Here is a 115,966-nt window from a genome sequence, read left to right as displayed (position 1 = left end):
GTGCTGAAATGCTGTTACAGAACAGCAGAAAAGAGGAATGCGCTTAGTAATGCTGTAATTTTGAATGCTATACATTATCACAGCACAATACCGTCACCATGGAATTTGTGCCAGACCCAGAATGCACGTGTCTGACATTTTAACAGCATTAACCATCAACATTTGATAAAACAGGGCTCTTTTAAAGCAACTTTATTGCAAGTATGCCCAAAGTACAGCAGTCACCATTAAAACGTCAAGATTTATTAGGGATTATTGCACAGCCTAATCTGCAAACCCAATCAGTAGATTCTGCTTTAATGATAAAGGAAAATCTAAACACATGGTAATAGTACAGGATGGTCACTGCAGATAAATAGTGTTTCTTACAGCACAGACAAAGTTGTGTGATAGTATTACACAAAGCCAGATTCCAACTGGTAAGTTATTGATCATAAAAATACATTCATGTCATGTAAGTGCTCACAGAAATATAAAGAAGGGACTGATTTTTTTGACAGTGATGGCATGCATTTGCTTTATAGGTAGCAAAGCAGCTATTTTGTTCTGGCCCATTAAAAACTCAGAGGACCATCTCCGCTCTGTCCAGTTCATGATGTTGTTTCGACAGCAAACAGGTAAGAAATTAGCTTAAGAAATTTCACAGCTTTTGCTTTCTTTAGAGCCAAGAACTGCACAGTACTTACCATCAGATTGTGCAAAACGGCTTCTGGTATTACATCCCCAGTTGCTCACCAGGGACTGCTTCCCTGATTACATCCATCCTCATAAGCAGAGATCAAAACAAGTAATCAGACACTGGAAAGTCATGTCATTTTTGGAGGTGTCAGCTGTGTGCCAGGATCCAATGTTTTTGTAGTGTCTGATCTGCCACAGTCCAAAGAATATCCTGCTTACTTTGTGACTGAGGGAGAGTGTTTGATTCAGCTCGCAGCGAGCGCGGGGTCATTGTGGTGTTAGTATTAACTGGCACTCAGGTTGGAAAGACTGAAAGCTGACAGGTCCAAGAGGATCTGACTCCTCTGATTCAGCTCTGACTAACACACTACTGGAAATACGCTACTTGCAGGATAATCTCAGGAATTTTCCTTCAAAGGCTCTCAATTAAAGATCTCCCAGATATTAGGCACAAACAGCGACATGCTGGATTTTCTTGTTAAATAGAAAAGGAGGAAGAGGCAGTGACTCTTTTCATTAATATCTCCTGCTGGAGGGGACTCCAGAGTGGTTCTCTGCTGCCAGCCAGCCGTGTGTTAGCTCAGCATTCAGAGCCGCGTGGGGATACAGGCGGCAATATGCTACCTCTCATTTGAACAGGCGCCACGTGGCTGACTTCAGCTCTGATGTAATCAGCTATGTCAACAAACCTCCCTGTAGATTTGGGCACTCTGAGAGCATAAGGGCTGCGCAAGTGTCCTCCTAAGTCTACCATCTCCAACATTTCTCAAATACCATCTGTGACTCCTCTCTTGGGTGAGAAAATCTTTTTCATCTCACCATTAAAAGCTGCCTGGCAATGGCAAGTGGGACTCATATCCCTGGATCTGGCAAGGCAGACTTTCTGAAATGATTCCCAGCTGCTGGATCTTTCCAAAAAGTGAACAATAGCAGCAGACAGTGCTAAAAGTAAATGCAGGAAACCATTAGTTCTCAATTGACTGCTACTGCAGGTGTCAGCAGTGATACTGTACTAGAAAGTGCACAGATTGGAATCCCTATCCACTGCCCTCCCTGCAGTTTTAATGCAGACCGAACAATCTTGACAGCAAAACAGTGAAGAAATGCTCTGAGGAAGCTGGATTGTCCTAAGCATCTCACATGGAGACCCCAAATCCCTAGGGTAGAGCAGAGCTCTCTGGGGTGGCAGAGTCAGGCATCCAGAAACGCACACTAGGCTCCAACCTCAGCTTGCCACCCTGCCGACCTCTCAAAAAGTAGCTCCCAATATTGGATATTTTAAAGTGCTTTGTAAGACTGGCTTTACATACTTCGAAGGATGCATCTTCAGGTGCTGCTGAAGACAAGGATCCTTTCTGGTATATCAAATGAGGCATAAATGGGAGCATTGACTGTCCATTACAAACACAGCAAGGATGGGGGGAAAGCAGCATCTATATGATCTCCCCTGAAAAAGATGTCAAGCAGGAGCAAGAAACCTGATGGCTATTACTGCTGCCTCTGCCCACAAAGAAAAAACACTGTGCAGGACAAGGCAGGGGTCCAGGGCAATCCCCAAAGAAGAACAGGAAAAGTGCATATGGAAAAGATGCCATTTAGCCTGATGGGGAGTAAGCTCTCAGCAGACACTAATTCGAACAGGTACTTGAGATGACCTGTGCATAAAATATGTGTTAACCAGGGACCACCTTTGCCAGGCAAGATGCTCCAGGGGACCCTAATGGGTCTGTGCCAGAGCTGTGGTGTACCCCTCCTGCTCTGGGTAGGCAAACCTGGACCCTCACACAGCCACAGCAGATGCTGAGGTTTTAGTGGTTTGTTGGCTGGGTCTGAAGCCTTGCTGCAATGTTTCCTCATTTATACGCAAAGAAGCCAACATCAGTTTGGAAGCTGATTCCTAACAGAGAGTTAATTAGCACCTCTGCTACCTTCTTGCTGGCATTGCGTGGCAGCAACTGTCCTCTCACCCCACTCAGGGAATTCTGCTTTTTAGCCCCAGTGGGGAAGATGGATTTGAGCAGCACAGTTGACTTTCTGACCCGAGGACATGCCAGCCCTGGCTATAGTGACATTCCTGTGCAGGGGGAGCCTCCATGCACCCAGCCACAAGCACACCTAGAGCCCTCAGACAGCCTTACGAATAAACGAATAAAGGCGTATTCCTAGGGATCGCTAACGAAAATTCTCTCCCAGTCCCAGCACATGACAGCAGCGTGGCCTCTTGATCTTGTGCTCTTTTTTACTAGCAAGTAGAGGAGGGTTAAACCCAGGAACAGACTTTTCTCAATGGAATCAATACTGGAGTCAAAAGCAGCACTCTGACTTTTTTCCCAATGAACCTTGGTTCCCTGCAAGGAAGAAGGTTCTGCTCACGTATTCGGTATATAAAGATCACTGCAAGTTCCCTGATTCCTGACATTCATAAAAACGGATTCTGGAAGAGGAGCACGAGTTAGAGGAAATTTTCAAAATGAATAAATTGAAGGAAACTAGGGTGTTTGTAAAGTTGTTGTGATATTGGCACACTTTTTTGAGACAGAAATAAAAGGGGGGGGGGGGAAGAGTTATTTTAAAGCTATGCTTTTTTCAGATTTAACTTTTGGGTTTTTTGACAGAGGCTTACAGACCTAGAAAAGGAGAGGAAGCGATTTTTGGCTCAGCTAAAACAAAATCATTTGCAATTCACATCACTCCACCCATCCGAGGCTGACTGACTCACAATTCCACATGCTTTCGAAGAGCTCAGCATTTCACTGAATTAAACCTCATCCACTGCATGAAGCCTTCAAAGCATCAGTGGTGTTAAGCTGAGACCCACTAGCTGAGGTTCAGGATGCACAGACTTTGCTGTGCCTGCTGACAGTAACTCAGAGCATAGCCAAGCTAATGCTTTCAGGGGGTGCCAGAGCTCCTGTGTCCCCACTGCAGAAATGCTCTCAGGGTAGCCGGGGCACACATATATCCTGAATGCATTAGGTGTACTGAACATGCCTGGGTTAGCTGCAGGTCCATGTGGACAAACACAATTCCTGGGGATCCTCCTGCTCAGGATACCCAACAGCTTCCCATGAACAAAAAGTCCATGCAACACTTACTTACCCCCACAGCTTCACCCACACAGACTTCTGGTGCATGCCAGGTTAGTGTTAGCCTTTGAAATCATAGTCTTGAATGTTCCAAGGGTCTGTGGAGGAACTGTACCCTCTGCAGAGCTTCCCTAGTTTTGAAGCCTTTTTTTCCCTCCCAAGGAAAGGAAACTGTGTGCAGTGGCTGAAGACGATCACAGCATCCTGAATCCTCTTCAAACTGCTGCTTTTAACTACCCAAATAACTGCATCAGGATGTAAATATTTTTCTTTTTGCTTTTGTGGTACTTTACTGTTTGCATCTGGCTCGCCACGGCGCCACGCCTTCCCCTCCAGGACATTTGCCATTTGCTCTCCTTCTGAGGCAGGAGGAGGAATAGAGATTTTTCAGACTTTTAGGCACATTCCTTCCTTCACCAGGCTCTTCCTTTGCCGATTGTTTAGTCTCAGACTGGGGTTGGAACCCTGCAAAGTTCTATTGGGATCCAGGGTCTGGACCTGTCACAGATTATCAAATAAATCTCCAAGAGGCTGAAAGCTTGCTCTGCAAATACTTGTTCCAGTGTTGGGTTTATATTCACAAGCCAGAAACATCTTGCTTCTCTTTCCCTGCACAGCCTCAGAAATCATGGCAATTAGGTACTAACAGGAGTTCAAATGGACTTCAGGGAGCTCCATGGAGGGTCAGTATGAGCTGCTCAGGCTCTTGTACCACTTCTCTCCACAGAGTGCATTAGTCCCTGCTGCTGCCCATGGGGGCCAGCACAGGCCCATCATGTCCTGTGCATCACTCTTTATCTTACCTTTACTGAGCAGTATCAGTGATTTCCTCACACTTTTTAGCAAGCCAGGAACTTTCCCCCAGCCCATCCCAACTCACATCTCTCCTACCTGGTGTGGGGATGGAGCTACAGTCTCCTTCTCTGCTTGTAAAACTTCCAGGTGTTCCCTCAGCCCACGTCCAAGGACCACTGGCCAGTACGTGTCTGATGGAGGCAAGTGTCCCAGCCAAAGAATTCAGTCCCCTTTCAGAGGCACAATATCAGCTGGCCGGTGTGCGGATGCCAGAGCGACTAACTCACCAGGGAGCAAAAGTCTGGCCAACAAAATACTAACCTTTCCCTGTAGCAACTTGTTTGGCCGTTTCTGAGAACTTCAAAGAAACAACAGGACATTAGTAACAAAGCCTTCACCTACCTGTTTGAGTAAGCCATGTGACAAAGCCATGGATAGCCTGTAATTGCTTGCCCTTCACTGCTGCCACCAAGTAACATCATTTTCAAACCAAAACAAGTCATCATTTGTACTTAAACTGTTAGCGAGGTCATCAGCTGTTCCTCAGTTTGCATACAAAGTTCTATTTTTGTCTTTACCTCATAAAGCAGCAGCATAAACAGAAAATCAAAGAGAATTAACCACTACTACTGGCAGTATTTCGGTCCGCAATGGGAGCAGAAAGTCAATACAAGCATCGTCTGGAAGGAAGGCAAGACTTAACCTTATGCAGCACATACTTTATCCTGGGTTTTATTCCTGTAGTCTTTAATTAAATGTTCACATCAGCTGGACAAACATCATTTCACCAGTCATTAGCTACAGACAGAAGTGCATTTATAACTCCTTGCAGCACCCTATTTATTCAGTTCAATTAGAAGATATTATCGTAAGATCACTTCATGCTTACCAAGCAGATGTTACTGAGTTCGCCTAAAATGCCAGGGCAAGTGGATGTTTAGGTGTTTTAAAAGCAGACATTAATGGAGGGAAAACAGAAGTGAAGGGAGAATTCCCTACCTCTGCTGAAGTTCATCTGTTTCCCTGGATGTTGCTAAAGCTTCCACGCCAAATTCCATTTCCAGTCTCTGTGATACTGGAGAGCAGGTTCTTGCCTTTGAAACTTACCTTTTGACACCAAATCATAGGTATGTTGAAATGCTTCTCCTTGGGAAAGGCAGCCCACAGGCTTTTCCTGTTCCGCCCTGTGAGGTACTGTTTGCAAAATAAAGCTCTGCCACAGCAGGTTAAGATGAGACTATATTTATTAGTTATACTATATACAAGTGAACACCATTGGTTTGGTACAATCCCATGAAAACAAGAGCAGCTTTGGTGGCAGCAGCGGGCTTTGCCTGGCTGGTGTTCCCCAGCGATGCTAATCCCAGGAAGCTGCAGCCTCTGTAGAGATGTGTTCCGAGCTGCTCTGAGAAAAAGCAGATTTTGGCGGCTCATCAGCATTAGCTGGACATTGATATTCTTTCAGCTTCAAGGGAACGTAATGCTGTAAAGAAGCAGCTTTCTGATAACCAGCATGATTAAGGACTTTAATCCAGGAGGGTTTGGCTTGTCCTTTATAGCCAAGCATGGCAAAACTCCCTGAAAAACAGACACAAAGAGAGTGATCCTCTGGATGGGTTGGTTCACTTACTAGCAGTGCAGCACAGGCTCCCTCCACATGACGGGACCTTCTCAGTCTTTTTTTTTTCTTTTCCTGGATTAAAATAACAGAACATTTAGGAGAGAAAAAGGATGATGAAAGAGGGAATGAGCCTCACTGAAGCCAGAACCTCACTGCACCATTTATCTCAATGGGTTCCCAGATGTCAGTTAGCAGAAGTATTGATTTACTCTTTACTTTTACATGAGACTGGTACTTTTTCGTATTTGACTACCTGAAAACGGTTAGGCACTTTGAATCCTTCTTTTATTGGTTTACATCAGTTTCTTCCTGTTATGCCGAAACTATCTCCCATGTCGCCTGTGCTCTGGTCCTGTCACAAAGTACAGAGGCATTATGTATTCTTCTATTTTAATAATACTGTCTTGTGTTTATAGTATGTTTTTCATTGCAAAGACTCTCAAGGCTATTGCAGCTGGTTGGATTGAGTCTATTCCTGTAAGCACTTCTAATTTAAATCAGGTTTTGAAAAACCAGGCAACAAGACCCTAAATCCTGATCCTGCTGGGGTCAAGTGGATTGGGGTTTTTTGCATTATCCTTGGCAGAAGCAATATGCATTTGGGAGAAATGCTCCATCCTGCCCTGGAACGCAGCCCCCCCCCCCCCCCCCCCCCCCAGTGCAGATCAGTCCTGCATGCAATTGCTTTTGGAGCTGTGAAGTCAAATAGTGCACATACCTGAATCAGCAGGAGAAAGCTCATAAGCAGAATGTAATTAGTCAGACTGGAAATCAGGGCAGACACATGGGTGAACACCCTTGCCCTTAGGAAAAACAAAACAGGGGCTACACGTGATCAGCAGCAGTGGAGGCACCAGCATCCTGCCAAAGTGTCAGAGCAAAGAGGTGACCACCAACTAGCATGCCCCCAGGAGGGTGGTGGTCCTGCTTGCTGCTTTTTGTGCCCCAGGAGCATTCAGGGCTGAAGGCTGAACCGAGCTCCCAAAATGACTTGGAAGTGCTGTGCCCATGCGAGTGGCAAAGGTGGTTCAGGGAACAAAGTTTGACAAAACAAACAAAACAGATTGGTTTTTAATCAAAAAATTCTTTTCGAAAGTATTCAGGGCTTTGACGAAGGAATGAAGCAATGAGGTTTCAGGACAAAAAAAAAAAAAAAAAAAAGAGAAAACTTCAAAGTTTTGCTTTTAAAAGGATGAAAATAAAACCAGCTTTTTGGGAATCAAACAGGCACCAAAGTGAAATCACTGTCTCTGCTTTAAAAGACTACGCTGTCCTCCCCCAGAATGCTTATAGCAATGAACTTTGAAACTTGAACCAGAAATTGATACAAATTTCAGTAAAACGGGGGGGGGGAGCGGAATCCCCAAACCCCCAATAAAAATAAATAAAAAAAAAGCTGGAAACACCTGGAAACACAGCCAATTCTCCAGGTGATCTCTGCTTGAGAGACTGCAAATTAAAACTCAGGCTGGTTGGTTGGTTTTGTGATTTCCTTATCAATCACCCAGGTTATTCACCCAAACCTGGACTCAGTAGCCCCAGTCTTCCAGGAGGAAACCCAGCATGGATTTCCTGGACTAATGATACCAATGGATTTGTTGCAGCAATCCAAGGTAAAACTGTAATAAGAACTTTCCAAAACTGGTGATTTTACCTTCCTTCTATATATATAAAAGCTCCTATTTCACTTCAGGTAATTTTCTTTTTCATTAACTTTTCCATTTATGATTGTTTTTCCTTGCAAAGCAGCTGAACTTGGAATCTTTATCAAATGACTTTTTTTTTCTGTTTTTGATTAGAAAAACAACTTCCCTTTAGGATGAAAAATTTGAAGCATGCAGCTTCTCACTGGTGACGTAGAGTCAAAACCCTGAAATAACTCTCGTACTTCTCACCATCCAAGTTTTTACTAGGTTACAGCTAGGATACTGTGCTAGGAAGTCTATCAATAAGCAGTATATAAGGATGTGTACAGTTTTGATAAGGAAACATACCAGTATTTCTTTAGCAAAAGAAAATGGTAGAATAAATACATTTACCTTCCTTGTGGATGACAATAGGCTTTGCTGAACCTAACCTGGTAAAAATAGGCATTTCAGAGCTCCCCACCACATCTGCAATATCTCTAGAGCACACGAGAACAAGTGATCTGAAAAGAAGGAAAGTCATTACCACATGATTGCAAAATATTATTTCATTAAGAATCCACAAGACCTTTAAACTCCAATTCAGAAAACTACTTAAGAGCTTGCTTAACTTTAAGAATATGTTTCAATCCCTTTGATTTTGATCCCATGTAAACTTTCCTAAGTTTAAGCCTCTGTTTAAATGTTCCTAAATTAAACCTGTACTTCTCATGGAATCAAAATAAGCACAAGTGAGTGTTTGCAAGTGCATCCCTTTATGGGAGAGGGACATTCAGCAACAGAAGAAATTCAGTTGCTGTGCAGTCCTCAGATTCTGAAACCATCTGTATTCTGGGTCTGGTTTTCAATCAAGCTTCCATCCAACTTAGATCCTCAAAGATGTGCTTTCAGCCCCCAGTGAATTGTACCTGCAATTAATTACTGGCAGAAGTGGCTGCATTTAGCTGCATGCCTAGAGTTGCAAAATACACATCTTACAAGAAAATCAAACCAAATATGTAGGCATCATATGGATATATGTCACTTCATGCATGTTTGATACATGAATGTACTCATGTGCATAAATACAGATGTAATAGCTCAGGAGTGTTCAAATCTTTGGTCATTAACTGCTCAGAAATATTTTGGGCTGAAAGTCTGTTTTCTGGTTATTTGACCTGCTCCTGCCAGCAGCCAAGAATTTATCTATAAATCTCTGTTGTTCCATGTTTATGTGGCAACACATAAACCCACAAGGAATGTGGGACAGACAGAAGTGGAGATGGTCCAGACCATTGCCAGGACACATGCAAGGTAACAGAGCCTGCAGGCAGGCAGGTCTATTCATTGGCTCACCCAGGAAAAGTCCTATTGGAAAATCTGGCACACCTATGATTTTCATCTGTTACAAAAGGCAAAAACAGTAAGAGTAAGCAAAAATCGACTTGGTTTCAGAACTGGAAAACTGAATCATTAACTGCCAGGAAATTGCTGGACACCAGGACAGCAGCACAGGATTGCAAATGTCATTGGAAGGACCTTATCTACTCCATGCTGGAAACTGAATGGTTAATTTAGAAGGAATTGCCAGTTTACCAGAAAACCTGTTTCTGCCTGCTCTAATCTGTGCAATCCTGGGAAAGAGACCCTGTTCCTCTTATTATCTAGGTGATATTTGGGATTTGTATATATTTGATCTGTGCCAGATTCCTTCAGAGCACAGGTTTGGTTGTGAAAGTAGGTCATTTTCCTTTCTCTGTCTATCAGCCATGTGTTGCTACATGAACTGGGCTGCCAGCAGTTTGCTTACCTCTCTTTTATAGATGTTTGAACATAGTCAGTTATTGCACTGGCAGCATTTTCACCAGTAACTGTGTCAAAGTGCCTCCTACTCACAACAGCTCCTGAACATGCATCTACCACCACAAAGAATAGCCCATGGCTATTGAAGAGGAAAATGGTGTCATTTATCTGCAATAAAAAAAACAGAGGTTAGCTTTATGGAGGCAGACTCTGACCCTGCTTCTCCACAAGGACTTATAAGCAAGGAAATTATCAAGGGTGTGTGCCCTATAATTTTAAATGCACAATTAGTACAGATGAAGTGACAGCACTGATAAATGGTCAGTGGCACAAGGGAGCAAATGTTCTCAATGGGGTACAAAACCAGGAGGAATGAGGTCATCTCTTGTGTATTAGGAAGATACATTTGGGAAGCAGAAAACCCTGGGAGTTAAATGCTTAGTTCAGCCTATAACCACTTTCTTTCCATGTGGGGAAAATTACTGTCACTTGGCAAAGCAGATTTGACCACGGAGCAAGGGAGAGGTGCTGAGACAGCAGATGGGGGAATAGAAGCAACACATGGACTTTTTCTCTGGAAGTGCAAATATCAAACCCAAAATACTCTTTCTCGGTCTCAGTGCTTCAAAGAAGTTGTAGCACAAGTGGCTCCTACTCTCTTCCTGTCCTACAGCACAGGCTTCTTCTGGAAGTTACTCCTCTCAGGATGTGCCCCATGATACTTGCTTTTAGAAAGGCAAAGACTCCCTGAGGTGCCCGATACTGGTGCATCTTCCCATCATCCTGGGGAACAGCTTATCCTGGGAGGACACATTTACCACCAAGGAGAGCAACAGCATACCAAGATCAGGCTGTCAGAAAGCTAAGCCCAGGATACAACATGAGCCAGTGTAATTCACATAGTTGTCCATAGCCCAAAGACAACTGGGAGCTCAGATTCTTCCCATCAATCTGAGACATGTTTATCCCTCCGTGGAATATAGGGCCAGAATGAATGAGAGAGTCAAGTGTTAAAAAAGGGGCTTCTGCAAGATGTCAGAGGATGCTGAATGCAACAGGGTGTCAAGGGTATGGAAAACTTGACTGTATGGGCCATGGGAGGCCTGGGGCAGGGGGGGACAGAGGGGAGTGAGGAGGAGCAAAGACAGACTAAACGCCTGGTCCTGGCTGTCTCATGCTCCTAAGCCTGGGAAGTGTGTCAAAGTCTGGATGCACACGGAGCAGAGAGCAACCAGCATTGCAAACTGACGTAATTGTGGCTGCTAGCAAAAGCAACAGCCCCACTGTGCATACTGCCCCTGTCTGCATTCTGCAAATCCACTGAGGAACCAGCACAAGGGCTCCTATGGTCCCTTTTTGTTTAGACATTAACCTCATCATTTGCTTAGCCCAGAACAAAACTTTTCAAAAAACAGTATTTTGCATTAAAGCCTTAGGTAAGGCAAAGCAGCGTTGAGGATACTGCACCTGTCCCACGACTGCTGCACACGCACAGGTCTCTGCACCTCATCACAGGTGAGATGCTGCTTCCAGTAACACCTAATGGTTTTGAATACATTATTGAGGATGCAGTCAGTGAATGTGGCAAGAAATCTTGGCTCAGACTCCTTAAGGACGCTGTCCCATGTTTGCTTGGCATTTGTCAGCATTAATTATAATTCAGTACCACACTGGCATGTAAGCCTGGATAATGTCCTTGCAAGCATTTCAGTCACCCTTCACATCTAGACAGACATGTAAGGCATGTGTAGGGACAGCCTGACAGATCCACACCCCTTCAGTAGTGAAATACAGTTATTTTTGTCTTTTAGTGTAATGCCAGCAATCAGAAAAACAAACTTGGGTTTTCTTTCCCCCATCCTTTGTAAACAATGACTTCTGTGCTTGTTCCCCCCTCTTCCTCCACATTAGAGCAGTGGTGTTAATTCTTCTTGTGGTTGATAAAAGACCTTTTTTTTCTCCTAAGGGCTCAAATCCTCATCTGAATGGAATACGAACTCCCAGTGACTTTAGTACAGTTAATTGTAAGAGGAACAATGCATCTGCCTCTTCCAAGGGAACTTCCCATTTCCTTCCTCTACAGCTCAGCAAGATTTTGCATCACCTTTCCTTGGAGATAAAGCTTCCCCTGATTAATCACCATTTCAAATGCAGTAAAACACAATATACCTTAATGAATGCGGATGTCAAGTGGTTTTGTATGTCCGTCCTGCTGAGAGATTGGATCTGAATCCTTATATACTTGACTGAGGGTGTGCTAGTGATAGCAAGCTGCAATTACACCAGAGACAGAAATATAACAACTGGCTTGATAACTGGTTTTCATCACCAAAGTGACACCAGGTACCAGTGCTCATATAGATAGGACTGCAAAACTTTAAGAATCCTTTTATCAAACTGTGATCCTGGTTCACAAATAAGTGTTCATTATTAAGACACCATTTATAAAAGAATCGGGGCAATGCTGGTTGGAAGAGACCTCTGACGGTCACCCTGCCACTAACTCAGTTTAAAATTGCATATATATTGCTTGGTTATAAACTCAAATGCAAATCTTGTATGAAACAATTCTATAGGATTTATAGTGGGGTGAATTTACAGTAAATGAGGAGAGATCCTGGCTCTAATTTCCGAGTTATTCCTATTAACTGGAATTACTTCCCAGTTTGAAATCAGCAGTGTTGTACTATGGAATTCAAAGCTAATCCAGTCTGAGCCCCCTCTAGAGACCTTGTATTTCTTGTTTAAAAGAAAGAAATTGGGAGGGAAAGGCTCCATGAATGTGCATTCACATGCTCCCAGTTGGGCAATTTCTTTGAGGCTATCTTTGGGGCATAGTACAAAAAGCTACCGAAATTCAGAGCAAACCCCTTCCCTCTACACATACTGTGTGATGCTGGGCAGATTCATGAGTGGGAATTCCTTATGTTTTTTCTTTATGCGCTGTAAAAATGATATGGCTGCACATCTACTGCATAACCTCAGCTGTTGTTTCATGTGGTGTGTACCTGCGGGGCCCCACACACCCTGCATGGCCCGGCTGGGTGCTGGGACACAGGGCGCTGGGTGGCTGCTGGCTTGTCTGGGAAGGGGTTTGGGTCACAGCTCCAGGAGTCCCCCGGGTACATATGTGCCATGATCTTAATGCGCTCGCAGCCTTGCTGAGAGCAGTAGCTGTGTCCTTCCCGAGCTTCATGGGCTTGCAGGTGAACAAATAGGTACCTACAAATGAGAGCAAACAAAGGGATAAGAGCCACCGTGTGCTTAGAGGACAAGCTGAGTGGAAGGAGGATCTGCACTTACTGAATTCCATTATCTCTCACATTTCCCAACATCACAATCCAACCCTGTCTTAGACTGGTGTAACATGGCACACCCATTGCAAAATGTGTCCTGCAAGGGTGCAGGTTGAGCTCCCCTCTCGTCCTGCCATGACAAGACCTGCAGCACTTGCAGCCCGTATGCCCAAGCCAGCTGCCTTCACCAGGCAAGCACTGAATGGGGCAGACACTCTCTCCAGCCCCAGGCACCCCACTCTGCCCAAAGCATGGTGGCATCCACCAGAGAAAGAGCTCAGGCTGTTGTGAAGGAGACAGGCTTGCCTTGAAAATATCAGCATCTCCTGCTCAGCACTCTGCTGTTTCACGGCCTCAGCCCACAGGCAGAGCTTAGCCTTAGGCATGCACAACAAAAGCTTGGAGCCAGCCAGGTCTTCTGGCCTTTGGAGTTCTTTTTTCCTTCTGGCTGTTCTAAGTATGTTTTCAATTGTGTTGATTCTGCAATTCAGGCTGAAGAAATGATATAAACATCTCAATTCAGCTGCAGGATCAGATACGTGAGGTTTAAAGGGGTTTTTCATTCTATTTCTTTTAAAACTAAATATTTGTTTCTATTTGTCTGGAAGAAAGAATGAGTAAGCTTGGCCCCTTTCCAAGGACGCAGCCTGTGGGGTTAAAAAAAAAGGGGGAACATCCCACTCATTATGAAATAAAGTCTAAAAAACAACAACAGGAAAAGAAAAAGCCAATCCTGTAACTTCTGTGCTCTGAAAGGCTAAAAAAAAAAGCAACAAAAAACTACTGAATTAAAGAGAGAACCAAAAGGCTGACACTGCCAGAAGTTAGTTTAGACCCATCAATCTGCATGTACCAGGTCCAGGTGGCTCCTGGCAGCTAATGGCTCTTCCCGCACAGACCCACAGGTATAACCATATCCCTGCTATTCAGTAGTAAACAACCTGTTTTCAGAATTTGGGCAACTTCCCCTTCCTCACCTCCCAAAAAAAAAAAGGAAAGGAGGATTAATTAGCAAATTGTCATTTCACAGTTCCTATGATGAGAGAGACTTGGCCATCAGCAGGGAGCCTGGTTAGCAGGGAAGGCATTCCGGGATTTGATTGCTCATGTGTTATGGCTGAATGAATAAATATATCCCACCTTATTTTCAAATCTGGCATTTGTGGATTGTTCCTGAAGCAGCTACTTAGTCAGGTGAAGCATCATGGGACCCATGGTTAGACCACAAAGTATTTTTTTCTCCCTAACTGTTTTAGCTGGTGGAGAAACAGTGTTTCGTAATATGTTTTTTTAACCAAAGGTGTCCTCGAGTCTTATAAAGACAGTGCAAGATCTCTAGGACTCTCTTCATGCCTTCAAAATAAGAGATGCACCACGGTGGTATCCTTTAATCACAAAATCTAATTTTTAGAAATATCTTCATGGGAATATGAAGAAGTTGAAAAGTCCCAAACTCCCTCAGTGTTGGAACTGCAGCAGTCATAAAAGGGCTCCTTTTCATGGCCTTTTGGGGCACAATGGATTTTAACAACTATTTACACTGTGCACCCACACCTGCAGCAATCTGAGCAGCAGGGATGCCTTAAAGGAGCTAAATTCAGCCAAGAAATGAGCTGTTTCCTTAACAGCAATGGAAATCACTGCTGGGCGATACAGACATAGACCTACTACAGGTACTCCAGCCTGTAAATCTATTTTGACCTGAAATCAATAACAAGACCATGCAAGATGGACAGGCCTGAATTTTAACTACTAGAAAGGGGAAGGAAGTGCTGGGGCTGGTAAGAGAAAGACCCCGAGGGTTTGCTGCCCCCTCAGGGGTAATGCAGGGCTCACCCCGATGCTCTGTCGAAGTAGAAGAGCCGCTCGCCAGTCCCATTGAGAGCGCTGGCCCAGGAAGGAGCTGCCAGGTAGTGCTTTACACTGTGCACCATCCCTGTCCGTCGCTCGTAGATATCCGCTACTAGCTGGAAAACAGCTTCCCTGGGATAGCAGAGGGCAACATGCAGCCAGTCTCCTCTGAAGGCAAAAAGGGGAGGCAGGGAGAAGAGAGAATAAAATACACTTAAGAGCTTGAGTACAGGAGAGATGGTCTGCAGCCAAGAGTACAGTTTTCAGGGGAAAACAAAGAAATGCCCTTTGAGGTTCTCTTCCTGCTTTATAAAAAAAAACACATAACAAATCCTCAAAGCCAAAGAAAATCAGATTTTTTTTTGCTTTGTCTGGAAACAACGACTGCTTATTAAGAAGGTCTGATCCAGGGACCCCAGCTGACCTCAGAGGACTTTGAGTCAGGTGCCAGGATGGCTTAAATACAGAGATTTTCTCTTCCTTGCCCCATAAAGCTGAGGTACAACCAGTCACATACACACTCACGTCTCCTGAGGCAGCTGGGACTTGTTTTAGTTCATCTGGAGCTGCTGCAGGAGAGGGAACCAGCATCCAACAGACATTTCACCAGGGGCACAGATTCAGGAATTAGAAAATAATCTCCAAGTTGAACCAGAGCCATGGTCTAAAGAGACCTGCTTCCTCCACTTTACAGCAAAGTTTATTATTATGGTTTCCATTAAAATCTCCTTCTCCCCAGCTCTGTCTTCAATGTCAGTTTATAATAACTAAGAGTAAAGTTAAATAGTTTTTTAACTCTTGTCTACCACAATTTTGGTATGCACATTCACAAAAAAAATTGCCCCCATGGCTTTCCTTTATCCTGTGATTCATATTGCCACCCTCACAGAGAGGAAAAACTGGCTCCAAACTAGAAATCTTTGGTGCAAGATTCAGAGCCAAAGGGTACAGCTATGATGCGATTCAGGTACCGATGGAAATGATCTTCCGCTAAAGAGCTCAACACTCTTTCCTGTCTGTGGGGTGTCCTTGCACTGTGCAGAGCAGAAAGCCACAAGAAGTTTACACTTGAAAAGAAAACTGAATACCAAGATAATTAAGTTTTTGGGGTTTTTTTAACTCATTTCCACTCTCTGAAGTGGCTCAGTGTGCCACACCAAGGAGCCTGTCCCAGTACTGTGGTTAGCTTGCTTTCCTTATATTACCAAAAGCATCCAGGCTTTAAATGTATTCTTTTAACTACCTAGCTTCCTGGCTAAAATGTGAGAATTTCAATTTGTCTTAGAGACAGACAAATACCACCTTCATCAGCTCTCTTTTTGCGTCCTACAAAACTCAGGAAGACAAAGTTTCTCCAAGGACTCCCCTGAAATGACCTGCCACCCTGCCAGCAGAGCCATACATGAGGGAAACCACTTTGATTTGGAGAAATCTGTGAATCTGCGTTCCTAAGACCTTTACTTTGCATTACACATGGAGAGCACAAAAGCAAAGCTACTTCAGCCTTTTTCTGGTTTTCTCATTAAAACAAAACAAAACTATCTACAGGATGGAAGAGGGGACAGGCTGTTCTAGAATAATAAATCAAAGCCACACAAAGACCTATCAGCTTAAGCCAGATACTGCCCTCTAGATTTTTAACCAACTCCAGCTGTGTCATAACACAGGACAGTTAGAAAAAAGGATATATTTTCAGATTATTTGGCCTCTGACTAGAGGAAATGAAAGAAATGCACCAGAGCCATATTTGTGGAGTATTTTTAGGATGGAATCCCAAGACGTTTGGCTGTTTCATAAGGGTGATTTGCATTGCATTAGCACATTTCATCCCCTGAAGTCACCATCACAAAAAGGGCTTGTCATCTCCCTCAGATGCTGGGAAGCAGCTTTGGTGTTGTGCTACACTGACTGCCACCTCTCTGGGGAATAAGAAAGGCACTGGAAAAGGAAACTGGAGGGTGAAAGGGAAAAGAAGTGTGAAAAACCCACAGCTGCAACTGTCTTGAGTTGCCGAGGCATTTGGGAATACTAGTGCTACAGTCTAGTATGCATGTGAGCAGGATGAGTGAAATGCTGAAATAAAACACACCAAGATTGAAAAGATCAAATGAAAAGCACTTACTTTGGAGTTTGTGAAGGAAGGAGTGGAGATAAGTGAATTCCCACAGCAAAGGGTTTGGGAGGAGATGGGAGAAGGGAAGGTATTAGAAGCTATCCTTTACATAAATATAGGAAAGAATAAGGTGGTTATTTTCTCTTTAATTTAGTGGTATTTTAACAGTTTTGTATTTAGATGTTTCTTCAGCTCATAAAAAATCCACTGTAAACCTTCCCAAATACCAGTCTGTGTGACTGAACTGGGCTCCACCACCTCCAGAAAAAGCAAAGCAAGACACATCACTACTGCAGGAAGGTCCACAGGACACTGCCTTGCAGCTGACAAGTGGATGGGGGTTAGATGCCCGCTCTCCAGCCGCTGCCAAAACCGAGGGAGAAATGCAACCTCAGGCAAGACGCAGTAATCAGCCATGGGACATACTGGACTTTGGATTCAAAGGAAAAGAGATGTGTGTGTGTCCCTTCCTCAGCCACTGCAATGGCCACCAAGGACTTCCTGGCTGGGTCAGGAAGCAGCCTTTTTCAGGGTGGTCAGAAAACTGTGGCTTCTGCTTTATTTCTCTGTTTAAACATCTCAATTGTGTCTTATTTACCAGCTGCTCCTCTGGGGTGAGTATTTGCAGGCAGAATAAGACAAATTTGAACCAAGCTAAATATCCTGTAGGACATTGAGTCCTTGTTCTGCTGCTCTCAGTACCCACACATCACTTGGGATCTTTGCAGGTGCCTCGGCAGCTTAGGGACACACGCAGCACTAGCAAGAATCAAAAACACCAAATTCATATTGGATCCCAAAATTACAAATTCAAAGTAATTTCACACCACTGCCTGAATGCTGTGGGAACCTTTAAATGCTCTCATGCTTAAAGACAAGAACAAAAAAGGGGAAAAATAATTTAAAACACAAGGGAAAGAAGCCAGACTTTTGAAATGCTGTCCAGCGTAGCAATACACAGCACTTGCTTTTTTTAACTTCCATTCTTAAGAGTTTCTTGCAAGAGAAACAAAAATATTCTCAGGTGGAAAGTCTGACTCTGGATTTGGCTGTCAGTGTGAGAGTCATATTCATGTAGAGGAAACAAAATTGAGCTATTTAAGATATTCTCACCCCAAAACTAAGTAATTGTGTTCACAGCCTTTCTGGTGATAAAGTTCAGTTCATTTTATAAGTAAGGAATATTCATCTTCCTTTTTTTCCATTCTTGCTCTTAATCAGGCCAACATTTTCCTACATGTTTTTACAAAAAATAAAAAAAAACTTTTAAAAGCATTTGAAGGAGAAAAGCTAAATATGCACCAGCAAAACCTCAGTTTTTAGTGGGTCCTAACAGTTTCAAACATCGCTTGGAAAGTTGTGGAGAGTCTGCCGACACCAGCACGTATAAAACCTGCCAATTCTGCCCCTCTGTTACTGTCATTCAAAAATCCCCGCAGTGCATTTTATGCATTTTTATGAATGTATTTAGCCTGTTTATTTTCTTTCGGAAATGGCTGAATGAAACAAACCCAAGAAACCTTTCTTTTTTTTCACCAGGATATTGGCATTTGCAGTTCTGGCTCTTTCAGGTGAAGCAGAAACATCAAAGTGTTACATAAAGTATCTTTATGTTTTGGCAATGAGCAGGCTTCCTGGGATAAGCAAAAGCAAAAAAGGATGAGGGAAAGGGAAAAAAGCAGGCAAGAGGTTTCCGGTTCTTGGACATGTGGCAGATACAGATCTGCACGTACACACATACATACCTCATTTACAACCCCCAGAACAACCCCCAGTTCAACCCCACACTCCCAAAGGCAAAGCCACTCAGAAAAACGTGATCAAGCAGGCAAAGGAGGGGAGACTCTTGCAAGTAGTGGGATGTAAAATGAGTCATATAACTTGGAGATGAGATTTGGCTGCAGTAAACATAGAAATTGTGCATGGCTGGGACTATCACTGCCTGAAAGAGGACAAATAACATTTGTTCAGTGTTGAGAACATACCCCTTGACTACATTGGATAAAGTATCAGTCATGGGCAAATGGGTATGATCTAGTGCTGGGGTTGGTGGTTATGCTGGTGCCAATCCTGGCTGTATTTTAGCAAAGGGAACCTCTAAGCTGATGAATATCATTCTAGAAAACAGCTCCATCGTGTTTACTGACATGGTGTGTCATGTAGCTGATGACCATGGAAGTGCACAGTCCAAATCCTGATCTCACTGATGAAAATCTGGGGTAAGCTAATGAAGGAATGCCACGGAGTCCAACTAAAAAATTACTTATTTTTTCCTTGAGCTCAAAAATCCAAGAGAGTTTCATCCAGTGAGTCAGTCTCCCCCAACTGTTATTACTCCTATTTAAAAACAACCCCTTTGATATTTTGGTCAACATCTATGTGAGCTGAAGTTTCAAAAGGAGTGAGACAACTAGGCATTTGAAACTTCCCTGTTCATAACATGGGAACCCAGCAGAAATCCCCATGTGCTGCTTTGGCAAGTTCGTCTCACAGGCTGAAGGTTGAACTTCAAAAGAGAAAAAAAGCAAAGCCACCATTCAGCCTCCAGCCCATCCTAAGAACAAATCACAGGAGGTCAATGCTCCTTGCTCTCAGTCAGGATACAGCTGTTTTTTCTCTCCAAAAACATCTCCCAACCTCACAACAACCTACGCACAACCCGGCTGAATCTTCTCTGATATAAAACTTGTTTTCAGGACAAGCCACCTCTTCTCCAACCAGCATCACTGGTGGGGAAAATGGAGCAAGAAATACCCACACATTTCATAGGTGCTGAGAAGAGTGGAGAAAGGGTTGTAAGGAAACTGGCCACATCCTTACCAGTTTCTCCCTGTTTAAGGTTTTCTCCTTGAACCCACATTTCCCACCAGCTCCCTGATGCTGTTGCTCGCTGCTTCTCTTTTTCTAGATTGATTTTTAATTTTCTACTCAAATTACTACTTCACCTCAAATCCTTTAAATACATCCAACCCCCTGCGATGTCAAACACTGCTTCTGGGCAAAAATCCAGCCATTTTTTCCAGGACCTTGTTATTAAGGATATACAAATCTGGAAGACCGTTTGCTGCAGGGATACCAACAAATAAGGTATGTGTTTAGCTAACTAGAGTTTTGTGTATTGGGATTTAAATGCCCTTCCTAAATGTTGCCATTTAGGAAATGCCATTAAAAATTCAAAAGCATAGGCCATCTCTTAACAGAAATTAAAATTTTTGGTTTTACCCACATGCCCCCTTAGGCAATAAAGAATGATTTTTGTTTTTTGTGAAGCGCAATAAATTACAGAAGGGATCCTGCCCTGAGGTACGCTTCAGCTGATACTTACGAAACCAGGGTCTGACTCAGCCATCATTTGGCTCACAGACAATTGTATGCAAGCAAAAATAAGAACATCGTGCATTTAAATATAGTACATCATCTTACCATCTTTTTTCCCACCCTACATGCTTTCACAGAGGAATCGCATCCCAATTCAATTTGTAGCTTTTTTAAGATATTTCCAAGTACTGTACTGCTGACTGTTGTGTATTTTGTATTTTCCTGATGCTTGTGCCTTGGATGAACGTCAGGTCAGGAGAGCCTGGTGGCCCTGAGTAGCCTCAAACCCCATTCCATGGGCTAGGAAAAGCGTGAAAACATGAAAAGAATCTTTCAGGTTTCATGTACCAGTCTTCAAAGTGACAAGCAGTCTGGTTTGCCTCGTCACCTGGGGACTGTCTGGTGCTCAGATTGCTCTCATTCATGTTGTAAAATGATCAGCTTAGGAAGGACTCTCTCAGAGTCACCTTGTTAATCCCTGTCACTGAGCCAGCTGCAGGCACAGGCCATAGAGGACAGGGAACAGCAAGGGATGGAACAAAGACAGGGCTTCAGGATCACTCAAACTAGGTGATGTCAGCACCTGCTTTGGCCTAAATGTACTAAAATGGTTCAATCTGCAAAGTGCTGTTCTGGCAAACTGGTGTTCTGGCAAATGGTTTAGCTTTTTTCCAATTTTAAACAATCTCATGGCTTTGGTCCATGGGTTGACCTGTGGGTAATTTAAGGGATTTAAATAGACAGAAGGGAATTCAAATATATCTGCTGACTTCTGTATTGTGTGGATGATTAACTCTGAACTACAGATGTTATCAGAAGGGGAGGGATATGAAATCCAAGTAGCTCTTATTATTATTGGAAATAGTGCTGGTGTTACTTGTATTACATCCAGATCTCGGGGATCCAGGTCAGAACTCATGTATGTACAAGAACAAGAAAGCAGTCACAGCTTTAAACTGTTAGCTCCACTTTGAAACACTAATTTTGCCTTCCTGTGCATTTATCAATCTGGAAAGCAAGAGGAAAAGCTCATTTAGAACTAATCTGAAAAAGAAACAGTTTAAGAAATATCCATAAACTGGGCAAGCCTGCAACAAGCACATTCTAGCCTTGTCTTGTTATCTGTTTTCCTCCATACCTTATCACCACTAAGGAATTTAATCACAAAAATGTCAAGTAGCTCAAAGTATGAATCAGACTGGCATTTAATGAGAAGCTGTAGGAAAAACACCTACCTACACAACCCTGACAAATACAAATATAATGAGTCCCCCAGAGTTTCAGTACACACATGAGCTGTGTAAGTTTGCTTGCACTGAAAACTCCACTTTTGGATGGGCTGTGGCATCCTGGAAGCTTCCTATCACCCGGTGTCCAAAGTCTCCACGAATTCTAGTGAAGAATCTAAACACAAGCTCATTCCAAGCACTTGAATTTTCAGGTAATGAAGATTATTCACTGGTGAATATGACAAGTTCTAGCGCAGAGCTCCGGCCTAGCAAATACAGGAGCTGAGCTGTGCACCTCTGCCCATCCCTGCACAAACACCAAGGCAGGGAAAGGCTGGACAGATGCCTGAGCACACAGAGACATCTGCCCTTTTGCTCCCTGTTGGCAAGAAATTTGGCCTTCCCCTGCCATTTTATCTTCTAAGGGTCCCATGAGGATCCAAATCCTGCAACAGGACACCAAAGAACATTAATATGATGAGCTTCACTGAACCCCTACAGGTGAAGCTAAGAGGATGCAGAGGGTCTGGGGAATGCTGCCGTGCACGGTCCTTGGAGTCATCATCTCTCAGGAGAGGTGCAGTACAAAGGAAAGCCCTTGCTTGCAGGACTCAGGCGATCTATGTACAAAAAAATACCCACTTTATGTTATTAGATGCTCACATTTCCCTGAATTCTCTCTGTCGAACCGCAGCAGAGAGCCCTAATAAGGGAAAACCCTTCCCTCTGAGGCTCAACAAACCAAGTATAGAGATATTTGCCTGTGCTCATTAAGAACAAGGAATGTTCATTCTAATTGCCACCGCTTTTCAGGCTGCTTCAACAACACAACTTATTACACTATACTCCAGATATGTGCTTTGAGGAGATTTAATTCTTATCTTTAGATGTGCTGATAGCACAAAGAAGCCTAGCTGATTTACTGAACAGCACTGTGCCTGCGATAATAGTATTTGCCTTAGCTTCTTTCGTGATTAGAAAATTTGCACAGGCACAAAGCCTGTCATTAAATTGAAGGACTTCATTTCTGACTTTGCTTACTGTATGAAGGGCCAATCTTTGTACCTTTTTCCAGCACCTGAAAGGGAGGCACTTACTTCACAATCAAACAGTGTTTTCTATTCTTTCCTCCTGGCTTACCAGCCTTTCCTCAGTCTTTTAACAAGCTTGATGCCCTCTGCACGCCTTTGTGCTTCAGGGGGGTAATTTTGAGGAAAGCCCTTAACTCAGTCTTACAGATACTTCTCACCTTCTGTGAAGCAGGAAAGAAAAAAAAATGGAACTACCAAGAAAACGTACAAACAGCTCTGAAGGGTCAGAAACTGCTCCAACAAAAAGATGAAGCCCATGGAGAAAGCGTCCAAAGGCTCCATTTATGAAGGTTTTGCACACACTTTATGCCTGATGAGAGCAATCCTCAGCAGATCTGGACTGGTTCTTAAGCACACTTCATTCCTGATCATTAAAATTCCAGCCAGAGCTCTCCTTCTCTTCCCTTGCCAAAACATTCAGAAATTACTTGTCCTGCGATACCTCTTTCCAGAAGCATCAATACCCATCCTCACAGGGAAACTCCCAGCCATTAGACAGACAACCCTATCTATAGCTTAAAAAGGCATTTCTGCTGAGACAGAATGTTGTTCCTCAGCAGCCTGAAAACACAGCCTGGGGGTCTCCACCATGGCTTTATATTGCCCATCAATCAGCTAGCAACACAGCTACCCTGACGAATGCAAACAAGTATATCCCTCCTTGGAAGGGAAGTTGTACGTTAAAACAGCTCATTGGCACCACGTGGCTGCAGACGGCAGCGCATGGAGACATAGTTTGGTTTAGGTACATATTTTGGTGGAAGTGAAGAAACTGAATAATTACTCTAAAAGCAGTCTGAATCAGTGAGAGGAAGACACAAGTACTGCAGCAACGCTTCAGGTGCCCATGACAAAGATTTGCTCAGTGACAGTGCTCCAAGTGGTGTCCTCCTCTGCTGAGTAAATCCATCCAGGCAGTGCCTATGAATTCACTGGACAAGATTCACAGCTTGAGGAAAGCAGCGCTGCCAAATTCAGCTGAGTCATGTGAATTCATCCTGCCCACCCCAGGAATCTGAACATTCCGGTCTGTTAGTAGACATCTGAACTGGCATGAGTTCTATTAGGTCTTTCTACAGTGCTTCAGACGCAGGGAAAGTGTTAACTGTGCAAGTATTCAACATCAGTGCTATGCCTGACCTCCACAGAAATCCAAATCCTGGTACACATCTCCCTGTCAAATTCCTTATTTCCCCTCTGACCTTCCTTTAGCCAGTGTAGAGCAAATTGCTCCAGAAGCATGAGGGCTGTCTAGCTGGAAAGCCAGCATCCCAGATACATCTATCCATCATTTTACAACAACCAGACTAAAAATAGTTTAATTGTTCACTCAGGTTATGCCTAAAATTATTAATCCTAGGATATTGCAATTAAAATTCATCTAACATGTTTTGATTTGTGTCACATATTCTGCACAGATGTTGCTATGTTAAGAGCTCAATTTTTGGCAGATTATTCAGTGTTTTGGATTAAAAAAGAACAAACAAAACATAAAGCCACTTGAGACAGGTAAAAGTCTTCCCTGATTACTCTGGTCTCCATAACCTGAGATTTCTTCCATTCCAGAAATGACTGGAATACAATGTTTAATAAAGGTCATACGTGGAACTGCTTAAGCAGCCACTCTTTTCCTTCAAACTCCTAAATCCTATTTTTCACCTCAATTCCTTTACCCTTCCACAGACATCTCATTCCTCCATATTTTTGCATAGTCTGGATATTTCACTATTGCTATTGCATCAGCCTGAAGTCTTGCATTAGCTAGCATCCAGCATACTTGAGGTGTACACAGAGCAGCCACACATTTCATTCCTAATTATTTCTTAGCAAGATGATCTAAATGAAATTAAGTTAAACTGTGGTTTTCCTTTGTTACAGTATATTTCTTGTTTATAGTTCTTCAAAACATATACCTTGCCAAATGTTTCTGGATCAGAAAAATCTATAAACCTTTGCCCTGTTCAAATAACTGGTTTCACACAAGACAAAAAGAACCGCAACCACATTGTGGTTTTCAATAGCAAAATGCAGTTAAGTTGCTGCTTGAACAAGAGCCTAACTTCAAGATGAGTTTTACCAAAGACCCAGTGCTGCCTTCAGATTTGAATCTGTGTTTGAAGATCATGGGCCAAAGCTTTGTCAAGTATTAACTGCCACAGTGACAGTTACCCAGCAGAAGACTTAGCTCTCCATTTAGCAGGAAATAGTTAATTATTTTAAGACAGATAATACTTGCAAAGCTCAGCTTGTCTGTGAGAGACTAATGGGGTTTCCTCTTCCTTAAAGTGCACGAAGATATATCAATACCAAAAACAGTGATTTAATTCTAATAATTCCTCTGTGACAGGAGTGTCCAAACACTGATCCTCCAGTGACTTGGTCATGCCCCATAGCTACTATATCTTTAAATCAAGAGGACCAGGTGTATGTCACTGACTATGATGGGCATGTGTACAGAGGAAGAATTACCCTTCTCAGCTACATTCCTATGAGGTTTCATAACTAAGGACAGTATTTTTCATAACTAAGGACAGTATTTTTCCCCAGATTTCAGGGGAACCAAATAGAGCTCAAGTTTTTGCCAAAGCTATCCTAAGCTAAAACCACAGCAGTGACGCTCTGCTGGAGCAGCAGCGGATGGGTGTGGGGTTTGGTGGATAATACTGGATGGGCTTGGGAACCCGCCAGATTTACCAGCAGTACATGCTGCTTCATGTCCTCAGTGCCTCTGACTTCTTTCATGTCAACTATCTGAAACCTTTCCTTTGCAAATCTGAGCCTGTGCGTGGTTGGGTTGTGTGTAATCACGGGAGTCTGCATTTGCACATCTCTGTCCTTTTATTATGTTATGCTTTTATCAATAGCTGAGGAGTGATATAAACTGCAGAACCCAAGGTGATGGCAGAGATTTTTTGTGGAGCTCATCTCTTGCAGCATCTCATCTGTGCAAACCATGGCACTGTCTGTCACTGCTAAGCTGCCTGGACTGTAGGACTCCCCCCTAACAGTTGTACCAGGGCAAAGCACAAGTAATTTCACTAAACTAAGAATAGTACTAAAAACCATAAATGAAATTGTGCAAAATGAAACAGATTGGAAGGGAGAAAAGTAGTACCTGAAATGGATATACTCTGCTTTTATATAACACTACAAGAAAACATGGGAAATAAATACAGCACAGCCTCAGTTTGTCTGTACTGAGTCCTAACATTTTATAACTTTATGTAAAAAGAAACAGTGACTGCAGTGCTATTTGGATTACAGAAGATGCAAAGTTCTCTGCAGATTCTGATGTATTTCTGCACTTCATACATACAGGAGATAAATTATGTGTGCACCAACTAGTACAAACAAATGAACAAGAGCCAGAGCTCTTCTGGAGGGATTTTAGGGACAGCAGGCCAGGACTTTGTTGGATTCTGCTTCAAAATTTTCTGGAAAGAGAAGTGTCTCTGCACATCAAAAAAAAAATGGAATAAAGTGAAAGCAGAGGAATCTCATTGCATCAGTAAGTGCCAGCTATTAACACTTTGCTTCCACACTCTCAGAAATTGCTGACATTTGAAAGGCCAAACTTGTGAACAACCTGAGTTGTTGTTAAAGCTCCAGACTTTCTGAAAATAGAATATTCGCTAACAACATACCTGTTGAAGTTGATGGGGTACAGGATAATATCCTCGGGTGCTTTGCCATCCCACTGGATGATATAAGCCTGCTCAAGCATGACGACAGGCTGGTACTGCTGGTATGGTGCTCCTCTGTTCACGCCTTGCAACCGCAAGGGATGGGAATGGTATGCTGCTCTGGCAATGGATAAGGTCAGATTCTCGGGGCGTCTGGCCTGAATATAAAGCTAAGGGTGAAAAGAAAATGACAAACATATCCATTAAACAAGCCAGACCCAGCCATAACATGTGCATTTGATCATCATTTGCCTGTAAACGGTTTTTTGCCAATGTAGAACTCAGAACATTTGGAAAGTCACTGAAACATTTCCAGTTCAAATAAAAAGGTAAACCAGAAATAGAATCTTCAGCCATTTTTGGGGATACCGTGAAGGGAGATATGAATTGGATAGTGCCATAAAAATGTTCACTATTTAAAATCTTAAGGGAGAAAGGTAATCAGGGAAGTATCTCAAATTAACTTTTTTATGAATTCAAAACAATTGCACTTTCAAAAAAGGCTTATTCCATTGAAAATACAGAAAACTCTTAAGCCATTTCAATGGGCTTTGGATTAGGTCCAGTTATTTAATGGAATCCACATCTTTGCTCTCAAGTAGCAGTCTGGGCTGAAATTTCAGGGGCTAGAATTTGATGGCCTGACTATATGACCTTTTAGACTAAATACCATGTTCCACAGGCTTCAGAAGAGAGCTCCTCTGTGCAGGGACCAAGAGATGCCCTTGGCCTGTAATTCAATTCTACACACCAATTACAAAACTACACTTCAGTTGTATGCTTTTACTGTCCTCACTCAAATGAAGGCAAATTCATAGTGGCAAACACTAGTTTTAAGGCTGAACACATGATGTCCACCTGCTTCCCCCTGTGTGAAATTCCAGTGCAGAAGGAGGATGCACAGCTAGTCATAAGGATCTGTCTTGGCACACTGGGTTACAGAGGACAGCTTATTATATTCCCCAAAGGGTCTCAAATGCACCAATGACAAGTGAGGACACCTATATCCTGCTTTCTTCCCTCTCACACAGTATGGAATAGCACTCACTGCATCAAGAACTTAAAACATCCAACATAGAAAACCATGTTAGCTCAGAAATGTCTAAGCTTCTACATGAGCATCCATCCAGCAAAATTGTTTTGAACTCTGTTTCTGTCTTTGAGGCAGATCAAAATGCAAGCAGTAATCTCTTAACAGTTTTTAATACTCCAGGCAAAGATACAAGCACAGGCAAGACTAGCAGAGAGGGCAAGACTCCATCTACCAGGATATCCACCTTCTAATGCAGGGCTGTGAAACCTGGGCCCCTCACATCTCCATATCTGCTTCTCTTCCTCTTGTCTATGCAGACTGAAAGCTCTGCAAACTCAGACTATTTCTCACTGGTTTATATATGAGCTTATTTTAGTTGGGGTTTGCACCCAGTTCAGCTCCCAGTTCCAGTTTCATGCCCAGAAGGTCTGTGCTTGTGCCTGCTTTTGGTGGCGAGTGTAAGCTCCTCAGGACCTCTAAAAGAGAGGCCACCTCTGCCTACTCCTCACCTCACCCCTGAATTCAGCAGCCACATGCTGAATGCTCAAGTTAAAAATCTGGGTCTCGTGTCAAAGAAGTAATTCAAAAGTGGTTGTAAATATTTCTGGGATATTAGGTCCATTCTTCCTTTTACATCATTGCATTTTAATGATGAGAGCCTATGCTGAGTGGTATTTGCAGACCCCTGAAGATTAAAGTGGATCCCAGAATTTCGTTAAATGAATTTTTCCTGATGGCTAAAACTATTGATAGTAATTCACTCCAAACTGTCTCTGAGCAGCAGGCCATTTGCTCATTCTTGATGAATAAAGGAAGAATAATTTTTACAATCTGATAAAAGGCCTTTTTTATCTATGAAACCAAGGAGGGAAACCTATTTTCGGTTTATATTCAAACCATGATTGGAGAGTCAGTAACATGCAATACAATAAACCAGATTTCAATCTCGTTCATCCCCACGTGGATGGTAAGTGCTGAGGTCAGAACAGGTGATCAGTAAGATACCTTCAGACTTGAAATCCCATCAATGTATTAATTGTTCTCAACCAAAACAGCATTTTCTGACAAAGAATGGTTGAAATGAACTCTGATACTGCAAAATAATAGCCCACCTGTGTCTTTCTTGATAAGAGGCAAGAGTTTCTGTCCTATCACTGTAAACTTTGACATGATTTCCTTCTAACATGTGTTTCCAGCAAGCACAGAATGTTAAGGTGGTAGCTGGTATGCACTTACTACAAAATTAAATACAGCAATGATAAAATAAACCAAGAAAGGATGGAAATGCACTCAATAAGCCCCAAAAGCTCCTAAATTACAGACTACCAAGAAAAATAAAATTCTCTAGACTTTAAGGTATTTGTGTAAATTAACAAAGAGAGAGAGTGGGTATTATGCATGGCCTAAGCTGCTCACTATGATTGTTTTCAAGAAAGTGCTGAAAGAGTTTGCAGTATGCTTCAATAAGATGACGAGGAAAGCATGTCAGAGAGTTTTGGTAACATTTTCCTTTGGCCTAGGGACCAAGTCATAGGTCTGATGTTAAGGATGATGGTGGTAGCTGTTTTGAGCATGAAACAGTAATTCCCAGAACAAGGAATAATGCCACTTTGTGTTGACAGAAATATCTGTAAACTGATTTTGTCTCCTGCAATGACCAACAGTGGCCACAGAGTGAACGCCTTCCAGGACGTGATTTTCTGTCCCACAGAAATACAGTAGTGTAACTGGTGAATCTTGACAAATGTTTATCACTAAGGGGTTACAGTAGTAATTGCCTATATGTACATGAAGAGACCCTCAGAATAGTGCTCTATCTTCTCTTGGGATACTACAGTGTAGCTTCTTTCTTCCTCAGCCTTTAATCTGCGACACCTTTACTCACTTGAACTGAACACGGAATACTATCACTTTTCTTCCTTGTATCCACCTTTGCAGGGGCAAAATATTTGTGAAGAATAAAAAGGAGAGAAAGAGATTATTTTTTTTTCTACAATGAAAAATTCCTTAGCAACACCTCCATAATTTTTGGTTAACTCTATCAAAATATTTAAGAGAAGAAAGTGGGTCATGAAGATACTTTAAAATATGAGAAGTGGTGACAGCTTAATGTAGTAAGAGAAGAAAAGCTAGTTAAAGTGTTATAAAATGCAAGCCTTCTACTTTCCTGGGTGGCTTAATGGACACAGTTGTCATTTTAGCTGCTTAACACTTCATGTTAAAAAGATGTGTCAGATTTCCTGTGCTTATATGGCAATTTTCCCAAGTAGATTGTGAAACTGAGAAGATAAGTTCTTTTACAATTCATGGGGGATCTGCTATTCAACTGGAGTATGAAGATAAGCAACATGCAAAGTATTGGAACAGAAAATGTTGCTTTCTGAGAAGAGGTCTGCTTGTTTTGTAGTTTCTTCAAGATTGCTTTTGTCCCACTGTGCTGTCAGCTGTCAAGCTGTGGCAAAATACCTTAAAAAATGAGAAGCTCAAAACATGCTTTCGCCCCTTCTGGTTGTTTGACTGTTCAAAAAAGGCTAGCACCCAGAAAAATGCATTTTCTCTATGAACTTTCCAGAGAAGACTTTAAAATTCTTTCAGAGAAAAAAAAAAAGTTATCTTTCTCTAACACATGCTAGGACATGACAGGATGTCACCGACATCAGCAAAACTACTTTGTTTTTCCACTGGTGTACATCAGAGATCAAAATTGGACCTCTTTCTCCAAATACAGACACCATTAGATGAAAAACATCTTGCAGGCTTTTCCTTCTTCCTACTCTGTGAGATGCTGACAGTCTTCAAGCATTGCAGATACCCTGGGATTGTATGGTTTTGCCTGTGGTTAGAGAAGCACCATTCACTACCAACTGCATCTCTTGCTTGCTTTACATTTAGAAGCATCAGTAGCAAAACCAGCTGCAGAGGCACTGAGTACACAATACCAGCTGAAGATATATAACTTGGAGATGCAGGATCAGTGCAATTGCGAACATTTGCTGCAAGAACAGAGTTAAGAGAAGTGGAATAATTTCATTTCAGCCACCTGCAGTATGGAGGTGACTGAACTGGTGAAATTTCCTAAAGTATTTTAAAATAGCAAGGCATCAATCTTTTGCTAATTCAAAACTGATGCTAATTTATCTATGTGGTAGTCTCATGTCTGTCTAACACCTTTTTAAGCTTGTAAAAGAAAACAGCACATACTGCCAAATGCTTTGCTTATTTTAATAAGGACTAATACCAAAAAAGAGAAGTTTCACAGCCTCTCCTGATGAGCTGCTGTGAAGTCTGCAAAGGAAGCAGTAAGTGCACAGCTTCAACTGCCCAGTGGGAGCAAAGGCACTTGTCTTACAATTTAGATAAAAATCAGAAATGGTTTAGGAATCTCATTTACATTTTAACAAGTAATGTGGGTGTTGAGGAGTCTCCATCTCAGTGCCTTTGGAAATCTTACCCACCTACATGGAATGAGCCTCTCCTGCATTTTTCTTTTATTATTGGCCTTTGCAGCAGCTGAAAGTCAGGTTCATGGAACGCAGAGGACCTCAGTGCCCTGCTGACAGGGTCTGAGTGACTCACACAGATTGCCAGATGTGGTGCTGCCAACTTCCTCTACTGTTCTTCCTTAAAGCCTCACTTTATTTACATTACAACATGAGAGTTTCAGCTGTCATTAAAAAGCAAAAGGGTTGGTCTTGTTTGGACAACACCAACTCTGCAGGCTCCAGAATCAAAAGAGGAGGAGTAAAAAACCTGGTAGTTCTTGCCTGTGTAAATTTCATGATTTTGAGCTGCTCCAAGAATCCTTCTTTGGTAGTGAAGGGCAACACTGAAGCTGAAGCAGGAGGCACTTCTTCGTGCTCTTTGCTGAAGGAAGATCTTGGACACCATGTGGAAAAGCGGCATGATGCTTCTTAGAGACATGGAGGAGGAAGCGCCATCAACCGACTGCAGAGAGGTAGGAATGTCAACCTGAGCTGCCAGATTAAAACACCCTCAGAAAAGTCTGTCCCCAGATAGGGGGTTGTGGAGCTAGAGACACTGCCAGAGGATATTGTGGAGCTAGAGACACTGCCAGAGGAACTGGGTTTCCTCAGGCATTTCCTTTCCTGGGCAAATTACATCCAGGAGAAGAAGAGCATGAAAAGTGAATTCAAGAAAACAAGCAGAAAGGAATTAACTGAGCTCTAAGCAGTTTACTCAGAAAGGGTTTGCCTGTAATGTTAGCTGTAGGACTTGGATCTCATGCCTCCATGCCAAGTAGCCCATCCCTAGGCTGACTATCTCAGGCTCGGTTTCAGCAGTAATATAGGAGTCACTGTTTCCTTGAACTGAAAGGATATTTTCACCTGCTTGCGCTAGGGAAGAATAAAAGTTCTTGTCTACCACAGCTACATGGAAAGGAAAACAGATTTTGTAATAGAGTTACTGAGATCAAAGCAAACCATCTTTCTCCACAACTGAATTCACTCCTTTAGGCTTTTGATCTGAAGTATGACACTCAGAATTTAGCACACAAACAAATCACCAGTTAGTCAAGGGGCTGAGAATCAGGGTTAAGCTGAAACACTCCAACAATTACACCCTCCACATTAAAATGAACCCTGCTGCATAGGACCAATTTCTTCTACCATTCGCATGCATACATTTCCTTACCCAAAACCCATAAAGTAAAGCATTTAATATGAACTTTACTCATCCTGCTGCATGCTACTTAGTAGAAAAACTCTAAGTAATATATCCCAGAGAAGCAAATGTTTATGCTTGCCTAAATCTAGCCAAGGAAATTTTCTATGGTGGAAAAACTGCTTCACCATGTAGAGTGCCATAACCAGGAGGGTATTAATAGAAATAAAAATATAAATGCCTACTTGTTTACAATTCTGAACTTAACTGTTAAGTTTCCAGAACAGAGAGAGCCATTTCTCTAGAGACACAGAGCAAAATCAAGTGCCAAGAACAAAAAATTAAATCAATGGGAGTGTTTCATAGGAGCCCAATCCCATTTCTGCCCAGTCAATAGTAAAGCAGGGGTTGTTAAAGTGCAGCGTCTAGGCACTTAGATGGCAACTCCTGCTCTTTGCAGTACAACTAAAGCAAATGCATATGATTTTGTTTAGCTTAGAGAGATACGCTTATCTGGATCTGACTGTGCAAATGCTTTGTATGCATAGAGGTCCCAAAGACAATTGAATTCTCAAAAGTTTCATGCAGAAAGTTCCATGGAGAAAGCAGAGCTGTGTCTGACTACTCAAACTGCAAGCCTACACATTATTATACATCAGAGAAGCCACAGAGGAAGCACCTTCAGAAATCTCCCAATATGGAAAATCTACGCTCACAAAACTGCATGTTAGAAAGGGAAACCTGACAGCCTGCTCTGATCGAGGCAGTTTTAACTCTGCCCAGTCTTCAATGACTTCAATTAGAGTTTCCTGTGCCACACTGCTGCTGTCAGTTCCATGTCTACTGATCCTCAATGGGACAAGAGCTTGCAGCATGCTCCCAAGCTCCCTATTAAATAAATAAATAACACCTGCTATATCTCATGAGCTTGGATCTTATTTTAACATTACTTCATAAGTGATGACACTTCTCAGTGCACCCCACTGCAGACTTTGTTTGATAGTGCAGGGCTGTTCTCAGGGACCATAATAAAATAATGGTCCTTCCTAAAGCCTCATCTTGCATGAAGGCTTCCAGTACTCACTCTCCAACCTCAAACCACATGGTGCTCTATGTGCCCAACACACATAGTCTTAATCTTTGTCTTGCTCAACACAAACAGGAGACCTGGCAAGATGTCTAACTGCAGCTTTAAAATAGGCCTAGATAACTTTTCAGTAAATATGTTAATATTCTTTGGAAGTGGAGGAGCAAGGACAGCCATCTGCAATCTTTTACATGTGGCCGTGAAAGCTGTGGTGAGTCACATATTTACAGTACGTTCTATCCGCACACAAAGGTTGTGTTGAGATTTGAGCAACATAAAATGAACCACAATCTGATTTTGAGAATCTTTCTTTCTTCCTTTCTTTTTACTTTCTTTTTCTTTTTCTCTCTTTTATTTTCTTTTCTCTTTTCTTTTTTTTTCTCTTTGCTTTTCTTTTCCTTTCTCTTTCTCTACTTAGAGGTTACCTGGGATTTGCAGCCCTTTCTACCAGGGTGTTGACTGACCGTGCCTCACCCAGTGACATCTGGATGGGAAATAAGTGTGAGTTTGTGTCTCAACCACCCATTTCACCATACTGAACACAGTGGGATGTATCAGAGAAGTAAAACCTTCCATTACTGAAACTTGGTTCACCAGACTTATCCACTAGAGCCCCGCAACAGCGGACAAATGCCTCGAAGCAAGAACTAGAAAACAACACTTTTCCCCAACTCAGTTTCAACTTGCAGCTGCTTGTGGCAATGGGAAGAGACAGGGCTCCTTACATTCACAGGTTCTAGGCAGCTGCAGAGCAGGAGCTTTACTGAGTCCTTGGAATTAGGCAGATAAGACTGAGAGGAGTAAATTTATACCAAATTTATTATTCACCTCTTACCTTATGGAGTGTTGAGTAGGCTTCACTCCATCGCCCCTCAGCAGACTACCTGAAGAACACCCACCCTACATGCACAGCAATGCTGCCTGCAGACACCCTCCATTACCTGTGCGAATTTCCCAGTACACATCAACCCATTCCAGCGTGGGACAGTAAGACACCCAGGATGACGCAGCAAGTAGTTGTCCGCTCTGCCTATGAAGGTGTCCGGATACCCTGTCACCGAGCCGTCCAGGTCATGGAATATAGACATTTTGTCACCATCATTGTCATTGTTTCCAAACCACTGGCCTGATCTGCCAAAAAACACTTTCAGTCCAACCTAGCAGGAGCAAATAAGAAGAAACTGGTTAGGTCTAAGTAAGGACTTGGGTTTGCAGTGCTTTAACAGCCAAAACAGCAATACAGCTAGAACTAGAAAGTAAACAGTTTTGTTTTGTCTTGTCTACTTAGAAAAATTTCCAACTGTATTGGCTTTCCCCTCATTTCTTAACCCCAGGAGATATTTCTACAAAAATGAGACTTTTGATTCTTTGAAATGCACCCACACAACTCTGTATTCCTTGAAATCACACAGCAATAAATCATGCAGTGGCAAAAGGAAGGGGATGACTCAAAGGGTAGCAAGGTACATAAAGCCATGAAGCTTACTGAGGACTATCACAACTGAAACAAGAACTACTAGATATTTGGTGAATTTTCTCATGTGTTTTTCATATATTTTCTCGTGTATTTTTCTAAGTGATACTGTGGGGGCTATTGTTTTCTAATTGCTCCTCCTAAGACCTTATAAAACTCACAAAAGTGACAGCAATTCTCAGAATTTGCTCTAGTACACATTTTAATATTTTCCCTGAAGAATTTATTTTTTTAGGGAAAGCAAATAACAGGAAGCAGCATTATCACCAATATGCATATCTCCTTTATCAAGATTTTTCAGTAGCTAAGTAGAAGAATCTGTCCTGATACAAAATCCAGCAAAACAAGGGAACTGCAGATGTTCCACAAAAAAGCATGGAATATTTTATGTCTGCAGATAAAATTAGTACAGTGTGTGATGATTAAGTTCAGAAATAATCAAGAAATAAATTAGTCTAGGTCAAGCACTCTGCATCCTGCAGCAATGTGTGTAAAAGCAGGCAGCATAAATAGCCACTGGATCACACTGACTCAAAAGACTCTGATTTGTTCCATTTAGTCCAATTCATTTTAATTGGACTGTACAAATGAGTAAGAGTTAGGGTCAGTAGGATTAGGCTGCAAGTTTACCAAGGGCTTTAAAGGCTTTATTTTAACAATAATAAACAGAACAGCTTAGGAGAATACGAGGGTCATTGTGATTCTGAGGTAGATGGAAAGTCCCACTGGCTTAAGAAGAATGACCACTGCAGCAACAACTACTTGCAGAATATAAGTCTTTATTGCTTAAAATTAAATTAGAGCCTAGAACCATTTTTCTGTCACCTTCTTGTCTGAGTCTCATAAACAAACAGCTGAAGCAGTCTCATTTAAAGGAGGCTCAAATGCTTGGAAATTTAATGTGTATTTTTGAGTATTTTAAAACCTTTTCTTACTGCACCGCAGTAAATTTTTGCCCAAGGGGCTATTTGGCAAAGTAGAGAGATCGCCAAATTTGGGAGGGGTTTTTATTTCATTTTGATTTATAAAAGAAGAGATATTAATTAAAATTTAAACACTGTGTTGCAGCTCAAAGCTCCATAATAAATACTTTGTGACAATGCACAAAGCTGGGAGATGAGTACGAAAAAAGGCACTTCACTGCAGAGAACATAGCTGTAGTTCAAAATAAACTAAAGCACAGCTAGTACTGCTTGTATTTGATTAACACTCCGTGTTTCCATCTAACAGCAGACAGTTTTGGTGCTACAGCTAATCTGATCTCTAACATTCTCCTCTAAAAAGTCTGAAAATCAGAAACAAAATGCTAGTGTTAATGAGCAGTGTCAGGTCTTTCGTAAGTCTCAAGGTTACCTTAGTGCAGTACACTGTGGCATAGAGGTGTACTGAGTTTGCAGCTACAGCAATGGCAATATGTATTTTTTTCTAAGTGAAGGCACATGAACAAAGGCTCAGCTCATCAGGTATGTCCATGTGGAGCCAGGAATGAGCTACAAGAGGGTGCAGAGACAGGTCACGTCTAGCTACCACAGTACTATTCAGACACCTATTTTTCATTAGGTGTGGACTACTTGGGAGTGGTACGGTACAAAGGTTACTCGAATTACCTGTCTGAAGCCTGACAGGGAGATGATGGTTTTATGAGTACATAATCTCTTAGGAATATGCTAACTCAACCTGTCCAAGGGCAGCACACCTAACACACCTGCAGTGTAGTCCTGAAGACTGCAGTGGAAAACACTTTCTATATTAAAAATTACTAATGTACTGGAAAACATCACAATAAATTGCAACTTCTTCTAAAATTCAAGTGTTGGCACATGCTGCCAGAAAAAGCCACATCACTTTAACACTGGTATCATGTTAAGGAACTTTTATCCAGTGTGAATCTTTCTCTATTTTACTATCCAAGGACTCTGCCCTTGTTAGCATGGCTTTTACTCTGCTGGAATAATGCAAGTCCTCACCCTGCCAAGTTCCCTTCAGTCAGGAGTCTCTTTAGGGTTAGGTTTGGGTCTTCTTTTTGCCCTCTTTTTAAGAGAATAACAGGCTTGCCCTTTAAATGAGTGTCTACTTTTCTTTTTCCTATCATGAACTGTTTGCAAACTTCTGCTTTGACGCAGAAACCGAGCACTAAGCCACACAGGCTAAACATAGTAAAGGCAACATTAGGAAGTGGACATCTCTTAGCTAGGCAGGACTGCAATCCCATGGGAATCGCTAGACCATAGCCAGGAAACAGTGCTGTCTCCTCCAAGCTCTTCCGGGGACCACAAACCCACCCAACACAGGCCGCTGGGATTTCTTTGGCACAAGTAATTTCAGAGACACCATAGTGTTGACACAGCCAGGAGCAGAAAAGGACTGAATCCACTCTAAGCTCCTGGCTGCAGGGAAAAAATAACCAGAGAGAATATTAGCAATGGATGCGAATAGGGCAGTTTGTGAATCTTCTGTACCTGCTGAGGTGGCCTTGTTCATGGGAGACCAAAAGGTCACATACAACCTCTTGCTCCTTAGCTCACTCTAAAGGAGCTGTGCAGCAAAAGGACAGAAGAATAAATAGGTTGCTATTTTATGACTAAAATGAGATATGTCAGGTCTTCTTAAGAAATAATGCACAAGTGTCCTGTTTGGGCATGGCTCAGTTCTGGCCTGGGGCTACCTCCTTTGAGCTCTCCCAAGTTCTACTGACTGACAGTAATGAGATCTAATGTTGCTATTGATAAATGCAAAGATATCTTAATATGTGAGATTTAGAATTGTCAATGAAAAGGCAACTAGAATGTTTTCTGTGGAGCTCAATGTTTAGTTCTTCTGTTCTCCTTGACCGTTATTTTTATGCAGGAATTAAACAAGAACTGACTGCCTTTAGTATTTTATTGTCTAACCAGTCTGCTGATTACTCTGATTAATTATACAATTATTCCTCCAGCATGACTAATCGTTTTGTCATCCCTACATAACTGGGGGTAATGTTTAATTTCTTCCTAAAAACCAACAGTAAAATGATTGTCCTTTAGGGAATTAGTACTTAGCTACACTTTAAAAAGTCATAAAATGAAGCCTGGAGACAGAAAATTAATTACAACAGCCTACAAGCTCTATCCTAACTAGTCAAAGACATATTGTCCTATATAGCAATTAGCAACAAAACAATAGACTAACCATGGTCCTTCGAGTCTAAAATCAGATTTAGCACATCTGGGTTCAACCCAGATGAAACAGAATCAAAGTGAAAAGTAAATGCTGAGCTGCAAGCGGTTACAATCATAAATGGTTTTTAAGTAGGCAAAATACCAACTTCAGAAACAGGTATTTCTTGGAAATGTACGTACAGTAAATTATTGGGATAATGTCATTCCAGTTTTTTGTAATAAGATGACAGTCTACTATTCTAATTTGCTTTGCAGAAGTATTCAGCAAGTCTTCTGACCATTTTTACTCTGAAAACCTCAGATCTTAAAGGGGTGAAAGTACTAAACTGCCTCTCAGACAAAAAATGCTGGGATATTTAACAGGCTTATTGGCTTCAAATGGTGCAACTCTATTAAAGAGATGCACTTTCAGCCATTCAAGATGTAATAATTCCTTTGATGATGTTCACAGATATCATCTGCCTAGAGCCATTCTGTTGGACAGAGTTCTATGGCCATTACAGGTGGAAAATTTCCACTCTCTTCCATTCCACTGATCAAACTATTTCATCATACGTTTTTCTCTAAGCTCCCCTCCCCGGTTCCAGGTTGATTTTCTCATTCATGCTCCCCATAACCATCTTATAACCATGTCCCCAAGGGAGGACACAAAGAACGTGCACCAAATTAAGCCCTTATTCTTGCTCCAAAGCTCCCTGAAGATCAAAAGTAACTAAGATTTCTTTACTGAAAAGCACAGGAACTGTGTTTTCTTTAGAGGAGCAGTCAAGTGACTGCAGTCTACGACATCCTTTCATGAAATACCCTTCTGCTGTTGGTCTGTGTGCACCAGAGAGGCGACAAAGTAACTGCTTACCACAGGGAGTTATATTGGTCAGTCCTACAGCAATGGAAATTTTCCTAAAAATAAAACCAAACTTCAAGCCAAACTTACTACAATTCATGAACATCGTCACAAGTATGGACCTTGTTTGAAAAAAGCTAAGGAGAGTTTATGATCCCTCAGCGAAAGGTGGAATCTATCATAATTTCCCAGGGCCATGATCCCTGCAGGAATCCAGGACAAGGACTGGAACTGGTCAGCATCCTACAGCTCCTACCAAGTCAGAGATATAGGGCTGGTTCTGCTCTCACTGCTCAAGGGAAATGCCTGTTGTGCTCAACAGGAATTTCACTGCTGACCTCAGAAACTGGGTCATGTTTTTCCATCTAAGTGCATTTTCTACTTCTGTGTAAGAATTGTGCTGCAGCTTACTGTCTTCTGGCATCTCAGTTGTGCCCTTCTCAATCTCTGAGGCCAGGTCCTCAGCAGGTCCTCAGCACGTGAGCTGGTAATGCTGCACCAGTTAAGAGTGGTGCTCTGGCTCTTGCGGTCACAAGGTGAAACCTTACTCTAATGCAAATTATTTTATGTATGTCTGCCCAGGCATAACATACATTTTACTAGCTTATAAATAACCCTCATTTAAAAAAAAAGTGTTGCAAAATGAACTGATGGTATGCACTAAGGTAACATGGACCACTACATGGAAATCCCTGCTCTAGGGTAGACCTCTTACCACTTCTAAAATCCTCAGAAACTTGCACATCTAACAGCACATATTTCTGCTTTTTTACTTACACTCTTCTCCATCAGGATCTGTGACACATTATTCTGAGGGCTTATCTGCCAGGAGTTTTTCATGAAGAACCCGATGGCACTTGAGTATCTGTCAACAGTCGGAGTGAACTTCTTGAAAGTGCATTTTGACATCCTGACAGGCCCATCGTAAATCTGGAATCCACGAATAGGGAAAGTCCTGTGAGATTTAAAAACAGGCACAGTCAGGTGTGAAAACCTTGGGCAAGCTCTGAGTACTCCTGAAAGCACAGAGATACTAACAGGTAGCTAAACCACCTTTCCTTTGACAAAACTGGGACCTGCACGCTCATCACACAGTTAAGGAAATATAAAACTCTGCTGAATATCCTCTACATGGTATGGCTCAAATGCCAAAGAAAAAGACTCATAAGCTTGCCTAAGTCTTGCAATCTGGGGTTAAGCAGTTCAAAAACCTTTTCTCCAGCCACCCTGGAGCTCATCACCACAAGGAAGACCCAAAAGCTGTGTGGCAGCATTGCCATCAGGTTCCTGTTCCAGGGCAGACAGGTTTCCCAGGAAAACATCGGCACAGATCAGTCAGACTCCCTGGAGAAAAGTCTCTCCTTGGAAGCAAGTGCCAAGTGATGCAGCAGTTTCTCTTCTCCATACAAGACTTTTCACACAAGCTCCCTAAGACCTAGTACACAGCATTTCATACAGAAAAGCTGTTTCTGAAGTATCTGTCCATGGATGTGTTGTCAAGACATTAGTGTTGAAGGAGACACCACTGGAGTCACAGGTAAGGGCCCACCCCTTCCATGGTTTGTTTGGTTTGTTTGACAAGGTGCCAAGTTTTGTTTGGCCCTGGCTATGTTTGATTAAAGGGTGGCCTGCACCATCTCCACAGATGGTAATGAAGCTGGCTAGTAGCACAAGAGTGTTTCTTGACCATGTAATTCCTCTTCAATTTTGAGAGCTGTTATCTCAGTAGTTGGGTTTGGTACAACCCTTACATCCCACTTTGTACTATGGTGCAAGGACAAGTATCATTAGACATACTCCTTTCCAAGAGTACATTGCTTAACAATACGATTAGAACTTGCTTGTACTCCAAAGGAGCTTTTTGTGCAATTGCAATTAAAATTACAACACTGATAATAACTGATGATAGCTCTAATTACCCTTGCTGTCGTTCACAGATCCCATTCCTGTGTCACTTATGGCTGAGACATAATAGTCATGGCTGTGTGCATGTCATGTCTGCTGAGTATTAATAATTTTATATTCCTCATAGAGGGTTTAATAATTGGTGAGCATCACCAAAAACAGATGAGGGTATAATTTAGGCTTGGGAAAGCACAACTTGCTATAGGGATGTGGGAAGGGACCACGGTTGCCAAACAGGAGGTTGTGCTGCTATCAAAATACAAAATAACATACAGCTACTGAAAGAGAAATAAGATGCAATAATGACGGAAGGTTTCACCTTTGTCAAACCAGCCATGTTTGCCCAGCTACCCGGCAGGAGGGATGATAGCTTGGTGTATGGGAGCTGCACCATCAGCTCGATGCTGTGCTACTGAAGTACTACACAAAAGCCATTTGGTATCTTTCAGATTCTCTAATCCATTCTCCAGTCACTAATAAATTAAGCAGAAAATTAAATCAAACACATTCAGGCGAGAAAGCTCTCAAGCTGTTGGCCTGAAAAGTGAGTTTATTTGGATGCTTATTATTTCTGGCCTGTACAATGATTTAAACACCCGGTATAAATTACTTATTGGTAGTCACATTCATTCCTGAGGCTTTTCTTCTAGCTTATACTAACACCAAGAGGAAATGGCAGAAGAAAAACTCACTTGTTTCTGGGTAGTGTTCTGCACTCTCCATTTGCCCCTTTTCCCCAGTAGCTGTTTTGGCCTCCCTGAGACCCAAAATTGCTGCTTTCTCCAACAAAAATGGAGCGTGTCACCTCCAGGCTGGAGCCTTCGTCTGTCGGGAAAGTTCCATCACTACAAGCAAAGAAACAGCAGGTAACTATGCAGCACCGCAGAAATGATGAATTAACACTTAATTACATCACAGACACAGTAAAATTTCTTTCTTAATTTGTAAAAAGAAAAAAAAATGCATTCACTGGTATAAGGATGCTTTAAAACCTCTTTAGAAACCAGCAGGTTAATACTGAGGTAGCTTAGCACTCAGGCATCAGTAATAGAGGTAACTTAGCCTGGGTAAAACCAACAGTATGATATAATTGCTCCATGCTGTTGCTTTATAGATTTTTAGCTATATCCCTGAAGCGAGAGCCAAGTATCACTGACTCTCATTGCCTGCAGTGGGCTTTGGATATGCCTTGGTTTCGCAGGTCTTTTGCAAAACAGATGCAGATGGTAGCAGCAGGAGCATGGCAGACCCCAGCAGAGGAGGCAGGAGACTTGCTGTGCCACCACATGGGACTATCACAGCCACCCTGCCCTGACAGCACACAAGCTACAAGCAATACTGCTCCACTGGGATAGAGCAGAAGAAAAGCCTCCCCAAACGCAGAGCCAGATGTTTAGTCTACTGGTTCAGGACCAACCGCCCAAAAGGAAATATTCAGCAATTACCATGTATTCCCCTGACATGCTGAGGCAAAGAGAATGAAAGGCTAAATTGCCCCTTGTATTAATGGCTGCCCAGGGAAGACTTGATGTGGTCTGGGAGGGAAATGTGAGGTTTCTTGTGTCTTACAGTAATTGCCAGAGGAGTGTCTCAGCTTCCACTCTTCAGCCTGTTACACTGAGGGGAAAAATGGGAAGAAGATCCATTTTAAGAAATTACCTTGCCAGAGTGAGTCCAATTCCATTGTCTGAAAACCTGGGACAGAAGAAACAGAGGTGTAAATGATGGGGAATGTCTGCAGTGAGTTTGGCCTACAGGCCTATTTATGTCTGCCAGGAGGGTAACGATTTAACACACAGTTAAAGTAACCTACCCTGAGTTGCAGAATATAATGTCGCCACCCCTAGCCCAGGCCCCATGGTCATTATTTTTAAAAGCAATAAGACCATCAATCACGGCAGGAACTCGCGGCTTTTCAGGATCAGCATCTTGATGTGGGCGAAACCTGAAGCAAGGAGCTTAGTTAATGCGGCACAAGAGACATACGAATCAGCCTCAGACAGGGGAGGTTGTGCCTGGCAGACCTTGTCTGGCTTCCACACATCAGTGTGATGGGCATAAAGAGGTGATATGCCCTGGATGAGAGTCAGGCTATTAGCTTGGTTTCATTTCTGTGCCTTGGTACAAAAGAGAAAACAAGCATTCACAAAGGTGAATCAAGTGATTTCTCACTAGACTTCAACAGCACCGCATCTACTCCCTAATTTGATTCAGTGTGATTTTAGAGGCATAGAAAACATTCTTCCAAAGTCACTTGGGTCCTTTTGTAATTGTCTTTACAGGGTCCATTGAGAATCCCTGGGTTGATGCTAGAAAATCAATTAGGCACTTTCAAGAATCTCATTCAGCAAAGATAATGGAGTAATTGAAGCTGCTTTCCTTGCATGTACAGACCAGACATCCGTATGCTTCTGTGTCTGCTGAAAGAGAAGCTATGATATGAAAATAGGATTCGCCCTGGGAACTGGGAGCTTCTCAATTACTTGCCGGCTATTTCTTGCCATGCTGGCTGTTAATGGTAGATTTGTGCTGTGTTTCGGAAAATATCACCATTGCTTTTTCTGAGTCTGCCCTCACCTCCTACTTCTTCCAGCTGCTGTACTAGGGAATGTGTCTCCTTGGTGCCCAAGGGGATGACCCTGGTGGGGAAGTCTCACAAAGGGACACAAAGTGACCCTTTCAGCCATACGGGAGCATGGTATGTGACATTGATATGGGATGATGGAGGAGGAAAAATGGCAAAGCTGAAACAGGAGCAGGGCCCAATTTCTGCCACAGCCTCCTCACACAGACCTATAGGACTGCAGCAAGCGAGGAAATGGCCTTAATTTACCTGCTTCTGCTCTGTGAAATGGAGTTCAGAGATTTTAAAGCAGCTGACAAAAAGCTCTGAGGCTACTTGACTTTCCTCATTAATCCTAGACCAGACTCAGCAGTCTCTTACATCATCATTCAGATGTAAGTTCTTTTAAGTAATTAATAAGAAATGTTGGTGATTACAAACCCGCTAATGGACTAATGGGATCTGGATCCCCTTCCACATACTTCACTGCTTAGTCCTCATAACCCCAAGTGTATGTGTATCATTTTTTGATCCACAATAACACAAACAGTTAAGTGCATAGCTATGAAATATTTGCCTCTGCACATCAGAGATAGCTTGTGTGTTTTCTTCAGATGCTCCAGCCGTAATGAGGCTCTAATGATCTGCTAAATACAGTGCAGAAGCCAAGAAGCAATACAAGGATCCAAACTACTTAACCATACAGCATGTGCTTACCTGGCATTATCGACAGTGAGATACTCTCTGGGATCTTCAGCGTTGGCTCTCGTTGTCTTTACTCCTTTTCCAATAAACAAACCGGCCTGAAAACACACGCGACTCCAATTATTTTAACAGATCACTGAATAGAAACCCAAGATCTCAGATTTTTACCAAAGAACATGGGCAGCCAGTGCATGAGAACACAGTCAACCCCTGCAGCCTGGGTTTTATCTTCGCTTTAGGTGTCACTTGGCACTGCTCAGCATGACATTAGCACAGGATGTAGCACGCTGAAGTCAGGACAGAGCCCGGCCTGCCATATGTTATGCATCAGCATTGTGGGCTGTCTTCTGACCCAAAGCAAGGCACTGAACTCCCACTCTCTCCCTCTCTCTTGCAGAAAGCTATAAGGGACTCTGCCAAGCTCTTGATAATTTTGTGGAAAAAGAGTGTTGTTAAGAAGCAAGATTTTAAATGAAGAGTGACAAGTCCCCTGACAGTCAAAAGAGAACATGAGCCGATGTAGCCAACGTCAAGACTTAGGGCAAAGCAGCAGCTGTCACGGACCAAAATGTAAAATATACATGACACAGAACAGCACTGATTTCAATCTAGAATCCTGAGAAATAAGTTAAAATGCTCTTTACAGCTTACAGGTTACATTTTCATGTCAACAGTGTATTTGGGGGAGAAAGTGTTTTTCTTGGAATTACTCTTGAATTTTAGGCCTTATTTTTCAAAGGTGATGAGCAGTCCCTGGCACAAACGGCTTCTGCTCATCCCCCTATGCCCTTGTACCACTGTGGCCAACAGCAGTGCTCAGTGTCCTGTTTGTCATTCCTTGAATCTCACTTAGTTGTAGGTGTACCCACGGCCTGGGCTCATCCCCTCTAGCACAGGCACCAACTGAAGTGCCTGAAACAGGACCTCCATTCTGCTCAGCTCCCTCTTTGCTCATTAGAAAGAGCATCACCCCCAAAAGTTGGCTGTCTTGATATAGTGTTAAAAGAACTTTATGAAAATGTAAGACACCCATGACCACCTGATTTCAGAGCACCACACACAGTCATCCCCAGGTCATACAACTATATTGATAGAAACATAAAAAACCCCATCCACATGCCTTGAAATTGGAGTGGACTCTGTTGTTGTAAAATACTCCCAAGGGGGTATATTCAGCCTGTCCCTCTGGATATTGCCCCTCAGACTGTCCAGTGGGAACCCGGTGAAAGATGTACCATATCCCAACATCCTAAAAGACAAAGGAAGGTCTGAGAAATGGGACACTGCAATTAATGACACAGGTTATACTGGGGATTTAGGGTTTCCACTGTGCTGTCCAGACTTCTGACCTGAGCCTGCCAAACATGCAAATCCCAGGGGACACATACTAGCCCATACTCTTAAACCTCCCAGCTAATCCTTTGGCATGCACAGTGGGTCCTTGGGTTTTAAAAATGCTTATATTGTGGGTGAAATGCAGATGGTTTATTAGAAAATATAACCTTCTCCATACAGGCACATTAAACAAACATGATTTGCAGAAACGTCAAAGATAAAAAAAGGAGAGAATATATATTTATAAATACACATATAAAATTTTATTGGGCTTCTAACTATTAACTACTAATAAAAATCAACATTTGCTAAGAGACATCACACACCATTCCCAGCCACAATGGTGAAAGAAATCAGTGTGAGAACTGCAGGCAAATACTTGTTCTTAACAGAAACAAAGGTTGAAGAAATACATATCCCAATTTTACAATGGCTTACTAAAAAGTCATTGCCCCCATGCTAATGACATCAATAAATGTAGAATATATGGGAACCAGAGGCAAAGCATAGCTCTTGCCATTAAATGATTTTACCTGAGCACCAGCTGCTGCATTCTCTATTAAGTTGTTGTTTGGATTTGCGATCCAGAAAGTGCTGACAGCCCTAAAAAATCAAAATCAAAATGATCCTAAGCAGTTACCAAACAGGAAGGGATACATTTTCATAGCACTGCACTGGACTTGAGCCACAACTCTCCTATTGACTTTAAAACTCCACACAACCTTTTAATGATACTCTTTAAGGAAAAGGAATCATCTAGTACTGTCAGATATGTTCATTTCTGGAGCCACATGCTGAACCTTCTGTAAATTATATGGGACTGTTAAGACAAAATCCATGCTCTGTTAAATGCAGTTGAAGGAAGCACAATATCTTTTTTTTAATTATTATTATTATTTTTGTTTTTTTAAGTTAAACAGCTTCGTACAATGGCTGCAAAGTGAACTTCTGGTTTGTGTTTTGGAACTTGAGGGGCAATGGCAGGAGGTATGGGATTCTTAGGAAGCTTCTACTTGGAAAACAAAACAAATGTCCATGCAAACCACAAATGGCTAGTTAAGTAGAAGATTAAGGATGTATTATTTTGATGTTTGCTCAAATAAGGATTTTTTGCTACATAAGGAGGTTGAGCAGTGGCAGAAACAGAAGCCAGATATAGTTACGAAAACTGTCATCTGTTGACTTGCTTCATTGGATAACATCTTTTGCAATAATAATGACCACATGTAAAAACACTGTAAACTTTTCTCATGACTGTACCAATTAATTTGATCATTCTAAGCAGATCTAAATTGTGGTTTATCCACAATAATCATTATGTAATCAAGAACCCACACTCCTTTGCATTAACAGATCACGAAATACATGCAAAATAAACCTGTATTAACCATACCAGCAACCCTAGCATTTCAGTGACAATAATGGTAATTAAGTGGGATTGTTTACACAAATTAGAATAATTTGTTTGGCTACTGCATCCTTTTCCAGAAAAGGTAAAATTACAAATTTCCTTGGCTAAAGTGGGTTCTTGCTTGCAAACACTAGCCTAGGTCCCTGAGTGCCTGTGTTCTAGCTCATCAGTCTCCAAAACAGAAGCTTACTTTGATCAGCTATATCGAGCTATTGTTTATTGTTGAATTACGCTCATTGTAATTTAGGCTAATCTGTGCATTCTCACTGCATCTCCTGAGGTACTCTAGATATTCATGGACTCATGTACTATTGAGCAATTTACTCTAGATGCCCCAGCCTCAATTCAGCCCTGGTGAAATAAGGCAAAAACTCCCTTTGTGGTAAGTGATGTTTTTGACAGCCTGTACCAGCGCTGAGGCAATTTGATTTTTCAGACAGATTTCATGGAGTGTTCAACATCCAACTTAAAAGCAGTTGAAAGGGGTTCAGAAACGAGCAAAGAGCTCTAATATATTTATGATTCTAAGGAAACAGAGACAGGAATAACCAGCAGCAAATATTCCTTCTTTAGGATTCATGCAGGTGTTAAAAGATACCGTCGCAAGCAAAACACAGTCAAGTAGCTAAATCATTTTAAAATGAGAAATGGTAGAAAAAGCTACAATTTTTCATTTACTATCAAACAGCCCCTTTCAAAAGTTTCACCCCAGCATTCTTTAGGACCCAGCTATAAAATATAAAGCCTGATTACAGCTTCCAGAGCACTTACATGCAGTCAGCGCTCGGCACAGGAACGTAATCTCCGTAGACTTTGCTACGGATGGCGAGGCACATTGCCTCACTGCGATCTGAAGGCAAGATTGTCCCTGGCTTTGTGAGGAGGCCCAAGTTGTGATAGAATGTATTGCGCTGCTCTGTCCCATCTTCCAGGAAGAAACAGTGCCCCAGAGTGTCATAGCCAATGGTGTCTTTGACCTGGGAAAAAGTATACAGGCCATCAACCATAATGCTAACAACAGCAGGCGCCATAACTGATGTGCTTTGCTTATCAATAAATGCCCAAAATGTTCATGGAGTGGTTTTGCCACCCCTCTGCACAGCAAGCAGTGCATAGGCAGCAGTCCTGGAGCTAACTCAGACTACACCCAGTCTGCATAACTCTGGACTGACCTTCTTATACAGTGAAGCTGCTATTAAAATTATTCAGGGAAAGACCACATGCATAATTAAAGCAAAACTGCAAAATACTGGATATAAAGCTGTCTTCAGCTCCAAGAAATAATACTTGGTTCAGCGTCATGGAGTATATATCTGCATAAAGACAAGTGTATCTTGCATGATAAACCAACAAGTTAGGATGGTAATGAAGACATTTTCATGAGCTGCAACACTTCCCAAATAAAATAAAGTCTTTAAAATGCACCATGTGAAGTAGTCTATATTAAAGATATTTCTGTTCTTTCTCCACTCTCAGAAGGTGCATGACCGCTTCATTCGTGTAATGGACAGCTTGTGCAGAGATGGTATTTTACTGTTTCACTCTATTTAATATTAATTGACATGCAGAGGGATATTGCATTAAACCCTAATTTGACCAAGAGGACTTAGCACAAGCCTCCTTTGATGTACAGTCTTATGAAGACAAAAATTCAGAAATCCTTCTTTTAAATGTAAATACCAAATCAGGCTAGTTAAAATACTAGCAATTTGTTACTAAATCTTACTGAAACCTTAACTTTGTACTCAAATAATCCCTGTCAGCATATTTATTCACTCTTCAGGCACACAAAAATCCTGTTGACGTCAGAGCTGTGTCTGTGTAAGACTGCAAGATTAATTAATATTAACCTACATGGTTATTTCTGTATACTTGAGGGATACTTGAATGAAATCCAGATTAATATCCTGGGATTTCCCCTTAATAGGCTGCTACTGTACATAACATCTGGAGTCACAAATGGTATAGTTCCCATAGGTATATCTCTACTGGATTTCATTGTTTTCCTGGCAGTCACCCCTCAAATTTGTCATCTGCTGCTCTTGTTTCTGCCTGGATGAAGTGTGCAAGAGAGAGTTAAAAATAGCACACAACACAGCCAGGTACCCAGCTGCTAACTCATATAGCTTGGGAAATCCACTGAGACCCGGCATATAGGTACAGTGGCTTGAAATGAGTTACAAGGAGGTTAACGGAACCTAGATGCAGCGATGCTGAACATGTCCGTGCCAGCTTGGAAATACAGATAGGAAATGGACTTAAATAAAAATGCAAGTGTCCTTGCCAGCTGCTAAGAACAGCCAGACTGGCTACTTCAACCCTTTCAAAAGACAGGCAGAAGCTGCTAAGGAGGCCACAGAAGACTATTTTTGGAAAGAAACTGTAACAACAAACTGCCCGCTGTTTCAGACAGCATTTCAATTGTAGAGTTTCATCCTGCTGAATTTAGCTGAAATTTGGCTAATCTGAGCTTCAGACAGCTGCGTCAAAAACCAGCTTTGTATCCAAAACCAGGTTTTAGCTTGGATTAATACGACTAATCACAACTTTGTAATTGCATGGCAGCTCTGAATACTTAAATACATGAAACTGTATTGATCACTCAGAATCAGATACATCAGAACTCATGTAATTTAAAGATCACGTACGTTTCAATGAAAGATAAGGGCCATTTGATGCCATTACATCAAAACCCCAATAACTGATCAATTCTGGCACATCACAGCTAGGAACTACATGCTTGGAAACAAGCCCACCTGTGGCACTGTGACAGTGGCATATTACTGTATGTGACAGCATGAAACACTGTCCACAACACAGGTGACAACCCCACCGGTGTGTCCAACACTGGATGACTGAGGTAACCCTACACACTGCATTATAAATAGTTCAGCAACACAATATGAGTGACCTTTATGCACTGCAACATTAGACATGAAGGACTACAGTAGTTGGTGTACGTCTGACGTGTGCCAGGGCAGTGAGATGCATGTCACAGCCTGCTTCCCACCGCGATGGGTAACCCAAGCTGCTGCACCGCAATGCAAACCTGGCACATAGGAGCAGCAGATGGGAGAAGGGCCTTGCAGACACCACTGTTTGACCAGAACACAGCACAGCACAAACCACAGCAGTCTAGCAACCTATGTCTAAAATTACACCCTCTAAACCCTCAGGACAGGAGCGAGATAAAACCGCCTATCTGGTTTATGTTGCTTCAAGGGATGAAGTTTCATAATGTGATGCTAAATCTGGTACCCATCTACGTTATTTAACTGCCAGGCTCCGATACACATACTCTTCTCTGGAATTGCAATTTATTGTAATTTATTTTAAAGCAAGGCTTTTAATTACATTTTAATTACTCTTTATCTTAATGGCTGTATTGAAACCACATGATTCTTCCAAAGGATCACATATTTAACCTTTACAATAAAACCTGTTCATTGATTTATGGACTCAAAGCCCTCAGTGGTCACATGCTGGGGGGCTGAATCTCACTCTTGGATTCTTGATCTCACAGCTACTGCATCCCACACATCCAGATAAACCCTTGACAATCTCACTTTTGATAAAGACCAAGACCATATACCATTCTTCTCAGAACCAACATTAGCATAAGGCTTAATTTTTCATCCCTGGCAGATTCTTTTAATTACAGAGGTTTAATACCAATGGGAGGAGAGAGGGAGTTAAACTACATCCACACACACTGGGCAATTCTCCTGCCACCTAAAGGTTTTGTACACAAAAGCAGTCTCTACAGCCAGAGCAAACCATATATATAAGAAGTCAAGCAATAATTTTGAGTGATCTGGACAATACAAATGCAATTTAGGACACATGAAAACTGGGACTGGGCTGTCCATGTCCCAGTTACATAAGTCCAGCATCACATTTTTGTGAATACATCCTTTTGGAGGGACCCTTTCACACAAGGGTTCCACCTGAGCACCTCTAACTCGTGTCTTACACAGCTTCATGTCCTAGGTTGAGAAGAAGTTCTCAGGAAAAACACAGGAGGTCATGGACAGTTCAGGGAGTGTCTTCTGCCTGAGCACACATCAGGTGAATGAGGAAATGCCCAGAGACACCAAAACACTGTTCAAGGTCCTGCAGAGCACACACCAACTGGATGTGTTGGGACTGGAGCAGGAATCTCTCTTTTCCAGCTGGGACATGTATGGCTTTCTAGGGGGTTTTTTGAGTTTCTCTCCCCAACACCCTTGTGAGGATCTATGCCAGAGCCAAGTTCCTGAGGGTTTTTCTGGCACTGAAGCAGACATTTGGGTCTGTCCCTCTCGTATTTCATTCCCTTTGTCATGTGAATATCTTTGTATATATTTCACATTGCTCTGACTTGAACAATTCCTGTCTCTTTTTATCTCCTTTGCAAATTAAAGGCCCATTGTTTCAGTCAGGTCCTAAAGTCCATTGCTTTAATTTTAAATGAAAGTTTCTATAATCACAATCTGTGCAGAATAACATGGCAAAGATTTCACTATATATCATCACACCTCTAATAATATTAACTAGGCAATACTAAGAACCTGAAATTCATTTCAAAGAGCTGCGCTACCAGAGCGACAGTCCTAACCTGAACACCAGTCAAATGAAGTTGGTAAGTCGGGACATTACTTGGCGTAAAGATGGCTTGTGTCAATAATCTATTTTCTCCTTGCATCACAAATGATTCTTGCTGTTTAGCGGTACCTAAGCAAAGAAATAAACTCAGTACTAATAAAACATGTTTCCTACCAGAAGGCCATGAGTCCCATGTATGGCAACACACCTAGAGAAGCAGTGGTGGATAGCCAGGTTATCAAGGTACGTCGGGCGTTCATATCCTCCCCTCTCATCCACATCCTCAGCCAAGTGAAAATGCACAGGGTAACTGCCCAGGATTTGCTGCCCCATGTTTTTCAATTCCACTCCTGACAAGTGAACAGAGCTAAAATTCCTTAGGATCTGCTGAGACAAATGTAGATGATTACATTGTAGGCATTACAACAGAAACAGATGCAAAAAGAAAACCACCTCTTTTCTCTCTTATTAGGCAATATGCTTGCAGAGCAACACAGGGCCTGATCCCAGAAGGAGGTGCCAGCTCCATGCTCTGGCTCGGATCAGCATGCCAGAGGCTGCACACCTACGGGCCCGGGGCTGCCAAGGACCAGCTGCCAAGCAGCATATGCAGTGTTTAGCAACAGCAGTGTATGACAAGGGACTCCTGCCAGCTACAGAAAGGGGCAGTGATTACCACCAGGCTCTGTTTCCTGGCAGCTTTATCTCTGTCAAGTGAGTTCAGACCTGCCCAGCTCCCTGATTTCCACTGATAGAGAAGTAATTCTACTCAAAGCTCCTTTAATAGCAAGGCTTTGCACCTCCACCAAGAACACATGGGACAACCAAAAGGAGACAGCACAACAGGGTGATACCCAGCACTTCTCTGAGCCATGAAGGGTGGGGGAAGCTCTGCAGAAAGCACAATTTCTACAGTGACATCTCATGAACTGTGTAACTTCATACCAACCCTACTGACAGCAATGCCACTGAAGAATCCCCACTAACCCAGAGAAGGGTATGTGTTCACATACACAGTGAAGAAAACATAACAGACTCATAGCAAGGCTAGTTTTGCAAGATTCCCCTCTTCACAGACAAGTATAATTTTTCCCACAGACACAATGATAGTTTCATGCATTATATTGCTTGTTTTACAAACCAGGAAAGGAACCATCTGAAAATACCTGCAGGCATGTGCATTAATAATGACTCACTTTAATATGTCCTCCAAATGTATCGAAGGAGAAAAACTGGCATTGATTTTGTCCATAACAGGAGTCTTCCATTTCTCCTTGAATAAGTATATTTCTAGTCAGAAGGCCAACCTCTGCCCTCATATCGACGCCATCTATGACTTCTCCAATGTGAAGATAAAGTGGGCTGCCTGTGAAAATCAGAAACCTCTTCATTCAGGGCGAGCACGGCATCTTCATTACTGCCTTGTTCTAAGCAAGTGTGCACTTTGACTTTAAGCAGTCACCAAGTCCAGAGACATGCCCAGTTGCTAGTATCTGATCCCAGAGGAGATCAGCACTTCCCCTGGCTTCTACAAAAGACTGATGCCTCTGGTCAAGCTTTCAAGTCCAAATATAATATCGTGGGCTTCACCTCTTGTATGCGTTCATGTGTTTAGGGGACAAAAATCTATCTAAAAGGACAAGTAAATGTAAAATGTAAAAGACAAGACAATGTAAATATTTACCACAAATGAGTAGCTTAATAAAAATATTTCATACCATCAATTTTCACTTGATTACTTTTACATTCAGGGCAAGGAAGGAGATTAAACTCTTCAGCCTGATGCATAGAATAATCTGTACTAGCAACAACGATCCGGTCACCAGGTAACCAACTGGTAACCTCATCCACCAAGTGGAGAATTATTCCATTGGATGCTTCCACTTTAAATCCATTATGAGGCACCCCTGAAAAATGAAGCAATCAATTATTTTTTCAGTTGTACTTGACACAATCATGCAATTAGTGGAAGAGCATATCAATTTAATTTTTATGTAGGTAACTGGGTGTAATAGAAGGGATCAAGATATTAAATATGCCAGTGTAACTCTTTGTAGGCAGCTAAAACTTTACTTTGCAAGAGTGGTGTTGTTAGCTTGGTCACATCTATGCAAGCACGACTGTGGTATTATCATATGTCCCATCCCTGGAAGTGTTCAAGGACAGGTCGGATGGGACTTTGAGCAACCTGGTCTAGTGGAAGGTGTCGCTGCCCATGGCAGGGGGCTGGAACTAGATGAGCTTTAAGATCCTTTCCAACCCAAACCATTCTGTGGTTCTATGATTAGCATTGCACTGTTTGGATTCACAGCAGCCAGAAAAAGCAGAGCAAAGCAACAGAAGACAAGCAATTGTCAGGGCAGACTGAACCTTTTATCCATCCACTGAAAGCAGAAACAGTAAACCGCATCCCATCGTAAGTGAGGAATTCTCTTCGGGCTACTGCTAACCCCGTGGTTCCACTCCCGTGGTACTCCCGTTTATCCTCCGCTGTGGAAGGCTGATCCCCTCCTAGGATACCCACCAGCGCCCAGGGCTCCCTGAGGGAGACGGAAGGAGTCAGTGACATCCCGAACCCTCCACCCCCGAGGAGCTCTAGCAGAAGCGGGTCGCAGGGCACTGTGTCCCTTCCCTCCTCACCCTTCCTTCCCCCGATCCCCGCCCTCTCCGAGCCCCCGCGGCGGGAGCGGCGGCCCCGGCGCTCCGGAGCTGTCCATGGTGTTGCCGCTGGCCCGCGCCCCCCCGCCCGCCGCCCCTTACCTGTGTCGCAGGCGGGAGATGTGCGCGCTGCCCAGGCGGTCCCGCAGCAGCAGCCGCGTCTCCAGCGTGAGGCTGCGGGCGGCAGAGTCCCCCACGGCGGCCGCCACCACCGTGCCGGGGGGCTGCATGGCCAGGAAGGAGCGCAGCCGCCCGCACTCGCCGTGCCGCAGGTGCGTGTCGAAGCGCGCCGCAGCAAGCACCCGCGCCGTGCCGGCGTCCAAGATGCGGAGGTTGAGCCCGCGGCTGCCCCACCGCCTCTCGGAGAAGTAGGGGCCGTAACGGAGCCCGCCGGGGTGCAGCGTTTTGTCCAGGAGGGTCCAGGAGCGAGGCCGCCGGCCGTGCAGCTCCAGGACGCCCCCGCGCCCCACGCCCAGGAACTTCTGCCCGAAGCCCTCCACGGCCGCCCCGTCGGTGGCCCGCCCGTACAATGAGATAGTCGCTCGCGAGCCGTAAGGGCAGCGATCTGAGCCGATGTGCAGCTCCCCGCCGTCGTGGATGAGGATGTAGCGGGCTCGCAGGGTGATGGGCGGCCCGCGGGGACAGTCGGCGAACACCAGCATCCCTGCGGGCGAGGGAAGAGAGAGGGAGAGGGGCTCAGGGCGCGCATGGCCGGGGCCGGGAGGTGCCACGCACCGGCAGCCACAGCCCGGCCGCCCGCCCGGGCTCCGGCGGCCCCGCTTACCTCCGTCGCGGATGACGAGGGAATGGAAGGCAGCGGAAGTCTCCAGGCGCAGAGCCGCCCCCTGGCCCACCACGACGGCGCGGTTGGTGTCGGAGCTGGGTCGCCACGGGGCGAGGTGGGGGTCGGCCTCCGGACAGGTACCTGTAAGAGACGGGCGGCAGCGGCGGGGCGCGGCAGGGCGCGGAAAGGCGCGGAGGGGCGCGGTACCAACCTGATGCGCTGCCGTCGCTCGCTGCTCCCCGATACGTCCCGCGGCGGCGCCGAGACCGGGACCGGCTCCAGGTCCGGTTCCGGCGCAGAGGGCAGGAGGAGCAGCTGCTCCCCGGTGCTCCCCGTGTCCCGGGAGCCCCCGCAGCAGCTACCTGCCGCCCATAGCCGCGGGCATCCCCGCCGCAACACGTGCGGCGCCGCGCCGGCTCCTTCCCGCGGATTCGCACGGGGCCGGCGCAAAGGCACATTTTGCTTTTGATGTGTTTTGGGATTTTTGTGCTCTTTTCTCCTCTCCGATTAAAGTAGCAAGATCAAAACCAACACCCCCCACTCCCCGGCTCCATACAACCCCAGACACGGCGAGGCAATCACAACAGCAGCAAGAACAGAGAGCCGGCGAGGAGATAACCCCAGCGGCAGATGGACGAGAGACAACATCGAGTTTCAAACTTGAGCTGCAAAGACCGCTTACCTATCCCCGGCAGCGCCGAGCCTCGAACTTTGTTCGCCGCCTCTCGGAAGCTCCTGACCGTGCTGCCGGGCTCCCGGGCGGAGGAGGCAGGGGCGGGCAGCGGCAGGCAGACGCAGGCACCTCCCGCTACTCCGCTCCGGCTGCCTCCCCTCCGTTTCCCTTTTTATATCCATCTCCCAACCGCTGGAGGTGCCCGCACTGTTTACAGCGGCGGAGCTGCTGGCTCCTCCCAGCCGGGGACGATCCCTCCAGCCTGGACGTATATCTGCAACCGGCGGTCCCATGCCCGGGGGAGTACTGCTGCCCGCAACCAAACGTCTTCCCCTGCTCTAAGCCCCCGGGGTCCCCACCGGATGCCCCAGGATGACGGGCGAGCCTCTGCCCAAAGGCTCTGTGCAGACCCGCAGAGCCCCGGCTATGTTCAAAGCCCGAAACAAAGCGTGTGTCTGGGGTGCCAGGTGCCCCCCAGGAAGGGCAGGGGGCTGAGGTGCCCCAGCCCCTGATCTGGTCACCGGAGCTTGGCATGCCTTGGCCCATCTTAGAAGGCATCTGGCCCTTCTGCCACCTTCCCGTGGGGGTGTTTTGCCCTGTGCTGCCTGTGTCTGACATATCTATGGAGAACACTGTAACCTGGCATTGCTAAAGTTCCCCTGACAATGGGTGAGCAGAGGGGTATCTGCTACTTCACCTCCCAACCTGCCAAATCAACCTGTAGTCAGAACCTGTGGTGAGAGAGGGGAAGCCTTGGAAGGTGCTCTGACAAGAGATGGGCTCAAAGAAACCCGTGTGATTCAACCCACATGACCTGGGACTGCATTCCTGCCTATTGCAAGTTCCTGTCTGGATTCCAGTCTCAGAAGACATGGCACTGCACACAGAAGGACCATCAGACACTGGTTTGTTTTCCATGAACCAGAATATACCATACAGCACAGCTGAGCTTCCAGGTGACACATAAAGACAGGTAAGTGCCGTTCTCCCTCCAGAGTCTACACAGAACCCTTCATCTCAGCTCCAGAGCCCCACATCCAGAGAGGATAAGGCCAGAAGTGGTCAGGTGACAATGCCAGCTACTGCTCCTGCCCAGCATCAAAGCCAAAGGGGTGCAAACCCACAGGCACCAATCTCAGAGACATTTGTGTGCCATCATCTGGCCAAACTGCTCCAATCTGTCACCCCTGAAATTTATTCTGGTGCAGGATTTCTTCTGACAGAGGGCACAAAGAGCCTATAGTCATGTTAATAAGGAGCAAGTGCTGTCAGACAAAATATGGGAACAGACTGGAAGCAGGAGGTGGGTGAGGGGCACAGCCATGCCCCACACTCCATACAACAGCTCCAGAGAGGGGCAACGTTCACTTATGTTAAATAAGACCAATTCACCCTCTTACACCCTGTCCTGTGAGCCAGAGCATCGCTGAATGTGAAGATAAGCATCCAGCCCAGAGAAACACATCAGATAGATAACCCTCCCTCATTTCAATACTCCATAAATACAGGGAAACATCAGAGCTGCCACCTCGGCTGCCGGCTGTTCATCCATCATTTAATGCTGGCACTTCTATTCCTGTCTCAAATAGCTTTTGTCATTTTCCTTCCAAAAAAAGCGGCCTTACTCAGCATCATGCCTCATTCTTATCTGAATATGACACATATGAACGCAGGTCATGGGAAAGTGGAGCTGTTATCAAGAGGTATAGGAGGCAGAAAGTTTTATCTACCACTGGAAATTTCAGGCACGAAAAGACAAATTGGAGTATTTTGTGCAAAAGATTTCATGGACTTGCAATGTAAATAAAAGGCAACAATTAATCTGACATAGAAATAGTGGAAATAAACATAACACGGGCTTTGGTTCATACTAAGCGTTGCGCTGGCCTTGTGAAATGATCAGTGAAGCCAAAGCCGCTCCTCTTTACATCGGGCTTTCCTGAACAAGAACTCCACATTTTTTGAGGTATGAGCACTGTTTAAACCACTTTCTGTCTTTAGCCTCAAAATCCACAGAAATACACTGGTTGGACTCTTTTCCTGAAAGAACTACGTTCAGGAGAATTATTTCAGTGCTATTTCCCATTGTATCAAGTGTTCAGGGGCCTGAGAAAGAAGACTTAAGAGTCAATGAGACTGGCCACATCATCCTGCTTTTCTGAAGATTCCTGTGTCTGTTTAAGGAAAACACAGAAACATCTATCTGTAGAGTGATGCTCGGGTGCTAGACTGTTCTCCTTCCGCTCTTTTCCAGATTGCACGTTGCAAGATGATTTCTATTTCACAGCAGCACTAGTTTGAAGCATACGCTGTCTGTTTGAAGCTCACACCACCACGCTCTGCTACAGGATGCATCCACAGCACAAGAACATTCCCAAACATCCTCACACCTGCAAGTGGGAAATCCTGACTAATCCTGCCTCAAGCAAACAGCTGTTAAACACTCCCTCACAAAAATAATCAACCCAACCCCTCCTTCACGCGTTATTGTGGGTTATAAACTGAAGTTCACCGTTCTAAAAAACAAAATTGGGTCATTTTCTGAAAGGGGCTGTCAGGCATGAGGTGACCTCTCCCACCCCGTGTCTCAGTAACTGTGGTGCTTTGCTTACAAACACGACCAAACCGCTCAGTCACAAGGATCAATGACTGCCGAGGATCCGTTTTAAGGCAAAATAGCAGAAAACAAGGCAGCTCCGGGTCTGGCTTCCAAGCACAGCCGCCCCTTCCAGGAGAAACAGCTCTCGCACATGAATGCATAGAGAGGACGGGTCCTCCTTTGTAAATGATTTTCCTGGGCACACTCCCTCGCTAAACAGTTTCCCGTTTCCTTCTTGCTACTTAGAGAAAGGAAGGAGGAGCGGAGTCAGCATCCCCTGGGCAACGCCCGTTCCCACGGAGCTAGAGGCTTCAGGGGATGACCCCGGGGCGCCCGCAGCAGGGCCACGGCCAGGGCCAGTCCCAGCTCAGACCACGCTGCCCGGACGCCCGTTCCGGAGCGCACCCCGCCTGTCCCCGGGGAAAACGGGGAACGCGCAGCGACGGGCGCTCCGCGGCCTCCCCGTGCGGTACCGCGGCCGCCCGGGAGGGGTCGCACTTGCACAGCCGCTGCCGGCCCCTCGAGGCCACGCCGCCTGCCGGAGCTCCTACTTCAGTTAATTAATGACTCTCATCTGGTTTTCCTTCTCCTCCCAGCCACGGATCCCAGCATTCCCTACTTGTTCTTTCAAATTCCCTTCACCTTTTCTGCACACCGCAGCTGTGTTTCCACAGAGAAGCACCAGCCCGGAGAAGGGGATGCAGCACACCTGCTTCCATCTGGAGATGGAGGAGCCATGGACAACACACCCCCACTGCATCACAGCCATGCTCTGGGCACCATGATACCACAACGTGGCTTTTAGTGCCTGTATTGATCCCCACAGACTGTCTAACACAACTCCATACCAGCCCTCATCTAGCATGCCCTCCTCTGCAGGCAGCAACTTATTCCAACCCGCCCCATCCCAGAACTTCTGCTTTGGGCTGAGCCTGGCTCTAGCTCAGCCTGAACGTTGAGTGCCAGCTTCTGGCACGACCCAGGACAACTACGTACCCAATTGCACGCAGTGACATCCACCCCTCGCACTGGCAGCACAGAGCCTGACCCTGTGGCTCTGCTCAACCTTCATTACAAAGTATTTGAGATACCAAAACCATGTCTCCTCCTTATATACCTACCACTTTGTTCCTCCTCAGGCTTCAACAGTGCTTTACTTGGGTTAAGCATTTGCTTCTTGAGCAGACTGAAGGCCTTCGACTGCTGAGCTTTGGATAACACTCCCATATTCCTGAGGAGCTGCAGCACTCTGTGCAGCAAGAACGGCTTCACCTTGTGCTGGGCCACCTTGAGAGGACCAGTACGGATTTTGGGCAGGTTAACTTCTCGATCACAGTTATAAAACCTAAAAAGATTCCAGGCCAAGCTAGATCCAAAGGTATCCTTTAAAATATATCTGGAAAGTTTAAGGAGCATGTCACAGGACAGCTGCTTTTCTTGTGGTTTCTGGCCCAGGTTCTGAGTTAAGCTCTTCCTTCCCTCATGGCTCAGGAGAGAGTGGCTCCTGAGCGGGCTAGAGGAGCCCAGAGTCTCAGGAAGGGTTGTCTTACTGTGAAACAGTCTTTCATGATCCATATCCCACAAAGAAGTGTTGGGATTCAGGCTGTGTTCTGGAATAATCATAAATACAGTGAAACCTATTAAACAAACAGTGAAGAACCCCAATAGCTTTCTTTAATATATATATATAAGTACACACATTTACCAGAGTTCTGCTGTAGCCCTGGATACAGTCCAGGCCCCTGCGCTGCTTTGACAAACTCACTGAATGTTTTGACAGGTCAAGTCAATAGATTCGCAATAGATAGGGGTTTAAATGCTATAGTATAATAACAATTATTGGTGAATTTAAATTGAAACTATTTTTTCTTTGTAATTCTCAGGAAAACTATCTCTGTTACTTATACAGACACTCCAGATAACTAAAAAACTTCACTCACCAAAGGAGTATGTACTATTTCATAGAAATTGTCTGGAAAACATTAAGAAAAATAATTATCCTATTAAAGACTACAAAAGCCTTTTTGATATGAGACTAAGCAAGAAAATGTTTACATTCTTTCTGGACCATTTGCATTTTGGGTCCAGCCCCAGGGCCCAGCACAGCCTCCAGGTTTCCAACAGATACAGGTCAGGTTTAAACGAAAGCCTCGGTTTTGCTTGCTAGGTGATGCCTCTGGTTTCTGCCTGCTGATTAAAGTCATCAGCCTGCTGTAACAGGGTTAAGCTGCGCCTGCTCTGAGGCCACAGCAGCTTCACCTTATGGACAAGAAGGTGCTCGTATGGGAGAACTGGGACTCTGGAGCCATACTCAGCTCTCCCACATCCAGGCTGAGCCTGAAGGTTGAATTTACGCTCTGAGAACTGATCAATAAAACAATTAAAGGCAACATAAGTAGGCTGGGACTTGATGAGGAGTAGGGCTGCAAACACATAAGAAAGCTCCAATAATCAGAAGGGACAAAGGAACCCCAAACACAACTGCACCTTGCCAAAAGTATTTGAAACAGTTAATATTGTGACGTAACAGCTAAAGGCTGGAGGTCACGTCCTGGGACCCCTGGAATGTGTCTGCAGCCTCACTTTCATTTCTAAGAGGAGATTTTAAGGAATGTTCTTCTGCTTCCTAGAGGTGGATCCCAGCCCAGCACATTTCAGAAGCTTCAGGTATTTACTTTTATTTGCCTCAAGGTTATCAGGTGCAAGTAGCTGTGACTTACAGTCCAGGGGTTTCTCGCATATTGTAATCATGTTAGTGAAGTATTCTGTTAATTTATGGCTATAATTCATCCCTGAAATATAATGTATTACTTAGAAACTACAAAATGTGACTCTTACGACCAGATGGCAGCAGATAACTCAGGGACATGCCATAGCAAAAGCAGCATTTTGCATCTTCACTGCATCTTTCATTCCAAGCAACCAACAGTCATTGCAAGAGCCCTGTTCATAAAGCCCCTGAGAGATCAATGAGCTGTTCAGCAGATTACTGATGGGATAATGTGAGGGGAGCAAACAAGGAGAGAAGAGGAAGGACCCAGCTCCAGGAGGACCCCAGCAATCTGGGGTCCATATTACCCCCTCCTCCTGCACAGACATCTTGGGGGATGGATGATCCATGCTGAGGAGGAGCGCATGCACCCCTGCCATCCAGTAAGCCAAAGGGAAAGGGCTCTGGGCAGACCCAAACAGAAAAGGGCTTTGGGGCAGACTCAAAAGCCTCCCTAAGTGCACCTAATGGCACCGTTGCAGCAGAGTGGCTTAAAACGTAAGTAGTGTTAAATCTTTAAGTATGTCTGCAAGCTTTCTAGAATAAACTGCTGCGTAAAACGTTATTTAGCATAAACAAAAGTTTGGATCAATGTTTTCAGAGGCAGCCCTTAAACTAAAAAAAGCCTGAGGAACTGAAGAAGAAAATACATTAAAGGCCCATTGCATGCAGTCACCTCCAAAGCCACAGCCAAATCATGCCATCTGTCTGCGTCTGGGAGTCAAACTGGAAACCAGAGCCGCGTTCCCCTTCCGTCTGTTGCTCAGACAACAGCCCCGCTCCTTCCCTCTCCCGGGACTGCACAGCCAGGACCTCGGCGCACCGAGACCCGCGGCTGCAGCACCGCCTTCCCCGCTCCGATTCCTCTCCCCAGCCCTGCCCACCCCACCTCCGGGCACTCCCGGGGAGCCTGTCCTCGCGTCGCTACTGACCGTGGCCGCCGGCCGCCAGCGCCACGGGCTGGGTGCCAGCCAGCAGCAGCAGCAGCAGCGGGAGCAGCCAGAGCCGGGCGCCAGGGGGGCTCCTCGGGGGGCCCGGGGCACCTGGAACAGACACAGAGTCAGGGTTTAGCCCCGCGGAGCCCCCCATCACCCCGCCGGCAGCGCTGCTCGCCCGGCGGTGCCCGCGTCCCTCGTTCCGGCCCGGTGCGCTGATCCCCGACGGGCGTAGGCCGGCCCCGGAGCTGGGCGGGCCGCGGCGGGAGGGGTGAGCCCCGAGCTGGGGGCACACCGCTGGTTGGGCGGAGCGGAGCAGAGCGCGGCCCGGCTGACACACGCGGGCAGGGCAGCGGAGATGCTGCGGACTCTGCCCAGAGGAAAGGCTTCGGCCACGTCCCACACGGAGAAGAATGAGCGCACCTTTGTGTTCAGCAGCGCAAGCACAGCTACAAGCACAGGGGAGAGTGGCCAGTACAGAACGTGCCCGCTGCCCGGCAGACCTACAGGAGCCCAGAGTTCCACTGTAAAAAGCAACGTGTGCCGGCTTATTGCCTACCACCGCCGTGCTGCAAGGAAACCAGCACAAAGCGTGTTCACCTCTACAGGAACCAAAGACAATTCACAGTTAAGGTGCCTAAGGTGGAGGGGTGAACGTGGGTTTTCTTTCATTTTTTTAAGCCAGCAGGCGTGTTACTCAAACACTTTCTGGAAAATCAGTTTGCAGGAACCCAGCTCCAGAACCAGACCCTGCCAGAGGCATGATGCCAAAGGAGCAGCACTCACACTCCTGCTGCAAGGACCAGCTTGTGCTTTCTACTGTTGTGGCAAAGTTATGAGACCTAAATACAGCACAGTTGAAATACAACCTCCCGCTTCGAAATTTACACAATCTAAGACTTGCTGCTGCAATTCGAAAACACCACATGCTAAGCAGGTAGTTTCTGTGCTTGACCTTATTCCCACTCAAAGGGTGCCCACCAAAGGATCAGCCTACCTTGAACCAGCACCAGCTGTACAAAACCTCTGCAACACAAGAAATGTCACACCTAAAATCACAGGGGAGGATATAGAGAAATAAGTTACATGAATTTAAAGAAGATCATTAATTTTCATTCATGAGAATTAATTTACATTCATAAAAAAGACCTGGGGAAGAAAACGTTTTCCAAATGAGAACAGTTTACTGCAGAACGAATACCCAGAGGAAGAAAGCACATCGGTTCTTCTGTGTTTAGCATAATTTAGAAAAAGCAAATATGATGCAGAGTTTATAAAAGATGGGCACTGTACTAAGTGTGAATACAGGTTTGGGCATTTAGAAAGCTGATGGGTCAGTGCCCAAAGCAGAACTGCCACAAACTACAGGAACAACATGGGAGAACAAGGAACTGAAATGCAGCAGAGGCAACACAGGCAACAAGTCTCCATGTGAATGTAAGTTAAATTTGTAACAGCTACATATATTTCAAAAGGATGCTTATCAAACACCTCAGAAAATGCCACCTCTAACTTTTTAACAAGTGTTTTCCTCTGTAAAAGTACAGACAACTCCTGACACATATATGCCACATCTTACCTCCCCTAAAACCAGAAGTACATCACATATGGCTGCAGTATATGAAAAACAATGCTAAGTCACACAAGACAAATGGATGGAGCATCCATATCAAGAAAATAAACATGTTAGAGACCCTTGGAAGCCCCAGTGCATGATTTACCCAGGCACAGCCAGCCATTTTTACATGGACACCTTGGTAGCTCCAAAATGTCAGCAGTTTGCTGGAACAGGCCATTTCTTAGCCCAAAGTTTCTCTTCCATAAGCTCACATCCCCCCCTTTCCCATCATCAGTGAAAAACTCTGTTCTAACCTTTTTTCTTTAAAGAAATTGGGACCTGACATCCACTGTCTTGTGTTTCACAAGCTGGCCACCGGGTTTTTTTAACCAACTGCTGTTGCCCAGCAGTGGTGTTTTGAAACGCCTCAAATAGTGATGCTTTGATATAAGTTTGCAATGTAAAGAATTATAACAATTTCAGAATTCATTTAAGAACTACTGGATGGGAACAAGGCCACAAGAAAAACTATTTCAGGGACTGACCAAACAGGTAAATGAATTATTGACTTAAAATTTGAGAGGGAAGAGGATCCATACCAGCAGGTCACTGATAAGCCATTAACATTTTAATTAACAGCAACACATTTGTATTAGTTAAATGTAGATAAACTTCACAAAGCCAAACAGACAATGCAGAAGCCAGAAGAACAGCCAAGCACCTCTGTGAACTAGTGAGGCAGGAATTTGGACAAATAAAAGACAGCACAAGTAGAAATTCACATCCAGCCAGAACACAGAGAACTCAGTCTGCACGTGCAGAGACAATGAGACATAGGTGACAATGTTGAATCCAGATTTGGGCTTCTCGTTAACAGAAGAATACTGACAAAAGCAAAGCAAATGCAAAGACAAGTCACAATATGACTGCAGGAATTAGAACAGTAGTAATTGGAAAAAAAAATTGATTTATAGGGAAACAGTTAAAGATACCAGTTTGTTGAAGGGAAAGCATAGCTACAAGGGGTGATGAAAAGAAGAAGCATTATAGGCTTAAGTTTTCAGAGCAGCACAAAGTTCAATGTGGGTATCAAAAGACAACGCCTAATTAAGTAAAATTCCCCAAGTGACTCTAAGGACAAGCTGACACTCTCAAACGTTACCTTGAACACCTGTACCACAGACATCAGCTTTGTTTCCACAAGAACACATGTAGAAATGGAAGAACATCCACTGCAAATTTATGAAGGTGTAAAATAAATACAAAGATAAGACATGTATCTGAACACAAAGGGGGGAAGCAGCAAGGCTGAGGTTATGATTAGGCAAGCCTGCCAAAAGAACAGCCAGGGCCCTGCTGCTTGGGCATTTAAAACTCACAACTAGGCAACACAGATGCACAGATCCAGATTCTAAGGATCCAGATGATGCAGAGCAGGATGGGTGTCCTCATTTCCCCCCTCTGTAAGTGAAAATACCAGTTTTTCTCCTTTTACAGTAACAAGGCTAAGTCAATAATCAAAGACAATAGACACACTTGCAGTGCTGAAAATTGACTGCAGGCCTGTTATAAGGACTCATGACAACAATGTTCAAACATTTCTCCTAAGCAATGAATCATGATTTTTTGTTACTTAAAACCAGCTGAACACCATGTAAAAGTAGCCTCTTTTACATTTTATTTACATACCAAGCTTCATGGGAATGTGGCTTTGTACCTGAGGAGAGTTTTCCTTGAAAGGAAGGAATTAAATAATGAAGTTCAAGTTACTCTATCAAATAATCTGTACTTTATACTTCTCTTATGCATGAAAAATATGTGCCAAATAAGATTCAGAAATTCAGCAAGCTCTAATCCATGCATCCTTTATTCCATTACAATCACTGTGCTGCATTCTAGCAACAGGACACAAACTGCAATCAATCGCGATCAATTTATACAACAATCTGAGGCTTACAGTACATTTAAGGCCTTTAAATTTGGAAAAATTAGACCTATGCTAGTAGTGTAACAATTTTTAAGTGTCTTGCATTTCTGATGCATAATCTGTGCGATTCCAGTGTCAAAGAATCAAATTACTTCCAAACTAAAAAGATCAGCTCAATGAAAATTTAGTTACATAAATTCATCAAAACATAAATGTGTAAATTTTTATTTTTTTTTTTGTCCTGGAAACTTTATAAAACTTTAATAGCAAAATAATATAGGGATAAAAACATATTTTAACAAAATGTATTCAATCATATACAAACCAGAATTTTGCAGTTTATTGTAACTAGACTTAAATTAAAACTACCAATTAAGAATCTATGCACAATGTAAATTCAAATATGTACAGTACTTTTAAAAAGTCTACAGGAATGCTTTACAGAAGGAAATGTCTGTTATGGCTATTATTCAGACCATCTGAATATTAAAATGAGTTTTCTAGTAGTAAATTTACACATTGATTTTTAAACAAAAGCAGTTTTTGTCCCTAGTTCCTTTAAGAGTAATTCCAGTTACATTTATACAGGTAAATGGAGAGGTCATTACAGAGTTTAGCCCCATATAGTAGTTTATTTTCAGGAAAAAGTAATATTAAATAATTTACTTGGGAAGATCAGTAAGTTAACAAAAGAACACTAGAAGGGAGGAGGGGGAACTTCATCACAATAACTTTCCAGTTAAAATACCACAGCTAGAAACTTTACAGAGAAAGTACTCCCTTGGATTGAACCCATGACTGATTGTTCAGAACAAGCTGTAGCTCATAACAGTGTGTTCTCCACGCTGAGAACACTGGGGAAATAAGTCTTTGTAAGGACAGAATTACAAACAATCTGAAGTGAGACAGAGAAAACTGATCTTCGATTAATACAGCACTAGGTAAAAAGTGTCCCCATAAGCAGCTAGTATTCCCACTTCCTCCAGGGCAACGAAGCTAAAAATTGTTGGAATTACAGTAGTTGACCATATTTGTGTGCATTAGTAGAATAAATTCCAGATACAAAAGACAAATTTCATCAGATGTTTGATTAGAACACCCTAACGACAGGGTATTTCTTCATAGTATAAAGCTATTACAGCTATCCAGTTAAAGCATGTGCAAAACCAGGTAATTTCTTCCGTTCACAGTAACTGAGGTAAAATCAGGTAGGCTTCTTCAGGAGTTGGGAAGTTCATGAGATATGAACTGTTTTAGTCTCTCTAGATATTGTGCATAAAGCTCTATGTCATTATGCCCCGCGCCTTCCACCCACAGGGGCTCTACTGCTCGTGGACATCGCTCGTACATGGCCAGGCCGTGGGAGAAATCGATCACCTCGTCTTCGGTACCGTGGATTACCAACACCGGAGAGGTTACTTTAGATATCTTGTCAATGCTGTGGATGGAAAAGAAAAAACACAGCTCAGTTTGGGGCTCTATCTTTTACATATAAAGAAAGCAACCTTAACTATCCATACATGATTCAGTTACCACTGCACACTTTTAAAGGGCTGCAGAACACCGCAATTGTGCCCAAATGATATGGAACAAGGCTCACTCTCAAAATTCATGTGTTAAACAGGAGCCTGCACTGCCATCCCCATCATCCCACCAGTTCTGATGACAAGAAGCCCAAATGGGCAGCAAGCAAATAAAGTCTGGCACCAAAAAATACCAAAAACAGTGAGTATATCTATTACAAAAACCACTGAGAGGCAAGGAAGATTCTACAGGACATACTGCCAGTGTGGACTCTTCACATCAATTCCTAATCTGTTAAATTGTAAGGTAGTAATTAACTATATTCCAGTTGTAAGACTTCATTAAAAAAAAGCCTTAGCTCATGAAGTTTGCACCTGTCTTTGAACCCCCAAATTAGGTAGACTCAGCTGGAGAAAAACAATCTGTTTTGACAAGAGCATTACACAAGGATATTTAACCAGAAAAAACTCTCACAGGATTTTACTCCATGTAACCAACTTCTCTGCCAGCTCTCATTGCAAAGTGGTCTAAGACTTTTTTCTATTTGCTTCTTAGCAGATCAATATGGCTAGTGGACACCTCTCACAGGAAAACAGGTTCAGAGGAGAAGGAAAAGTGACAAAGGCACCTTCACACCTAAGAGTCTGGGCCAGAAAATTTCAATTATGAAGTAACTTCCAAGTAGTAAACAGCAGTTTTCTCCATCTTCATGTAGGCACCAGGTTTTATTTCCTATCAGCCATTTCATGCTCGTAGTTACCAGTAATTCCAAAGCAGTATATAGACACCAAGTGCTAATGAACTCTCAGCTTCCTACCAGCTCCACTTTCATCAACGAATGGATGAACTGGCTCAGGGCATTATTCAGAGTATGGGATGAAGCAGGCAGAAAAATGAGTATCAGTAATATTCCATCTGACAGAATCATAATGATTGGGCTGGAAGGGACCTTAAAGCTCATCCAACTCTGCTGCCACAGTCAAGGACACCTTCCACTAGACGAGGCTGCTGAAAGCCCCATCCAGCCTGGCCTTGAAGTCTATTTCTTTATGCTATCTAATAAAAGGTGTTTCGATATTCCTGCTCCTGAAGAACAGGAAAGCATGCAATTTTGGTAAGACTAGAGATCTTACAAAGTGATCAAGATTGCTTAAAATGATTAAAAAACACAGATGCCAACTTACACTGACTTAAAAACAGGTTTAAAGAAGCTTTATGAAAATACGAAGTTAATTAAAAATTAAGATGTAGACTGAAGCACTAAGCCTCATGCATATAAGTCTCAGCATTTAGTATTCCAGAGAACCGTTACTGGTATTTCAGTAAACAGCTTGGTATAAACACATTTCTGTCTCAATGCGTCGCAAAAAAAAAAAATCCCAGGCTTCATGTCTTTTAAAGAGGAAAAGTGTTATTTAAAATTAAAATGCAGCCTATTTCACTTTTCCTGCCTGGAACTCAAGTTGTGTACAACTACGCTGAATACAGAAAAATATCCCAAGAATGTAAGAGAAACATTGGAATAATGCAGATTCACACACACACCCCCCCCCAGTTTTCATACCCAAATTAATATCATAGCCAAATGTAAATACTTTACAATCAACATACTATATAAAGTCTTAAGCCCATGAAGGGTCTGCCCCCCAAGCTCCATCATGTGACAGGCAAGTCAGCTACATAAAGCTATTTATGCCTAATTTTAGTGGCTAGATACTAAGTTCTCATTCATTGTAGGAAGCCAGGAAATCCCTTTCACTTCAGTATTCAGATAACAAAACTATTTTTTCCACGTATATCCACAGACCATTAAGTCAGGTAGTATTTGTGTTTTGTAGAAAACTGGAAAGCATCCCATTGCCAACTCAGCGACTCGTAAGGCAGTATTTAAACTGCACATTAGACTTACTTAGTATTCTCAGCCACACTGCTCTGCAGCTAGAAAAATCTACAGAGACCCAATTCTCATGGAGTCCCAGCATAAAATGCACATAATAGCGATTCACTGTAGGTGCACACTGAACTGTTTTGTCTCCCACCATGAAGACAGACAGTTGAGCTGCACACATTCATAAAAGTGCACTGCTGTTTCACTGCTTACAGTGCAAGTGAAGTCAGACTGACAGCAATGAACAGCTCAGTAGGGTAAGAACAAAATACTCAAGTGCTACAGTACATCTGTTGTCACTGTTCCCCCCCTCCCACTTTTTCCTTTTAAAATGGCTATTTGATTTGGCTGGTATCAGCTAATCGCTGTTACTTTTGTCATCAGAGCTATTTTTAAGGCTTTGTTTTTTCCCCTCTCACAGAAGCATTTGCAAATACTGGATTTCAGGTTTGAGGACCATGAATGAGTGTTTCAAATAAGTGTAAGGGTTTCAAATCCTGACTGCATCTTCAACAATTTAATTACTTATTTAATTCATAACCCATCTGGAAGGATTCTAAACATGGCGACTGGACACAGACACTGTGAGCACCACTACTGGTCACTATTACTTCTAGCTGCTTTGGCATACAGATTTACATCTACAGCCTCCCCCACCTTCTAATTTTAATCTGTTGTAACCAAAATAAAACAAAATGAATGCTACAAGTATCCCCTACTACACTTATTGCAAACATGACCTTCTGAAGCAAAGCCAAGCTTTGCACAAGACTTCAGGGTGTCTCTTGTCTTCTCCCTTCAACAGACCTGTTAGCTTTTTATCTGTGCCTGCCCTCACCCCCATGCCAGGTCTACATACACTGCTATAAAGAGACTGTCTTCCTCCTCTAATATTCTCCCTTAAACTGGGTCTGATAAGAAGTTTTAAAAGATTCTTAGAACATCTGCTGTTCCCAGGACCTATACTATTCTCAGATAGTTGGATATTTTAATTTAGGTCTGTGGCAATTGCTTTTCAAATGAAACAATAGGCTATAAATGCACTGTTTTATCTTGAAATCAGTTGTACATATAGGTTTCTGTACCCAAAATATTCTAGAGCTTCTTAAAGTAATTTTTTTTTTTTGTCACAGACATTAGACCTTACATGATCTCAATCAGGGAAACACAAGTCTCACTACCTTTAGTGATTTTATATGGGCAGGATGCCAAAGATGTAAAAATGTTTTTTACTTACATGGGCCAAATTAATTTCCTTAAGATCATACATGAAATGCAGAACCAAGCTGAAAAGTGAACCATACCAGTCCAGCTCTCTAGCCTCTGACCCTGTCTTGTTTTCTCCCTTTAAAAGCAGCAATTACCTGTACCTGTTTTTCTGCTGATATGGTAAAACTATAGAAATATTTCAACAAGCAGCTTGAAGACAGCACATCCATTTCATATCATATTACCTTCTAAATCAAAGTTAACTGAGATATTAAGAGTGTACAATTACCAATGAGTCATTAGCCTGAAGGATTCAATTCAGTATTATCAGTCAGTAAGCTACTACTCCAAACTTGACAGCATAAAAATTCTGATATTAACAACACAAACAACAGGAATAAAATCTATTTTAAATACTAAGACTTCTTTTGTTCATTGAACTGACTATCATGTCAGTCTGAGACTGACATCAGCCTCTTTCTTACATGGTAAATCTCTGCTTGGATTTAGAAGGTGTGCATATCAAAAGTTTAAAATGCAGGTGAATGCAGGTGACAATTCAATAAAGTTCCTTTTTAAACACCTAAGGAGCATGTGGAGTCCAGAACAACCCTCTTTGCACTGTTCATACATACCTTGGAAAAGCATCAAAGCAATAGGTTTTCCTAGTGTCAGGAAAAGCTACCCGTAATCCAGACATCAAGGGAGAATGAAGGATTACTGCTGCACACTCGTACCGAGATGCCAGGTCTACTGTAGGGACAGTACCAATACTCTGACCATACAGAATAATGTTCTCAGGACTAACACCATACCTGCAGAGACAAGAAACATCCCTTTAGAAAACAAACAAAAAAAAACCAACCCAGTTTACAACATAATTTGCATCACAAAATCAAAACCCAACCCAAACCAACAAAAAACAAAGCTTCCCTCCTACCCACTGTAGCTCTTTAAAATCTGCTCCTAGAAGATGTGAATTTACAAGTCTAAACTTTAAAACAGTCCAGTAAAGTAAACAATCAAAACATTGCACAGACTGAGAACTAACCCCAAAGAAAGAATGCCAGTTTGTTCATTAATCTTCAACATCTCCTATCTTTCACTCCACGGCACAGCAAGTTATAAATTTGACTTTCCCTTTCTTCATCCATCCCCATCTCCCCCCCCTTGCAGAGTAACTCTCCAGAATTTGAATTAGATATTCTGGAAAGTAACAACCTTTCCACTATTAATCAAGATGGTTACTCCTCTGCTCACCTCTCCACGCAGTTGGAGCAAAAAGACTAAACTGCCTTGTTAGTGTAGCTGAAGACACTAAAGAGAATAAAAATTTGAAAGGATAGTACTGTTCCTTTTTCCATTTTCTAATGGGTGTAAATTATTCATAGTTTTTCTTTTCCAGTTTAAAAATACATCAAGCTCATTTTGTAACTATTAAGATGCATAATTCCATAAAACTCAAGTGTTCATAGGGAGTCCTGGCTGGCTGGCTGCCCACTATTCCCATCCAGTCTATAAAGCTGTCTTAGCTTGTGTACTATTAAGGAATATACCAATTCAGTTTTTATTTAAAATGTGCAAAACATAAGGGAATTTGGAAGGGGCACAGGAGGCAGCGACAGTGTCTAGGAAGGACTGAGGAGTACAATAGTATTTGGCCACCACTGCTTGTTAGGAAAGCTGCAAATTAAAGCTTTTACTTGGTTAATTACAAAATATTTACCCAGAAGATTTCCATGTATAACTCACTCCACTTCCTATTGCAAGTTGTATAAAGAACAACTGAGTGCAGAAAAGAACACATTTCTAGTAGAAAATAGTGAGAACGTGTCTTTTTGCTGTCTACACTGTCTACAGTTCTGCTGTCACTGCCATGACAATGAAAATCAAACCCTACAGTTTAGGCTATACCCAGTGTACACCTGGAACATTTCAACTTCTTCACTAAGCTGATAGCAATGGCAGGCCTGCGTAGCACTTGACTTTCAAGCAGCTCAGTGATGATATATGTGCAACAGAGAAAATTACAACTGAAGAATAATCAATTAAAAAGACACCAGAAGAATAACCTAATACTAAACATCCAACTACAGGCTGTCAAGATTGCCTAGTTATACAAGGAAGTAAAACTAGAGTGGATTGTAGCCCCTGTGAAACTGGAATTTTCTATACTGCTGAGCATAAGGGTGCTTTTGGCATCTGCTGTAATATGAATAAGCAACTGTATAAAAATATCTCCCTGGTGTAAAATTTTATCCTCTTGGTAACCAAGCAGCAGCTCACATTGGTGGTCTATCACCACAGCCACAGCCTCATGTTTTTAAAGAGATGTTGTGAAGCTCTTTTAGGAGAATTTTTTCTCCCTTACTATTAGAAATAGTTCAGCACACAGTACAGCCTAGTTGATTTTGCTATGCATGTTAACAGGATCTTGGAGCAAAGCCTTGTCCTCACAGACTTCACTCTGGCTGTTGGGTGGGGAGGGCTGGAGGCATATACCTTTGATGGCAGCATATGCATCCAATCTGCTGATCTACCAGCTTCGGCATCGTATTAAAGACTGGCAAAAATGCATCAACATCAGGGAATACAGGAAAATGGGACTGGAATCAGATCCTTTACATGGCACTTAAGTGGGGATAAAATTATATTAATGCTGGTAGGTTCTGCAATACCATTCTGAACTCCAGTGTCATGATAAATATAAAGGATCCTCTCTGAATGGTTTACAATCTAAGTAGAAACTGGAAACACATGTTTGACAATCACAGGATAACAGGACAGCATAGGGTGGCAAGAGAATTCCTTCACCACATACAACTGCCTTAGTGTTGCACTTTTCTTCATCATTCATCTGCTTTGGATTCACACCTTTTGATGTTATTTTGTTTTTGAAATCAACTCTCATTGTAAATGAAGCACCTTGCTGCTGTGGCAACAGGTAATCTGGAAAAAAACCTTGATTTCATTGTACTCCAGTTAAAATCAGATACAGCCTATAGATAGCACCATTAAAAAAAAAAAAACAACAAAAAACAAACAACAAAAAAAACAAAACCACAACCACAAAACCAGCACAAGAGATCTCTATATTTAAAAGCGGCCCTTCAACACTAAATAAATGCTACAACTACTCAGTGTCTAACTCCTCAGAAAGCCAACATGACAATTTTGACCAAAACTACCCAAATCATAAAAAGGTATGAGAACACTCAGTTAATGCTCTTGTAGCCTGTCATTAGGTCAAATGCCTTTTCTACTTTGTACTCCAAGTAAAAAAAAATCTCTGGGGTTGTTTAAGTTAGAGACAGTCCAACTTTCCAAGACAGAACAGTTACTGTAACAGATTTATCTTCTTAAGCCCTTTACTATTACACCATCAATCAGAAGGTGAGACATCAAGCTTACCACAAACATCAGCAGGAACAGCTATATGTAAAATTTATTGCAAGGCCAAAGGACATATGACAACTCATAAGCAAGGGCCATGAATAATTGACACATGTGAGGTTCTTGGAGCTGAAGGCCAGGGCTTGGCTCTGTGATACTGAGTCTTCACAACACGGCCCAGCTGGTGACTCAGCAAGCACTGTTCAGAGGTACAATATGGGGATGCTAGCTTTAAAATATTTAAAAACACTTAAAATCATTTAAAAATACTTAAAGTTTCCTTTAAGCAGAGGCTGGGACCCTTCCCCACTCTCTGCAAACTCCCTTGTTGTATCAGATTGTTACGCAACAGGAACAGTGATACAGAAAGTGAAGAGGAAGAGCAGACCTTGATAAGAGGGCAGCAATGAAAGGGAAACTAAGTGACATAGGAAAAAAAGAAAGAATGTCATAGAAAAAGGCAAAAGAGAAAAGAGGAATCCTGTTACACTGTGCTCTCCTATTAAGGAAGAAAGTCCTTCCACCAGTGAAACAGCAGCTCCTAAAAATATCTTCCCTGAAACACACCAGCTTTGGTCTCTGTGGAAACAGAGATCCATCCTACACTGCGGGAGACCCAAGTCAAACGCTTGGGTGGGATGTTCCTGCACTTCTCTTGTGGAGCCTGTCAGAGTTCAAAACAAGCAGGGCAACACTGCAGTGTTGAAACCAGCTTCCAAACCAGCAACACCAAAGTAGGAAGCAATTCAAACAGTTACTGTGGGCCTATGCAAAATACTGGTTTGACAAGGAAGATAAAAAGGCAGGCACTGTTTTTTTCCTCAAGGGAAGTCAGTTATAAGTGCAAATCTACTGCTGTTCAAAATGATGCAAGCATTTCTGCTCCCCCTTACCCACAAACACTCTTCAGGTGGAAAAACTCTCCAGCCTAGTCTATTCTCAATAGCCTATGAGTAACTATGTTGATTATGATTAAAGATAACATTTCTTATGTGCTATCTTCAGCTATATTCACAAGCCTGTACCTACAACTTCCCAACTCAGGACAGGTACACCTAATGCACCAACATACTCCATAGTCACTAGTAACAGAGCATTTTGGTTTTGCCCTGTGTTACTGCTTTAATTCATAAAAATTAGGTTTACCAGCAACTCTGGTCTCCTTATGCTAGCATGAATTATGTGCATAGAAGTTGGCTATTAAGAATCCACACCCCAAACTCTTCTACTTACTCCTGCACTGAGTAATTGGAGACCTCAGCAACACCAACAGGTCAGTGGGACAGAGGAGGCTGGGAATATTGCCGACACCCAGTACAACTGGAGGATGGGACACAGTTACTACTAGTTCAGACTGCTTAGCTGTGCAGCTGTGGCTTGGGCCACGTATGAGGAAACTGAGGAGGGACAACACAGATAGTAGTATCATTTGCCTTTGTAAAGTTCTTAACACTTTCTGGCTGACAGCACTATGTACAAACTATGTATTATCATAAACCAACATTAATTATGAGCATACGATATCAATTCTCCCTCCTCCCAGGCTTCAGCTTTGAGTGATACAGATGGAAAGTTTACCAATGCTATTTTTACGCTCTCCTTGCTCAGTTGAAAGCACTAGTGGAATGCTGCTTCAGAGACTACACACGTGTGTCATACAGCTGAAGCCCTGCAATGTTCACAGCCAAAGCTACGGCATCTGTGCCAATCCTCAAAGGTATGAAATACATATTCATAATGAGGCCAGTTTTTTTCTTCAGGCTTACTGAAGTAGTGAAGTTAACCACACCTTGTGTTTTCAGTTATGAAGTTTTAGTGTATTTGCTGTCCCAATATCCCTTACCTAAACTGAAAAACATATAGAACAGTATGCATATAGCAACAGCAACAAATCAGTTTTCAAAAACAATCACAGTAACCATCTAAGCAGAGCATTTTGACTAAACAAACCTGATTTCGTAATGCTACTGAAAACTACTTTTTAACTGCTACTAAACTAAAGCAGCTACTGGTGGTCAAGTTCTTCCTTTCAATGCAGTATATAAAGACAAAAAAGAAGGAAAATAAGCTACCTAGCTTACGTGTTCTTGCAAGGAGAATGAGTTTGAAACTATGCACTCACACCTCAAGGGAAACACCAATTAAATAATTCATCTTCAAGACACAAAGAAAATCCAGCTTACATCAGGAACAACACAAATTCATGTCACATTTGGACGAAACAGTGACTTCTAGAGTATTCCTAATAGGACATACATTTGCTCAGTTACAGTAACATCTTCATAAGCTATTCTTCAAATCTGTTTCTTCCTGTTTATACAAAGCCATTTGTCACAACATACTATTTATTGCCTTTTCAAAATGCATTATCACCAAACTTTATAATCCAGAGAAATTTAGATTGCTTGTTAAGAAACACAGATAGGTTTTACTACAGCATCATTATACAATTCATAAGATATGCATCTACATTTTCAGATAAAAGTGGTTATTTAGTCCAGCATGAGTCTAAAAATTTAATTTTGGAGGTAGAAACAAAAAAACCAAAAATCCTCAACTAAGTACAAATCCCACATGCAGACTGCATAACTTGAATGAGACTTTATGTTGTAGGACACTTATGTTGAAAAACCCCACAAAACCTCAACAAGAGAGAAGTCAGCCAATAAATATTATTGCAAGTAACTTACAATAGCAAAAAAAAAAACCACCGAATTTCACATTGTGCTTCAGCACCACTCCAGTGTGTCAGTCAGAATACCACAGAAATTACAGCAGATTTTCTGCTTAAATGCCAACAGTGAATTGAAAGCAAAGTGTTAGATTAAGGATTTTTGGTTAACAATAACAACTCTCAAATGACAAAAACCAGAATTATTTCAAGATTTCCAGGAAACCCTGGCACACAGCAAGAGTCCCTGTACCAGTTTCTCACTCCAGTTTCCTTGAATTCACAAAAACATAGGTCTAAAATTCTTCACTGTTTTACTGAGCGCAATAGAAACTGGTTCTTTAAATTATGAGATGTCTTGTTATCCCCTACCTCCTTCTTGACCAAGTCTACAAGTACTATGCGATTTAAATTCAGGTACAGCAGACTCTCTTTGACTTCACATTTTTCTTGTAGTAAGAGCCAAAACCAGTTTGCATAGTATTCTGGCTTATAAAGCTGCAAAAAAGACAATTTTTTTTGGCACATATCCCAGCACACTGTCACAGGAGCAGACAAGTAATTCCACAAATGTGTTCACACTCAAAATAATTTCAATGGCTGCCAGAGAAATTTAATCAAGGAGTCTGCCACAGTTTTATATGACTATTATTTCACTGCCACACCAGACATTTTGTTACACAACAGAGAAACCCTAGTGCTAATCAATATAAGGTAACTAATACAATTACAGAATAAACCTATGACTCTTGAAAATGCCCTCTTAAAGGTTATTTTGGAAGACATTATTTGCAAGTATCATACTGCTCCAGGCTTGATGATCTATGTGGCTGTAGCGTTAATCCAGTGATGTACACTCCTCTTTTCGTATAAATAAATGGATCAACTGGAAAGAAACAACTTCTAGGCACTTCTTAGGATGATCATTTGCCCTGCAGTAACTTAATTATACTGAAGAATGAATCATTACAACTGCTTCTTGATTACTGTCTTGTGACAAACAGCGATCTGTTACTAAATACTGAGAACTGTGCTCAAAGTTCAAGTGAGTCCTAAACAAGGATATTAAATATCACTGGTGAGCTCAAGCACCCATGACAAAAGCAGGTGATCTACACACTGCCAAGTAGTGAAACCACTGCAAGTTTGTCCTGAAGAACCAGGGTAAGTAAAGGAAGGCTGTTTCATGGCATTGTCTGCTACGAACTGTAATGAAATTGCATTTTAAATTAACTGAACTGTGCTAATCTGCACAGAGTAGCTTTGGGGTAAGGGCTGAATGTTGTTTTGGTTTTGTTTTTTTATTAATAACATCCAAATAATACTAATTCCACTAAAAGTTTGCTCCTTTTTCACATCTAGCCTTAAATTACCTTGTGCTCATCTGCCTTGAACAGGCTCCTGAAGATGTCATATTTCAAAGTGGGAAACACCTTCACTAACTAATGTAAATCTGCTCAAGACTCAAAGCAAAACCAAGCACTCTTCAACAGTAAATCCATTCATCTTCTTCCCCCCCTCCCCAGCTTCACCATTATGAGTTCCTCCTCCCTCTTCAACACCCATTTTGTTGAACGATTTCAAGCCACACCATGACAGCACTTCCACTGTGCATTTTTGAGACAACTTACCACCACCAGCTACAGTGAAGCAGCCTGGCAGGTAGCAGGCCCAGCCTGCAGTGTCCTTTTGTTAGAGCCTCATCAATCAGGCTCTACCCTCATAACCACTTATACCTCATGATCTAACAGCAGAGACCATTTGACAACTGCAATCAGACTGCATCTATCCATCCTAATGTTTTCAAGAATTAAAAGAGAAATGAAGCATAAAAGCATAAAAAAAAACCCAAACCAAAAACAAAACCCCAAAACCAGACAGTATGCACCACCAGCCAGGAAAGAAGGCTTCTGCAAATTTGTGTTCTGGTGTAGATCTCATCCAAGCTATCTGAACTGTACCAAAACACTGTGATGCAAAAGACAGAATACGCAGAAAATCTGCAATCTGTGCTTGCAGACCTATTTTTTATTTCTTAGGGAGCTACAAAGTAAAACCTCCTTTGTTTTCTTCTGTACTGCGAACTCAACTGTACCTCTAACACAACTCTTCACCACCACAATAACCCAGAATACTAAATTTTGGTGTCTGGCTGATGCTAGGTTACTCATTTGTATACCACACAAACTAGCAGTTGTGTGTATAAACAACAAACAGATTTGACACAGTTGCTTCTGTCTGACTGAGAGTTTAGGGTTTTTTTTTCCTAGATAGAAGGGAAAAAGGAAACTTTATTAAACGTACATTGAAATTTAAGTAGGAACTTGTGCCATGGGCACGCTGATATAAGAGAACAGAGTAACTTTGCCTCTACAGTCATTAATTCTTTCATATCGAGTGAAAGTTAGCAAGGCGGCCACGGACAAGCAAAACCAGACTCATATAGGACACTCAGCAAAATGAGCGATGATGCGGCTGAGCCTTCTGTTTGAACTCTACCTTTATCATTCTACTACTTATGATGAAAGGTGAATAACACTTCAATACATGGTGTGCATTCATGCAATGAAAGGAAGGGAGCATTTTCCTAAATTAATTCCTAAATAAACACCCCTAAACACTGGAGGTTTATTTCCCTAATCACAGCAGCAAATGCAATCCAAATCCACTGTAAACTTTAATACAAGAAGCTAGGAACAGGGGAAACAGCAGTTAAACACTGGGATGTATTCAAATGTAATTTCTGCTCCCCAGTTTTCTTTGCTTTAGCAACCTTAGTAACCAACTAGAGCTCTTAAGCCAGCACTGCAAGGTTTTGGTTTTGAAGATACACATTCTCTCTACTCCTCAGTTTCCTTCTCCCAAAGTGCTTTCTCAAAGCAATCTTGATTTACATCATCTAGTCCCAAAACACAACATGTTGATGGCATACTAAAGTGAATCTCTCACTCCAGTTATTTTAAAAATAGAGTACTGGAGTTAAGTGAAAGTATTTTGCGTTTAATTGAAATGCTCTGTAGCAAATAAACATGGAATACAGAAGTCTTAAGCTTTATTTATCAAAGCCAAAAACTTCTACTGGCCGCTAAGAACTATCTTCATGACCACAGCATCAATAATTCACAAAAACTCAGTCAGCTACATTCTATTATATACTCTTTACTGTAACCAGTGTACAAAATCTACATAGCCAGCCTTCCAGGTACATTTAAATAAGCTGAGACAGCAGAGACATTTCTGTTACTTTGACAGAGAAGCTCAGCCTATAGTATCTTCTGGAGTAAAGAATTCATTATCTTTACCCCTACCTTCTACCGCATCTCTAATCTGCTGTGGTATTCCTGTTTTCAGCTGTACACATCATAGTCTGTTTTATAATACAGCGCAGCTAAGACACATGAGCAAAGTCCTTGCAACATGACATAAAAAACTTTGACAATCCTTTCACTTTGGACATCCTGCACTCAAAAGCTGAAAAAAAAATAAACTACTTCATAAAACTGTAATTCTGTAAGGGTTGTTATGAAGAACAAGAAAGATTTGATGATATCCATGTACCTAAACACAGTATCTTTTAATATAAAGACTTCAGTTAAAACAAGTATGTGTCAACGAACACAGAAACTGGTTCCCTAGGAAACATTAAAAAAACCCATGTGTAAATATTAACACTGGTTATGCATTCCCGCAAGTTCTGTGCCTTCATAGCTGTCTCTTAAATTTCAGTTACTTCCAAACTGGAGTGCTTTGCCTTATTCCCAAGGCTGAAAATTCTGTGAGCCAGGGCATTCTGGCTTACCTCCCAAGCCCATCAACATAAGCCTCCTCACCACCCTTGGCTCAGCACTGGGAGACTGAGGGTTTACAAGCCTGGAGGAAGCAATCTTGCTGCTCTCCAACAGTTCGCAAAGCATTTTTGCTCAGGAGCACAGTATTATTCTGCTAGTACTCCCACCTACTTATTGGAGCACCTCTGACATGTCGCTTTTGAGCACTGCTCTTACCCTTCCTCTTCACATCAAACACTGATTTCCCTTACCTCTACATACCTACAGCACCATGTTCAAGACTGTCCTGCAGCAGCAACAATTGTCATGAGCTCACCTATGCAAGCTTAAGCCTCTGGCTCACATGTTAGGATTACTTCTCTGAGGAGCACAGTGGCTTTTGACCCAAGCTGCTGCCTGCTCCACCCGTCTCCAACGCTTCTACCCTCTTCCCAGGCACAGCTCCCAAAACAGGGAAAACTGCTGAAGCACACAAACCACAAGTCAAGACAAAAAGATATGGCACCAGTTTTCTTTAAATGTATCAGGCTGTACTTTCTGAAATTTGAGTTCAGACTGGATAAACATATAATGAAACTAGACTTACCCTAAACTGCAATCAAACTGCAAAGCTCACCCAAAATTTCACACTTCTAGGTTTGCACAGCTGCTTAGCTATACACATTGTAACTTAATAAAAAATTTTAAAAAAAAAGAGTATTCCCAACCTAAGGATTTATTGTAATTTTGTATACATTTCAGTCTCTACAGATTTTACAAAGAGCCTCATGTGTTCAAGGTTTAACAACTTTAATTCTCCAGTTTTGCTATGATTCTTTGATACAGTTGTGAAATGTGGCAGTGATACAGCATTTTCCTTATGTCACTTGTAGACAGTCTTAACTATATCCAGAAAACAGGCTGATATAAAAAGATTTAAGTATCATCCCCATAATGCTGACAGAGGAGAACAAAGAAAAAGTTGAACCACCTCAACAAACAGCAGGTGTCTGTATCCAAAATCCTATTGTAACAGACAAAGTTTAAGCCATTTTCACACAATTCTTCAAAGATCCCTGGAAACCTGAATGCAGTCTCTCCTACAGAACACCAGAGCCAGCATCTGAGAGGATTATGTGGGAGCTGGAATGGATAAACCCTTGCACGTATGGAGGCAGACAAACTGGATGCATCACATTTTCCCATCCAGAAGCATTAGCATAGCTCTTGCGGTGATCTTAGAGTCTCCAATACAAACAGCAGGAGAGGGCAGAAAGGCACATTGAGGACATGAACAGCAGAAAGGTCCTGATTCAAAAGTGATCAGTACCAATGAACTGGTCTAATACTGCCAAAAAGAACTGACTGCAGATGAATGCATCTGTCCCCAGTATATGAATATTTTATCAGACAGCATTATACAAAGATGACTCAGCTGGCAGTACGATTTCTCTTTCCTTTATATACCTACATTAATACGCTCAAACACTGTAGAAGAACAAAGAAAGTTATTAAATAAGACTGGGCTTCTCTCAAAGATATGCAGTATCTCAATCACTGGAGGGCTGTATGCAGAAGCCAAGCAGTGTCAAGGCCTGTGCTATCCAGGAGACCACCATGCTTGGATAAGTCCTCTTTAACTCTCTGAAAACAATTAGTGTTTCTTTGAGTTACTCTAACCAATTCCACAGACTGAAAAAAGAAAGACAGGCAGTATTTTAATTTTAAAATCGGAACAATAGGTGATTCCTCTGCACTGACATGTCTTGTGAATCATAAATAAGAAGAAATCCTCCTTGGATAAGTGACACTGTAACCTCTATTTTTCCCTCAATCCCCAGATAAGTGGAGGCAACACATACCAATTTTCTAACTGCTCCAGACACTGAGCTTTATTACAGTGTGAATCTGTATGCACTTCAGCATTTGCTTTCAAAGAAGTGGCAAATCCACAGCCTCGAAGAGAAACAGTATCCTCCTGACGAGTCCCTCCTGCCTTCTCTCAGTGATCCATTTTCAATTAGATTCATTAAATATTCTAATACCAAAGTGATAACTGCCAAAATGGAGGACAGACATTTTACAAAAGCAGTTTATAACTGGAAAATATTCTTCCAGCACCTTTTCAGAAACTAGAAAACCTACTGCTTTTTTCCTTCTCTGTCATTTTTGTATTGGCACTCTGATTTTTAAAAAAAAAAACAAACACAAAACAAACAAACAAAAAAAAAAAAACACACCAAAAAACAGACTCATCAATCTCTTTCTCCTATACATCCTCAAGTTCTTCCATTCCTGTTGCTCCTGTTGCTGGTCTGATTTGACTCTACCAGGATTAAAGATCCATTGCTCCACAAACTCTATACATTATCACACTGGTTTACACTTTATTTTCCTCTTGCAAATGTTCCTATGATGAACTTCAGCACAATGAATGTTCAGGCCCCAGCAACAGTCAACATAAAGCTGATTAAAAAAAATATATAGCAATCACCAGGATTAGCAGCACCAGATGTTCTAAAACAGCAGACCACAGATAACTAGTTCAGAGCTTAAAAATCAAATTTCCTAGCCAAAGCCTTTATCACTACAAACCCAGGGGCTAAATCCTTTCTCCCTTCTCCCAGTAAATACTGCTAAGAACTGTGAACAATAAAATTTGGCATGAAGTTTCTCCTGAATACCTCTGTTCAGTTGAAGCGCTCATGAAACCTGCCTTGTGCTCTCCAGAAACACGGAAAGACAGCACAAAAAAGTAATTTATTACAGAAACAGATATCTGCATTTAATTATAGTTAAAAATATTTCATATCAGAAATTTTACCTATCTTCAAGTAATAAATGTTAATCTAAGAAATGTTGAACTGTAATTTTGTACCTTTAGAAAAGTATTCACTTCTCAAAACTTTCCTAACCTCACATCAGAAAATCCAGGTCATACATACTTGTCCAGGTATCTTATCTGGGCCCATCCAAGCTTCTATGTAGTAAAAGGCATTTTGCCCATATCATGCAAATGAAGGTTTTGACAACTGCCAAACAGCATGCTTGCAGATTAGTTTCTGCCAACATACCTAGTTAATGGGGCCAATTGCTCTTGTAGTCTTTTTGGCAAAAGATTCCAGGCTAGTCAGCCTTTTCCCCCTCAAAAAACGATGCTTACCAATTAACAGTTAACTACTGGACAAGAAGCAGAAGTACCTAGCTGTGGATCATGGACAACTGCTAATGCAAGCACTTATTATGGTCATTATTTCAGCTGATAATGTAAAGGTAGAAACTGACATGCAGATGCACCTCAGAAAATTAAAGAAAATAATAAAAGAAAAAAGAGCAGCAGTTTCCTGATGTTACTCAGCATCCTATTTGCTTCTATTTCCAATGCAGTACTTGTAAAGCAAGCAGGCTTCTTAATTTGATTGCAGTATCACAGAAGAACAACTGGTTATGCAGGAAAAAATGTTAGCAATTCCAGTACAGGCCACACCGGTACTTAACTGCCTACCAGTAAACCTGCACAGCATAAAGAAGTCTTGTCCTGTTGAAGTTTCTGTTTCTGAAATAGCAGATAACAGTGCAGTGCTTGGAAAAGTACACATATTAATGCCTACATTATGGCCAAATGCCATTTGGATAGCAACGTTTTGGCTATGTATGTTTCCTGCACCATCTCATGACATGCACTTCTAGTTACCAGCTACTGCTCTTCCTCAACATAGGTTTTTCATATCTATCTCTGAACAATTACATTTTTCAAATGAACAGTATTTCTCTTTGTCCAAGTACCTCAAAGCTTCTAAGACAGAGGCAAAATAGAAATATTTAATGAGAATGTTAAGAAGTATTTAAAAAGGAAGTCTGTTCAGTTCTACAGTGAAGAGTAGGTAAAAACATAGCTCACATTAAACTATTGCCTAGAAGTACTGGGAATAGCAGAAGGAAGAAAAAGCAGTGTAACAAATGGCAAACAATGCCTGCTAACTACAGCCTTCAAAAATCAAAGTTAAGTTTAAGCTAACATTGCTTCCTTTATTCTGAATTAACACATACTTCATCATTAAAAAAAACCAAAAAACAAACAAAAACAAAACATGAGAAAATTGCTATGAATATTACTTCAGTTTTTCCTGCTGCTGAAATGCAACAGGCTTAGAACTGCATCCAGGTAAGAAACATCCAAGATCCTTAGGTTTAATGTTCCTCATTATGAACATCATTAAAGTGGATTTTTGGATAGAAAGGGTAATTTCCTGAAATAATTGGAAGCTGCCAGGTCTTATTTATATCAATAGTGTCTGTTCAGTGCTCTACACAATATGGTCTCAGATCTTAGATGAGCTTTGACAGAAGGGCAACCAGTTTGGAAGGGTGGTACATTTGGCACCAGCTTCCTTAATTTCAGGATAAAAAAGAACTCAATAAACCAAGGAGACTTTCCAACCCTTTCGCCCTATACAAAACTGGGTGAACATTGTGGATTTATGGCAATCTTTAACATCAAGTACTTGGATCCAAGTAGTATTTGAGTACATTCTATCGTCTTTGTTAATGCAAATACAAATTAGAAAAATTTCTTGGATTTCTTTCTAAAGGCAACTATATTTGTGCCTGTATTCCATCACAGATAGTTTCTGCATTATTAGACTGATTTTTAGTACAAATTTCAAAAACAGGATAAAGAACTACTTGCACTGGTTTCATGCCTGGGGGCTTTAGAAGTGAACATCACAATGTATGAATAAGAGCAGAAGAGCTCTTAATAAGCAAGAGCTCAGGGGAAAGGGCAGAGGGTTTCTGTACCAGAGGAACAGAAACTTGGAAGGTGGCAGAGATTCAGCAAAAGTCAAAACCTTTTAGGTATCCTGGTCAGACTTAAGGTTAAAATATCAGGTAATATCTTTAACTACTGTACTGACTCCTGAAGGGTGTTTCTTGCATCAGAAAGAGATGCCTGCAATGTATGCTAACCCACAGTGTACTTATGAACTAGTCCAAGGCAAAGGTTACATGCTCATAAACTAGTATGCATAAAAATAGCAAAACTGAAGCTGAAACGTTTCGTGACCCCACCTCTTCCTAAAACTCTGGTACTTTTATAGTCAGTTAAACTTGGTAAGATGCTCATACCCAGACTAATCTACTAAATTTTTCTGTAGAATTATTAAGACACGTGAAGAAACATGCTTTAGTAGAAAAACAGACAATGTTACAGTAGGGAACAACAAAAAGATATTATGGAAAAATGCGTAATACAACTTAATACACACACTGAGGTACATTCCAGTCTGACTGGCTCTTGACCAAGCTGCCTCAAGGTAAGAATTGTCCAGGGAACACCTCCAAGATAAATATACCAAATTAGTTACTTCATTTATAAAACCCCAAAACAACACACCAAAACACACACCTGAAGCTATAAAGAACAAACAGCTTGCTGGAGAAGACTTTCATAAATCTGCACTGGAGAACACGCTTCAAAAGCAAGATTATTTTCTTGAAAGATGGCACCTTCCCCAGGCTGTAATACAGCCAACATCCTATAAAAATACATTCATCAGATGCTGGGGAAGACTATACAGAGATGGGACAAAGATTAAAATCTGTACAAACAAACCAGTCCAATGCTTAAGGCAGTAAGTTAACTACTCAAAGTTTCCTTTAAAGTATAGATGGCTCCATACACCATTCTGGCTGCAAAATGCCCAACAGAAGTCTGCCCCCATATTGTTGTTGGCTTCCCTTTTATTTTGTATATTATTAAGGCTTGCAATTTACTGTACAGTGTAATAGTTAAGATAAAGTGTCTTGCTATCTTTATTATAAATAGCTATTAAGATTCATGGAATAATGATAAAATAATTTGAAGCTTATCTCAGTTTATCTGTATACTGGAAAAAATATACAGCTGGGTTTGCTTCTTTGTTGATACTGAACACCATTTTTCAACTTCTGTGAGAACATTCAAAGCAAAGCTAACTAAAAGTCAGCAGAGGGGAGGAATGTCCAGAAAGATCCTATAACCAGAGCAAACCCTTTTTGAAACAACCTTACTAAAAGAGAAATATTTAAGCCATACTATTTTAAGGGTGTTTTCCTGAGAAGCAAACTGTAGTTGGTCTCAGAATTTTCAGACTTGTTGGATTCCATTATCCATTACTCCATAGGTGGTCATTTACTGCACACAAAAAAAAAGAGCCACTCCATGTCACTGGTCTAACATACTGGCACTTTAAGAAATTTGGCAGCATCCTGTAAAAAATTAGTAATAAAAGTCTCTGAGCTACTGGCTGACACTGCATGCCTTGAGAAGGGTTATTTGCCAGACACTGATGTATGCAGCTTCTTCCAGCAGCATGCCTTGGCTGATAAACAAGACTCACCACAGTCAAAGTTTTTAAAGTAACATTTCTATATGTAAGCAGGACTTTTTAATCAGGCACAGTAACAGAGATCTGCCTAGAAGCATACCCAAAATTGTCTAAACTACAGTTAATTTCAAATCAACAGTCTTGAAGGTGTACCTAGAAAAAATTTCAAGAGACTGTATCAATAAATAATATTACAGTCAGGAAAGCATACATGAAGCTTTTCTAACAAATATGCAATACAGAAAAAAACAGAGGCACTATTCTGAGATTACCTCTAATTTAAATTTTCCCCTCTGGACTTTGAGGCAAGTATATTAACATAAAACCTCATCTTCCACATCAACACCATTCTTCACTTGTGAACTCACATGGAATTCCCCTTTTTGAAAGTTGAGATGTTACAGATTTATTTAATGATTGTAGGGATTTTTTTGAAGACGTGCATGTGCTCATCAGGAGACATGATGGGGTGGGAAGGTGGGGGGGGCACTGAGCCAGATCCTCCTGTTTAGCACAATTTTGTGCCGTTGTATTAGTTGGTCTCATAATCAGCAAATCCAACCACAATGTTTAATGCCGATAGGAGAAGTTTGTCTGCAAAGTTAGCATAGTGGTTGAAAAAATATAAAGATATGGATATAGATAACACCAGTATAACATTATACAACTGGCCTACATTTGCACCCTTCTGTGACTGTAAGCAGCAAAGCATAATGTGCAAACATGCTACAATAATCCATTTTTCTTAATTTATCCTTTGGAATAAAGAATGCAAAGATGTTCCTCAGCCCTTAAGATGACACTATGCACTACTCATCCCACTCTATAGTCACAGAATCATAGATTAGTTTGGGTTGGAAGGGACCTTCAAGGTCATCACCCTCTTAGCCTTCTATTAAAAGCATCTTTATTCATCTGTGTTCATAGAGTTTCCTGGGTTTACAATCACACAATTCCAGTGCTCACAAAACCTGACATTTAAAAACCCACAGCAACAAAACAGTTTGCGAGTAGGAATGAAATTCAACTTCATCATGTCAGTCTGAGCATGCAAGACCACAAGGAACCCCTCCTCTTGCACACAGGTAAGTAAGTGCCTTCAACTTTTCTCAAGTGCAGTGGCAACTGAAACTATCTCCTAACCAGCAGAGAAAGATTTCTGCCCTTTTTAGGGAGCAATTGGTAAAAGCAAGCGTGTATGTGCACAAGCATGTTAGATACAACACATTTGCAGCTTATTTTACAATTCATTTCAACTTCTTCCAATGCAGCCTTGTAATTGATTTATATTTGTGAGGGAAGGCAGAAGGGAGTGTTTAGTTACTCATCAAATTTATTACTGGCTTTAGGGATAAAGAAGGGCTACGATATTTCTTCACTTAGTTTTATTAGTGCTACATTATTTTGAGATGGTTGGCTTTAAAGCCAACAGAGGATGCAACTGAAGAACTAACTTCTTAATACTTTGCTTAAAAGTGGTTTTGGGACAGGGTTTAAAAGTTACTAGAATCACACTGCCCTCTCCACCAGGCAAACATTACAACAAAATGAAATACAAAATTCAGACATAAGCTACAGAACTAAGTTGCTTGGCACTGCCTTTGTACTAGCTTATGTCCATGTGAGGAAGCATCACAGGGCAAAACAAGATACAAAAATAAAAAAAAACAAAACAAAAACATTTCCATCATTCAATATGAAAAAAGACAAATATCCATTTGCTCAAGAAGTGTCAGTCTTCCCCCAAAAAAACACTTGCTGGCAGATTACCCACCTTCATAGCTTTAACCGTTCTCTACTAATTGTTTTTTTAATTTGCTCTTTTTACTTATGGCTCACAAGTAATGAGCTAGCATAAACTTACCTCACCACTTAGAAACACACCAAAACAGGAGAGTAACAAAGGATAAAGGTTGAATTTTGGAGGGATTTTTTGGTTTTGATGTTGCAATAGACTGAAGACTGACCCTGGCTTCAGAGCAAAAACACTGCGGTTTACATGGCACAGCTCATGCTCCATTGTTATGACCAAAGTGAACAAATCTAAGCACTGCTAGCAGAACGCACAGGTGAAACAGACACTGTGTAACAACCATCAGCTCAGTCTCCAGAGGTGACACACTTCTCTACGCAGAGTGAGAAAGGGAAAGAGCTGCCTTTCTCTTTTTTGTACACTTCACGCAATTTAGTGCTAAAAAGCAGACAGAAACCTTTAGCTCTTTCAGGAAGTAGGATTTAACAACATGTTTGCCTAGAAACCTTCATGTTCAATGCTCTGATGATGCCGAGCACTCAGGTCCTACAACCTTTGTATAGCAGGGTAAACCAACATCTCCAGTTCAGGCAGATGAATTTCAGGACTATCTACACCTGGGTTAACAAGTGTTGCTAGCCAAAGGCTCTTAGGCAGCTTATTTTTCTTCCCAATTAACACTAGATGCAAAACATTCTTGACAGTGAAAAATCATCTTTTAAAAAACAAAAAAACAAAAAAAAAAAAAAAACAAAACAAAAACAAAAACCAAGCTTTGATCTTGTAGTCCTGACAGAAATAGGGAAAAAACATTTAACAAAACCACTTTTACTTCAGTGACTTAACTATGTAATACCTCGCCAAAGCTCAGTAAACATTCTGAGTAACTTTGAACATCAGAGCACCTGTTTTAAACAGTTGTTGGTATTTGTCCCTGCGATGCTCATCATCTGATTTAATCTCTGCTCACTGCATAAACAGGAGACTATTCTGTAGGTTTCTATTTTTGAGCAAAGCTGTATGCAGTTTTTCTTGATGTATTGACCCTGGCAGGTAAAATAAGTTAAGATTTAGGGAACAGACTCTTTAAACAATCCTTTGCAGACACTATAGCAACATTATTAAGAAGCTGAAAGTGGGAAATACCCTATCAAAGTCAACGACAGAAAAATCTACTAGGTGATGAACCATCAACAGGGAGAACGCTATTACTCCTGTATTATTTATCATGACTCTGCCAAGCACTGCCTTTGGCCAAATCAGGAATTTAGTTGGTATCTTCTTACTGAACCCTCTAAGTATTCAACCTAAAGAACTCAGGCTAGATTATGCACCAAAATACAGTGCTAGCGAAAGCAGATTCTGTAGCAAAGAAAATTAAAGTACAAAATAAGTGCTTTGACAAACCAAAGTAAAACAACCTGAAGGTATCATTCATCTATAAAGCTGTAACCACTGCAGCGAATCAGAATGGAGACAAACTAAACTGACATAACCTCAGAAGATTAGTTATCACTCTAATTCAATCAGGTGTGTTTCTCAATTTTACTCCAATGAAAACCATAATATTTTTCCATTAACTTCTGCAAATGAAACAGCCATATGAAGAGACTGATAATCAACACCACAAATAGTAAAATTCATATATAATAAAAGGTTTCGTTTTGGATCATTTTTTACATTAAATTTGGGGGGAAAGTTTAAAAACCTATTTAAACATTCTAAATTACCTCTTATCCACTGATCAAAAGCCCTTGCATTTTACTATGCCATTTCACAATCCAATTCCTTTCATCATGCCAAAAAACATAATGAAAAATGGAAGCGAACCAATGCTCTCCTATCAACTGAAAGACAAATTCAAATGTACATTTTGAGAATGAGGGATTTATACACTGCAGTAACATCTATCATTTATCAAAAGCTTAAACAGGAAAAAAAGAAAGATACTAGCTTATTTTGTATACCATGAAAAAACATCTAGCTATATTATGTTAAATGCAACAAGAACAGCTCTTACTCTTGTACTTATTAACTATATTTTCTTCTCCCCCTTTCAATATCCAAAAGGTGGACTATTAGTTTCTCCTCTTTGATGCTTTACTCCAGAAGCAGAGAGAGTGGGGAAGCAGTACCTTCTTCATTTGACTGGGGTTTTAAAATACTTCACAATGCTTCTCCAAATTTTTAGAGAACATACAAATTGATTTTAATATAAATAGCACACAGTCAACAAAGCAGTCATGGTTTTGTGCTTAAGCACTGTACCCAGACCCAAAGAGTGCATCCTGTTTTTAAGTACTGTACATTGTCTTAATGTAAACATGTTTGAAAGTTCAACCTTCCCATGTGGAATTCAGGAAAGAAGGGGGAGGACAACAATCAATTCAATTCAGTCTGTGCAGATGTTACACTAAGTCAGTCAGATATCAGGATAAGAGTTAATCACATCTGAATAAAAAGCAGCAACTTAAAACCATATGGATCATGATAGAAGACAGAGTCCAATACAGCTTCTCTTCAATCTGGTTCTGGCTTTGGAACAAACAGAACAAAACCAGACCAACCTGCCTAAAATAACACATGCACAAAAAATGTTATCTGAAGCAATGAAACAGAAAATTCTCTGAGAAACATTTAGATACCAGATGGAAATTTGTTCATCGAGTGGAAATAAATATATATAAAAGACCAAATTAATTACCAATTAACAGTTTATACTGGAACTAGAACAACCAATGCTACAGTTAGGCCTCTGAAGGAACATCTATAAGAACCCATTTCAAGGGAATAAAATTATACATCAACATCTTCACCTGGGCTGAAAGACAACATTCAAACTAACTAATTAGTAAAATTATGATTTAAGAGTGTACTTAATTCATGAGAAGAGATACTCATTTAATTAGGACTAAGGAAAATAAGTTACTCTTCACAAAGACTAAAAGTACAGTTGACAGATTCTCCAAAGACAGATGATAATTGAAAACAAACAAAATTTATTATTTTCCATCCATTATTTAAAGAATAGTTTTATAATCATCTGTTATGTAAGCTTTGATACCTAAATGTGTATGGGATCGCGAGATCCTCATTTGAGTACCTTGAAAATATACACTCAAAATTTGCAGCTATGCTTGCAAACACATGCAGCTCCCCACCAGTTTGGCAGCAATCTCTTTTTGTAATGTCAATCACTGAAACTTTCATAATACACTGATAAATTAATATTTGTAAGTATCAGTGGTACTTCATGGGCACAATTTTAAAAAAGTAAAAAAAAACAAAAAAGAAAGAATCTCAGACTTCCAACATTTTAATAATTCCTTCCTACTGCCATGTGGAACGTCTGGTGGATTCAGAAGAACAACAGCTTCCCACAGAACTTAGCATAGATGACTAAATGCTTTTGATAGCACAGTGAACCTCTATTTTAAGATTTCACTTTCAACTTTGCATTACAGTTCACCACCATATGGCTACAGGCCAAATGTTAGGAATTTGCAATAAGAATGAAAGCATACACAAACTCTTGGAAGCTACCAGTGAACCGCTGCAGCAGAGGTGGTATAATACATTTTATCTCAAGAGGCAGACTTGAATTTTTACAGCAGAATATTTCACTTAATTGTGAGCCACCTGGACTTATGAAGAAGGGCTAAGAAATGATCAAAGTTCACACTACTGCTTAGATAATTCATCAGCAGAAAGATTACTGTTTTGGTTCATACCTGCTCAAAAGACATCTGCCATCTGTTCAGAATCAATTAACTTCTTGGGGTTTTTTTTTAAGCTTACATTTTACAGGAACCAATTTCTTTACTAAGCACCTAAATTACTGTAATATTTCCTTTGGCTCCTGAAAATCTAACCAATGACAACACAACTTCTCTTAACAGTACTCTCAAGGTAGCACTAAGACATGGGATTTACAAACATGGTAAAGTAAAAAGTTGGTGGACTTTTAAAATCCCTCAATTTAAGGAGGAAAGCAAAACCTAGATCTTGCATAAACCAAGTAAAAAGCTCTAATGTAAAACTATAAACTCTTCCAGTCACACTTTGACAGAAGGAGCCTGATCCTCTCAGAGCAAGCTGGGCATGTGTAGGCATCACCTACTGGGTCAGGTTTCCTGAAAGATTTATGTGAAGGAACCCCTTATTTCTGGATATGTGTAGACCTTAAACATGTAGTAAATGCTTGTCAAGAAGGAGCACTTAAACGCAGATGTGAAAGCACTTCTCCAGAGCTCTAGAATACCTCCATGAAAAAACATGATCAACTAAACAAAGAGAAACAGAGAGAAAACACAGCAACTAAAGGACAAACATTAACTATGCTTGGCTCAGCCACAGCTCTGTTCCTTCCCTAGACATCATTTACATAATCCATATGTGGAATAGTGGCATTTAATAATTCATTCTGCACACAGCAGATTAAAATTATTTCTTTATTTATATACAAATTTTTCTTTTTATGAGAGAGTGAACTGGAAAATGTACCCAGAACCTGGCCTGCTCACCAGACAGAACACCTGCTACAAAACGTGTTTTTCCCCCTGCACCTTTCTTTCCCATGCTCTTGACGTTGGACTCCATGATTGACCAATCCCCAGATCCTTGAAAAGCCAATTATCTAAATTAGTAACAACTCCTGTCACTATTTTTGAAGCTGGCACATATCCCTAAGATAGACAGTAAATACTTATTTCATGGAAGCCAAGTTCATCTACACAACCCCACAGCCAAGAACAGAAAACCTCCATTGTTCTTTTCTCCTGCCCTATTACAACCATTTAAGCCTTTTAAAGCCCTCTCTTCCTATGTTCTGCAAGGTCCCATTTTAAGAACCACTTATGCAACAGCAAGAAGAGCTCATGGTTTCTGTGGACAGAAGAGGCAACAGAGGCCCATGGATGACAACCAATTATAGCAAGGAGCCAGGGGCAGCATATCTGCTTGGGATTTCCTATGACACATGGCCTCCTTGTTTCTACTGGCTATGCCCCCTTGCCAGAGCTGTCTCACTGATGCTCCACCCCTTTGGATGCCACTTACTTTGGCACCTCCTCCTAGCAGAATCCCGTGCTCTACTTCCACCTGTCAACACTTTTTCCTTCCACACTGCTACCCTACCCAATTTATAACAGTTGTCTGAAAGTAGTCTACGTCGGGTGAGCGTGTCTGAAACCCCAGACACTTCACAAAACACCAGCAGTTTCTTGGTAAGCTCTAATCTAGGCTACTACCAAATTCAGTCAAAGCTTTGGCTCCACTGGGTTACCTCTCTACACATAGATCATGGTGGGCAAGTCTCAAGCAAAAGGTCTTTTTGTACCCTGCAAGCTCGAACTGCAACCAGTGCAGTATCTCTTGCTCAAAATGGAGCTTTTTGGTGGTGGAGCAATGACTAACATATTATACAGCTGAATAAACCTTTTAACAAATGAAGCCATCCAGCAAATCACATTGCAGCTGTTGTCAGAACATCTGGTGAGGCCATCAAAATAACAAACCATCTACAAACCCATTCCCCTCCACCTCTCAGCAGGTCAGCTGTGCAGACATTGGAGTTATTAGGATTAAACAGAGATACAGAAATACCTTGTCCCCAAATATTCATTTACCTTGTCCTGAGGGCCTGCCAGGCTGCATCAATGTCTGCATACAGGTTTTTCTCAGAGGGCTTGCCAGTGCTCACCCCGTAGCCAGAGTAGTCATAAGAGAAGACGTTGCAGTTGATGCGGGAGCCAAGGCCAATATAGAAGCTGCACATCTGGCCCAGATCCACAGCATTACCATGTGAGAAGAGCAGGGTGTACCGGCCAGTGGGGGCACAACGTACGAACATGCAGCCCAGCCTGTTATCTCGAGCCGTGCGGGAGAAGAACACTTCCACAGCATCCAGTTCGCGCTGCGAATACTGCCAGTCCGCCCGCTCACTCAAGTGCAGACTGCAGGTGCCTGATCCCGTCGGGGTCCCTGCCCCAGCTGCTGCCCCAGCCTCCTGCTGCTGCTCAGGCTGCAGCACAGTATAGGTGGGCTCCGGGGGCAGGAAGGCCAGCTTGGCAGCGATGCGGCTGGGGCAAGGCGGGCAGCAGAACAGCCAGCAGAGCTCGCCCAGAGAGAAACCGTTCATTCTGGGGCCTTGTTCTGGCATCAGAGACACCGGAGAAAAACTAACCTATACTGGAAAGAAATCAAAACTGAACCAACCCAGTGCCTTCCTCCAGCACAACCTGCACACCTTCCTGCAAGGCCACCAGCTGCCCTCCCAAAATGCAAACAATGACAGCCTTGGAGGAACTACAGTTCAGCAAAAACAGTTCAGCTTTTCGCAGCCTGACAACGTGCTTATAACAAAAAAAGCCAACTTACAAACAAAAAAAGCAACCCCACAAGATGTAAGTGAAGTACAACCAGCCTTTTCAAATCCCACAAATAATGCTACAGTAAATACAACTCTAAAGCACCACCCTAGATTCCCTCAAAGGAAACAGATCGCAAGTACATGTACACATGTACAAGACGAACACGCAGACCCCCCGGCTCGGTGCAGCGCCCAACACTAAGCGCAGGCGCTCCCCGCGCCAGGAACATGCAGCCGCGCACAGGAAGGGCCCTTCCCCCAGCACCACACGCGGCCCCGTCCCGGCCCAGCCCCACCCGCCACCGGCCCCGAGGCCCCTGCCAGGCAGCAAGGGGCCCCCTCAGTGCTACCGGCCCCGCCCCGGCCCAGGCAGCGTCCGAGCGGCGGCGGGAGGAGGAGGTGGAGGAAAAGGGGAAGGCAAGGTCGATGCTCAGCTGCGCGTCGCCGCGGGCAGGGCCATGCCGGCTGCGGCGCGGAGACAGGAGCAGGCAGCGGCCATGTCCCGGCGCTCTCCCCTCCTCGCAGCCGCACCGCTTCCGGGTTACGGGCGCGGAGCGGGGCCGCCCGCCGCAGGTGCCGGCGGGGACGGGGGCGGGAGCCCGGCGCAATCACAGCGCCCGCCGCGGCTCGCGGCTGCCCCCTAGGCCTTGCGCAGGGCCGCCCGCAGGTGCGCGGCAGGGGCGGGGCAGGGTTGGAGGTGAGCGGCAGCCCACAAGCGAGCGGGCAGCGCACGCCTGGCTCTTTAAGGGAGCCCCTCTGCCGCTGCCGCGGTCACGGCCGCCCACCTCCCGCGCATGCGCGCAGGGGCCGGGGGCAGGGGCTGCGGGGTGGGCGGGGCGCTGGGGGCTATGTCGCGATATATCAGGATATGTGTCGCCGGTTGTGGGGAATGTGGCGGGGGTTTCTCTGACCTCCCGCAGCCTCTCGGAATTTTCTGGCGCCGCTCCCGAGCCCTGCAACTCCAACGTGCTGGGGTCACCCTGAGCAAAAGGCAGTTTGGGGCTAAGGCCACCTTCGCCCCTCACAGTTTAGCAGCCGGCCAGGTTGCCTGTCAGCGGCGACTTTCCCGGGCTCTCCAGGCTGGCGAGGGAATATCATGAGGGGAGAGAAGGGCCGGCCATGAGCAGCCTTCCAGTCTGAAGGCAGCCTAACAAGGGTGCTGGAGAGGGACTGTTCGTTAGGGACTGTAGTGACAAGACAAGGGGTAATGGGTTCAGACTTAAACAGGGGAAGTTCAGATTAGATGCAAGGAAGTACTCTACTGTGAGGGTGGTGAGACACTGGACTGGATTGTGCAAAAAAACGGCAAATGCTCCATCCCTGGCAGTGTTCAGGGCCAGGTTGAACAGAACTTTGGGCAGCATGTTCTAGTGGAAGGTGTCTGCCCATGGCAGGGGGCTGGAACAGGGTGATCTTAAGGTCCTTTTCCAACACAAACTGTTCAATGATTTTATGAGGGAAGATCATGAGGGGAAAGAAGGGCTTACCATAAGGGGAAATAATGAGGGGTGAGGAGGGATGGCCAAGAGGGGAGATTGTGAGGGGAAAGAAGGGGCAGCCATGAGGAGACATTGTGAGGGGAAAGAACGGGCAGCCATGAGTGGAGATTGTGAGGGGAGAGGAGGGGCAGCAGTGAGGGGAGATGATGAGGGGAAAGAAAGGGTGGCTTTGAGGGGAGCTCGTGAGGGAAAAGAAGGGGCAGCCATGAGTGGAGATTGTGAAGGGAAGGAATGGGCAGCCATGAGTGGAGATCATGAGGGAAAAGAAGGGGCAGCCATGAGTGGAGATCATGAAGGGGAAGAACGGGCAGCCATGAGGAGACATCGTGAGGGGAAAGAACGGGCAGCCATGAGTGGAGATCGTGAAGGGGAAGAACAGGCAGCCACGAATGGAGATTATGAGGGGAAAGAAGGAGCAGCTATCAGTGGAGATTGTGAGGGGAAAGAAGGGGCGGCCATGAGGGGAGATCGTGAGGGGAAAGAACGGGCAGCCGTGAGGGGAGATCGTGAGGGGAAAGAAGGGGCAGCCGTGAGGGGAGATGGTGAGGGGAAAGAACGGGCAGCCATGAGTGGAGATCGTGAAGGGGAAGAACTGGCAGCCATGAATGGAGATTATGAGGGGAAAGAAGGGGCAGCCATGAGTGGAGATTATGAGGGGAAAGAAGGGGCGGCCATGAGTGGAGATGGTGAGGGGAAAGAAGGGCGGCCATGAGGGGAGATTGTGAGGGGAAAGAATGGGCAGCCATGAGTGGAGATCATGAGGGGAAAGGAGAGGTGGCCATGAGGGGAGATCATGAGGGAAAAGAAGTGGTAGACATGAGCGGAGATCATGAGGGGAAAGGAGGAGCAGCCATGAGGGAAGACCATCAGTGAAAAGGAGAGGCAGCCATGAGAGAAGATGATGAGGGGAAAAAAGGGGCAGATATGAGTGAAGATCATGAGGGAAGGGAGTAGCAGCCATGAGGGAAGATTGTCAGGGGAAAGGAGAAGCCACCATGACAGGAGACCATGAGGGGAGAGCAGGGGCAGCCATGAGATGTGAGGAGTGCCACGAGGGCTGAGGGACAGTCATAAGGGGACAGGAGAGGCAGCCATGAGAGGAGATCATGAGGGGAAAGAAGGGGCGGCCATAAGGGGAGATCATGAAGGGAGAGAACAGGCAGCCATGAGTGGAGATGGTGAGGGGAAAGAAGGGGTGGCCATGAGGTGTGAGGATTGGCCATGAGGGGTGAGGGACAGTAATGAGGGGACAGGAGAGGCAGCCATGAGAGGAGATCATGAGAGGAAAGTAGAGGCGGCCATGAGGGGAGATCATGAGGGGAGAGCAAGGACAGTCATGGGGTTTGAGGAGTGGCCATGAGGGCTGAGGGGCAGTCATGAGGGGAGTGCAGGGGCTGCCATGGGATGTGGGGGGTGTCCATGAGGGGAGAGCAGGGGCAGCCATGGGGGGTAGGGGCGGCAGCTATACAGTGTGGGCCACTTAATAGGGGGCAGATGAGGAGTGGCTGCAAGTGGAGATCATGAGGGGCAGCCATAAGGGTAGATCCTGAGGGGGGAGCAGTTTGCCCTTTGTGACATGGTTTAGGTAGTGGTGGGCTTCGCAGTCCTGGGGTAACGGTTGGACTTTGTGATCTTAAAGGTTTTTTCAGCCTAGCTGATTCTATAACAATCCATATCCGAAATAATTCATTGAATAAATCAGCACATCATTTAGAGCATATGGCAGAAGCAGGGTGGTTCACAAAGTGGTTGTGGAGTTGAATCTCTATAACACATTCATTGACCCAGAGAGCAGAATGCAAACGATTGTGGGCAAAAGATGTATTTATGTGTTAATGCAGGTTATAACTGTAGCCCTGAATGGATAACTAGCACTGTATGCTTGAAAAAAACAACAACAAACCAACAAAACAAACAAAAAATAACACTGTAGTGTATCTCAAATGAAATTATAGGGAAAATTACACCTGTGCAGCTTGTACGTACTTACGTGTAATTCATGCACATCCAACCAGTGCCCTAACTTCAGGCACGGCATGCACGGAGCATTACGGAGCTCTCCTAATGTGTGTCCGTTACCCAACTGGTTACCTACATGGAAAAAAGTTTCAAGAGCTCAAGAAGAACACTGAGCTGGGGTCACTTCATTAGCAACAAGCCTGAGAAGAACTTCTTCAGTGCTAACATTTGTCCAAGATAGTTCAAAACCTGTATACAGAAGAGTTGGTCATGTGTGATATTGCTGTCTTTAGAATGTCAACAGTAAGACATCCAGCCACATCAATCTTTAGTTTTACTTGCAGTGGGAATCAGCCATCTGTATTGTGTCTACACTAATTGTTAAGGGAGAAAATGAAGGCTGTGTGTCTCCAGCCAGCTTGAAAAGCATGGCCTTTGGCATGGATGGGTTGTTTCCTGTAGAGGGAATAGAACATCCAGGTTATCACATGTGTCCCAGGTGTGTCCCTCTGGGAGAGTGTCACGGCCCAAAGATCGGTTAGACTGATGAAGCAAGTCCTACCTGCTGGTGCTGGTTTCCTTCAGGTAGCAGACATAGCCAATGTGCAGGCTCTTTGGACATCCGATGAAATGACAAAAGGGCCTCCTACTCCATAGAATGCTGTGGAAAAACCTGGATAAAGAAAATACAGAACAGATAAATGAGGAACCCTGTGAAATTCCTTAGGGATCACAAACGGCCTGAAGCTCCACCTACACTGTTAGAAGCATTATTGATATTCTGTGGGAAGACTGATACAACCCTGAGAAAACCCAGGATATACCCTGAGAAGTGATTTGGCTGATGATATCCAAGTAAAGCTTGCCTAGTGCTGCTGCTATGCGTCCCTCTCACTGCACACACAGTGAAGCCAAGATAAGAGCTCTAATTCGGGCATGTAGCATCAACTGAAACTAACATTTCTCAGAACCCTTTCAAAGGCTGTATGACTTGCCTGGAGCCAGCAGAGGCTGTTACATCATGAGTAGATTGCTACTCCAAAGAATAGACAATTAAAAGGACAGTATTTCCCATGCTCCACCCTGGTCCTTCCTTAGGTCATATTTATAGTAGTGAGATTAAAGTGTCCTCTTTGAATCCAGGGGGAAGTGTCATGAAATCTGCTCCTTGAGTGAACTGTGCAAACCTTACTTGTTAGAGTTTCCTTATTGTTCTCATCATACGCCTTCTGTAGTTTACATTAATCTCAGTCCTTTTTGTGTACAGTAAAAGAGTTCCTGCATAGTGGGTGCCTCCTCCAGAAAGTTAATATTTGACAAAGTTTTGGAGAACAAAATGAAGAAAGAAGTAAAGAAGGAGGGGTTGAAACAGAAATCATGCTGAATGAGAAGGACAGAGAAGTAAGAAAACCATGCTGGGTACTTCTGCCACTATAGATAGCTTCTGTTCCTCAAAGCTTGCTCCCTCCTTTCTTCATCCACCTGTTTTGCCAAAGATCTTCTACTTGCCCTGGGATGAGGATGTTTCCAGGATGTGCAGATCTTCTGATATCATTATGTCCAGGTACTCAGCTATGGTGAGCACAGAAAGACAATGGATGGAGAGTATGCCAATATTTATCGTACTCAACGTCTGAAATTACTACTTGAAGAATTGCTGGTTTGGATCTTTCTTCTGTGTGTTCCCCTTGTAACTACTGCTTCAGTCCAGCAGTCCCTCATCTCAAGTCTCCTCTTTTGCTCCAACTCCATACTTCTCTTTGCTCTTTCTTCTCCTTTTCATTTTGCAGCCAGCAGGCATCTGCATAGTTTTCACTTGACCAAATGCTGTGAAAATACTCAGGAAAAACAGGTATTTCTGCTTATTCTGTTACCATACAACTCATCTTTTTAATGATCTGTAAATAAAGATGTCCCTACTGCCGTGCGTTGTAACTAACACAACACTAAGACTCATGAAGTACCCTCCTTCTTCACTAGATATTAATATATGGCATGCAAGGATGGAATAGATAAGCATTTGATAATAAACAAATCGTAATCCTACTAAGAGATGTGAAGTAACCCACAGGAATACATGTAGTCTATGAGCCTTTTACCATCAGTCTTTAATTAACTGTTGGTGAACCTAGGAAGATGTCTCAGATGAGCAGGGAAAATTTTCAAATAGCTACCAAAAAGGTAAATAACAACAAGTAGAGCACACAGTGGTTGGTTATGGCTTGATTATTTCGACCGTGTTCTCTAGTCACCATCCCTGTTGCACAGGCAGAGCACTTCACACTCTACTTCCTTTTCCTGAACACTAGATAGACAAAAGAATAGGAGAGGAGACAGTGAGATTGAAGCCAAAGAAGACACCTGGAGCAGCACTGTGAAGATTATGTATCTTAAACATTGACCATGCCTGACTTCCTGTTGCTGCTTGCCAACTGTGTGACTGTTACAGCTGGATAAACAGTCCACATCTAGTACCTGCACACGTGCAGCTGTCTGATTGCAGGACTGGTTACAGATTCCACATTCAGACTGGAAAGTTCCCGTGCATTTTTGCGTATTTCCTGGACAAATAGTGCACATACTATATCTTACAGCTCATGTAATTTAGTACCTGTGTGTCCCAGACCTCTTAGAATCATAGGATCATAGAAGAGTTAGGGTTGGAAAGGACCTTAAGATCATCTAGTTCCAACCCCCCTGCCATGGGCAGGGACACCTCACACTAAACCATGCCACCCAAGGCTCTGTCCAGCCTGGCCTTGAACACTGCCAGGGATGGAGCATTCACAACCTCCCTGGGCAACCCATTCCAGTGCCTCATCACCCTCACAGTAAAGAACTTCTTCCTTATATCCAGTCTAACCCTGTTTGAGTTTTAACCCGTTACCCCTTGTCCTGTCACTGCAGTCCCTAATGAATAGTCCATCCCCAGCATCCCTATAGCCCCCTTCAGATACTGGAAGGCTGCTATGAGGTCTCCACACAGCCTTCTCTTCTCCAGGCTGAACAGCCCCAACTTTCTCAGCCTGTCTTCATACGGGAGGTGCTCCAGTCCCCTGATCATCCTCTTGGCCCTCCTCTGGACTTGTTCCAACAGTTCCATGTTCTTTTTATGTTGAGGACACCAGAACCGCACACAATGCTCCAAGTGAGGTCTCACAAGAGCAGAGTAGAGGGTCAGGATCACCTCCTTCGACCTGCTGGTCATGCTCATTTTGATGCAGCCCAGGATGCAGTTGGCTTTCTGGGCTGCAAGCGCACACTGCTGGCTCATGTTCATTTTCTCATCCACCAACACCCCCAAGTCCTTCTCCACAGGGCTGCTCTGAATCTCTTCTCTGCCCAACCTGTAGCTGTGCCTGGGATTGCTCCAACCCAGGTGTAGGACCTTGCACTTGGCATGGTTAAACTTCATGAGGTTGGCATCAGCCCACCTCACAAGTGTGTCGAGGTCCCTCTGGATGGCATTCCTTCCCTCCAGCATATCAACTGAACCACACAGCTTGGTGTCGTCAGCAAACTTGCTGAGGGCGCACTCAATCCCACTGTCCATGTCAGCAGCAAAGACGTTGAACAAGACCGGTCCCAACACCGATCCCTGAGTGACACCACTCACATGTTCTTCTAGAACATGTTAAATCAGTAGCAACACTGAAATACAGTATCCCCCCATCCCCCACCCCCCCCTCCCACACCCCCAGCTGAAGCACAAGGTGAGACATCACACTGGAGTCTACCAAAATGAGGTGGTGGGGAAATAATGAAGCACTATTAATCAGCATACTTGGCAGTACTGTCATCACCCAAGTTGCTGTCACATTATTTGCAGTTTCTGGGTGAAGGTGTGCTTGAAGGAAGGATTCGAAAGGGAAAAAAATTGCTCTGGGGATGGAAGGGGACCTTCCCAAATGTAAGAGAAGCAGATGTAGCAGGAAGTGGTGTGTCTGAAAAAGACAATGCACAAGCAACAGATGGTGGCATCAAGAACTCACTGGAGACAGATACCACTCTAGTGCTAGTGAAAAGAAGATGAAAGGTTGTGTGAGAAACTCTGAAAATGTTGTCAATGAAGTTAAAGGTGTTGTATGGGATGTGCTACTGGCACAGCATTGGCCAGTGGAGTTAATAAAAAGAGAGGGATCATATGATGGGGATGGTTCAGAGAGTCCTCAAGAGAGAACCTGCAAAAGCTGAACCAGCCAAAGCTGGTAGAGAATCAGGTATTGAAAATTATACCTGCCTTGTGCTCTTTGGCCAGCAGCATCTTGTGGTTTCCATGTATTCTTCTATTTGCTTGTCTTTAGTTGTATAATTAGATCTTAATTTGATCTCTTTCTATGACTAATAAGGAGTAACAAAAAGGTGTTGATAACTTAAGATCTTTTAAAGTGAACAGCTCTCCAGAAACACAAAGCCAGTCTCAGGTTTCTCAGATGGGTGTGTAAAATTTAATATTGCTGCCCCCAGCAAATTGATGCCAAGCTAATGCTAAACCACTGCTGCAGAGGAAACAGTAGATGGAAGGGATAGAGCAAGGAAGGGGAGCCAGACGCTGAGTCCCCTGTGGCTGGCCTTGCTGGTCCTTCTGTTGCCAGGAGGAAGGGAGAGTCAGGGCAGGAACTGCTACTTCTTGGATATGACAGGTCCTCCACCCTGCAGAGACTAGCCTCCCTGTTGGCAAGAGTGAACTCTGCATCCCTTTCAAGATGCTGCCATGAACAAAGCAGGCACTGGGGCCACGGCTCTTCATCCATCCTTGGCAGTCCAACACAGCAGCCTCCTTTGCAAATTGCTTAAGCTAGTTTTCATGCTTAGCTTGGCCCTGAAGCTCAAGGTGTTGTGTGTTTCCGATCACACAAGCAGCCAGAGCCCCAGACCTCGGTCTCTGTACGGTCAAGACTTTAAGGTGTAACACCTACATTAGTCACCCAGGATAAGCAAACTAAATATAACTTCCAGTAGATGGCCCATGCTTATGATTTTTTCTGTTGGGTGTATCCTTCCCTACATTGTACCAGTGGAAAAAACTTTTCATTTCTTATTTCTCTTGCTGCAGCTGAGCAAGATCGTAGCAATTTCCTCCCATGTAAACCCATGTAGCAATAAGCTTAAAAGGTCTGTATGGACAAAAGTGCATCAATTACTTTACCAGAATGAATTAAAAAAAAAAAAAAAAAAGCAGAGAAACCCACAGAGCTTGAATGATCAATTTCTTCAGAAGTATGAACCTAAGATAAATGGTACTATTCAGGGTTTAAAAGGGCTTTCTCTAAGGTTTGCTGGAGTTTAATCAAGACACAGCTAGCTTCAGATTTGCTGTGAATACAGTATGAGAAGAATGTGGAAAGGAAAACAAAGATGTACAAACATCAAAACTTATGTGAGGGTGGGGAGGGAGATGGGGAAGTGGCAGCTTTGTGATAAACAATGAGGGTTTAGAGTCTTGATTTGCAGTGACTGCATTTTATGCCTGTCACTGGCAAATTGACATTTTAAAGATATGTTCTTGACTGCTTTTTCATGTCAGTATCTTTGTTCAGGCTATATCAGGGCTGATGAAAGGAATTTCAATTAAGGATGGAATCCTTTCCTTACTGTATTGAAATGCACAGGGTGGGAGCCTAGGGAGAATGAAGCAATGAAAGCTCTATAGAGAGTTTTTAAGGCATCTTGCTGACACAGGACAAGATAGTTTAGAAATGCCTGGGGCAGTGCACTCTGTAACATGGTTTACTGTGCCTTTACAAAGAAGCAGTGTGCGTTCACCTTAGTGCTTACTGCCTGAGGCCATATATCATTCAAACTGGGGGCTAAGGGCTTAATAAATCCTAATCTAGTTTAGTCCTCAAGGGAACAGCAGTCTGGAGCCATTCAGGGGTGGCAGGGAGGATGGCTGTGTAACCTGGCAAGAAAAGGCTCATTTTTGCCCTGTGAATGTAAACAGTGTCATGGGAAATGAAAGGGTTTGTAAATCTGCATAGCTGTATTGGGAAGAACTGGGATGAAGATAGTGAAAGCCTTAGGGAAAAGAATTGTGAAAAATAGGTAAGACATGGATGTGAAGATAGTACATAAGGGAGAGAGAAAAACAGGGAAAAAAAAAAAAACAAACAAAAACAATAGAAAGCCCGGGGGTGGGTGGGAAAGAAAGGAATACTAACTGTAGCAGACCACATCAAAATAACTTTTTCTACCTACCATGCAGTCACCTAATATTGGGGGTGAAAGGAAAATCGGTCCCTGCTGAGCACATTTGCGTAGCTGTATTTCTCTTTGCATGCATGTCCTTGTCCCTTGTCCACCATTTTCCATCCTATCCCTTTGTGAGAATTTTTGTTCTGCTGATACATCCAGGATGTTCACTAGGATCCCTGGCTTCCTGTGGGCTCCCAGCAGTCGTGATGACCTTCAGAGAAAGCTGATCCACACTCCACTACTATCCATGCATTTAGTGTGCATGTAGCATACACACTGTAAAGACTTTTTAGGACCTCTATCAGTCTATAACAAGTGCCTTTGTTCAGGTCTGAAACTGGAGTAAGCACTGAGGCATTGCTCCCAGACAAAATCTGCACAGAGCCAGAGCTCTGTATCACTGTGGCTAGACCCATAATCAAGCTATCAATTAAAAGCTTTTTTGTGTGTTTGGGCACCACTACAGTCATTAATGTGACAGAGGTGTAGACAGAATTTTCATTCATTGCAATAATTCATCTATTAAGATGATCTGATTTATCAGCAGGAGCCAGAATTACTGCTCGTGTGGTGTATACTCATGCAGATGTTCAGGGCAGAGGCTGTCATGTATGGAATCTTGATCTAAGTATCTGTGTACAACTGCCAAATCTCATGTATGTCACAGAAACCAAAGTGGAGAACCTCCAAATTTTCTTGCAATAGTGAAGCTGTGATGGTGTATCACACTGTTTCCTGAAAAAATAAAAACAAGTTCTTTGTGTTTCCTTATTTTCCAGGAAAAACAAAAACAAAAACAAAAAACCACAGAAAACATGTGCTTCATTTCATCATAAACCTCCAGGTGATTTTCAGGGTCAGTGGAGATAAAGCTCAAGCTCCCATTCATGAGTACTGGTCATGTAATTAAAATAGAAAGGTATATTTAGGCTTATGCATGCGACTGCCTGTCAGAAATCAGCAGTGCTTTATTGAAGTATGTGTACCCTTCCAGCTGTCTGTCAAATGAAGACAGTTTTCACATCCAAACTCTGAAACATATTCTTCAGCTGGAATAAACTTCTAACAGTCAGCTTGAATTTCTTTCCCTGTTTAATTTGTTAAAAGTTCAAGTACAGAAGTGTAAAGGGTGGGGGTTTTTTTATTCCTTATTGGAGGTGGATCGATTTTTTTCTCTCAACATTATTCAAACTTGTTTTTTTCAAATCATACAAACAAAAAATGCCATTGGTCTGAGACCATCCCTGGACTGACTGAAAGAGTTGTAAATCTAAAAAGCAGGTCCCATGTTTTCACCTGGAGTGTGCCTTTGAGGCTGGAAACCAGATCACCCAATTCTCAAGCATTACCTGCTCCTCCCTTCCTGCTCTTTAAGCTGTTATCTCCCTGTTCTCCCTAGAAAGCCAGGATAAAACCTGTGTTCTGGCAACATGCTTTTATCAGTGCATAAGGAAGCAGGGAACTGAACTGTGGAACATACTCCCTCTTCTTCTCTCATGGTGCTACTGGGGGTTACTTTACTTGTCAGTAGATGCTGGCAAAAATGAATCTGGAGGGAAGAGATGAAGCTACCAAAACTGCTGCTGAAAGTGCAAGTGTACTCTGTATGCAGCACTGGCTGAATGGATTGGGCATGTGGGACCAATGGGAAAAGCAGCTATTCATGGGAAGAGAAGATGAGCAGAGATGCTCCTCTCTATGAGAAGAGCAAGTGGAGGCAGCAGAAATGACACATTCTGGCTTATGTTCCTCACCAACTCGCTGCAACTGTTGCCATTACTTGAAACCAAATATTGCACTTTTTAGCTCGACACATTCTGAGAGGAGAAGAGGTGGCGCTTCACAGAGAGAGTGCCCTGCTCTCAGTTATTTTGCTGGCAAATGGAATTCCCACACATGGCTTTTAGTCATTGTGGTTTCTGAAAGATCAAACCCTGATGTTCATCATCTAGGGGAACTTAAAAGTCTTTTGCTCCCTAATATTTTAAAAAAACAGTACAATTACAGCCAAGAACTGAAGCTTAAAAAAATAGGAACAAGTGACCTTTTAGGAGGTCTCCCAGTCTTGCTTGGAGGCAAACCCATGCAATGTCTAACTAACATGTTTTAACCTGTTCTTAAATACATCTAGTGGGGCAACCTCAGACAGCTCATTCCATTGTGCCTCCATTATTCCTATTGGCAATTCTTCTAATTTCCAAGCTATATGTTTCTACTATTTAGGCCCACCACTACCTTTCCTGCAATTGTCATTAAGATTAGTCTCTTTTCATCTTCATAGCAGCTATTTACAGATTTGTCACTGCCTCTGTCAGTCATTTCTTCAGATGTTCCTTCAACTTTTCATTGTCACTTCTCTTTCTGAGTCATCCCTGTTCTTCACCTCTTAAGCTGACCACAACTGTCCTCAAGTGCATAGCCCAGGATCGATATAGCACCCCAGCTGTGGTCTTACTCATGCTGAGTGGAATAGTAGGATGATCTCGCATCTTACAGACCACACTTTCACTGATCTATCCCAGTATGATGTTTGCCTTTTTTTACTCTTTTTTTTTTTTTGTTATGAAGAGCTGCATGACACTGCTGGCCTTGAGCATGCAGTCCACTCCAGCCCCAATACCTTTTCAGCCAACTGCTGCTCGCTCTGCTGGCTCTGCACTCCATTCCTTTGCAATTGATTATTCTCACCAACATGCAGAACATCGCAGTTGTCCTTATCAGGTTGCGTTTATCCTCTTCTAATATGATCAACACACTTGGCACCTGCAGAGTTGCAAACAAACACAACACTGAGTACAGGGGCCATGCTCAGGTCAGCCCTCCCTTTTCAGGAAGCACTTAATATTCTTATTTTCAGGCCCCATTTTGTCTTTAGATGACACATCCTGCCACAGATGTTGGCCAGCCAGGATGGCTAAGAGGGTCTCCTTGAGAGCCCCTTATACTGCTGTGGGTGGGCAAGTGCTCTGCTGTGTGGCAAAATGCCAATCCTACCCCAGCCCATACCCCATGAGTGAGCCCTTTGCACCTCAACATTGAAAAATGATGAGTAGAAGAGCCTCTCACATTTCTTTAAAGGGAAAGAACATTTACCATATTTTTGACTCAACTTTGCCAGAAAAGGGAAAAAAAAAAAAAAACCACCCAAAATTATTTACAATCCTACTAAAAAGTATATTAATTTTCTCCCTTTTTTGCTGAACCTGCTGTGCAACATTCACTGTTATATATGAAGCACTTTAAGGGAAATGTGCTTGCTCAAAAGATGGGATTTTTTCTGAAGCATACAAAGCTTTCCACAGATTTGCCCCCCAATTTTTCAGAATATCATCCTACTTTATATATAATTACCAGACTCTACACATCTGAACTCCCTGGCAATACAGAACTGACTAGAGCTAGCACAGTCATTCTTCATACCTCTGTCTGACAGAGGTTTTTAAAGAGACATTCTGCTAATCACTTTGACTGAAGGAGTCTGGTATATAACTGAAAAGACACTCATTATTTGCTAGTGAAGTAGCAGTAATGAAATTCAGTGACAGTGACATGGAGGCTAAACACAGAAACAGAATAATCCAAGTTACTGTGATAGTAGATTAATGTTAAGTATGCAATTAGATAAGGCAAAATAAATGCAAAAGGAAACAGATGTAAATCAGCTTAATAGTTATTTTGTATCTTCTAGCCAACCATATCTTATTAAGGGTTTGTTACTGTTGTTTTTAAATCTCTACTAACCAAAATGTATCAGTTAGGGAGAGCAATGATATTTTCCCTTCAGGGTTTACAATGCTGAGGTTTTGCCAAGCTAAGCTGATTGCAGGATGCTAAATAGTTAATGAGGTAACCACAACAACTGCCTTTATAAGAAAGAAAAACAGTAAATGGCCAGATCTTTTTGGCTGAAACCTTGAGGTTTTAAAAATTAGTGCCAAGGTCCTGATAAACTACGTGGTAATATCCTGAGGAAAGATTAGAGGTTTGTGCAGAAGATAAAACCCAAAGCATATGTTTGCCTGCCTTGGCTTTCGCGTATTAATCATAGATATACTGATGGTGTAATTGGAACAATTCTGTGACCATCACGATTTGCTGAGCACCATCCTACAGCTAAGGACACATTCCTTACTCTCCCACAACCAGAGAATATGAATATCTCACTGCTTTCACGTCATTCAGTAGTAAAACAAGTTTAGTGCTTAAGTCTGTTAGCAAGTAATAAAGACTGGATTCTACAAATACCATAGGACATGACGCCTCGCAGCCCTTCAGAGCAGTGACCAGGCTGACTGATCTGTGTGCACTGATTATCAAGAGAAGACACCTCTGAGTCAGCCTGATTTGCACCAGCAAGGCTTTCAGTGATCATGTTAAATGCCAGAGCTGCATTCTAGACCAGGGGCTTGCTAGCTTCTTACTGTCACCAAAGGTACATCCTGTAGTGAAAGCACTGGTGAATAGGTGAACCAAGAGTGGTAGGTAGCTCTAAGTGTCTGCTGCTCCACTTAGCCATCCTTTTTCAGTCTAACCATAGCCATTACCACCTTGCATTGCAGAGTTGAAAAGCAAAAGAGGAAGGTCTGACAAGTTCAGGAAGACACTGGAAAACTTCCTGTGTGAAACACATAATTTTCATTGGGATCCTTTGTTTTGTAGCAAATATCACTACCATTTCCAAGCACCTCTGTGATTCAGCCTGGGAGGTGTCTGTTTCACAAATTGGTATTATGGTCTATATTTCAAAAGGAAGCTGATAAAACACACTAGTTGCACTGAAATGGGATTGGTTTTTATCTTACAGAAATTGGATGAATTTTGGCTCTGAACTGCTTAAGTACTTAATCTGGTGCTTAGCTTGAAACAGTCCAGTACTTCCATTGCAATGAATAAAATTGTCCACTAAGTTACTTTCCTGTTTTTCTGGACTGGGTCTCTTCAGAGCTGATCATTTAGCTTAATTAATACAACTCTAAGTATAATTTTAGCCTGGTCTAAAAAGAAAGTGGGTTTGAAGGGTAGATCCTGTAGCTTCTTTTATTTTTTTTTTTTTTTTAATTAAATAAAAAGCTTTCTGCTTCCCACTTTGGACAGAATGCAGTTTTTTGAGGGGTGGAAATTCCATTCTGTCAAATTTCAACAGCGATGGCAACATTCACAGTTTTGTTTGCAGTAATTTTAACAGAAGGATTATTCTTCCCTCTTGGATAAGTTTGTTTCTTGTAAGTGCTTGATGCAGCGCATCCGTTTGGCAATAACCCCTTCATTGGGGAGCTACAATCTGCTGGTTTTGTTTTCTGTTTGAAGCTTCTCAAACTGAAGAAGTCTGGAGTTAAATTTATCTGAACCAACATATGTAGGGTTTGCACAGATGTTGAGTCACCAGACCCTCCTTTTCCTCACACCACTTCCCAGGCATTCCTTCTACGGAAGCATCATAGTCTGGTGAAATAGAGGAGAAAATGCAGCTTCACGTGTCAGCAAAAAGGCTCCTCAGTTAAGAGGGACTCAAGGCAACCTCCCCCCAAAGCCCTGGTGTACATGGTGCATGGTGACCCACTTCTCCAGCTTGAGAGGCTTGGCCGATCTTCACAGAAATCAGTGAAACCAGGTCAATTAACTGCAGTGAAAGACCTGGCCAAAGGAACAAACAGGATGGTGAAGGGGTGTAAGAGATAAAGGAGCTAAACATGGTTTGAGCTGAAGTGTTCAGGGACCGTAATTCATGTGACAAGAGGATAAAGGTGAAGTTCAGTGACAACGTTCCCCTTGAGCCTCTTTTCCCCTTTATGTGCACTATTTAGTGTGACCCAGTTCCCATTTTGGCACTGGGGAAAAGCACGGTCCATTCTGATCACAGTTTTATTTCTAACTCTGCTGGACTGAAAGGAGGCTCCCTATTTACACTGACAAGGAAATGTGTCCCTTAGGGTTAGATGGTGTCTTAACACCACCTTCCTCTTCCCAGCAGTGGCTAGCTCAGCAGGAAGATGTTAAAACAATTGTCTGGGCTGACAGATGTTCAGTCTGACTTCAGATGATGAATAAAACCCTGGATCTGCAAATGATGATAGTTTTCTGATTAAACACCCTCCACTGACATACAGATAGATAAAAAAATATACATTTCTCTAAAAATCTAGAAACCACAGCACAGCCTTGGTTTACCTATGCATGCTAAAAGTTGTCACCAGCTTTGATAAGCGTCTCCTTCCCCAGTGTCTCTCTAAAGGTGGTCCAGCCTATCCTCCACCTTAAGGGAAGTCCTCGGGATGTCATTACAGCCTCTCAGTTTGGAGGCATGGGGCATTGCCTGTCATGTCTTATTGCTTCAGCGCTATGACAGGAACTGCATTGCTGAAATACGAAGATGATTGAAATGTTAATTGCTTCTAGGAGAATGTCAGCAGCAGCATTTGCTTGGCTGAAAGAAAAACCCCAGGGCATTTACCTGAAGGCAGATGAGGATCCTGCTTATCCTCCTTACACCCGGGTCAAAGCAGAGCAGCTCCATTGACTTCAGCTGAGCTTGTGTTTTTTTCCCCTGGAAAAGAGAGAGGTCAGAATCTGTTCTCTGTTCATTAGTACAGCCTGACATGGAGAAACTAACTTAGCAAGACGGGAAGTCAGCCATGAAATAAACTGTTAATATAAGTAAGGAAGCAACGACAGACATTAGAATTACTGCTGCTGTGCTCATGTTTTGTGAGATGACAGAATTCCAGCAGATCATTAGCAGGGGGCAAATGCAGAAGCCCTTAGGCTAGATCTTGCCATTGCTCCCAGTAATTGCCTTTTAAGCAACTGGGAGTTTTTGGGTGAAAGGTCTTGTGCAACCAGAATGAACATTTTGTGATAGTCAGTTTTTCTGACTGTAAGTCAGAAGCATAGAGACCCTAAATACACACAGCCTTGTTAATCCTAACAAAGTAACACAGACTTGTAGAGGCTGCTCTCCTTAATTTCGTTGTAGCTCATACAGCCAATAAACAGATCATGCTAGCTTGTTGCAAAGATACATTTTCTTTACACACAGATGGTATTGGAAAACATCTCTGTATATAAAATCTGTAAATAAGCAATGAATTAGTTATCTGGTACTCAATGAACTAGTTTTCTGTGCAATACCCCCAACAGGAAGCAAAGTGTGTGTAGTGACTAAAACCAATATTATTACTTGCTTAAATAGAGCAGTGCATCCTGTTGTTGTGAAGAGTAAGCTTTGACTGGAAAGGACTGTTATTGCAGCTTCAAATCATTCAAAACACTTTTTTTTTTACTATAAAAAAAGGAGTAACTTTTATTCAATTCTAAGCAACAACTGTTGGCATATTTCCTTACAGAAGACACTGTTGTGTCCGGCTATTACTCAACCACTAGCATTAGAGACGTTGAAGTTGCAGGAAACACAGTTCATCTTTTGCGTAGTTAGAAAGCAGTTGGCTTCCCAGTAACACTGGAAACTGAATTTGCAGCAGGGCAGAAAACCACAATTCACAGAGGAAAAATAATAGTTGATATATGAATATCTACCTAAAGACTAATCAGCAGAACAAACAAGATGTGAGGAAGATGACCCACATGATGCTGTTTGGAGGAAATTAGTCACCAGTATCCGCTTGCTTCCTTTTGTTTTAAAACATCACATCACTGCCTCTTGCCAATTTAGTTGAGAATGGGTTAATACAATCTGTTGTGAATAAGAAATTAAGCTGTTTCCAACAGCCAGGCTGTATTTTACAGGCGCCTGATGTTGACCATGTGCTTGTTGGCTTTCAAGGGTTAGTGCTTCAGGCTAGCATTTAATTCCAGGTGTTACTACACATCATGAAGTGCTAAGGATCCTAGCAAGCATCAGTGCCATGAAAGACAGTCATGACAAACTGGGGGTAGAGGCAGGATCAAGTTTGCTTTGTGCATGGTCACAGCATACCTTTTGTATTTTTCTGCCATATTCACTGTATCACTGAGCATACCTTTAAAAGTTTTCTCCCGCTACCGGCTTCATCGCATACTATTTAGGGAGGATAACTGGCTAAATATTGCAGTGAGATAAGCCTCTCTGGATCTGAGGTAACTGCACTACCTCTGACTTCCTGCTTAATTACACCAACGCCTAAGCAAGAGCAATGGTCCTTCTCATGCCAACTGTGTGACATACAAGCAATAACTCTGAAAATGTATATTTTCTTCCTTCTCTGTCAAGAAACTAGGTGTAAAACATTCTGGACACCAAGTACTACAGGACATTTGTAACAAAAAGGGCCACAACATGAGTCCAGGACCCACTGATGTGGGAGTGAAGGTTTTTGCCATTCGTTTCACCATTGCTGGTAGTTCTTCTGTCCCAAATCCACAGGCAAGACAGGACAGAACTGGTGCTTGGGAGCCTCATGGGTGATATGACTTCTCCTTAAAGGTGATTATTTGCAGTTTATTTTCAAAAAGCCAAAGCATCTCTTAATTGTCAATGTGTGCTGCTCTGAGGCTGGCAGCCCCTTTGTTTCTTTGGTTTCAATTAGGCTCCAGCCTCTAGCACATTAGCTTGATTGCAGATGTCCACTTTTATTAGTCAAAGACCTAACTAACACTTTGTACTTCCAGCTTTCTGGCAAAAAAAAAGATCCAGACTCACCATTGTTTCACACCAGGCTTCTCCAGACCACAGCATCTACTAATACATGGTGCTTTGGAGGCTATAGCCAGCTATGTCCACTACAGTACAAATGCCTGTGGTTTACTGAGCTAGAAACCACAGCCAAAGCAGTCCGTTTTGATGTGTAAACCAAAAGAAAGGTCAGCATGCTGCTGAGCAGACAGACACCAACACCAGTGACGTGTGTAGGAGCTGGGAAAAGCATCAACCTCTGCGGGTGAATATGATGACACAGCCATCTGGTGCCGGGCTGCTTCGGCAGGTCTCATCTTTCACCCTGTATGCTGCTTTGGCCTACTCATTATGGACACCCATTTCTGTGAGCAAAGAGCAACTCTGGCAGAAGTTCTGGGGTTGTCAACCTTTGGGTTTGGTTTTCAAGCTACAGTTTTCAAATGTAGCTGTTTCACTGAAAGGAAAGAAACAAAGGACGCTCAACCCAAACCCTAAAACTTTGTTTTAAAGGTTTGAGAAAAATGCTGCTTTCTTCCAGCCCCCCAGGAAATGACTCAGAACTAGAGAAACATTAAAAAAAAAATAAAAATGAGCTTGTCTGTTAGTATAAAAATCGATTTAAAAAACCAAAACAACACACCAGGAGATGTGCAGCTGTCTTGGCTGAATTAGTGTCCTAGCAGTGGTCTTCCCTTGTCTTGCCTCTTTCTTCTTTGGCCTCCTACCCCACAGCTGTGTCTGCTCTGCTCCCTTCTCTTCCAACTGCTACTTCTTTGAACAAATCAGTGCTACTAAGAGTCATATCAAAGCCAAGTTCCAGCTCTTTCACCTCATCTCCTGGTGTCAGAAGCTCCTGTGGAGCCACCTCTCTGAGCTCACCTCATCTTTCCTCAACCATGATCCTAGGATCGGAGCCCAAGTCTTCCTGGTCCTGTAGGATTTCAGGACAGAGGGAAGGCTGCTGCCAGCAGGGAACACGATCTTCTCTCCTCTTTTCCCTGAAGCCATGATTTGGTTGTCCCAGCAGTAGACTGTCTTAAGCAACTACTTACTGGTTCTACTGGGTGGGTATATCCTTTAAACCCCATGACTCTTCATATGCTCATAAACAATGCAAATATTTTTCTGTGATTGCTACCCACCCAACATTTTCAGCCTTGGCTGTCCACCAAGCCCAGGAGAGATCATACCAGTCTCTACAAATCACCATGCTTCAACACTACACTATATCTGACATGGAGGGAGATTTCTGTGTTACCCATTTAGCCAGCACAGGGTCCTGCGGAAAGGGCTAAAGAGAGCTTTGGGAATGGGCCTGATCCTTGCCATGTTTGGCATCTCCCCAGCAGTTGTAGCTGCAGATGAGGGCAGCACATGGTCAGGGGGTAATGAGGTCTAGAGTATGCATCTGGTGTGGATCACAGCCTGACTTCACTTCCTTCCTCTGGCTCTCTTGTCGCACTCTGCCCAACCATTTCGCCCAGGCCTGGCCCTTTGCCAGCTGGTACCTAGCTTCATCAGGGCAGAGCCAGAGATAGCACTGGCTTCCCAACATGTGGGATAGCTGGTAATCACTCCATTGAGCCTTTGTGGGCATATTTTCTTTCTCAGGAGCCATCAGGTCTCCCCAGTGGCATCTGGAGAGCATCCAGAGCTGAGGGAGCAGAACAGGCTCTTCCCTGTTATACCTGCCTGAACTGGAGACCGCAACCAGTAAAACAGAGGAAGAGTTCCATCCGCTTGGCTCACAAGGCTCCCTTAAAAGCTGGAGACAGGAAACATTATCTATTAGGGACTGATCAGGTTTTGTGCTACAGAAGCTCTAGAGGCTCTCACTGACATCCTGCTCCTGTTATTCTGGGCAGAGCCACCAGATTGAAAACAGTCCTGGCTGCAAAGACTTTGCAATTGAACCCAACTATATGAATAAATAGGGCCTGCTCCACCAACAGACCTACAGCGGAAGGGCTAGACTCTTCCCATTTAGCCAGGGCTACCAGGGATCACTGTATCTGTGCAACCTGCCCAGTCTAGTCCAAGTCCAGTCCTTGACCATGGAGGACTTTACTGAGTCAGTACCTGGAAGGACAGCAGCAAAGCTAGAAGAAACTCAGGTAATTTCAGCCCTCCATTCCCTCCCCAATAGCTCATTTGACTTACAGTTTTGATGCTTAACCTCATCATCTTTAGTAATTCCCACAGATAACAAAGCTAGACAAACACTGAGGCTGGGTAAGAGAGAAAGACCTAAACTCAAGGTCAAAGGGTGCAGGTCCACAGCACAGCCAAGTGCTGAACCTAGGTCATCTCAAACTCAGTCCTGTGCCCAGCCTGCTGAGCAACACCACTTCTCATGCTTTACCAGCCTGCAAGTCTTTTACTTACATATTTAGAAAAGGGTTCACTTGATTTTTCAGTAAATACCTGTTGCTGGTGATGATGGCATTGAAAAGTTCTTTGACTATAGCTGTGCTCCTGCAGCTTCCTCAAAAAAAGGCTTAAAATAATTCACATTAAATCCAGGCATCTGCCCCAGTGACTCTCCTGGTAAGATACAAGGCAAAGAAAACAGTTTGGGATTAGGTTCTGCCAGATCTTCCCCCTCTTACTCATATCTTTTATACTCCTCAAACCTGTACAAGGGTACACAAGAAAGGTTCAGTTGCATTTGACCTCTCTGTATAAAACAATACAAGTTGGTACTTCATTTATGACAAAAATTGCAAAAATCTAGATATATAGAGAAGCATTGTCAGATATCCATCGGTATCCGTCAATACCATCAATGACCAATCCCACTTTTATTTAATTTCAAAGTCACTAGTATGTGCTTGATACTAGACCTGCATGTTACTAGGCTTGTTATATTTATTCAGGAGGGATAAGGGGGAAGAAAACCAAGGGGAGATTAACCATTTATGGAATATCCCTGAAGTATTTTATTTTTATTCATGCTTAAATGACAGGAAAAATGTTTTGGCATAGCAATTTTCTGGGGTTTCCAGATTGGAATAAGAACCTCTCGAACTATGCAGACCTATCTATCTGTGACAGTAGTGCTTCTTGTTGTTGAACAGGAAAGACTGTGTTAATTGCCATGAAGTGGAAACTGTGCTATGGTATCTTGGCGGAAGCCATATATGATGAAGAGCTGCTTGTTCTGCTGGACTTGCACTACTAATAACGTACATGAGTCTACTGGACTATGTGCCTTTTAGGAGTCAGCTGTAACTGAAGAACCTGTGTGGTGTTGGTGTGGATCACTTGTTAATCAAAATCTGACAGCTGAGCCCAGGATGGTGCAGTGAGAAGAGTCAGCTGGGGCAGGCAGAGGAGCAGGAAGAGGCTCTCCCCATGCCAAGTGCTGCCTGTGCTGATCTGCCTCTCAGCATTAGTATGAGCCAGATCCAGAGCACACAGAGACTTGTGGCTGCCTGGATCTGGCATCCTCCTGTGGTCTGAACCAGGACACCAGGGCAGAATTAACCAACCTCAGAATCAGTCAAGCACATGCACTGAGCAGCTGTAACAAAGTGCTTATCAGTCTCTCATTACTAAAGAGTATTCTCTGATGTCTGCACCACTTGCAAAACCTGGAACTGGCTGGGTTTGTTCTTCTCTTGTTCCTCCCAGAAGGTATATGCGTTGTCAGCACTACTTAACCATTCCAAGGAAGAGATGAACTTTCCTGAGAGGAAATCAGTGTTTCATCTCCACCCAGAAAAGCAGCAGGACCAGATCAAATCCACAGTCTGAGGCCTGCGTGTAAGCTCAGGGGCATGGCTAGTGAGCATGGCTTGTACCAGCCCTTTAAGTCCAGATGAAAGGCTCATGAAAAAGACTTAAACCCCTGTGTTTCCGTACTCCCACTGTGAATCAGAGGATGCCCAGCCTAACTTGCCTCCCCCCATCCCTTTCTTTCCCTTTGGCTTCCTGCCATTGTC

At 42.8% G+C, this 115,966-nt stretch overlaps 2 protein-coding genes and 1 long non-coding RNA gene across 3 annotated transcripts; all 3 read right to left on the bottom strand.

Annotated features, from left to right (window-relative positions):
- Positions 1 to 5,785: 5,785 nt before the first annotated feature.
- Positions 5,786 to 56,794, bottom strand: LOC133265897 (inactive cell surface hyaluronidase CEMIP2-like). Its single transcript, XM_061446813.1, has 23 exons — positions 54,565 to 56,794; positions 54,354 to 54,494; positions 53,672 to 54,233; positions 53,282 to 53,451; positions 52,630 to 52,818; positions 52,108 to 52,277; positions 51,086 to 51,295; positions 47,099 to 47,304; positions 45,450 to 45,519; positions 44,702 to 44,830; positions 43,594 to 43,679; positions 42,127 to 42,258; positions 41,973 to 42,008; positions 41,006 to 41,158; positions 39,186 to 39,363; positions 33,874 to 34,089; positions 26,151 to 26,359; positions 14,741 to 14,923; positions 12,617 to 12,830; positions 11,778 to 11,879; positions 9,616 to 9,776; positions 8,220 to 8,329; positions 5,786 to 6,137 (listed from the first exon to the last, which is right to left on the bottom strand). The coding sequence occupies exons 1-23, from the start codon at positions 54,809 to 54,811 to the stop codon at positions 5,917 to 5,919; spliced, it is 4,095 nt and encodes a 1,364-aa protein (XP_061302797.1). The 5' UTR covers positions 54,812 to 56,794; the 3' UTR covers positions 5,786 to 5,916.
- Positions 56,795 to 64,737: 7,943 nt separating this feature from the next.
- Positions 64,738 to 93,942, bottom strand: ABHD17C (abhydrolase domain containing 17C, depalmitoylase). Its single transcript, XM_061446812.1, has 3 exons — positions 93,016 to 93,942; positions 70,072 to 70,251; positions 64,738 to 66,253 (listed from the first exon to the last, which is right to left on the bottom strand). The coding sequence occupies exons 1-3, from the start codon at positions 93,546 to 93,548 to the stop codon at positions 66,034 to 66,036; spliced, it is 933 nt and encodes a 310-aa protein (XP_061302796.1). The 5' UTR covers positions 93,549 to 93,942; the 3' UTR covers positions 64,738 to 66,033.
- An 11,458-nt stretch (positions 93,943 to 105,400) lies between these two features.
- On the bottom strand, positions 105,401 to 109,980 carry LOC133265680 (uncharacterized). Its single transcript, XR_009742069.1, has 3 exons — positions 109,863 to 109,980; positions 109,580 to 109,768; positions 105,401 to 106,174 (listed from the first exon to the last, which is right to left on the bottom strand). It is a non-coding gene; the product is annotated as an uncharacterized LOC133265680 (long non-coding RNA).
- Positions 109,981 to 115,966: the final 5,986 nt, after the last annotated feature.

This window comes from Pezoporus flaviventris, unplaced genomic scaffold, assembly GCF_033815535.1.
Source record: "Pezoporus flaviventris isolate CSIRO_AGI_PZ_B2104156 unplaced genomic scaffold, CSIRO_AGI_Pfla_v1 ptg000006l, whole genome shotgun sequence".
Taxonomy (NCBI): domain Eukaryota; kingdom Metazoa; phylum Chordata; class Aves; order Psittaciformes; family Psittacidae; genus Pezoporus; species Pezoporus flaviventris.
This window is presented reverse-complemented; position numbering and strand designations above follow the sequence as displayed.

What these genes read in the sequence shown, in the direction of transcription:
- LOC133265897 (XM_061446813.1), bottom strand. Translation starts at nt 54,811, where the DNA reads ATGTGCCTTTGCGCCGGCCCCGTGCGAATCCGCGGGAAGGAGCCGGCG. An exon ending in ATGCAGCAGCTGGTGCTCAG is followed by an intron (nt 44,831 to 45,449) that starts GTAAAATCATTT and finishes TTTGTCTTTTAG; the next exon opens with GATGTTGGGATATGGTACAT. An exon ending in GTACTGGGAAATTCGCACAG is followed by an intron (nt 26,360 to 33,873) that starts GTAATGGAGGGT and finishes TTTCACCCTTAG; the next exon opens with CTTTATATTCAGGCCAGACG.
- ABHD17C (XM_061446812.1), bottom strand. Translation starts at nt 93,548, where the DNA reads ATGCCAGAACAAGGCCCCAGAATGAACGGTTTCTCTCTGGGCGAGCTC. An exon ending in TGGCAGGCCCTCAGGACAAG is followed by an intron (nt 70,252 to 93,015) that starts GTAAATGAATAT and finishes TTGTCTCTGCAG; the next exon opens with GTATGGTGTTAGTCCTGAGA. An exon ending in TGCTTTGATGCTTTTCCAAG is followed by an intron (nt 66,254 to 70,071) that starts GTATGTATGAAC and finishes TTCCATCCACAG; the next exon opens with CATTGACAAGATATCTAAAG.